The sequence below is a fragment of the Lethenteron reissneri genome, chromosome 37 (genome assembly GCF_015708825.2).
Source record: "Lethenteron reissneri isolate LAM-NWPU_2019-01 chromosome 37, ASM1570882v1, whole genome shotgun sequence".
Taxonomy (NCBI): Eukaryota; Metazoa; Chordata; class Hyperoartia; order Petromyzontiformes; family Petromyzontidae; genus Lethenteron; species Lethenteron reissneri.
Window position 1 is genome coordinate 371976 of NC_083815.1, and position 115878 is coordinate 487853.

Sequence of the window (115878 nt, forward strand, 5' to 3'; positions counted from 1 at the left end):
CATCAACACCATCGACAGTTTCAAGCACTCCACCATCAACACCATCAACCACCACAACTCCATCAGTAACTTCGAGCACAACACTATCAACCACTCCACCATCAACAACGTCAATCACTCCACGAACAACCTCGAGCACTCCATCAACACCATCGACAGTTTCAAGTACTCCACCATCAACAACGTCAACCACAACACCCAGCACAACCCCATCAACCATTCCACCACCAACAACACCGACAACCTCAATCACTCCACCAACAACCACTCCACCATCAACAACGTCAATCACTCCACGAACAACCTCGAGCACTCCATCAACACCATCGACAGTTTCAAGTACTCCACCATCAACAACGTCAACCACAACACCCAGCACAACCCCATCAACCATTCCACCACCAACAACACCGACAACCTCAATCACTCCACCAACAACCACTGCACCATCAACACCAACAACAATCTCAACCACTCCACCAACAACTTCAACACCTCCACCGTCAACGCCACCGAGAACGACTTCACCCCCCACCACCGCGTCGCCCACGTGGAGCTCGAGCCCTGGAGCCACCACGCCGTGCGTCTGCCCCACTCCCTACGGCCACGCCGTTCCTCCAGGTGAGCGATCTGGCATTGCTCCACTCGCACCGTTCGAGCCTCCCCTGTCGATTTCCCAACACGGCATTGAGAAAAAGAAGACATTTGCCTGTAAAACGACTGACTGTGTCTGAGCGTGCCAACCGCGAGGACACCGATAACCCCAACTTGCCCATATAGTTTCCTGCGAGTTAATTGAGCACGTGTTTCATATTAGGTCTGGGCATGCACACTCGGGAGTGTAATTTCACGATCAGAATGCTGTACACGCATCGAATGATGGTGCTCATAATTCTGTACAATTCATGCAAATACTCTGTATATATATCATTAATCCGTTGGCTGTGTGCCACTTTGAACAAACCTTATACGAATCCACATTGAAAGCTACATGTACAGATCTGGTATCGATCGAAAGCCCGTTGTCTGTAGGTGTGTAGTGAAAGTGCACGTCTTCCTCTACGACTTTCCCTTGCTGTTATGGATACAAAACAAACACAAATGTCCTTATTTGAACGACATTTCAAAACCCTGGAAGACTAACATGTTTATGTGCACTATACAATCAAATGTTTCCCTTCTGGCTGTGAGAACCATCAGCCTACCAACAGGCATCCCTCGCAACATCGGTGCCTGCAGGTAGACAGGGGAGAGCTGATACTCTTCATGAAGTGTTCAGGTAGACAGGGGAGAGTTGGTACTCATCATGAAGTGTTCAGGTAGACAAGGGAGAGCTGGTACTCTTCATGAAGTGTTCAGGTAGACAGGGGAGAGCTGATACTCTTCATGAAGTGTTCAGGTAGACAGGGGAGTTGGTACTCTTCATGAAGTGTTCAGGTAGACAGGGGAGAGCTGGTATCCTTCATGAAGTGTTCAGGTAGACAGGAGAGAGCTGGTACTCTTCATGACGTGTTCAGGTAGACAGGGGAGTTGGTACTCTTCATGAAGTGTTCAGGAAGAGGGGGAGTTGGTACTCTTCATGAAGTGTTCAGGTAGACAGGGGAGTTGGTACTCTTCATGAAGTGTTCAGGGAACCTGGTCGGAAATGCTGGACAGAATGAGAGATTTGAGGAATGAGAGCATTTTCCTCAAAAACTTCACAAAATAATTTCACAATTCTGCTTATGTGTCCTGTGAGAACACCTATTATCGAATGCACTCATGTGCAAGGCGAAATGAAGCGTCACTGATGAAGGGCATGGAATGGTGGAGTGGAGTAGTTTATGGTAGTTCACAGGTATAATGTTACGTGGCGTAGCAGTGTCGGGTACAGCAGTGGTGTTGTATGTACGATCGTGGTGTAGCGTGCACATGCAGCGGTATGCTGCAGGCGTGTGGGAGTGTCGTAGTGTTGTGTACTTGTGTGTGTGGACGATGTGGCTGCTGAGTGTCAGGGGATTGGTGGGGGATGTCTGCCGAGTTCCAGCAAGTGAGGAGGTGTCAGGCGAAGGTCGCGCCAGATGAGCAGTGCAGGCCCCCGTGCTCAATCAAAGCCGTGGATGAGGGGCGGTGTGAGTGTCTCTGTGTGTGCTGTGTGTGTGAGTGCTGTGTGTGTGTCCTGTGTGAGTGTGCTGTGTGAGTGTGCTGTGTGAGTGGTGTGTGTGCTGTGTGTGGGGGTGCTGTGTGTGTGTGCTGTGTGTGTGTGTGCTGTGTGTGTGTGCTGTGTGAGTGTGCTGTGTGAGTGGTGTGTGTGCTTGTGTGGGGGTGCTGTGTGTGTGTGCTGTGTGTGTGCTGTGTGAGTGGTGTGTGTGCTGTGTGTGGGGGTGCTGTGTGTATGTGTGTGTGTGTGCTGTGTGTGGGGGTGCTGTGTGTGTGTGCTGTGTGTGTGTGTGCTGTGTGAGTGGTGTGTGTGCTGTGTGAGTGGTGTGTGTGCTGTGTGTGTGGGTGAGTTCGTGTACAACAGCACCACGGTGGTGTAGCGGTTAGCGCGCTGCGCTACGAACCTGGCGACCCGAGTTCGATTCCCACTCTCGGCCAACATCAGTGACGTTTATCTGAACCGGTCCTGGGCCTCCCCTAGGTCGACTCGGCCTCAAATGAGTAACCGATGCGGTGTAAACATCGCCACTAGAGAGACAATGGCGGTCGGGCGTGGTGCTGGCCACCCATCCCTTTGTGTAACATTCCGGCCTTCATAGGTGCTCGCTAACAGCACTTGCCCCAACAGTCTGTCAAGGTTATATGGGAGATCTTTGTCTTTGCTGCGCGATGCAGGTGAGGTCATGTACAACGGCACCATGGACGGCAACATGTGCTTCATCGCCATCTGCTTGCCCAACTGCACCGTGCAGAACCTCTTTGTGCCGTGCACCACCACGACCACCATCCTCCCCCCCACCACGCCCATCACCATCGGTGAAACAACAGCAACCAGCCCCATCACCACCAGAACATCAACAACGAGCCCCACCACCAGCGGATCAACAACGAGCCCCCCCACCACCACCAGCAGTGGATCAACAACCAGCCCCACCACCACCACCAGCGAATCAACAACCAGCCCCATCACCACCACCAGCAGTGGATCAACAACCAGCCCCACCACCACCACCAGCGGATCAACAACCAGCCCCCCCACCACCACCAGCAGTGGATCAACAACCAGCCCCACCACCACCACCAGCGGATCAACAACCAGCCCCACCACCACCACCAGCGGATCAACAACCAGCCCCATCACCACCACCAGCGGATCAACAACCAGCCCCATCACCACCACCAGCGGATCAACAACCAGCCCCATCACCACCAGCGGCCCCACATTCATCCCCACCACCACCATGATCCCAACGACCACCCACCGGATGGGCTGCCCTGACGTGGTCCCTCCGAGGGAGGTAATCCGCGTGGCATTCACAGTTCTGATTCAACTCGCTGCATTCCTTATTCACTTGGCGTCAGAATGTCGCTGCGCATCCGTACGCTCGTGGCCTGTGTGGCCGTGGGGGTTGAACGCCCAACCCGGCGCTCGGCGACGCCGGCTTCTAATGCACGCGCCGTGCCCCCCACCCCCCCCAGGATAACGAGACGTGGACGGAGGGCTGCGTGGTGAAGGTGTGCGTGGGCTACAACACCGTCTACATGCGCCCCGTGGTGTGCCCGCCCAACACGGGCCCCGCCTCGTGCCCCCACAACAAGCAACCCCGCAACGTCTCCACTCACGACGGATGCTGCCATCACACCGTGTGCGACTGTAAGTGTGTGCATCCTGGGTTTTTCCTTGTTTGATTGTGTGAGGAGCTCACAGAGGCCCATCCGTGAGCTCTTACAGCAAGCGAGGACACATTGGCTTGGCCACAGAACCCACATGGCCCAAGCAGCAGTGAGCTAGAGAAGAAATGGGGTGGATGCGGCACAGAAGGACCAGGAGCTGAATGGACATGCCGATGACTAGTATTAGTGGTGTTAAAATCATCCTTTGGGGAAAAGGCTCATGAAATGTAACTCTTAGCTGAGCAGCTGCCAACAGCTGCCCTTCAGCAACAGCAGAAAGCAGAGGAAAGATGCAACAACTGAGTGCAGAGCAGCTAAAGCTGGCACCGCGATGAAGGAGATTGCTGCTCGTGCCAGTGGGACAGGGCATTGAACACCGAGCCTGCGTCTATCCTACAACCTTCTGCCGGTGAGCCATTGCCGCTTAATATGGCCTGACATTCGACCTGGCGTGGCACAAGGACTATGCCACTTTGTGGTGAATATCAACCATTGGTGTTGGGGGCTGGGAGCGAGTGCTTACGTGGGGGAGCTGCTTGCTTTCACACGTTGCTTGTGTCTCGAAGGGTGAGGGTGGGCGAGTTCGGGTGGGCGAGTTCGGGTGGGCGAGTTCGGGTGGGCGAGTTCGGGTGGGCGAGTTCGGGTGGGCGAGTTCGGGTGGGCGAGTTCGGGTGGGCGAGTTCGGGTGGGCGAGTTCGGGTGGGCGAGTTCGGGTGGGCGAGTTCGGGTGGGTGGTTGGATAACACGGAGGTGGACTCTTGAGTAATTATACGAAACGTGACTTCTGCAGGTGACTGCAGCGGCATGGGTGACCCCCACCTCATGACCTTCGACGAGGTCTTCTACAGCTTCATGGGCAACTGCACGTACGTCCTGGTGGAGGAGAAGTTCACGCGGCACGACTTCTCCGTGCACCTCACCAACTACGACTGCAACGACGCCGTGACGTGCACGCGCGCCATCATCGTGCGCTACAAGAGCGTGACCGTCAACGTCACGGCGCCCGACGACGCCAACAGAGCCTTGAAAGTGGTACGTGGTGCACGCACACACATCTCACGCACGCACAGACATAGCTGCGAATGGCGCAAGTATGAATGCATGATCTATAATACAGGTTTCTTGGGTTCGATCGCATAAATATAAACGTGTCGCTAAACCCGCCACAGCCCGGCAGAGCCAATTACTAAGGTTTGTCACGTAAACTGAAGGTGCCAATTCGTTACTCGTATAGTGTTCTTCACGGAGGCACACACTTGAACTTGAAGGTAACACGTTTATTACACGGCCCCAACAGGGCTACTACATGAACGTACACAACTGGTTAACTAGACCCTAAAGGGTAACTACATAACCGGGTCCGTTAGTAACACTCTGACTGACCCACGGTGCGGAGCGAAGACCGAAGATCGAGGAGGCGTAGCACGCCGGGTTTATTCCAGAAGACAGACCACGAGTACTCTCGGGACTTCCCTTTCATGCTCCCGAGAGGCGTGGCCTCGATCCGCCTCGAGCCACACTCCCTTCTGGATCTCACCAGGTTCTCTACCGGACATCACGTGCCCCTCAAGCCACCCCTTGGGCCCTCCCGCTACCCTGTCCTGGTCTCGTGCCCTCTCGGGTTCACCCAGACTGTCACGTCCTCACCTGCCCTCCCTCTGACCGTCGCCAGAACTATGCCCCCGAGGGCCCGCTTCCATGGCAAACCCACTCCGGTGCTAAACGCCAGTGATTCCATTTACCTCACTACACTAGTACAGCACACCGGTGTTGTGTTGGAGAGTAAACCCGCGGTGTATTCCGCAGCAGAGCACTCTTCTCGTGTGTGGGCTGAGATTTGCCATGCTAAACATCGGGACAACAACTTAAACTGGAACACCGTCGTGGGGATTGTTAGCAGCACACTTGTGCGGCAGGGTGGCGGTGCAGCGGTGAAACTCGTACCCCAGATTCAGAAGGACCTGGGTTCGATTCCTGACTCGGTCGCCTTTCTGTGTGGCGTGTGTACGTTTGCTCGCTGCTCTGCATGGGCTTCCTCTGGGTTCTCTGGTTTCCTCCCATAGCTAAAAGGTTGTTGGAGGCATGGCGCTAATGACCCGGTTAAGCAGGGACGGTGCCGATCCCGATCCCTGTGGCAGACAATGATGGAGTGGTTATGCTCTACAAGCATCACAGCAATAATAATAGAACTCAAGTAAACTCCTTCACCCTGGCCATCTATGTTATCAAACATCTCTCCGATTGCAGTTCCTCTTCTTCTCCTAAGCAAAATAGAAACTTTCTCTCTCGTCAGTCCAATGATGCATGCGCCATCGACTTGCTCTCTGGCGCAGGTTCTGGTGAACGATGTGATGGTGGAGCTGCCTCACTCGGAGCAGGGGGTGGACGTGCGGCGCAAAAACTCCATCTACGTGCAGATCATGGTGCCCGAGATCGGGGCGCACGTGGAGTTCAGCGGAGACCGCTTCTCCGTCCACCTGCAGCACGAGTTCTTCTACAACAACACGCAGGGCCAGTGCGGTGAGCCGCCTCCGCGCGCAGCTTCCGCTCGCCGCCCCCTTCCGAGAGGAAGGAGCGGCCACGGCGTTCTCGACGGCTTCTGCTTTGTGCGTGCGGCGGAGTTGACGTCGCTCGCGCCTCCCCCCGCTCCGCCCCCACCTCTACCCCCCGCTCCCAGGCACGTGCGACGGTGACGGCGCTAACGACTGCGTGCTGCGTAACGGCACCGTGCTGGCGCCCGACCGCTGCGTGGACAGCGGCTGGGACTGGGTCACCAACTCCACGCCGTGCCACCCGCCCGACCACGGACCGACTCCGACTCCGGGCCCACCCTGCCCACCCCCGGGCCGCCCCTGCGACCTCCTCCTAGACCCGTACGTCCGAGACTCTATCCGCACGCATTCACGCGCACGTGCATGCACGCTGCAGTGATTACGGACATCGCACACACACTCGTGTTTGTGCGCACTCCAAACCCGGTGACCTTAATTTGATTCCCGGCCACAGCTCTATATGTATGTGTGTTGAACTTCTTCTTTCGCACCATAAGTAGCCAACCGTGCTAATTGGAGGTGCAGAGGAAGGACAACAAACTTAACACAAAAAGCAGTTCTAACTAAATTAGTTTTCAATCGAGATTTAAAAGTGCATAGCTCCAGTGGATTCCTCATATCGGAAGGAAGAGCGTTCCAGGTGGCCGCAGAAGCACTTCCGAAAACACGCGCGATGAAGTGAACACCGTTTTTGTTCGATAGCTAGTTCGCCAAAAGCCACTGCGAGGATGACCGGAGTTTGCGTGATAGTTTATGCTCGTTAACGAACAGCAGTGGCGAATATCTGAACCGACTCTCCCTGAAATGAGCACCTGGTGCGGTGTGTAAAACATCGGCACTTGGGTGATAAATGGCAGCCAATATTGGATGAACTGGTCATGGGGAGAGCACGCGCACGCACACCTTCATTACCACGAGGCTCACGTTGCTGCTGCTGCTGCCGCTGGCGCCATGCAGGCTGTTTAAGGAATGCTGGCCACTGGTGAACGTGGACCCGTACCTGTACGCGTGCAACTACGACGCCTGCCACTCGTCGGGCTCCATGGCCTGCAGCTCCGTGGCGTTCTACGCCGAGCTGTGCGCTCAGCACGGCGTCTGCGTCGACTGGCGCCCGCTCGCCGACGGCCTCTGCAGTGAGTCCTGGCCCATCGGCACAGCTGCTGCACCGGCGAGGAGCAGCAGCGTAGTGGTTAGCACGCCGCGTTACAAACCTCGTGACCCGAGTTCCATTCCCGCTCACGACCAACATCGGTGCGAATGAGCTGGCACAAGCGTGATGGCAATGTCACGGGCACCTCGAAGTATGTGTGATTGTGAGTGTATTTGTGTATGTGTGATTGTGAGTGTATTTATGTATGTGATTGTGAGTGTATTTGTGTATGTGTGATTGTGAGTGTATTTAAGTATGTGTGATTGTGAGTGTATTTGTGTATGTGTGATTGTGAGTGTATTTATGTATGTGATTGTGAGTGTATTTATGTATGTGTGATTGTGAGTGTATTTATGTATGTGTGATTGTGAGTGTATTTATGTATGTGATTGTGTGTGTATTTATGTATGTGTGATTGTGAGTGTATTTAAGTATGTGTGATTGTGAGCGTATTTGTGTATGTGTGATTGTGAGTGTATTTATGTATGTGATTGTGAGTGTATTTATGTATGTGTGATTGTGAGTGTATTTATGTATGTGTGATTGTGAGTGTATTTATGTATGTGTGATTGTGAGTGTATTTATGTATGTGTGATTGTGAGTGTATTTATGTATGTGTGATTGTGAGTGTATTTATGTATGTGTGATTGTGAGTGTATTTATGTATGTGTGATTGTGAGTGTATTTATGTATGTGTGATTGTGAGTGTATTTATGTATGTGTGATTGTGAGTGTATTTATGTACGTGTGATTGTGAGTGTATTTATGTACGTGTGATTGTGAGTGTATTTATGTATGTGATTGTGAGTGTATTTGTGTATGTGTGATTGTGAGTGTATTTATGTATGTGATTGTGAGTGTATTTGTGTATGTGTGATTGTGAGTGTATTTATGTATGTGTGATTGTGAGTGTATTTAAGTACGTGTGATTGTGAGTGTATTTATGTATGTGTGATTGTGAGTGTATTTATGTATGTGTGATTGTGAGTGTATTTATGTATGTGTGATTGTGAGTGTATTTATGTACGTGTGATTGTGAGTGTATTTATGTACGTGTGATTGTGAGTGTATTTATGTACGTGTGATTGTGAGTGTATTTATGTATGTGTGATTGTGAGTGTATTTATGTATGTGTGATTGTGAGTGTATTTATGTATGTGTGATTGTGAGTGTATTTATGTATGTGTGATTGTGAGTGTATTTATGTATGTGTAATTGTGAGTGTATTTATGTACGTGTGATTGTGAGTGTATTTATGTTTGTGTGATTGTGAGTGTATTTATGTATGTGTGATTGTGAGTGTATTTATGTATGTGTGATTGTGAGTTCAGAGGTGTACACGTCTATCTGTATCCACACGGGCAGTATATGTTTGAATATCTATCTGTGTACATTCATAGATACGTGTATATCTTTCTCTGCGTGTCCTCTGTATCTGCCACATATCAGATTCAATTAAAGCAGCAGCAGACTTGTTTAATGCTGCTGCTGAGAGAAAAGGAAGGTGGTGCAAATTGGCCAAATGGCCATAATTGATATCTAAAACGAGAGGTTCCGATTGATGTCCAGGTGGATGATGGCGACGTGTGTGTGTCCGTGTGTACAGACTACACGTGTGAGCCTCCGCTCGAGTACCACGCGTGCAGCAACCAAACCTACTGCTTCCCGTCCAGGTGAGCGGCACCTCGCGGCACCTCGCGGCACCTCGCGGCACCTCGCGGGCACCTCGCGGGCACGCCCGGCTGCTCGCTCACCCCTTCAGAGAGCTCCCAGTGACTTCCTGCTGCTGCTGCTGCTGCTGCTCGAGTGAGCATCGAGGCATCGGTGCTCATCTTTTGTTTACAGCCCTGCAGAGCCAGTGGTGGAAATTCTGCATTCGTATGGTGGGGACGAGTTTATCCATACCGTAACCGATGTTGACCTCCCACAAAGTGGTGCTATTTTATCGACCCCAGAGGAATGATGGGCCAGGTCAACCCCCAACTGGGATGTGAACTGTTGACCTTCCGATTGTGAGCCGCTCGCTCTGCCGCTGAGTCACGGGGCCGGTGAAGAAATGGCCTCGCGGCAGCGGTAGTCGCGTGACGCGCTCGTCACTGCTGCCGCGGTTTAACGGGCGAGAGCTGCACATACAGAACTTGCGGCCACGACTCCCACGTTGCTGTGGGGTCCACCTCCAAGGTCGACCTCCTCCCTGTCTCTCCTTCCACTGCTGTCTCTGGAAGGCACCCCCCCTGTCACTTCAGCCCCATCATCGCTCTCACTCTCCTATTCCTGTATGTTGTATGTTGAACCTCTTTCGCACCGTACGTAGCCAACTGTGCTCATCGGAGATGCTGATGACATTCCCCTCCTCACTGCACACCACATGGTCGCCCCACCTCCGTCTCGTTTCACTTTTATTTTGGTGATCGTTCTTTGATTACGGTGATTGTTATTTGAATATGGTGATTGTTATTTCATGCATATTTTGTCGCCAGCAAGCAACACATTTATACTAGATAGGAAGATATCTGGACCTAACATTGCAGGACACATTGTAGCCAATGCTATTTGTGACTCCCGTGTTGACGTTTCCGCAGAATCGCCAAACTTGATGCGCCGTACCTCACTCCCCATGGCGCTGAGGGCTGCTACTGCCCCCAGGGCACCCATCAGCAGAGCCCCGTCACTGTCAAGTGCATCAAGGACTGCCTGTGTACGTGAGCACACGCGCCGTGCTGCCCAACGCTGCACAGCTCTGATAGAGAAACACCTCTGGGTTTGGTCTGTGGGAAAGTGGCACCCCGCGTCTCTGAGCGGTATTGCAGCTCTGTTCTGTATTTGTGTGTCCCATGTCAACTTTGCGTGTTCCTGTTGCTTGACGCTCGCGCCCTTCGTGTGCCATGCAGTCTGCAAGACCTGGAACGGCACGTTGATTCCGGTGAGACTTGATGAGGACTCCTCAACGCACCGACGTACATGATGTGATGCCCGTTGATGATGACAACAATTCTCTCGTCACCTTGGCTGTATAAATACGCAGCACTAATAAAGTATTGCTACCTTAGGTGGTACCGACTTGTGCTCTCTCGTGCAATGCCTCTGCTCCAGACGGGCACGTCGTGGAAAGAAAACTGCACGTCGTACAGCTGTGAGGAGTTCAATGGGGATGCCCTGCTGGTGGTGACCAATGTGTTTTGTCCAGAATTCAGTAAGGAAGAATGTGCGCTGGAGGTAAGTGTGTGCACCCTTTCAAATGCGTTGACGCACGCAGACTGCCGAACACTCGCACACACGCGCTGACGCGGGGGTGACTAACCGCACCCGCGGACTAATGTGTAGTAAGACCGGCGGTGTGCTGAGAACAACTGTGACAGCCTCTGTGGGCCACTTCCCATCGCCTTGTGGACCACAGGTTGGGAACCGCCGCCGCCGCGGTGGTAATGCATGCACACCGACATCTCGCTTCGGTAACCCCCCGTGCCTAATTCTCTTTCCTGGCCAGTGGCGTAGCTACCGAGTAGTGTGCAGGCGGTGCCACTACACTGGGCCCCACGGCCCAGAGGGGCCCAGGCACTGGGCAACGAAGAGGGGTGAGGGAAATTGGAGGGGAAGGCCCCATTTCATCCCTAGTGCCAGGGCCCCGTGCCAACCACGATACGCCACTAGTCTGGACACCAGCGCCGAGCACTGCCAACTCCCGCTTGAGAAGGCGAGCGTTTCATGGCTTCTCTTTGTTCTGCCCCAAACAGAATGGCACCGTGGTGGTGAAGGATTGCTGCGAACAATGTGAGTTTTGGGCATCAGCACGCGCCGGCTCTGTGGCCCACGTGCTCGCAGAGCACACCGAGCACACTTTACACACGAACGAACATTCACCCGCGAACATTCACCCATGCTTCGTGGGACATCATAAAACTCAAAGCACCCGTGAGCTGTGGCTGCACTTCCCAAAGCACCGCCAGCCACGTGTCGACGCGCGCCAAGCCGCGTGTCAACTACCGTGTCTGAATTCTCTGTGTGCGTGGGTTCCACACATCACCCACACAGGTAAACTGCCAGGATATCCAGTCCCGGAACGCTGCAAGATGTTTTCCGAAGAGCAGACCCTGATGGTGGATGGGTGCCAGTCAATCTACCCAGTCAACGTGACGCACTGTGAAGGATTGTGTCCATCGCTCAGCTGGTAAGGGGCCTGCTCCCCACGCTTCCTTACCTGCCTCTTACTGGCCAACACAACAGCACCCTGGGTGCGGCTGTACCTGCCTGTCACTGCAGTAATTCAATAACTTTCCCCATCTGCTGCTACCCTTCCCCAACTTGAATAACGGAATTGTTGGATAGCGAGCCCTTCCCAGCAGTGTCCATTCATGCCAAGACCAGATCACCTTTGCGCTCGGCCTCAAAGCTTCTCATTGGACACCGGAAGCCTCCATCGGGCTCAAGACTCGCTAATTTGTACCACCACCACGCGTGCACGCAGGTACACGTCCGAGGGCATCTCCAGCCACAACTGCTCGTGCTGCCGCGAGGTTCACTTCGAGAAGCAGGCGGTGCCCCTGCGCTGCGCCGACGGCTTCAAGGAGTACGACTACCACCGCGCCCTCGAGTGCCGCTGCGAGCCCAGCGCCTGCACGCCCGCGGCAAGCATGGCCGCGCTGGCGACGCACGCCCGCAGCGCCCGCCACTCGCCCGCCAGGGACCGCGGACGTCGCTAGCGCTCCCTACGACAACGACAAACGACGACGGCTGGGAAGCACGCGCACGTGTGCGTGCTCGTATGTGTGTAAAGTGCGGCGGATGTTGCGAGTTTTGTGCGTGTGTGTCAGTGTCCTTGTACAGCGTTGCCAGCTGCACTGCCTTCACGTCGAGCCACTGTGGGCAAGGCTGCCACAGTCGATCAAATTTATCTGGCTACGTCCCGTTGTTTGCCTTCCCCACCCTGGGAAAGCGGCGGGCTGCTGTGACGACACCAGGGCAGGCCGTGCACCCTGCAAGGCGACGAGTCCGGCCGCAAGGCCTCGGCACAAAGCAAACGTCACAGAGCATTGGAAGGGCACCGAGGCCGTGCCTTCCCCACGTGGCACCTCTTCTCATTTGAGACATGGAAAAAAGTTAAACATTTTTTAAGTTTGGAAACAAGAAAATGAGAACTCTTCGTGTGACAGTCGAGGTGTTCATTCAATTGAGATGTAGTGGCTGGGCGGCTGTGTCGCTCGTGAGCGATTGTGCCGAGTGTGAGACGACAGCAGAGTAGGTTCGAGTTGTTGATTATGCTACTTTGCTTTGCATGGATTATGTTTCTGCCGTTGCTTGTGATTTCAGGAACCCCAAGTCACGCCACTTCATGTATGACTTCGCGTGCTCCGTGTTTACCATTCGCACCTCCAACATGCACCTCGGAAGATTTCGGATTCAAATAGCACTCTCGGGTCATTGTACATCGTGATGTCAAAGCAGGATTCTTTAAGTTTTAATAAAATTTGTATTGCATATGACATTGTTGTCTGGCTGTTATTGTGCCATTTAGAGGGGGATGAATGGGCATGGCATGGGTGAGAGAAGATCAGACTTGTCGGGAGCTGGTCCCAACAGTATCAAGATTGACCTACGTGGAGGAGGCTCATCACGGATGTTATTGGGCAGTGACAGGCTAGGTGCACTTTGAGGCTCCAGGGTGGTTGAAGGCAATCGCCCTCCAAAAGCGGAGGTCAGAGTGACGCTCATAATGAGCGGAGCGCTGGGCAGCTAAAACACAGCAAGTTGGCACAGTGGGGCGCACAAGTGAGGCATGCCAGTCATCTCAGTCAATCCATCTCCTGTCGGAGCCTCCGACACTTCGTGGCCTCAAGGTGCACCTAACCTGGCACAAGCACCATATCACTGCCACTTGGTAGTGGATGACAGTTATTGTGTATGGCGAGAGGTGGCACAGTGATTAGCGTAGTGCAACAAACCCGACATGACCACAAAGTGGCGTGTACATGAACCAGTCCTGGGCCTCACTTTAAATCAGTACCTGGTTCTGTGTGTAATTAGCATTTGGGAGGCTAAGGCGGCCGTGTGGGACTTCAGGCGGCTCGTGCAATGTCTGGGTGCATTGGGAGTTGTGGGTTGGCCAGGACCTTGTATTCTGGAAGTTTATTGTCATCTCACGTCACGTCTGATGGAAGGACGTGTGGAGAGAACCTGCATCTGCTGTCGTGACGTGAAGATGTGCCGCCAGTTCGTTCTCACTGCAGTGTCGATTTGTCCATCAACGAGATTTGCGCGAACCAGGTGAGGAGCATTCTTGTCAAGGCCCAGCGCTTGTATTGGACAGTCCCTGGGAGCGTCTCTACGATGTTTCACCTAGGACTGTCTTATTGCTGGTGGTTGCAACATGTTGGTGGTCGCAGAGCAGCTGATCTGACTTCAAAGACAATTTGGTATGAAGTTACGTAGACGAGGAACAATGCAGAATCTCGTAGAGATTGTGGCGTCAATTGCCGAGATGGAATGCAGAGCATCGTCTTGGCTCCATTGGAATGTGCCAATTCCTGACATATCTTTCCAACATTCGGGCATCTCAGTCGAGCAACCGCTTTGCCACTAAAGGACGATTGGGTTGTAAGCACAACATAATCTAGAGAATGCGCTCGAAAAAAAGGTATTGATGTCGCTGCTGCAATTGGTTCTCATTTACAGAACGTGCTGGATTCGAATAAAAAGAGATCGCACACACTCTCAAGTCAATGCAGTGTTTTATTGCATGAACATAAATTATAAGAATGAGATGTAAGGGGGGGGGGGCGTCAAGTTGGCGTTGAGGAGGCAGACCAAGTGTACCGAGCAGCGCGTGGTAACAGACCGAGGGGGTCCCTGGTCACACAGCATCCCCCAGCTACTGCTCTAACGATTTTGTAGCAACGAGGTCAGCGTGGAGCTTGGCACGAGCGGCCAGCTGCGGGGGCACCCCCTGTAGGGGGCACAAGCGAGGCTCTAGGAAGGCGAGGCGTAGCAAGGGGGTTCTAGGAGCAGAAGCAAAGAGACCACACGAGGACGCGGTGGGAAGTCTCATCCATGATCGTGCAAAGGGCGACTCCAGCAGCCAGAGCCCACCGACGTCCTCGGCGCCTTCGACGCAGCTCCGACCGCTCGCACGCGACTCCAGGGAGCGGGAGGGAGGGGGCGGGCAGCAAGGGAAGCTCGTGGACAAGGGAGCCAGAATGGTGAGGAGGGAAGTGTCTTAATGCAATGCCAAAGGCCACCTCGGAAACCTGTCTTCCAAAAACTCATTATGCACGAAAATTATATCACAAAAATGGGCTGCGCACGATGCCAACCTGCACGTGTTCCCCCTTACCCAGCGTCACTCATTTATTCCAACTTTAAAAAGGAATCCTACTCTGGCATTCAGCTCAGGTTCCAACTGCTCCTCTTGCCACAAGCCTCCACACCTCACAGAAACAACCACCCTACGTTAACTAAACTTCCACTTAAGAAACACCACCTCGACATACCCAAGAACACTTTTTTCCATAAAAGGCACCAGCTGTTTAAGCACAATCATGTGCACACCTCGCCAACGACTGCCCCTTTCCCTTGCCGCTTCCCAACGCTGCTCCCTCTCGCTCCTACCCGAGATACTAATCCAATGGTTGTCATAATTTTCAAATGCAAAAATGTAGGTGGCACAAATAAAATCTGGACATCTCATCGCTGCCACCTCGAGTCAGATACCAAGTTAAGAGCCCTTGACTAAAGTAATCTGGCAGTTCACAAGCATTGTTAAGCAAGCCTTACTCTGCCGATGCGACAGTGAATGTTGAAACCAGTCCAGAACCTGCATGTATTAAATGCTGTTGATAAATCACTCCTAGAACCCGTGTGCCTGATGGGATGTGTAAAACACTTTGGGAAGGCGAATCATCTGCTAATTCATTTTGGTACAAGTAGTCCACAGGCCAGAGCAGAAATTACTGCAGTTGCTCATCGTAAACGTGTCACCTGTGACAGCTGCCAGCAAAAGTTGTCCAAGCTCATCATAGACTTTTGCACCCTGGCATTGCTCTGACGTTGGCATACAATACATCTACTACAAACAATGATTGTGCGTGGCCAGGTTCTTTGAGCACTCCCTGGGATTGCATTAAAACGGAGCCAAGCGGGACGGCAAGAAGCGGGGTGAGCGAGACTGGGGAAAGGAGGGAGGGAGGGAGGGAAGGTGGGCCCCGTGCTGAAACCACAAACCAGGTGAGTTTGTCGCACCCATTCAGTGCCGGTTGCAGGCACCGCGCAAGCCTCCTCGTCGCATGCGACGCCACCGCCCCCACTTGTGGACTTTGATCTTAGGGGTTTTTCCTTTGGGAAATTATTCATGTTAAGCATCTCCTGCTGCGTTTCCCCTCCCCCATTATACATCTTGTTGCAATGATCCGAGAGACAGGGGAGGGGCGGGGGGTGAATGAGAGACAGATATCGATCCAACAACTTCAAGGATGGAGACAAAGGGCTCGAGAGTGACAAAACGAGTGAAGAGGTTGGCGAGAATAGGGGAGGGGACGGGAGGCCAGAGACGCACACCGGGATGGGCGGTGGAGAGGGGCGGTGCTAATGCTGGTTGGTTGCCAGGCTCTGTAGGAAGTCTGCAGGAGGTTTGTTTGTGGGGCCGAGTGCCGGCTGGAAGCCGGGCGGTGGCGTGCGTCTGCTGAGAGGGCCCAGCCCTGCGAAGGGGGCCATGTTGGCATGGGGATGCACGGCCCCCCAGCCGGGCCGCAGCATTCCGGCGTGCGCCGCGGGGTTTGTGTGCGTCAGATAGTGGGGCGGAGGGGCGCCGGTGGTGCGCGGAGCTGGCGGTGGGGACAGGGGGCAGTCCTGCTCGGTGAGCGCCTGCAGGGACTTGAGCCAGTGTGGGGGGCTCTCGTCCAGGCACTCCGGCACCAGCCCCCCGCACGCAGGGATGCCTGCATGGCACACGCGCCCAACAAACTGCATTGCTACCATTGCCAACATGGCCATAACCACCATCACCACAATAACCAACATTACCATGACCATTACCATCACTAGTAAAGCCACCACCAACAACTACCACTCCCATAGCCACCACAACCACCGTTATCATAGCGACGACCACCATTATCACATGAAGGGGCATAAATTATGTGGGCCATGTGAATTTAAGTCACAGGCCAGGCAGCCATAGGAGCTGCAACCCTGCTGTGATGCATTCTCACTTGCTACAGTCCCACGTAGACTTCCCGACAAGAGGCCCTGAGAAATGCAGGCTCCATCACAACCCTCTTTCCCCCCCCTGCCACACCATGGTGCCGAGGGGAGGCTGTGGTCATCATGCCAGTGCAGTACCTGTGATGATGGCAGGGTCCATCCAGCCGTTGTCCCCTGGCCACATGGGCTCCACCTTGGCTGCACCTGCCCCAACACACCGTGGGAAGAGCCTCTCGGTCAGCCGAGCTCGCCCACACCGGCAGCGGTGCATTAAAGGAAAAGGCGGCCTACCTAATACATGCTTGGGCTATCATAGCAAATACGCTGTTGAAAAGGACCATTGCCAAAAAGGTCACCTATTACGCTATCCTCTCAGGGGCAACGTTAGCGACGCATGCGTGGAGTTGTATTATTTGTGCTCATGCACCTCCACTATCAACGCAGAATCACAAAACACTTGTGAGCAGCGTCTCACCGGGTCCGCTCGCTGTGCCGGCAGTGTGGGGGCCGGGGGGCTGGGGTAAGTTGGAGCCATGGGGTAAACCGGGGGGCAGCCCCCCAAAACTGATGTTGACGTTGGGGAGCAGTGCACGGAGGCTGTCCTGCCACTCCTTGTGAGAGTCGCTCGAGGCGCCGTCAGTGTCTGCACGCGCGCACGGACGGCGGTCAGTGCAGAGGCGGAGCTCACCGAACGGGATCCATGCAAGCGCAGCCACACACACACGACGCTCGCACACGGGCACAGTTCGCCCCTTGCATTCGCCAAAGCTGCGAATCCAACTCAGGTTGTTGGCTCCGTAGCGCAGGGCACCAACCACTACGCTATCGCTCATTAACACACAACCGCCATTGTCCACGAAGTGGCGGAGACGTCACCACGGTGCCCGTGCAAGGCCACATTTCTAAATCTCCACACCCCCCCAATGCCACGGCCATACCCCGCCTCCAAGTCGCTCCGACGTCGTTTCGGCCCCCACCTGTGCCAGGGCCGTGCCGTGCGGCGAGCGAGGGTTCCACGCCGTATGCGGGCGCAGAGGCTGCGGACGAGGTCGGCGGTTGCGACGACGCGGTTGGCGACGGTGGCTGCCTTCCGGGCGCGCCGTGCGGGTGATGAGCTAACCGCGCCGGGTGCCACAGCGGGAAGCCGAGGGGCAGCGCCGCGCTGGGCCGCGCCGCGTAGCCCCGCGCCGGCACGAACGCCACGCCGTTAGCCGCCGGGAGGAGGCCGTTGGCGTGACCGCCCAGCAGGCCGTTGGCGTGAGCGTAGGCGTGCCGGTTGTGGAGGTGGTGGTTGTGGAACCCCGGGGGCCCGTGCGCGGTTACACTCGACACCGTGAGCGGAGGGCAGGACAAAGAGAGCTCCTTCTCCATGAGGTCGGCGAGCGCCTTGCTGGTGACGTCAAACGGGTCGAAGCCCAGATCGTCGTCCTGCGTCTTCGAGGAGCCAAACCCAAAAGCAGCTTGCCAGTCCGTCGCAGAGGACACAGGGATGGTTTCTACACAGGAACGGAATAGCCGAGCATCGCATGGTTAGCCTCACTGGGAGGGTGCACTGGCAAAGGCTGCTCGTGAGGAACTTTAAGGGCGGCACGATGAATAGGGGGCACGGATTGCACCACACTCAGGCACTTGTGTCTCAAATTCAGTCCCGACGTTTACGACCGGCAACCGAGAGGAGGTCCAGCAGAGATTTAGATAAAACTCCTGCCAATGATGATGCTCAAGGCCTGGACCCAAGCACAGATCGCTGGGAACATAGGGCAGTGTGTGACCCACTGCACCACACACACACACTGGGCAATAAACTCCCCAAACATACGCAAATGCATGTAAACATCCACAACTGCCATTCTCCACTAAGTGAAGATCACATCATCATGGTGCTTGTGCTAGGCTCGGTGCATTTTGAGGCCATGTGCACATTGAGGCAACGTGATGCAATGAGTTCTCACTGGCAGATCATGGGACAGACCCAGGTACTGTATTATGGGTCAACTGAAATGACTGACAGTTGCACCGCCTGCACTCACCACTATCAACCTGCTGTGTTTAGCTGCCCGGCACCCTGCTCATTGTTGCAAGCGTCGCTACTCCACCCACCATCGCTGGAGGGCGACTGCAGCCCAGTAGCAACTTATTACAAATCTACATACAACCAACAGCCATTCCTCAAAATCCGCTTGGCTTCCCGACATCGCCACATCGCCGCTTCTCACCGGATGTGAAAGGCGCCTCCGGCATTGGCTCGGACAGGCTGGGCGCTCCGAGCCAGTCTGGCGTGTGCGGCACCAGGTCTGGCAAGGGAAGCCCCATGCCCACGAGCCGGTGCCGGAATGGGTTGGAGCTGGACGAGAAGAGGGACTGCGAGCTCTCGGGGCCACCCAGCCCCAGGCCGATGCCAGCGCTTACCCCGCCCGGCACGGGGTCAAATGCAGGCCGAGGGCTCGGGAGGCCGGGAGGTGGTGATGGGGTCAGGCTGATTCCCCCGTCCAGGTCAGCACTGTTCCCACTGCCGCTCTGTGACACCACAAAGACAAATATTTCCTATATGGTCCTCCTTTAAACACGTTGTTGGGGCAAGTGCTATTAGAGAGCACCTATTAAGAGCAGCACAAGGGAGTGGTGTTGGACAAAACCATGCCTGGCCGCCTTTACCCCCCCAATTTACATATTGCACAAGGTACTCGTTTAAAGCAGCGTAAACCTTGGGTAGGCCTAGGACTGGGTCAGATATTCTTCACCAATGTTGGCTGTGAGCGGGATTCCAAGTCAAGTCACCAGGTTAATAGTGCAGTGCACTAAACACTACACTACCGCTGATCACTGGGACACCACACATACAGACGGGTGACGAACGGACTCTTAAGAACCTGCCCGCAGACGGGTTGGCTCGGGGGTTACAGCGCTAAACCAGCACCACTGAGATCCTGAAACCCAATCAGAGTCAGCCGGCTCTATGATTAAACCGGGTTCTCAAGTGTGGCAAGTTCATGGTCTCATGTCATCAATAACTGCAGAAAACCACTTATTTTTCAACGGTTTAATTTAACTTCACGTGTGTCCGTCGTAGTCAAATCTTGTAATCAAAAGTTAGTCTACTTCCTGTTGTCCAATCAATTCCAAACTTTGCACACGTACTCAGATCCAGTGACAATGCATGGCTGTATGAAAATCGGCATCAATTCATCAATTAATTGCCTCCTTTCAACCAATTACAATGTTTGTATGGACGGCTGATTAATTATATAATTGAGGTCAAAAACGCCACTGTCCCTAAACTGTGGAATCGGCTCGCACAGAAAGCAGGCGCCGCGTGTCCCATTGACGGACTTCTCGACTGTGAGTTAAACAAAGTTGTTAACAAAACCGTTTTTTCTTGTTTTAAGGAGTTTATTTCCAGATAAGGCCCACTCAGCTATATAGCTCTTTTTCAAAAGTGACCTGGCCACAAATGATAGGTCAAACGAAGTGGCTTATTACATGGAAATTTAAATCTAAAAATAACATTATGTTTGGCAAGATTTCAGCTCAGAATTAAAACATTTGAAGCTCATGCAACAGACCTCAATTAAATATAGTGGGTGGGAAAGTGCTGCCCTCTCCTGTGCGACCTGCAAACGACTCAATTGGGATTACAAAACATCAAACACTACTGCATAAACGTACATGGACCTTCCTCAGCGAGGCTTTCTCAGGTAAATAATCATAATAATAGAGGAACACAATTGTGAACAAGCCAAGCAAAGGCATATCTCACCTGTGTGGGGCTGCTACTGGACTGGTGATTACTCTGTGCATCTGTAGTGTGATTGTCTGGAGGTCTGAAACAAAACACAACAGACTTAGGCAGGAGATCAGGGTTGGCCAACACACGCAACATGGCCATGTGTGTCTCCGTATACACGTGTACGTGTGCACAAAACTCACCTGTGTTCTGTAGTTGTGTGCATCTCTGGGCTGAGGTCTGGACTGGGTGTTGAGCTCGGGCTGCCTTCACCCCCTATTCCATTCTCCGACGCCAAACTTCCCGGGTTTGCTAACGACGGCCAGTTCTCCTTGTTGCTGCTGCCCGGCCTTCGTGCACATACACACACACACGAGGGGAGACCGCATTGAAAAGAAGACGTGTTATTAACACTGGCACAAGGTGTTAAGACACACGAGGCTTTCAAGTGTGGTATTGACGTGTGCAATGCGTGGTGTACTACCACCATGGTGTTACGATGGCACAGCGTGGTGTGGTACAGCCATGATGTGGTTGTAGCGTGGTGTGGTAAAGCCATGGTTCATGGTGTGGCAGGACATATTGTAGCACTGTTGTAATGTACGGTGTGCCACTGGCATGGTGTGGTAGAGTGAGGGGCGGTATGCTTATTGTGGTGTGGCACAGAATGGTAAAGCATGGGTGAGGTGTATCCCAGCACGGTGCGTAACGTTAGAGAAAATCATGCCACCGGTTGGAGTGCTCATTGTGAACATGTGGTACTGCCTAACAAGGGGAGCGGTGTGAAACAGGCCAGTGTGGCACACGATAGTGGTCACCTGAAGGTGCCCGTTTGTCGGCCCCGCCCATTCTTGTCACAACTGGGAGGGGGGGCAGCGTTGGGAGGCAGAAGGCTCGAGTTGGTGGTGGCCGGGGGTGCAGCTGGACCGGATTTTGCGAGGTCTGACAAGAGCTTCTGTTCATAGTCCTGGTGTTTGCCAGCCTGAAAGCACCCACAGCGGAGAGCCAGAACATGACGTTGTTCACCACTTTAAGTAAAGATCAACCTCTGTAACCAATCATGTACTGCACAAGACCAAGGTCAATATAAATCAGAGAGGTGGCAATAAAAGGATACATCACATATACATTATACTTGTTTCCCATGAAAGCCTCACAGAGTCTCAAGACTTTTTTCACAAAGGTCGTGCTAAGTTGCAATGTCATTTGTGGTATACTCTTTCAAATTGGGAAAACTTGGACCATGATACGAGACACAATGGGCTATTCTTCTCCGAATTAAGTCATCGGGATATTTAACATCCACTGTGAAGCTGGTGGCGTAGATTACTTGATGGTCAACACACACCGCAGTATAAACCAGGGCAGCCGCTGTGATGATGCAGTGGGTGATGATGACCGTGATGGCAACACCTGCAGTAACCGTAGGAGATCTGCCCAATTTGAACATCGAACCTCTGCAACGAGCGGCACTACCGCTGGGCCACATCCTTTCAAGACGATTGTAAAAAAAACAGCCAGGTCCATGGGCAGATTCTGCTCAGGTTCAAGTTTACGGAGAGACCGCCCCCCCTTCAACAATGCCTGTGGCTGGGTCCCAAGGCACCTGCATGTCCTCCTTGGTGAAGCTGGCAGCCTCGTCGCCCAGTTCGTGTAGGTACATGCAGTCCGGCTTGGGACACTGAGCGCTCTTCAGGAAGTAGCTGCAGTACTTGGTGGTTCCCAGCGATGCCTGCATGATTGTGTGCGCATGTGAGCATATGTGTGTGCACGCGTATTCGCAGGTACATTTAACAAAAATCTAATTTTGACTGGTGGAATTATGAAAATTATTTTATGAACCCCAAAATTCACGCATTTTTCGCGAATGATTGTCGTAGCACGGCGTTTTGGGGAGTGGCTCTTCTTCAGAACAGCTTGGGTGTCTCTCCGAAACACAAGCCGATTACAAATATTTATATATTTAAGGAAGAGTTCATGATGACGGAGAAGTTTGTTTTTTGTGAGCGTTTATACATGCTTGTACTTAAACTTCGACAAGCGCACGTGGCTTTTATATTTCACACATGGTAGAACAACAACCTTGGCATACCTTTTCAGGTAATAAGCGAACACCACGTCGCACTGCACAAGCTGCAGGCTAGGACTACACAAGACTACACCTAAGTGGTGCGTGTGTAAGTGACTGAGTGTATATGATGTGCCAATGTAAACAAGTAAAGGCGTATTCAGGGTGTGCTACCCGACATGACATGTTCATGAACGAAACAGTTTGAACTACAAAAGAAAGCATGGAGATATCCTTGCTTGGAATTACACAGAGACATAAAGAGGAACACATGGATTAGAGAACATACATCGGTTAATCACATCGTACAAACTATTTAGAAAAGTGGGCTTGGGCAGGCAACGTTCTGGCTTGAAGGGATAGACAATGGTCCAGATTAATGACAGCGTCGCAGCCAAGGAATGGGAGGCACCCCAGAGGTTGCCCACCTCGGAAATGGAGCAATTCAACCAGTATGCGTGCAGGTGCTTGATGGATCGTTGCAACGCAGGATCATGAGAGATGGTGGCAGCATTGGGAAGAGGCCTTCATCCAGCAGTGGATTGACCGTGGCCGATGTGTATTGTGGTGGTAAGAGATGGGGTATTGATCTGCAGGGGGGCCAGGTGTTCACCTTGAGCGTGCGCCCATCGGCCTGCACGTTGTTGACGGCCTGGATGGCACGCAGGGCGTCCTCCCACCGCACGTACGTGATGTACGCACTCGCGCTCGGGCCCTGCAAGCACAAAAACACTCGGTGAGTACCCATGCGAGCACCACACTTTTTCAGTATATTTCGCCAATGTTATCTCGATTGTGCTATCAGTGTTATATCATGAGATCAAGTATCCACTCTGAACTCTGAGCTGTGCAACCCTTTGTTATAGAATGGCCCCCAGAAACAGATACCAGAGCAACCTCCGAAATCCCTTCGAATGGCCTGTTCAACACAAATGGGGGTAGCACTTTTCCACTTGCTGCCAATGAGAGTAATGTTCGTCACCTGAAAGTCAAACCGATATTTTCATTCACAGAAGTGTAATTTGGCCAAAGCAGAAGTAAATTTGATGTTAGGGTTTTTTGTGGAACAGTCATTTGTGACTTAGCCGATACCATAATCACCCTACACTTGAGAATCCAATTGGAATCCCAGAGAGCTAAAAAAGCGACTCGAAACCAAGATTTGATCAGGGCTGGCTCAGCGCTCTGACAGCTGAGCCACCAGGCCACTCACATCGAGGCAGCAGCCTACCACTGTTGCTCTGCAAGTGACTAACCATGTGAATGCATCCAGCATAATCACACACATGGCAACACTCAAACGCTCATATATTATAACATGCTTAGATGTGGCTGCCGTGACTAAAACGAGAAAGTTGGAACTGGCGGCGCCAACAATGTTAGGCACTGGACATTGAGTATTTAGAGAAACACTGGGTGTGATCAGCAGAAACTCAATCCTGTTCACTCCTCCCATGAGCCAGGATTAAAGCCACCGCTTACATATAATCAGAGGCGCATTCTCCCCACCACTGCCACAGCCAGAATCCAACAAACACTCCCTGCTGTGTCATCAGCAGTGCACCATAGCTCCACCTTCTTGGAACACCCACAAAAGGCTGATACCTGGGAGCCGGCGTAGGACGTGCTGTTGTTGACGACCACCTTGTGGATTTTTCCAAACTTCCCAAAGTATTCGGGCCGCTTCAACACCTGAGCATGACACGACACAACGCCGCCATGCACAATGACATCCAGCAATCAGAGACGACAACCCAACGTAACAACAGTAAAGCACGCCCAACAACCCAACAACGGTCCACCACTGCAACATCTGCTCATGTCACCGCATCCACTTCTGCTGGCAAAATGGGAGCTGTCTCTGCCCAGACTATGGAATGAATAATGTCTCAAAGAAATCATGAAATGGGTTTCTTAAAAACATAGCCAAAGCTTAAAATAAAACCAATCAGACATGGGGCCACTAAATAATAAAAGCACAACATGTTGAAATCCATATCCTGGAAAATGTGTCCAAAACTTACAATTAACGCTCAATTGGTCCGTAGTTGGTATAATCTAGGTTGCATAGCTGGGTTGTAGCTTGCAGAAAAATAAACATGTTTACATGTGTGCACTGCTTTAATTATTAGCTAAATTACATAGGCGATACTGCTACCGTTGGCAGTATTGCACAAGCACAAATTACAATAACTCCGTCAATAGCACTGCCTTCAAAGGAAACAAGATGGGCAATGGCCCTTCTTCATCGCAAAGAGAGGCCATTGGGAGTGCTTAAGAGCTGGAGTGTGCACTGTACTCAATAGGGCATGAGAAATGTTTTAAATGTCTGATTAAATCTTTAATTGGCATATGCACGAAATGGTTTAATTATTTGCTAACTTTTTATAAATATCAAGTAGCAGACAAACCCCTCAATCAAAAAAGTATTGCTCCATACTCATTTGTATCTAACTTAATTAATGTTGTTGGCACAATGCATTATGGGTAACCATGTTAGTGTGGTCTCTTAGTATCCACCTAAAAAATGATCAACACCGTTATCCACATCGCGACTCATTCTTGGGCTCAATTATTCGATATATTAATATGTAACAGCTCACATGTTGTATAGTGCAGTCTCCATCTCTCTGGCTCCTCTATTTATGTGCAGTTAAGAGCCATTGCCCGAAACATCAGCTATTTCCTTTGAAGGCCAGTGTTGTTGATGACGGAGTTGAGTTTGTAACATTAGCCGTTACTCTCCAATCTAGGAACAGTCACTTATTGCTCACATGACCGCAACCACGCAAGTCAACAAAGCACTTTAAGAAGCAATAAAACCGAATGACTAAGTCTATATCTCCTCCACCAGTCTACATGGGTAGACAATAAATGTGTTCTCTATAACCTCATTCAAATATGTTGTGCAATATCCTTGTTTTGTATTATCTGCGGTTACCCCTCCTATCCGTTTCCCTAGTAGTTAATAAAGAGTTGACTCCTGTGAAATGAAACAGCACTTAAGCTTCATATTGTAACTTGGTGACAAGTGTTACTTTTTATACAAGAACTGGTTGCCTGGTGAGTGGCAACACCAGGGTATTTTCTGGTGTGCATATGCACGCCCATGTTTTCATGGGTGTGCATGTATGGGCACATTTGTGTACATGTGTGTGCAAGCCAGTGTGGATGTGCACACGTAGTGGCCGAGTGGTAGTGCAGTGGTTATTTCAACTGCGCAACAAACCCGCCACCACGAGTTCAATTCCCACTAACGGCCAACATCATCGATTCATATCTGAACCTTTCCTGGGCTTCCCCTAGGTGCGGTGTGTACACATTGGCAGGGAGGAAACAGAATGTGGCCAGTCAGTTCTGTCCTGGCCTTCAAATGTCCTCACTAACAGCACCTGGCCCAACACTGTGTGTGGCTATACAGGGGGAATTTGTCTGTGTGCCTGTGTGGCACGTGCATGTGTGTGTGACCTCATGGTCAGCCAGCCTCTGCGACAGTCCGACAACAAAGACGAGGTTCCTCTGCACCACACGCACGCTGCCCAGGTGTTTACGGTTCTCGGACAGCTTGTGTTTGCGCTCATTCTGCTTCTGCTTCTTCTCGCTCTTTATTCTCTGCAGCTCCTCCGTCGACAGCGGTTTGTACACAGCCGGATTCTCTGAATAGGGCTGCGGACATACACGAGTGCACATTAACGCACACACACACGTGTACATATACAGAGGCCATCAGTCAAACTATTGCAGGGTTTTGGGAATTATTTGACCGTGCCAATTAGTGTGGATTGGTTATGGAGGAGAGCAAAGGTGTGGGAGCATAAAAGCACAGCACAGCAATGGAGTTTGGTGCACTGCCCTCTATTTCCCACGACATAGCACAGCCCCACAGATGTCTCTAAGACCTGCTTGTGCATGAAGGCAGCCCATCAAAGCACTTTCCAGGATTGAACCAGCTTAGCTTCAGAGATCAAAAGAGATCCGGAACATTCTGGGTGATTTGTTCATGGGTATAAACGCATAAGCACGTACATATTAAAATATGTGCCTGTCTATCTATGTGAGTGTGCCTATGATGGCTTTGAGGTGCAGTGTGTTTTTTCATGGTGGAGGGTGGGTGCAGATTTTGGATGAAGTCTCGAGGTTGCTGATAGATTCTGCGCTGTTGGGTGAAGTGTATGCAGTAGATGGAGGTACATGTGTGGAGTGAGATTCAGTCTTTCAGGTGAGGCTGGGAAGAGGGCGGAGGTGTAGGTATGTAGTGAAGATACAGATATAGGCTGGGGTTTTACTCAAACCTCAGTGTGTGGGCTGTAGAGTTTGGTTAGAGGCTGGAGTGTGGGTATTCGATGCTGTGTGAGTAGATACTGTTTAGTGTAGAGTGTGGGTAGATACTTAATTGTGGGTTGTGAGACTACAGCGTGGATGTCTTAGAAGCGTGCCTGTGATGTGTGTGTATAGAAAGGGGGGTTCCGTGCCTTGCGACAGGCTGGGCACAGGCCGTTCTCGTCAGTGCGGATGCGGTGCCAGCAGAAGCGGCAGATCTGGTATCCGCATGTGCAGGGGAAGAAGTGCACATCGTCAATTTCGAGCGGCTCCATGCACAGGGGGCACTCGCTGGGCTCCTCGCCGCTCACGGGACTCGCAGACATTCTGATTTTCAGGCTTCTCCAACAGAGACGGCGGTGGTGGTGATGGCTGCTTGTGCGAAGCTAAACGGATGAGAGTCACAACAGGAACCCATTGAGAGGATGAGAAAGGTCACTTGCGGTTTCTACACGAGAAGTGGAGATGAACCACTCCTTCCGACAGACGCGAGCGGTCTGAACAAAATACAACACCTGACGCAATCGGTTGGTCGTCGCTACAAAGAGCTCCGTGCCATATTGAGGACAGTACTGCCCGCAATCGAGGCTCACAGCAAGAAGCTGATCAGTGCAATGCCCGGGACTGCAATTTGATTTACGAAAGTAGATTTGGGGGCGACTCGCACATATGTTGAGACAGGGCCGGAGCGAAGTCGAGACAATGCAAGCTAGACATATCGGGTTTCATGGGCAGAGGAATCATTCGAACAACGCGGTTATACACAATACAATATCAACAACAGCACAACCCACGATGAAGGACGGCACGACAGGCGCAACCCCGCGCACGAACCCGGGTGACCGGGCCGTGCCACCCGCATGCCACAGCCGGCAGAGAGAGAGGACGGCGAGGTGATCGAGAGGCAATAGGGGTCCGGAAGTGAGACGAGGGAAAATGAGACCAAGACTCGTTGCCTCGGGACCAGCAGCGGGTTGTTCCGGGCGGGAAGGCCCCGCGTCTGGATTCCGCAGTAATGGCATCACGACCCGACATCCCCCCCCACACCCCCACCGTGTTTACAATGCCGCCCGGCCGTTGCGATGTCTCGGGCGTGCGTTCATCGCCACACGTCCGCATGCGTTCACGGCGGCGGCGGCGGTAGCGCGACACCCGCAGATAAACACGGCGACGGGGGCAGAGGGGACGGAGGAATCTCGCCCTCGCATTCCCCTGCCGCGGCGACGGAGCGCGGCCCCCGCGGGAGGCCTACGCGCAGGCTTCCTGCGGAGAATCAGGGCAATGGCTAGGCCTTGGCTGCGAGGCCAGAGCTAAAAACTCACCAACAAATCGCGTCCGCTTCTTGCTATTGACGCTCGAAGTGACGGCGGGAAAATTTCGTCGGTGCCGTGAGGTGTCGTTCGCTGTCACCGAGAGCCAACACTGGGCCACGCGAGGGCGATGCTGAACTTTGCGCGCTCCGCTCGGGATCTCTCACTGCTCGGTCGCCATGTCTTATGGGCGCGTCACGTGCGGCACTTCCGGGGGCCACGCGGTGACGTCACGCACACCCCGCCCCTCTCGGACACGTGCGCACAGCTGATGGAAAGGTCACCGCAATGAGATGATGATGGAAAGGTCACCGCAATGAGATGATGATGGTGATCATCGTCATCGTGATTGTTGTTATAACGCTTACTTATCCAGCAAAGCGTTGCTGAGTCTCAAGACGAGGGCCCTGCCAAGTGTCAACAGTTGGGGGTGATGTTGCTATGTGCAATTAGTAAGATGGTGGTTAGGTCACCGTGTGATCACATTAAGTACATTGCGGGTAATTGTTCAGTCCTGGGATATTTTGGCTGTCATATATCGGAGAATCCGGAGGATATGTATGCAGAACGGGGGGAGAACATACAAACTCCACACAAAAAGGCTCCCGAGTCCGGAAACGAACCCAGCTGCTCTTTCTGTGATGTACTGCGCTACCCTGCTGGCCCTGGTGGTGATGGTGAGGTTACGGCGAGATGATGGTGACGATGAAAATGCCCTGCGATGCAGACTTTTTATGGCCGCAGAAATAGTGCTGGATGATGAAGGCCTCTCCACATCGCCTCCATCCCTCAGGGCATTGTGATGCCCTTACTCCACCTCCCTCCTGCACACGACTAAATCGTTTTGTTTAATCTAAACTGGAAACTCGATTCTTTAGAACTGCTCTTCGCGTTTGATTTGTTGTTCTTCCTCCGCACCTCAGATTAGCATGGTTGGCTATGTACGGTGCGAAATAAGTGCAACATACATGCATGACACATTATCGCTACATACCTTCCTTGGCCTTGTCTCTTGGGCATGTTCACTCCTTTGTCTGCTATTGTCACCAATGTCGTCCATCAGCTATCATCTAGCAATGTCCTACCCAAGCCCGCGTACTACATTTTCCTCGGTCAATATGATGCGCAGGAAAATGTGTTTCCTGATCGCACCAATTGAAATCATTCCTCAGTCGACATTTGAATTCTGAATTGTCCAACAATTACTCCAAGCTGCTCTAAGTCACATATACAGTATTTCACCATTATATTCTGTTCTGCCTTCAATCATTTCCCATAAATAGACAGTATATACTTTGTTGTCCCTCCCAGACATGATTTTGTTCAGTGAACGTAATGGTATCTTTACCCAAACTTTACAATAATTTACGGCAGTTTGTTTACATTGGTAATTATAGTGGACTAGCCCTTTGCCCATCCAAGGACGGGTGTATTGCAGTAAATCTGAAACTTAAAAGCGATAAGCAGACCGCGACGTGATATTCATTGCATAAATGCGTGTGCAATTTGTAAGGGCGCGGTGACACAGACTTATTTCATTTTAAGGTTATAATCCCTTGTTCATCACGACGTCCTTTTTACTTTGATGTCTCAACAGCGTTACGGAGATCGCGTGATGACGTGAGGGTTCTGCCCTTGTAGTGAGGGTTGTAAGTTGACGCCGAGGAGAGGGGAGGAGGCGCCTCGGTCCCCCATGTGGAGTGACGTCAGCCGCTAATTATTATGAATGGGGGGGGGGTCCATTTGGAGGACGTCAACTTATGATTATCAATGGGGGGGGCTTTTCGATGTGGAGTGACGTTGCCTGCTCATGATTATTAATGAGGGGTGGGGGTGTCCATTTGGATGACGTCACATGCTCATGAATATGAATGCGTAGGTATTACAGTATAACCCTGATGTGAATAACGTTGGTGAAATTGTTTCCAATTGTTCAACTCCTTAACTGCGTTGTGTTAATTTCAACAATCTCAGTGCTTGCTGTTACATCTCTATACATGGCTGTGATCATTTGTATTATTTAACTGTGTGCGATACAGGCCCATTGAGACAAAAGAAACATTGTCGAATTGGCAAGGGCAACCTGGGTTACACCAAATACCCTCGGACAAAAAGCAGCCATGTGCAATTGTATTTGATATGTTTGCCTTTGTTCATCAGAAAAAAACAATAAGTTCTGACCATGTGCGGCAGTAGTCTAGTGAAATCACTGCGCCATTCCATGTCTATATATCAATGCTGTGATGTTACGAAGACATACAATATCTCGCAGCGATGTTAAAGTATTCCTGTTATAAATAAAGCTTCAGTCCCGTGTTGGACACAGACTGTAATAATCACGTCTTCAGTGAGACAAACGGGCCTGCCTTATGAGGCTAGCTCTGCTCTGCAGCAGGGCCCAAATGAGCATTGACTTCAGAGTGCTGGTGAATGCACGCGTTCTCTCAGCGACATGTGCAGCCGGAGGCTGAGCACACACCCACACGCAGCGCACACACGGAGTGTCCTGGCAGTAGATTGCCTGGCACATCGGGTTTTAATCCGAACGGTCCCTAGAGGGAAAGTCCCACAGTTTCCCGGTGCCAGCCGCAATGATTCATGCACGACATCGGAAGGGGCTGGGGTGAAATATTAAGCGAGCAGAGCAGACAATGAGGTCGTGGGATCGCGGCGCCACGACCCCGTCGACCAAGCACACACGAGCAGAGTGTGCATTCGCCAGCCGGACGCCCGTCCAGATTAAACAGATTGAGTCAGACATTAATGAGTACAGCTGCGTTAGACAATAGCTCGAGAAGTAACCGGTACAACGCTCCATATAAGGCAAGAAAAACGAAGCACAGGTAGGCGCACAATTGTAATTGGCCACGCGGGATCACGTAATCCTGGCATAAAAATGGGAGCCAATAACCGTTCATACTTTTTTTTCTATCTACGTTACTTTACCGAAAGACCCAGAGTATGAAATCCTGCAGTCACGAAAGCTTCAAGTCAAGATAAAAACTGTTCAGGTAGATCTCATCTTCAACAGCTTGGCCGCCAAGACCCCCCCCCCCCCCTGCCGTCCTGCCTCCTCGAGCCGCTCGCAGTGTCCATGTGATCCCAGCGAGTGCTGCTACGAGGCAGTGATAGTCGAGTTTTTTCGTCATCCTCCCTCCTACACTCACAGCGTCCGTGCGGCGCCATGAGTACAGCTGCGAGGTACGTGATAGGCGTGTGAGTGTTTGGGGACTTGGATAGCAGTCGGCTAGGCTCTGCTCGCAGAATATTCCCTTCGGGCAGTGCAGGGTTTGCGCCGTGAATAAACGATAGCACAGAGCATCGGTGCGGTGTCTGTGATTTGTGTGGAGCGGCTGCGTGGGCGGACGCGCGGCGAGAGGGCAGAGCCGCAGCACGAGCGCTCGTTGATATAATCGCCTGCAGGGGCGCGCGCATTAGTGGTGTGTACGCGGGCGCGTGTGGAATAACCCCGGGCGGCGGTGAGCCAGCAGTTTAGCTATGTCCCTCAGAGAGGGCGAGAGGGCGTTAGTGCGGGGGGCCCGATGACCCGGTCGGCGGGGGCCTGGCGGGGGCCTGGCGGGAGCCGATCGACGCGGTGGAGTGAAGGGGGCGGACGTCGCGCCACACCTGCCCAGCGAGGGCGGTGGGGTGGAGGCCGGCCCCCACAGAACACAGAATGCTCGTCCAAACCTATATTATGAACAGAAGGATCGTGCGTGCCCCGCTAAAGGTGACGGTATGCAGCTCCATGGCGAGCGAGTGTGCAAGGCGATGGAACCACACCCGGGCTCAACGTTTCATTCCATGCTCCTCTACCGATGCCATGGTTAGCCAGCCGTTACTCTACAAGCTGTCGATGTCTATTGGTGTCCACTGCATGGCGCTGCTGTACACATCACAATTTGGGTTTAATAAGCAGAACTGCATTGAGCCGGCTGTAGCGACATGCGTTGTTATGGATAGTTAAACACATTTTGGACAGAGAAAGGCATAAGCGTACGGGCTTGTGGGGGGGGGGGGGGGGGGGGGGAGAACTTCGGCACTATTGACGTGGAAATAAAAGCACATATGTCCAGGTCACAATTTATTACTTCCAGAAAGCACTTTTTTGTGCAATTACCCCTTTCCATATGATTAGTTTATCATCAGTACAGAAGTGTTATAGCTGTTTTATTGTCACCTTTGGGCAGTGCCAAACTGTCCCTCCGTGATCAGGGAGGGATTGTCCACAAATTCCCCCAATGTATAAGGCAGCAGTAGGCAATGGTGGCTATTGTGTACTGATTCCTGTCAATAATGAAACCGCTATGCAGCTGTAGATAAAGCCAATGTAACAAGTTTTAAAAAGTCACGTGGTGTAAACACAAACAATGGTTTTCCCTACAAACTTGCACCTGTGAAACATGGTCAATAGAAATAAACATCTGAATTACAGTGCAAGAAAAAAAACATGACAAACCCAGATTCGAAGTGGACTACTTTGTTGTTGGACAAATATTTCTTTCGAAACGCAAATTCAGAAGCATTTCAGCAGAGAACATCTTTCATTTTATTACAAAAATGAAACGTCACCACAATTGCTCAAATCAGTCACTATTACATCTCTCCCAACGAAAGAGCACTTTGACTAAGTCTACCCATAACTCTTGACCCGACTGCCGCATGGATGCCCCGCTCACTCACTCAGCCAGTGTCAGCCAGTTTTGCTTGGGCTGTGCGATTCACACCAAGGGCGGGGGTGGTTTGCTACCTAAACCCAGAACTCTACCCATCCATATTTCCAGCTTTGCCACTGTTGTGAATACACACCTACCCCCACCCTCCTCACTCACCTAATGGCACAGTGTCAGCACACCCAACACAGCCCACGTGGCTGATCTACTCAACGGAGGCCAGTTCTCCCCCCACTACCCCACTACCCAGAGAAATGTTTAATGTGCGCAAGGAACGTAATCCGCATGCGGCGACAAAACAAACTTGTACACAACATAAAAAAAATGCCTTAAAAAAATGCCTTAATATCACCAGTCAACTACAGGCGGGGACATGCAATATGTTTATTGTGGCATTCGCAATTTGGGTGGGAGTTGCACACATGAGCTAGTGGTCTCGATTGGAGGGTGGGGCGTCCATACTGAAAAGATTAAGAGCCACTGAATTAAGTCTTAAGGCTGAGAAAGGAACATCAATAAACACCGATTCATACCACGGACAAACACACGTGCGACCGGCCAGCCTGCGTGTGCCACAGAGGGGCCACGGGTCTAGGCGTAGTACTGCAGGTTGGCCTTCTTCTTGGCCTGCACCTCCAAGATTCCGTCCATGTAGTCCTCATGTGTGAGCTCCGTGGCTCCACGGCGGAGCGCAATCATGCCCTGCCACACGATATGGCCGATGTGAGAATCCCACAAAGCACATAATACACATGCCAAATACACACAATGCATAACATTGTTGGTTCGCAAAGTCATGGGAAGTAATCTGCGGACCTTGCAGATGTAAAGGTTTTCACAAAACACCATATTTTTTTGTACATTTTAGTCTGCCAAGATGTTTGAGGGTTGACAGCGGTCCTCAAGTCCAGAACGGTTTCAAACCACTGATGTATGGCATAACAGAGCCTCTGTAGTGTGGGTGAGGAACTCACTGCCTCCACACACACGGCCTTGCACTGTGCTCCATTGAAGTCGTCTGTGCACCGTGCCAGCTCCTCAAAGTTCACATCGGGGCTACAGAACAGGAACACAAGCATTAGGAACCACGGACTTGACCTTCCAGCAGGGCAATGCTGGGGTGTGTCATGATACCCGACCACTAAATCATGATCAATATAATCACTTGTACATTTGGCATTTGCCATTCTTATAGTGCAACACTATCACAAAGACAGGTGCTATGTTTGACGCACTTAGCAGTAGCTTCGCAGGAGGGACAATATTACGATATGTAATCCCAATTGAGAACTTTACGGGTACATTACCAAATTAAAAAAGTCTGGACTGCGATTCCGACAAAATGGCCGACTATTTAAATGATGTCACGGGATCTTTGATATCCACACTAAAGCAGACGGTGTGCAATATTTTATGGTTAACACAGCTGGAGAATTACCCATGGTGGCCAGTGTGTAGGATGATGCTGAATATAAAGATGCTGTGGGTGATGAAGATGACACCCACAGTATTCACAGTATTAACAAGGTGGGCCTGCTGGATTCGAATTCCGAACCTATGCAACAAGTGGTGAATGCGCTCCCCGCTTGGCAGCATTACCGTCCCAGAGAGCCGTGCCTCCTCTACCTGACATTCATCTTGCGGGAGTGGATCTGCATGATGCGGGCCCGCGCCTCCTCGTTGGGCATCGGGAACTCGATCTTGCGGTCGAGCCGCCCTGATCGGAGCAGAGCAGGGTCCAGAATGTCCACGCGGTTCGTCGCCGCAATCACCTTGAAGGCACAAGCACCGAGACATCACGTGCAAAAATATACAAGGATCCTCCTATAGCTGTACAGGTAGCGAGTGTCTCTGTACGAGGATCCCGTGTTGCCTGTAAGACTGCGCACCTTGACTTGCGTGTTTGGCTGGAAGCCATCCAGCTGATTGAGCAGTTCCAGCATCGTGCGCTGGACCTCACGGTCCCCAGCCTTCTCGCTGTCAAACCTGCGATGCACGCACACCACAGCAGCACAATGGCAGCCCGGCCTTCCACTGTCACTCAAGAGCAGTCGCCAACGCAGCAGTTTAAGAAAACAGCTCGAAGCTCCACCGCTGCTGGGATGGGAGGGATGGGGCAGGGCACCTCTTTGTTCCAATGGCATCAAGCTCGTCGATGAAGATGATGGTTGGAGCCTTCTCCTTGGCCAGCGCAAAGGCATCCCGCACCAGCTTGGCACCATCACCAATGAACATCTGCACCAGCTGTGGGCCGGCCAGCTTCAGGAATGTGGCCTGAGACATGCACATGTACGGAGTTTAGGAAACTCACACTCGCAAGTGTGGACTCCCACTGCGGCCAGCATGGCCCGTGAAGACCACGCGTATGCGCGCCGTGTGTGCGTATCAGCACGTGTTGGGTGCTTGTACCTTAGTCTGAGCCGCACAGGCGCGGGCCAAAAGAGTCTTGCCAGTGCCGGGGGGCCCGTACATGAGCACTCCCTTGGGGGGTTGGATGCCCAGGTTCTCAAACCGCTCCTTGTGCGTCATGGGCAGCACAATGGCCTCCACCAACTGACAGAAACATCACAGCAAGAACTTCACTCTTCAGTATCGTGACTGACCAATCGCACTTCCCCCCTTCACCTGGTGCTTCCCAGGGTTGAACTGTAAGAGATCAATACTCTATACCCGGAAGCAAACAACACATTTATAACAATTCAAGTGATTGTATGCTCAAATTGATGCGGTGCACACCTTCAGTTTAGTCCCAAACTATTGGTGAACATTCCATGTTTTTATGGTAGGGATGAGTCTATCGTTGTGACAGCCACCTTTTAAGTTCCCCACAAAGTGGTACTTATTTTATTTAAACGGAGGGATTAGGACTCACAACCTTTCAACTACAAACCAATCACTCTTCCATTGAGCAACATGGCCTAATAATTATACCTAAGAAAATTATAAATAAATGTAAAAAACTGGGCTGGTCGTAGGCAAAAACAGTTGTAGTAGTTCTATTATCAGGGTGGTGGGCAGTATTGCTAACTCATCACAAGACGTCGCTAGATAGACCTTCTAAAGTAATTTATACATCACCAGACAATCTACCAAGTGTTTCACACAGTAAACTGTTATTAGCTCTTTAAATCATGCCAAACATTTCTCTCAAATCTGTCTTTAACCCAGAGTAAGAAGATACCTTGCTAGTCCTTTTTACAAAATATTATCACGAGAAAAATCTAAACAGATGCTAGATCTAGTAAAGAAATTTCTCATTTGGCAACACTGGTGGTGGTGGGGGGGGAATCAGTGTAAAAGCAGGAGCACTGTGCGATCCACCATTCACCCCACACCTCTTGAATCTGCTTGTCCAGACCGCCGACATCGCTGTACTGCTCCGTCGGTCGCTCGTCCACCTCCATGGCCTTGACGCGAGAGTCGTACTCTGTGGGGAGGGTCTCCAGGATCAGGTAGGAGTCCTTGTTCACTCCCTGCGAGGGGGACATAGTAGAGGTGGCTGTGAGCGTGCGGGCTCACGACTCAAAGGTCTTACGCTGCCCCACTAGCAGGGTGCTCTGAACGCGAGGCCACCCAACATGACCCAAGGAGCATGAGCGCATCACCGCTAACTTACCACAAGGTCTCCAGGCTTCAACTTCTCGGCATCAACCAGTCCGATGACAGGCAGAAAGTACGTCTGTGGTCACACACAATCAACACACATTAGCACCATCATCAACATGACATGAGGGCTGATGGAACACGACGTGGAAGAGGCTGTACATCATTATAATGATTATCATCACCAAAACATATTGGCTGCATACTTGACCCTGAGGATGTCAACAATGAAGCAATTAGAAGAGGTCATTGGGGAAAGGGCCACCCCACGACCACCTTTGTATCCCTGTGCGTCTGGTACCTGGCGAGTGGAAGTCTTGATGACGGCGCACTTGCCCTTGCGTTGAGAGTCCAAGTCCACATTGGCACCATCCTCCTCCTGCTCTGTGGGGTCTACATCCAGCAGCTGCTCACCACACACACACAAACATCATAAATGTAACGTAAACATAAAGTGACTGTGATGGCACTGTCAAAATATTGCAGGCGGCAAAGCATTTGCCCAGATAATTCTCTAGGCTCTGGTATGACCTGCCATAGTCTGTTGACGTTTTTATTGTAAGCTTAAAACATATCTTGTGATCTCGCATTCACACACCGATATATTATGACTTGCTTTTACACCTTTTAAGTACAGGCAGTCCCCGGGTTACGGAAGACCCGACTTACAGCATTTTATAAGCACAATCCACATTTTTTTTTACCAAAAACCCCTGTACACCCTCATCAGACTGTTGAGGCAAGTGCTGGAGCAAACACCTATGAAGACCGGCACAGCCCACAAGCGTGGGGTGTGGGCTGGCACCACACCTGGCCACAATTTGTTTCCGCAGTGCTGATGTTGTACACATCGCACCAGGTACTCATTTATAGCAGTGCCAAGATCAGTTGAGATATCACTCACCACTGATTTTAGCCGTGGCCGGGAATCAAACTCAGGTCGCTGGGTTTTTTGCAGTGTACTAACCACTACACAACGACAATCATAAAAACACACACATGCGACTGTACACCCACATCGCTATCAGATGCTGCTTGTGTTGGGGTCATATCAGTGGCAAGGTTTGCGTAGCAGCAAAGATGAGCAGTGACTTACCTCAATAACATTGGAGACCAGGTACGGCAGCGTCTTGTTCACCTTGATCTTCTCTGTATTCTCCTTGATCTTCTCCTTCATGGCTGTGAGCTCGTGGTTAATTCTCATCGTCTCACTCTTCATTATCTGTCACATGGCCAGAGTTGGGGATGAATTAAAAAGCAATTTCACAACCACAATTACAGGACCAATTTCAGGATAAGTGGTCAGTTGTGAAGATATCAGAAATCAGAGAGTGCAGTTTATATTTCAAGCCACAGAATCCCACCCAGTAGCTCTGCTATTGAGTGTGTAGTCATTGAAACTGCACTGGGACCAATGGGCTGGAGTGGCCCAGACACCGCTACAAAGAGTCAATTAAATTGGAAAGTGGGCCACATTGTATTCCTTGCAAAAGGGCCCACGATAACCATGCTATGCCACTGATCATACCCATGGAATGTGATGCTTTGTATTTACAATAAAATTCTAAGATAATTTGCCGAATGTTTACTTTGTGGAAGGTAGGAGTTTGTTTTCTGAAGCACGTCTGTCAATTCAATGTCATTAAGTGAAGCCTGACCCAGAAAAGGGTTAGACTGGAGGGTTAATATTATTTGGGGTTTTCTGTGTGCGATGAAAACCTTTATCTCATTGTCCAGGAGACGTGTGCGCTGTATGATTTCCTCCGTGCCCATCTTGAGAATCTCCTCAGCAATGCCATCCTGCAACACAAATCTCTGATTAACACTGTTGGCTACATATGGTGCGAAAGAAGTTCAATATACATACATACAAACCATAACCACATCCCTTTACCATTACTATATCACTCAACTACCACCGAATGACTATGATCGCAATTAACATATCAAAACCAGGAGCATTAAACCATCATAAAAACTCCGGTCACACGAAGCAGCATTTGGCTAACCCTCGAAGATGATCACTTATTCTTGGTTCTTTCAGTAAAGTCACGTAGATAGAAAAATAATATAAAATAAAGTGAATAAAAAATAAAAATAAACGACTAATGTAGACTGTAGCCTGGTTCTTAATCTGAGTGAGTGTACTGGCAGTCTATAATGTAGACTGTAGCCTTGTTTTTAAGCTGGTGAGCATATTTCCAGTCTATAATGTAGACTGAGCAATGGTTATTAAACTGAGTGAGTGTACTGGCAGTTCTATAATGTAGACTGTCGCCTGGTTCTTAACCTGAGTGAGCACACTGGCAGTCTATAATGTAGACGTATTCTGGTTCTTTCAGTAATAAAAATATGAATTAAAATAAAACTACATATAAAACTAAAAACACGGCGTTTCGATTGCAACACAAGCGGTCGTCATCAGGGAAAGGGGAGTTAGCCTTTAAAGGCAAACTGTTTATAAAGGTTTAGAGATGGACGTCGCCTAAGTGTGTCAACAGCATGGACGGGGCAGCTAATGTTAATGTCGGAGAAAACCCCGACACTGGCAGTAGATCCACACCAATTAAAGCATTGCACCTCGCTCCACACACCCACACTACTGACGGTGGAGGTTGACAAGAAAACACAAATCAAGTCATGACCCAAAGTGGTTGATGACATCTTTCCAATGATTGCGGAGCTTATCACCATCCTCTCGGTTGAAATTGTGGCTGTGTCTGTATATATGGATGGCTTCATGAACGAATCTTTGTTGATAGCCAGTAGGCTTGCAAAGTACCATCGTCTTAGAGACATCAATTTCGTGTAAGCCACGTGCATTAAAATAATGATCAGCCACGGCAGAAGTATTGGTCCTACCGTGTTTCAAATATGCCTTATTATTTTTATTTTATTACTGAAAGAACCAGAATACGTCTACATTATAGATTGCCAGTGCACTCACTCAGGTTAAGAACCAGGCTAGTCTGCATTCTAGACTGCCAGTACGCTCACCAGCTTAAAACCCAGGTTGCAGTCTACATTATAGACTGCCAGTACACACATCAAGGTTCAGAACCCGGTCTACAGTCTGCATTATAGACTGCCAGTACGCTCACCGAGGTTAATAACAATTGCTACAGTCTACATTATAGATTGCCAGTACACTCACCAAACGTAATAACCAGGCTACAGTATAGACTGCACATTCAATATGTCGGAAAGACAGCCCTATTTTTTTCCCTTCTACGTGACTTTACCGAAAGAACCAAGAATATGAAGCCAAACATAGTTAAACTTCCGTTGTTACAGGACTTGGATGGTAAACTGCCCGAAACCACTCGGCGTGACTTGCCCAGGAGATAACACGACAGCACTGGATTATTGAATCAACCTGTACGGCGCTTTGCGTGTATTACCCCCTTCCAACACTCGGAACGACTCTCTGGGTTATCCGGCTTCCTCACACACGCCACTCATTCATCAAATTCATGGCCAGCCATGTAGCAGCAGCAGCAGCACGCTCCTGGGAGGCTGCCACGAGACTCGGCGAGGCTTTCCCGGGTGCATGACTCGGACGAGCCTGGGTCGCCCAGACTCCGCAACAGCAGATAATCTGGGACTCGGGCTCCGTTGAACGCCTCACGCTCGCAACGCGTAGCTTGGATAACTACTTACTAACTAGCGAGTGATTCGTTAATTAGTGATCAACCATTTACGGCAATCCGCGACTCTCGTCTAGACGATGCCTCGTCACGCCAGGCCGCAGCAGTCGCGTCGCTCGCCTCCCGCGAGGCCCCTTGACCTGCGGGGCCGGGAGGGCGGCAGGAGAGGGGCAGGGAAGGAGGAGCTGGGCCAGGGGCGAGGGGCAGGGGGCGAGGGGGCAGCGGGGCGAGGGGAGACGTCGCCGCTCACCTCCGCCTCGTCCCACACGGCTCCACTCTCCGGCGCCGACATCTTCACTCTACGCCGGAACGTGGACGCTAGTGCCCGCTTCACAGACTGCACATTCAATGGACGTTCCAAGAATAAAAATTAAAGCTCGTAAATTACAGGCATTTCTATCTCGTAACAAGCGCGACTTTACCAAAGAGAGGACATGTGTAATGCTACGCGCGCTGATATTATTTTATTTTAACATGTTTCTAGCAACCAAACGTCAGAACATTCCTGCGCAGCAGATTCAACAGCTATTGTATTTCATAGTATGCATGGAAATCACGCGGCGTCTTCCCACGCAAATCAAAGGGACCGAGGTTATTCAATCCCATACAACGGATAGGTGCACCTGCTGCAAAAGAGAAAAAAGCATGGACAGATTGAGTCTTTCATCCAGCAGTGGATTGATCATGGCTCATGATGATGAGTCGCGTTTAACTATGTGTGCTTGTGTTTAACTACTCAAGGGATACTTCACCTCTCGATGTCATTGTAACAGTTGGACACGGTGCTGAGGTCTATGCCATCGCCTCTGGAAGGCGAACTTCTAAAACTTCCAGAAAGGATCCTGGGCAAACCTCCTCCAATGACCATCATCTTTACCACCATTACCATCGTTGCTATGGTGACTATTACCACTATCAATACCATGGCCTCTATCATAACCACCACTGTCCTACACCCAATGGTAATGATTGTAAACATCACCATCACCTCCATGACCACTATCATCTTCAATTTAATAACATGCCGATGAATCATCACCACCATCATGCAGATCACCACCATGGTGACTATCACCACGTCGCTTGTGCCAGGCTACGTGCACGTTGAGGCCACGTGAAGTGTCAAACGCCCGCCGGCAGGAGGTCACACACCCAGGTGCCACGGGTCGACTGACTGAGACGACTGGCCGATGCACCACCTGTGCCCCCTACTGTGCCAACTCTCTGAGCTTTAGCCACCCGGCGCTCCGCTCGTTGTTGTGAGCGTCACTCCTCCGCCCTCCGTTGTTGTTGGAGGGCGACTGCCTCCAACTGCCCAGTAGCGTCCTTCACGAGCCTCCTCCACTGAGGCCGATCTTGACACCGCTGGTACCAGTCATCGGCAAGTCCACTCCGCTCCACGTCCTCCTGTACCACATCACTCCATCTCTTCTCTAGCCCGTGTCACTCACTCACCCACTCATTCACTCACTCACCCACTCACTCAGCTCCACGTCCTCCTCTACCACATCACTCCATCTCTTCTCTAGCCCATGCCGCGCCCGTTTAGCCCCCTCGATCCGGCCGAACAAAAGCTGTTGAGGCATGCGGTGGCTGGGCATGCGGTGGCTGGGCATGCGGTGGCTGGGCATGCGGTGGCTGGGCATGCGGTGGCTGGGCATGCGGTGGCTGGGCATGCGGTGGCTGGGCATGCGGTGGCTGGGCATGCGGGCTACATGACCCAGCCAACGCAGCCTTGCCTGCCGGAGGAGCTCACCGATGGGACTTTGACCAGATCTTTCAAGGATTTGTGAGCTCCTCACACAATCCAGCCTGCAGGTTAAACCCAGGATGGATCGTAGGCAGGGCAGCCTAAATGTTTCTAACTGGCGAAGATGTTCCATTAGGGGGGGGGGGGGGTCCACGGACACGCGCATCTGGTGCCACCCAGTGGCTAAATCTGAAAAATAAAACTGTGCCACTCCCACCTTCACCCACATCACTAACACCAAAGACATTTGTCCGAGCCGACTTTTGTTGTGGAGCTTTAAATGAAGGAACATTTGCGTATGGTTGTGCAGTATTTTAGATTTCATGTGGCCCAGTGGTATCAACACCATCATCTTTACCGCCTTCATAAACACCACGACCATCATAACCACCTTCACTATCATCCACACGAATCGTGGCGGCTCCTGCAAAATCTCTCAGGGGAGGCAAATGTCTGGATGATTGATAAGGATAAGGTCCACCCATGCAATGGATAAATTAACAGCTTAAGCATGTAAAGGCAACTTCACTTCTTTAATATTAATGAAAAATAAAGTGACTCTTACAATACATCTTGTTTGTTTCTATACTCACTATTAAAACAAACCACTCAAGTTTCTTTTATTAAAGATTCCACTAGGTGGCGACAAATTATATTGTTGGATGAAACGTGCTTACGTATGATGACGTAAGCACGTATGATGACGTAAGCACGTATGATGACGTAAGCACGTTAGGGCGAGCCCTCCCGGAAGCCATAGAGAATGCATTGCAGCGCCCCCGTTCGAAAAAAAACATCTTTGAATGTAAGTCTATGGGGCCACTCAGGGCGATTCTCAGCCGGAGGGAAATCGCCCAAAAAGAGGCGGTACTCCACAGAACGTAGCATGACGCTGATTGGACTATATCCAGAGGCACAGTGACGGCTAGCGTGACTCTGTGGTTGAATGACATTGGTGGTGCGTCGCCCAATCGCCCTAATGAAGAAACCGCCCCTGCACACGATCACCTTCAAGACCACCACCATTACCATCATTACCTCCTATACTCACCAAGAAATGTCTGTCCGTCCCGCGCGTGACGTCACTCCACATGAGGCCTACCCCCTCTGCGTGACGTCACTCCACATGAGACCCACCCCCCTCATTAATATTCATGAGTCGGTGGATTTTTAGACGAACGCAGAGGAAGGTCGAGCTAAATTAAATAATTTATTACGCAAAGTCTCTTCAAATATGACGTTTCTTTACAGAAAGTGACGCAAAAAAAATCTATCTACGCAGCACAGTGCTACATCCGTGCGTGACGTCACTGCTAGCCCCCCCCTTCATTAATATTCATGCCCGGGTGGAAATTTACACTAACGCACAAGAAGGTCGCGCACCCCTCCCCAATAACCACGAGGGGGTGACGTCACTCCACATGCCGCACCCCTCCACAATAACCACGAGAGGGTGACGTCACTCCACATGCCGCACCCCTCCCCAATAACCACGAGGGGGTGACGTCAATCCACATGCCGCACCCCTCCCCAATAACCACGAGGGGGTGACGTCAATCCACATGCCGCACCCCTCCCCAATAACCATTAGCGGGTGACGTCACTCCACATGGGGCAACCCCCCCCCCCCCCCTCATTAATAATCATGAGCTGAAAAATGTTTCTATTGAATATTTCAGATTTACTGCAATATACCCCTGTCCTTGGACAGGCAAAAAAGCTCGTCAACAATAACCGCCGTTCTCCACTACGTGACGGTGACGTCACCACAGTACTTGTGCCAGGCTAGGTGCACTTGAGGCCACGTGAAGTGTGGAAGGCCAGCTGCTGTCAAGAAGTCAGAACAGAATCCAGGTGTTATGGGTTAACTGACACGACTGGCAGATTCACCACCTGTGCTCCCCACTGAGCCAATTTTCTGTATTTTACCCACACGGCGCTCCGCTCGTTGTTGTGAGCGTCGCTCCTCCGCCCTCCGTAGTTGTTGGAAGGCGACTGCCTCCAACTGCCCAGTAGCAGCGTCCTTCAGGAGCCTCCTCCTCAGAGGCAGATATCGACACCACTGGTGCCGGCCATTATCACCACCATCTTCACCACCATCGCTACCACCCTGATCTCAACCACCAGCCCTTGTTGGCTTGCGCCTGCTGTCCGCTTCTCCTCCGAGTCGCGTTCCCGTGATGAGACCACACGACCGCACACCGCTTCATACAAGTCGAGATCGCATTTATTGCAATGTACAAACGAGATGGCGAGACGCGGTCACGATGATGGCTCGGCCAGGGGCTGGCGACGAGGAGCGGTGATCTAAACCACGACGGTGATGGTGTCACGATGATGGTGATCATAACGTCGCGATGATGATGATGATGGCAATCATGATCAGGGCCACTCTGAGGTTTCTGGAGACCCGAGGCTGAATGCGACGTGGAGCTCCATCATTGTCGACATCGACACAGGCGGCGGTGGGGCCCTCTGCTGCATGTCGGCGGGATACACGTCCCCTCTTGCTGACCCCCCCCCCCACCAACTCTGGGTGGTCCTGATGATGACACCATGCTGACATCATGAATCAAGCTCTCATGATGATGACACCATGCTGACATCATGAATCAAGCTCTCATGATTATGACGCTTCCATGATAATGGTGGTATTATAGACGACGTGAGCACGGTAATCGTGACGTGCATGACAGCGGCAGTCGTGAATGATACTCGCCACACAATGTATGGTCACGTGTGCCGACGTCACAGTACAGAGTTGTCAAATTGACAAACTAAAAACATCGCAAATTACTTGGGAAAACCGCAAAGCAACATCGCCGAACCGACTGACAGCCTACCCATTCGCAGGTCGGTGCTGCGTACACCAGCCGCGTAGGGGTGGCTGCCACTGCAGGTCCCCTGTTAGAATGCCGCAGGGCAATGAACTGTTTGATGGGGGATGCGGAGGATGTGAAGCGAACCCTCGTGACGGGGATGAAAACACGGGGTTGTGACCCAAAGTGTGTCTCGTGGCAGCACCAAGCAGACCGCGCGTATGGGTTTGTGTCGGGGACAGGGCGAATGAATGGGTCCCGATGTCCTCCCTTCACCGGACTCATTTGGCAAGCGACGCGAAGCAGGCAGAGCGCGCAGGGACGCAGACACACGCCTCGCCGCCGCGCCTCCTACTCCAGTCGTGGTCACAGAGAGCGACACAGCGTTAGTAGCTAGCTCGCAGTGCATAAGTACACGGGAACATGCGCCACACACATAGGCAGTACTTGCTCCAGAAACACACACAGCACACACTCCGCACACCGGATAGTCCGCATACATACACAGACACGCTCTATAGACAACATCGACATACACAGGCACGCACACACACAATCCACACACACGCCATACACATACACAGGACGCTCACTAAAAAAGGCACACGCTCCACACACAAAGACACACACGTTGCACACACGATGAAGACCTAAGATTCCCCCGAAATCCCGAACAGACTGCTGGGGCAAGTTCCGTTAACGGGCACCTATTAAGGCCGGCATGGCAAACATGGTGGTGAGCACCCAACACCACGCCCGGTCGCCTTTGTCTCCCCAGTACTGATATTTACATACCGCACCAGGTACTCATTTAAGGCTGAGCCGACCTAATGGAGAACCAGGACCGGTTCAGATATTCGTAACTGATGTTGGCTGAGTGGGAATCGAACTCGGATCGTCGGGTTCGTAGTGCAGTGTGCTAACCACTGCACCACCGATGCCTACTTGCACTCATAGACGCGCACTCGATACGCACAAGACACACACACACACGTACCGCACACACAAGCGAAATCAGCAGCCCGGGCACGCAACTTGACAGTGCATCCACAATACTGATGTCGTGAAGCTAGTGATTAATATCATGGCAGTGGAAATCCATTCTGAATGCGCCCTTCCTCACACGATCCACCAACCTCGGCTCTCCACGTTCACACCACACAGGCTACATGAACCATATCTTAGCGAGCAAACCGAGCACTCTACATTGGTCAACACAATGAATAAATTAACAAAACTATTAAATATTGTCCTTGAAAGGAAATACTGTACAGGATTCAACTTTTCGAACCCGTGCCTTCTGGCGTGGCGTTGTGAAGACGGGAGGCTTCGCGGCGCAGCGGATACCGTGGTCTGTGCAGTGGAAAAGCATCAACTTCAATCACAAAATCTCCCCGTCGAGCAGGAGCAAAACCGCCGAAGAGGGGCTCCAAGCGACGCCCCCTGGTGGCGGGTGCAGCAGTGATGGCTGTGGACACGCGAGCCCGGGCAGACAAAACCAGTCTCGGGCTCGCCCCAACCACAATCTCTACCTAGCTGCTCGTGCTAGACCTACCCTTGACCACAGCTAGCCAACCAGCCACGAACACGAGCCCGAATGCTAACCTCTAACCAACCAACCGGGCTCTGGCATTAGCCCTCTCACTCACCCCGACCTTACTCCTAACAACTACTGCTTCAGTAGCGTAGCTATCGACTGTGCAGGGAATTCAGCTGCGCTGGGGTCCACAGACCAGAGGAGCGCAGGCGCTGTGCTAGGAAGAGAGGGTCATTAGGAATGGAGCCAAATTTAACATCTTGCACTAGGGCCCATGTCAACCAGCAGACACGACCCATATCCCTATCTAACCACGCGACGTCACTGCCCCCACCATCGGTGCTCAGCCAGAGCTCCTAACCACGGTGTGTTCGCTTGGCAGTGTTGGTGGCGACATTACGCGGCCAGAGGCTCCTCGGGGAGAGGGAGGCGGTTCTCTGCCCTGGCTAGGGAGCTGAGGGAGACACAGAGACGGGCACTGGGGTCAACGGGCTGGCAGCTGAACCAACGACGAGACCACAGGGAACCCCGGCTTTGCGCGGGGCCCATTTCTTTATACTCAGAAATGAAGCTTCGATTAAACATTGAAACAATGAGCCATTGTATTTGCAGTGGACCCACAAGCAGAAATATCTCACCACGTTGGCCATAACTGTCCCTTACAGCATAGACATATCTAATACGCTAACGTTTCGGAAAATGGCCCTTCTTCAGGACATTGCTAATTTCGAATGCGGCGATTTATTTTTGCAAATGTGGCACTCCATGCCATAGGGGCACGGCCACTGGTACGAGGTGACGGCTGCTTCAAGGTGAAGAGTCGCGATCCGTGTACTCTACACGCAGCAGGGATTCTAAACTCAGAGCGACGCTTTCCAAGTCCCAGGCCCCTGCTAATCGGACCCTCGACTCCACATCCCAAATTCCAGACGCCCTGAGCCGCAGACTCGGAACACTTGAGCTGGGATCCCCAAATCCCAAACGAGGCTGCGCCGGGCACACAGCACGAGTGTCACCCCGCGTCTCGGTGACCCCGACACGAATTCGTATGTACAAAGAATAATCATAACAGCGATGATCGTAAAAACCCCCAACACACACAGACAAATATCCCCATCACAATTTGCATTTCTCATCTATAGTGTTCAGTAAACGCGATTCTAACACTGAGGACACCAACCCGGACGCGTCGCGGCGCCAGTGGGTGTCACGTGGTGAGGGGGCGCCGCCCCGTCTCGAGTTCACAACACGCCCGGCACCCGACGGATTAACACCTGGAGAGATACACCCGGTGAGATGCACCTGGCAGATTGACACCTGGTGGGTTAACACCTGGCAGATTAACACCTTCTGAAACTCACCCGGCAGACTCATCACACCTGGCGGATTCACACCGAAGAAGCTCACGACTGGCCCCTCATCCAATCGCGGGGTGCACAGGTGGCCAGGTGCCGCGAGGAGGTGGAGAGGAACGAGGGGGTAGGGGGAGTGGTTTATGGAAGAGGGGGGTAGGTGGGTGGATGAGGGAGGGCCTCCCCCCTCGGTGCATCTCTCCGCCCCCCGCAATGGTAAGGAAGGTTTCGGGGAGGGAGGGGGGCATATGACCACGTACGCGGCCCCGTGGGTTTCCTCCCCCGCCGAGGACAGGGCGGGCGAGGATCACACCATCCCGTTCTCGGAGAGGGGCTTGGGTGTGGCAGTCCGTGGCCCGGCTAAGGAGGGGGCGAGGGTGCAGAGAAAGCCGGCGAGCAGCGCCAGCCCCAGACCCCCCCACGCGCAGAACATGGACCAGCCGTAGCCGTGGGCGATGTCACCGGGGAGGCTGAAGACACTCTTGGGGAAGCGAGACAGCTCGAAGTTGATCTCGGCCACGAAGGTGCAGAGCGAGATGATGCAGAAAGTTCCTGGGAGGGTAGGGAGTGGGGGGGGGGGCACTCAGTTGTGAAATTTGTTTAGTGAGCATATTTATTGTGCGTTAGATGGGGCCCCATACTGCTGTTGCCAATATATTTTCAATTACCGGATAGCATTGGCTATGAATTATAATTGCAACATTGTTGTGCTTGGGTTTGATGCTGTGCTACTCTGCACGGTGTGCTGCCGTGCTCGGTGTGCTGCTGTGCAGGGTGTGCTGCCTCACCGCCCATGAGGAAGAGCAGCCCCGCCACGTACTGCATGAGTCCGCGCCCTCGGCACCCGCCCAGGGCCCCCACGACCCAGCCGAAGGCCACAACGGCCACCGCCATCCCCAGAAACCCCACGGTCATGCGCCGCAGGTCTGAGCGAACACAGACAGCAGTGCGGGAGCGTGTGTTCATGGGTTACTCCGTGAGTATTGCTAAGTGCTGCTCTTATCATCAGCAGCCATTGTATATCCCCTGCTGGATGAAGCCTCCCCACCCAGCCGCCATCCCTCACGGTCCTGTGCTGCTACCATCCGCCTCGCTCACTCCGACTCGTGACCTGCTCGGTGGGCCGTGCTGGGTGTGCTGCTGCGCTGGGTGGGGGCACCTGCTCGTGGACGGTGCATTCACGTACTGACCAGGTGTCCCGCAGTGTACTTGCCCGTGAACGCTGCTCAAGTGTCGTGAGTACCACTTGGGTGCCGCCCGTGAGTGCTGCCCGCGCCGTACTCACGCAGAGAGTGCCACTCGTCCTGGCGCAGCGCGAGCGTCACGTTGTGCGCGAGGTTGCGCGGCAGCGCGGCGGACGAGAAGTGGTAGCGCACGGCAGCGCAGCGCGGCACGGCGCCTGCACGCAGCACCCAGCAGGGGCAGCAGCAGCAGGGGCAGCAGCAGCAGAAACCGCCGCGTGTAAACAACACGCCCCCTCCAAACCATACCCCACCCCGTGAGCGCGACACGCGGGGGCAGCGACCCGCACACAGGGGGGTTCGGGGTTTAGGGAACGCGACGGGAGACCGCCGTGACCCGCGCGAGGGGGACAGCTTCGGCATGCGGGGGGGGGGGGGGTAGATACCAGGGGCAAGGAGCGCCCAGGGACCCAACGAGCACGCGTTCCGCCTCGGTAGAGTCTGCCCCGTGTGAAAGAATGGCGGCGTTCCCCCCGTTGTTTATTAGGCGCCGCCATGGCCAAGCCGTTGAGGAAGAACTCGCGAACCCGATTCGCGGAGGTCTCTTGTCCCCCGAACAGGAGCGGGCGGCGCTTGGGGAAGAAAACAATCCCCCCCCCCCCCCACTCGCACCTCGCACACTCACACGGCGCAGGTTACACTAAGAGAGCTTTTGCATTGTCCTCGTCGACTGCCCAGACCACGGTCCTGATCCAACAACAACAACACCGGCGGCGGCGGCGTCAGACACACGAACCCGACTGCCCCAGTCGCGTTGAAGTCCGCGGCCGCCGTCAGCACCACGGACAGCGCCCGCTGCCCGCGGTGCCGACGAGCACCGCCCAGCCGACCACCACTCGGCCACCGCCGTGTACCTTTGGCGATGAGGTCGTCGATCTCGTCGTCGAAGCCCAGGCGAAAGCACCTGGTCCAGAGGCCCGTGTGGGTGGAGTTGTAGTGCCGAAAGCAGGCCGCGTCGGGCGTGGCGGAGCCCCAGAATTCTCGCCGATGCCGGGCGAATCTTCCGCCCCGCTGCCCGCGCGGCCTTTGTCTGAGCGGAAGGTTGCTGTTGTAGTTGTAAATGTACCCCGGGTCGTTACGGCGACTGAGCGAGATGCGGCAGCGCTCTTTGTGCTGCCGCGTGTCCGTCTCGTACCAGTGGTCGGAGCACGCGGCCACGGCGAGCAGCCCCAGCGCGCACAGCGCCAGGGCGAGCCCCGCGCACAGCAGCACCCGGGCAGCAGCAGCCATGTTAGCAGCGGTAGCAGCAGAAGGAACAGCAGCGGTAGCAGCAGCAGGAACAGCAGCGGTAGCAGCAGCAGGAGGGGGGGGGAGTGGAGGGGGCGGGGCGGCGTGCCGGAGGATGGGGGCGCTAGTATGACCGGGCCGTCGCCGTGAGAGTCTCTGCGCCGCGACGTCTGGGCAGCATCGCCAAGAGAATTCGCGTGGCCGCGGGAGGCTGAGCGGTGGCGCCCGGGATTATTGTTGCTCAGAGCGGCGATTTACCCGAGCCCGGCGCTCCGAGACGGACGGGGATCGCCTGCAGAGGGCGCCACTCACCCGTGTCCAGAGACGAGAGGGGCGGGAGGAGAGGGGACGCGGTGAGAGAGACACAAAGAGAGGAGGAGGAGGAGCGCGGAGGAGACGGCATACGCGAGAACGGACGAGAAGGAAGGAGGGACAAGAGGGAGAAGCTAAGAGGTGGAACAAGATTAAGAGAGAGAAAAGAGGGTAAGCTAGAGCGAGGGGATGAGGGTAGAGGAGATGGTTAAGGTAGGAAATGGGGAGGAGAGGGTCGTAGAGGGGTCGACGTCGGGACTCGGAGACAGGGTCGGCAGTTTCAGATTTATTAATTCACGGACGCGGTGATCGCTGCCGCGCGGTCACAGGAGCGGAGCAGCGATGTCTTCAAACGAACGCGGAGTAGAGCCAGGCGACATTTAAAACGCGATACAGCATTCACGCAGTCAAAATTTAAACACCACACTGCCTTAAACTCAACTACACGGACCCTAGGCAGGACACGTACAAGACAAACGCCAAGAAAATACAGGGGTCCTTCACATTAGACGAGGGGACGAGTACAAGGGGGGTCCCTCATCTGGCAAGCGAGATGCCACGGACCCGAGTGAGTGTGTCTGATGACCTGAGCGTGAGTCTCAGGATCTTAGGAGTTTGGGGTTTCAAAGTATTGGGGGTCTCGGGGAGGGGGTCTCGGGGAGGGGGTTTCGGGGAGGGGGTTTCGGGGAGGGGGTCTCGGGGAGGGGGTCTCGGGGAGGGGTCAATCCCTTTCAATTTTTGTTTCCGAGCAGCAAGGCGGCGACGAGGATGGCAATGAGCAGGAAGATCAGGACGGAGAGGATGACCGTGATCACCACCATTCCTCCCGAGCGCGAGAACGCCTCCGCGTCCACCGCGCTGCGGGGGGTGCGCACATTCGCCGTGCTGAGGATCCCGGGCACGGACTGCACCCCCGATGTTGGATGGCGGAGAACCACCCTGTGGGGGAAAGGAGGGTGGGGTTATTGTTTAAGAATAGTTCCATCCCTATCCAGGATAGCCTCACGGAGTCTCAAACTTCTTTCAAGGAGGGTCCTGCCACCTTTTTGTGGCAGAGGGAAATCCCAAGTGAGTGATTTGTAGATATTTTTAGCACTGCGATGCGGTATTTGTCCAATTCTGGTTACATTGTGTGGGGGGTTTTAGCCATGGGAGAAAACCAACGAACCCACGTTGCATCCTGCACGCACACAGCGAACACTCGGACCATGCGTACACGTGTGTACCTTGCATCTTATTATTATTAGTATTACCCTTGTTTTCCCAGGAAAGCTCCTAGCGGAGTCTCAACTGTTTTTTCAGGATGGTCCTACCAAGTCTTGACAGTAGGGGGGGGGGGGCAATGTTGCTATGCGAAATCCCAATCAAGTAATTTGCATTGGGTAATTTTCTGAATTGGGATGTTTGGCCAATACCGGTTACATTGTAGGATTTGTTTCGGCCCATGCGGAACAGGGGGAGAACATGCAAACTCGACGCAGAAAGGTGCCTCGGTTGGAATCGACCCCATGAGCTCGCTGCGAGGCGCGAGTGTGCTCACTGCGCTCTCAGCCTGCCGCACACGTGGGATGATTGGTGCGCGGGGGTGGAGGAGTGAGGCCGGGGACAGGGCTGAGGCGTCGCCTCCGTAGTTCCTGCGCGGAGGGAGGCGCTGTAGCCGAGGGGACGGGACGCGCGCCGCGCGGTGTTCTGCACGGACCACCCCGTCGCCTTCAGTGTCTCTTCAACGTCTATGTTTTAAAACTTTTCTTTTTTATACATTAGAGCGATCGGCTCGTAATCTAAAAATTGAGAGTTCAATTCTGGTTGAGGGGGTTGACTCGGTTCACGGCTCGATTCCAGTGGCCGCCCTGATTAATACTGCGGGCGTATTAACGGTAGAAAAAAGTCTGCTTTGCAGTGGACGTGAATGAGCCCTTGCAAATTATTCAATTAGGATGATATACAGCAGCAGCCATCGCTCTCTCCTGCGAAAACTTGGCAGGACCCTCCTGAAACAAAGTCATGGGTAAACAAGCGGAACGATAATAAACAGATTCCGGCTGCTTGCCGTGTTCCCCAATCGGGCCCCATGGCCCCATGACCACGTGCGCAACTCACGAGTAACTGGTGCTGGGGGTGAGCCCCGTGACCCGATAGGCCACTCCGCTGGGCACGGGGATGCCCGGGCCCTTCCCGTCGTTCCCAGACACCACCTGCCCCGACACGGCCCGCGCCACGCGACACCCCGGCACCGCCACCTGCCCAACGATCACCTCGACTGCAGGAGAACACACGGTGAGCACGTCACACTCCGCCCCGGGGGCACCGGGCATCACACTCCGCCCTGGGGGCACCGGGCATCACACTCCGCCCTGGGGGCACCGGGCATCACACTCCGCCCTGGGGGCACCGGGCATCACACTCCGCCCTGGGGGCACCGGGCATCACACTCCGCCCTGGGGGCACCGGGCATCACACTCTGCCCTGGGGGCACCGGGCATCACACTCTGCCCTGGGGGCACCGGGCATCACACTACGCCCTGGGGATACTGCCCCGCCCCCTGGGGGCGTGGATTGGGGCGGTGGCAATGGTTGCTTGCTCTGTGATGACAGCACACATTGAGATTGTAACCCGATGTAAGAAGGTAGAGGGGAGGTGAGGGTAATAAGGACATCTGGGCAGGTGAGTGGAGGGAGGCGATGGGGGGTAGAGGGAGGTGGAGGAAGGGTATGGGCTGGAGACAGGTGAGGGCAAGCGGAGAAGAGGTTGGTGGAGGGAGGTGAGGAGTGATTATGAGGGTGGTCGTGATGGGGTCTGGAGGTGGAGGGAGGGGCAGGTGCCCGATGCGTCGCGCGAGACTCGCCTCCGGTCGTGTTGGGCGTCACGAAGATGTTGAGCATGGTGCCCGCGATCGTGGAGATCTCGCACGAGGGCACTGCGAAGGCCACGGACTGAGGTGTCTGCGCCGCACGAACGACGCTGGTGTTCAGCAGTTTCACCTGATAATCTGCAGGACACGATCATCCACCCATCATCAAGACCGACACCTCGCTCGCTACCGAAGCGTCCTACGGGGATGTCCGGGCCCCGCGCCCCGCTGCCCCGCGCCCCGCTGCCCCGCGCCCCGCTGCCCCGCGCCCTGCTGCCCCGCGCCCCGCTGGGCAGGGGGCAGCACCCGTGCACCGCCACCGGGCAGCGACCACCGCGGCTGCTGTGCAGCAGATTCACAACCTCCGAGATCTGCCCTCTATCATCGCACCCACCGACTGAAGTCATCAACATCCTCGTTAGCGTGCCACCAGCTGCCCGCGTTACTCAGGGCAATGATAATGCCGAGTCGACAGCGATGACAACCTGGGTTTGATTCCCGGTTTAAAGCGTGATTTTTGACCGGTGTATCGGAATGAGCGAGCTGATGGTCTCAGCCTGGTTATGTTGATGTGGGTCTGATAATAATAAAATATATATCGCGTCAACTGCCATGCCACGAACTTGCGGAAGCACGTGTGCATTGCCCCATAGCGTGCGGATAAAAGATGACCTCTCGTGATGTCACTTTCCGAGGACCGTTCTCTAACACCGACCGGGTAATTCGATGTTGAACGCGAGAATTTATCATGGAAAGATGACCACCAAACGATCGGGCCGATTAAACCAGCGCTCCAATTGGGAGAGAGAGAGAGACGCGAATAGAATCCACCAAGACGCAGTGCGAACTTCACAGCGGCGACAGACAGGCGCACAATGGGCGACTCTGTGTGCAGGAGAAATATGCGTGAGACCCCCAGTGGGAGTCCAAGTCAGAGGCTCGCTCGCCACAACCCCCGAGGGTCCAGGCTCCCCCTCGCCACCGCTCACCTGTCAGCAGGTGGTTGGCTCCGCACCGCAGCGCCAGCGCGAGTAGAAACGCGAACCTCAGCATCGTGGCGGCGGCGGTGGGAGTTGGTTCTAATCACTCGTTGGTAGCTGGTTGTAGTTGGTAAGCTGGCTGTGGCGACACCTCGACTCCTCAAGGTGGCACTGATGGAGGCTAGGTGGGGGAAGTCGGCTTAAGAGAGCGGAGGCCGCGCCCAGGAATGCACCGTGGAAATCCTCGACTCGCGCATTCCCGCACCTCATCGCTTGCATGCGGGCGGGGTTGGGGGGCAGGGGTGGGGTAGGGGTGGGGTAGGGGGTGGGGGTAGGGGGTGGGGGTAGGGGTGGGGGTAGGGGTGGGGGAGTGCTCGAGTAGCGATTAGCGCGCTCCACTACGAACCCGCCCACCCGAGTTCGATTCTCGCTTACGGCCAACACCAAAGACAATTATCTGGGCCTCCCCTAGGTCGATTCAGCCTCAAATGAGTACCTGGTGCAGTGTGTTAACATCGCCACTCGGGAGACAAAGGCGGACTGGCCTGGTGTTGGCCTTCAGAGGTGCTCGCTAACAACACCTGCCGTAACCCGAACCGTTACACTGTGAGCGCCCCACCGCCCTCGCTGGGCAGGTGGGGCGCTAAGTTCGCCCCCTCCACTCCCCCCTCCACCGCCTCGCTCAGCTCGTGCCGGGCCCCCGCCGATCGAGTGATCGGCCCTCCCGCGCCCTCTCGGAGAGACATGGCTGGCTGACCGCCGTACACGGTCAGTCCTCACTCACGTGCACTCACCACCACCGCTAATGCTCACGCGGCGGCGAGCACGCGCCCGCACTGCAGCTGACGCGAAGGCGGCTGCGGGAACACGCGCGCCTGCAGGCGGTTATATTCTAAAACGCGCACGCCACTCAGTCAACGCGACAGCGGCGGCGGGAACACGGGCGCGCCGACGGGGATTGTTCTATTCTACCCCGCGCCCCCACGAAGACTCACGCTCAGCGGCGGCACGAACGCGCGCGCACCAGCGGGCAGTCGCTCCACACACACTCAAATCACAAACACTGCACCGAGGCTCTGTGCTAACTTTTATTCACGGCACAAGCCCTGCACTGCCTGGAGGGAATATTCTGCGAGCAGAGTCGAGTCTACTGCTATCCAAGTCCCCAAACACTCACACGCCTATCACGTACCTCGCAGCTGTACTCATGGCGCCGCACGGACGCTGTGAGAGTCGGAGGGAGGATGACGAAAAAACCTCGACTATCACTGCCTCGTAGCAGCAGTCGCTGGCACGGATGCTGCGAGCGGCTCGAGGAGGCAGGACGGTAGGAGGGGGGGGGGTCTTGGTGGCCAAGCTGTTGAACCGTTTTTTCGCTCCCCTTTTTATGCCACTTGACTTTGAAAATCCAGGGTTACATCATCCTGGGCAGCCAAACGTGGGCCTACCTGTGAACCTTTGTGTGTCCATACAATTTGAAGCCAATCGTTAGGGGCACCGCAATGTGATTGGCCCTGGGAGGATCGGCCAATCTCCTGGCACCGGGAAACCGCGGGACTTCCCACCTCGGGGCCCTTCGGATGAAAACCCGTGGTGCCAGGCGATCCCCCGCCGGGACACTACGTGTGTGTGCTGCGTGTGTGCGTGTGCTGCGTGTGTGTGTGCTGCGTGTGTGTGTTGCATGTGTGCGTGTGCTGCGTGTGTGTGCTGCGTGTGTGCTACGTGTGTGTGTGCTGCGTGTGTGCGTGTGCTGTGTGTGTGCTGCGTGTGTGCGTGTGCTGTGTGCGTGTGCTGCGTGTGTGCGTGTGCTGTGTGCGTGTGTGTGCTGCGTGTGTGTGCTGCGTGTGTATGTGCTGCGTGTGCTGTGTGTGTGCTGCGTGTGTGCGTGTGCTGTGTACGTGTGCTGCGTGTGTGCGTGTGCTGCGTGTGTGTGTGTTCAGGGTGGGGGGCAGGGGGGAGTCGCGGCGCTTGCGGAGTTGCTCCACGGCCGTGGCACCACAACACGACCGCTCCCCACTCCACCACCACCACTCCACCACCACCACCACGCAGTCCTCCACCTACAGGCGCAGGAAACTCACTCCGCGAAGATCGTGCGCGTTCACCCTGTGGCAACTCCTTCGCCCGTCGTCATCATCATGGTCACCCCCCTCATTCTAAACTTTGCGATGTCTGATCTGTTTGTTCGTGATACATCCGGTGTGTCGCCATAAATGAATACAAATGTATTCAGCACAGAAGTAGAACCCATACCCAACACAGAGCGAGGATCTTTATAAACATCTGGCACTTGACCAATATTAGTTCAAGCAAGCCTGACTCTACTGATGGTACACCGAATATCGAAGCTGGTCTAACATTTGCTTGTGTTGAACCAATCTTGCTGAAATTATGCACTCCCGAAAGAGGGTTCTGTGGTGATGAAATGTAAAAAAAATCGTAGAGGGAGAGATATCGTGGCGAAACGGGGCATCAGATGTTGATCTCGCGTGTGAAGCTGCGGACGAGACTGTCGCCTTAGCCCCTCTCTTCGACTGGGCTCGGATTAAGTCATTTCTGGCCGTTCGTCAGGAAATCTGCCAGACTGGTTAAACCAGATGCTCCTGGCACCAATACAAACTAAATGCTTCAATTGTCTTATCGGATCCCTGTGGGCACGGAGACAATGTTATGGAGACGGGGGGAGGGCGGTGGTAGCTGCTGCTGCTGCATACCTGCATTTAAATGGGCGTGCTTGAGTGGGAGGGCGAAGGGCCCCTGTGAGTTTAGGGTTTCTCTTTGTGAACTCAAGCGATGGATGTAAGAAGTCGTTAAACTTGCGCGGGGAGGGCGGTGGTGATGCAGATGTATAAACATCGACCTGCATTCCATACAAGCACCTGGGCTCATCCGACTAATCAAACCCTGATTAACAAGAGCCACTCGCTCATACACAGAAACACACAACGGCCGTCATTCACCACAATTATATTTTTGCGTTTGGCTGCATGATGTTCAGGAACTAAAGGCCAATGTCGAGGTCTGATAGCCACGACGAAAGGGCTTCAGGAGAGGCTTCCTGTCGTTTTTCGGTTCTAACGTTGAAGGAGCAAAGACGACGGTCCATAGTTTGGGTTCAAAGTGAACCAAGCGCTTCACCACGTGACAGCCACGCGCACTTTGGGTTTTGGATTGACGACCGACTGGAAGAGGGCACCACCTGTCCTCACCACCGTCCCAGACTGTTTGTTGTATCGCCCCTCCACCCTGCGTTACCGGAGGGCCATTCTCTTCAACTGCCCGGCACAGTCCTTCACAAGCCGCCTCCAGAGACTGATCTGTTTCGCAGCCGATGAACACTCGGTTGTTTTTTCAGGGGCGAAATACACGATAGTTACACATCAACACAACCATACACGAACACACTCCTACGCATACATCACACACACCACAACCAACTAGTGCGTCAGTCAAACTACAACACAACCACACATTTTAACGCACACCACCCCCCATATAGCCTTGAACACATTGTTGGAATAAGTGCTGTTAGCGAGCATCTACTAAGGACGGCATGGCACACAAGGGGTTGGGTGGCCAGCACCACGCCCTGCCGCCTTGGTCTTTCCAATGCTTATGGTTAACCAACCCACACCAGGTACTCATTTAACCCTGGGTCGACCTAGAGGAGGACAATAACCAGTTCAGATATTAGTCACGGATGTTACCCATGAGAGGGAATCGAACTCGGGTAGCCGCTCCCCATCGTTCAACAGAACCACGGAGACCGCCACGTGGAGATTCGGTCAGACGCCTTCCTCCACCCTCCACTGAATCGACTCCATATTGCACAGATGATCACGACGGGATTCATCACAACACTCACCACCGAGATGTCAACAACTCGGTGCGTAGTGGGCCAGGACGTAAACATCCCTAGCGTGTTTCATCTCTCATGGGTCGGACGCATGACTGCAAGGCAAGCACGCCCAGACCCGCAGGTGTTCGCCTGCATTCCTGAGCGCATACCTGCCGGATGGGTTTCGTAATGGCACGCCAGGTATGCATTCAACCAGACCCCTCTCGATAATAAACACAGCGAGGTGCCTCTGGCTAACACAGCGACACGCGCCTCGATGAGCAGCAGCTTACACGTCAATGTCCAGAATAAGCTTAGCCAGGAAAGAACTTCAGTTGATGTGCCGTGGATTTGCTTCGGTGACTCCGTTATATTGTCAGTTTACAGCCATCCACTGCTCTGTCGTGTGCGAGTATTTATGCTATGAAGGGCCAGTGTCCGAAACGTCACTTATTTTTTTTTTAAGGCCACTGTTATGAACAAATATCTCAAGTTTCGTATCATTGCTGTGAAGGCTCACAGAGATCCAGAGCCATAAAGACCCATAAACTCAGACACCCACAGGCTCACATCAACCGATATATGAACTCAAAATCCTATAGGCCTTACACCTTAAGCCGCAGACTCGCACAGATCCATAGTCTCAGAGACAGACTTGGTGGTTCACGACCATATGGTTTCACATCGTGACCCCCAAACTCCCCCAGTTTACAGCTGCTCACTGCTGTACAGCCGATGGTCTGGATGGTGTTTCTATCATCACAAGCCAGGCCACAAGATGCGCAGATTGTTTTAAACGCCAAAGTGTTGACAGATTAAATATCGCAGGCACGTTTACGTCATTATTTCAACTCAACGTATGCAAGTCCAGTTATTACTATTCATAATTTTCACATTTCAACTTTATTTGGATGATTGCGTGCATGACTTTGTCACCAGTTGTCTCAAGTTCACCCCTTCAAAGTCCATAAGGCAAACCAGTGGTAATGTAACATGGGGGTACGTATCTTACTTAACTTTATATTTTACCAAATAAGGCACACAAAGCTATATAGCTATTTTTCACAAGTTACCTGGCCACAACTTATACCTAAACGAAGAGGATCATCATGTGGGAACGTCTTTCAGCCAAATACACTAAACGAATGTTTCTAAATGTGGAGGGAAAAACTGGAGGGAAAACTGGAGGTCCAGGAGAAAAATCGACGCGACTACGGGGAAAACATGCAAACCCCAAATATACAGCAGCAGCAGGCAGCGTCAGGGTCGGGATTGAACCTATGGCCCCCTGCACACCAGGTGAGGTAGTTAACATCCCACCACCACAGAGATAACATCACCCACGCAGCCACATCTAAATAAAGCTGAAATGTGAATGTTATCAAGAATGTGGATACCTCAAATGTTTATATTTGTGTTAGGGCGGAGTGTGATGTTCATTGTATGAATTCAAACTGTACAAGTCAAAGATTTAAAAAGCATGTGCGCATGTTCCGTATTTGATGTGTTCATTAACATGCAGGGCACCCTTGCACGCGAGTTGCTGCATCCCAAGTGACTGTCCAGTTGATGTGTTGTGATGAGTCCAGTGCCCTGTATACAACTATGAGCCTGCACCACGCTTACAAGTCAATGCAATTGTCTTTATTTAAAAACATACAACGGTCAAACAAAAACATGTTTTGGCTCTTACACGGAGGTCTGACAGACATCTAAGGAATACGAGAAATATTTACCCAGCGCAAAACTTGGTCTCGTAAAACAAATGTGCACGAGTCCCATGACCCACATGCCATCGCCACAGGGTGACACGAAGCCCCATTGCCCTATTGCCCCATAGGTCAACTCCAATCGCATAGCGTCCGGCTCGCTGCCCAGACCCACGACGGTTCGTTAACCCCCCCCCCCACCTAAACCCACCAGTGTCGGCACACGGTCGTAAAAATGAATAAACCCAATTCAAGTTTCGCAAGGTTGCCCCCCCCGGGTTGTGCCATTTCCTCTGTCCCCGCGGCGCCCAATCACCCCCCCAAGCCGGTGGCTAGCGCGGGTTCATCTTCCGGCGCTTGAGCCGCTCGCGCCAGTCCTCAGGCAGCGCCTCAAAGTTGGCATTCCTCTCCGATTTGCCCCTGTGTGCGTAACACATCGACGAATCTGGTTAGCGGTGGTGAAAGATGGACGTGGTGTGTGGGCAGGTGTGGGACGTGTTGCGGGGGGGTGTTCGTTTTTTAAACATGGTTGCCGAGCACAGGCCCAAAGGTACAAAATGCTATGCAGCCAGCAACCAACAGCACGATCAAAGATATTATAGATCAGTGTGAATCCCTTTCTTGAATTGAGCAAGGTTATTATTATAAGAGCTTGGGGAATAAAGACGATGCGGGGAATTATAAAGTGGAGCAGTGCAAGGGCAGAAACAGCAAGAGAAGCGAGGTGAACTGCAGTGTGGTGGTGCCGCGGGGGCAGGGTGAGTGGGCAGGGTGTGGGGGCAGGGTGTGGGGGCAGGGTGAGGGGGCAGGGTGAGTGGGCAGGGTGAGGGGGCAGGGTGAGGGGGCAGGGCGAGTGGGCAGGGTGAGGGGGCAGGGTGAGTGAGCAGGGTGAGTGGGCAGGATGAGTGGGCAGGATGAGGGGGCAGGGTGAGGGGGCAGGGTGAGGGGGCAGGGTGAGGGGGCAGGGTGAGGGGGCAGGGTGAGTGGGCAGGGTGAGTGGGCAGGGTGTGGGGGCAGGGTGAGTGGGCAGGGTGAGGGGGCAGGGCGAGTGGGCAGGGTGAGTGGGCAGGGTGAGGGGGCAGGGTGAGTGAGCAGGGCGGGTGGGCAGGGTGAGTGGGCAGGGTGAGGGGGCAGGGTGAGTGGGCAGGGTGAGGGGGCAGGGTGAGTGAGCAGGGCGGGTGGGCAGGGTGAGTGGGCAGGGCGAGTGAGTGAGGTGAGCGAGTTGGATGATTGAGCAGCTGCGCAGGATGAGCTTGTGATGTCTGGACGTACGTGAGCATCTGCTCGTGGCGCCAGTTGATGATGCGCGTGGTGGGGTCCTGTGGCTCCCCGTCGTCGCTGGAGCTGCCGCGTTCTTCCTCCTCCAGCTCGCGCTGGATGCTCTTCCACTTCTGTACCAGCGGTGGCATCTTCCCCTTCACCTTCCCGGACACCTTCTTCAGCTGCACACGCACGCACATTTAACATAGATGAACCTTGGTTCTCAAGTGGAGTGAGATGATGGTCTCGTTCACCATCGCTTGTGGTTTCATCAGCATGAGGCAGCACACGCAGGGCCGGGGACTCGACGACATGTGAGACCATGGCGTGTGCGTGTAACGTGTGCAATATTTCTTCAGTGCGACTGGAAATCACCTCTAAATAAGCAGACAATTTGCCTCCTCCCATATTTGCCGCTCCACATGAAACATCAAAGGACACATTTGCATGGCTGTGGTTGGTAGTCACGTGCCCACTCCAGCCGACAATCATTGACTAAATCCAGCCCGGCATGTGGGGGTACCGACACACACAAGCCCCCCACTCACACCTTCTTAGTTTTCTTGGCTTTGTCCGCCACTGCATTGGTGGCGAGGGTGGGACCGCTGGGCAGAGCGGAGTGCGTCGGCATTGTGATAGAGGGTGGCTGGATGGTCGTCACGATGCTGGACAGGGGCTCCCCTGGACCCCATGCTCCTGGTACCATGGCAACCAATGGGTCACTTGGGCCCACTACTGCTGGTGCAAACATACAAACAAAAGACAAGATCGGTGGAAGGAGCGAGTGAGGAGCAACTGAGGAGGAGCAAGTGAGAAGGAGCAAGTCAACATCAGCTGCCCCGCCCATGCTGCTGACTCACTTGGGCTACGCCCATCTCTAAACCTTTATAAACAGTTTGCCTTTAGAGGCTAACCCCCCTTTTCCTGATGACGACCGCTTGTGTTGCCATCGAAACGTCGTGGTTTTTTCTTTTAATTTTATTTCTGAAAGAACCAAGAATAAGTCTACATTATATAATGCCAGTACGCTCACTCAGGTTAAGAACCAGGTCACAGTCTACATTATAGACTGCCAGTACACTCACCCAGCTTAATAACCAGGCTACAATCTACATTATAGACTGCCAGTACGCTCACCGAGGTTAAGAACCAGGCTACAGTCTACCTTATAGACTGCCAGTACACTCACTCCGATTAAAAACCAGGCTACAGTCTTATAGAGTGCTTTATTTATTTATTTGTATATATTTTCACATTTAATTATTATAATTTTTCTATCTACGTGATTTTATCGAAAGAATCAAAGAATATGAATTCCTGCAGTCACGAAAGTTTTAAGTCAAAATTTAAGTTAGGAGTGAGCAAGGAGGAGCGACGAAGGAGTGCGTTGATACCACTGACCGGAGGGGGGGTACAGCATGGCCTTGCTGCCGATCGTGGTGGGGGGTTTGCAAATCTGCGGTGGAGCCGAGATCACCGCTGGCACTTTCCGCTTCACAGTGCGAACCAGCCCGGACAGCCTCGTCCTGCACACACACACACACACAAGTCATTATGTGTGCACACGCACGGTCACACGCACAAAGACAGACAGCCGTGTAGCCCACACAGGCTGATAGGGCAAGGGCTGTTCGCGACCACATATGAAGGCCGACAAGGCGTAAAGGAGGTTGGGGCGGTCCGGGCCATGCCCGGCCACCTTTGTCTCCCCAGTGCTGATGTTTAGACACCACACAAAGGTACCGTTGAGCTGGGGAGGTCCCACGATCGGTGAGTGGGGAATCATAGCGCAGTGTGCAATCCACTACACCACCGCTCAGCTCACGCACGACCACACAGATAACTACTGAGCCGATACACACACACAGGAAGTCCATTCACGTGCACACCTCCACACCTCTTTACTCGCCCACATCCACACACACAAACACACATCCTCTCGGACACCCCTCCATGCACAACGCACGCACCTTTCCCGTGGCCGGGTCGGCCTCGGACACAGCTGCACTCAGAACGTGGGTGTGTAGGGGGGCCTTGCCAGCCTTGAGTGGGGGTGGAAGTGGGGGCGCCGGCTCCTCCACGCCCGGTGGGGGCGGCTCCCCGGCTCCGGTCTCCAGCTGCATGTCCACTTCCTCAATGTCGTCATCCTCCAGCGGAGGCGGGGGTGGGGGGGGGCTCTCGGGGGGTGGCGGGGGGGGTGGGGGGCTCTCGGGGGGCGGCGGAGGCAAGGGCTCGGCCGGGGGAGGAGGGGGCGGAGGGGGCGGAGGGAGGGGAGGGGGGGCGCTCGAGGGAGGGGCGGCCACGGGGGGGGGTGCGCTCGGGTGGCACGGGCCCGCGGGGGGAGCGTGCGCGAGCGGGTAGGGGGGCACCATGGCCGCCGGCAGGGCGTACTGGAGCGCCGCCAGAGGAGCGAGCGGTTTGGAGTACGAGGCCAAGGAGGAGGGGGCCAGGGCGGGCGGAGGCAGCAGAGGCACGTCGCGCAGAGACGCCGACATGCTGGGTTGTTCCACGTGCGCCGCGAACGCATCTGTGCAGCAAGGAAGACGGCGTCATCACCACGGGAGTTAGGGCCCTCCTGGGCAGTGGGGTGGTGTGTTGATGGAAGTTTGTGATTATAGGTATGTGTGAGTGGAGGTGTGTGTTAGTGGAACTGTGTGTGGAGGTGTTTGTGTGAAATTAATCCTCCACCAATCCACCGTCTCAGTTTGAGGTTAGAATTGAATTCAATAATCAATTATTCGATGGAAATAATAAAATAATAGAAATAAAACATATTTCCATTCTACGTGACTTTATCGAAAGAACCAAGAAGATGAATCCCGGCAGTCGCGAAAGCTTTAAATCGAAATTCGACTTACAGTTTGTATCGTTTTTCTCGTTTCAATTATCTGCATTTGTCCTGTAAATTCCATTAGCCCGATGCCAATATTTTTTATGACTTGGTTAAACAGTAATTAAACGAGTCTTATATGCATGACTTGATGTACACCTTGAGAATTACATAACTAATTTTAACCGATGAATTGCCACATGAAGTCATTCCTATTACACCACCTACGACACCAGTAATTATTATTGCGACGCTTGTATAGCCAGAAAAGCCTGGATCCTGCTAATTTCTTGCTATAGAGAGCTTGATATTGCTATATTTGTAATCTTATACTTGCAGGTAAATTGCCAGCATTGAGATGTTTGGCCAATACCAGCTACATTGTGTGGGGCCAAACCAGAGAGAACCCAAAGAAAAGCCATACAGAACAGAGAGAAAACATATCATAAACTCCAAGCATAAAGGTGCCCGAGTTGTGAATCGAGCACAGGCTGCTGCACCGCCCTGCTGCCCCATGGCATTATTGGCAAGCATCGCCTTCTTGGTTCTTTCGGTAAAGTCACGAAGAAGGGAAATAATAAAATAATAAAAAATAAAACATAATAAAATACAATTCTCACGACGTTTCGGCCACAAAACGGCTGCTTGCGCCTGCGTGAGGCTGACCTGTCATGAGGGGCCGGTTCAGAGTCAGCCAGTCTGGTGTCTCCACGCTGACCCCTCCCACCGGCCCCTCCCCTCGCCCCGCATCATTCTCCTCCCCCACCCCCTCGTCGGTGACATCGGGGAACTCCCACTGCGACGCGCCCGTCCGCTCGTTGGTGTAGTAGTAGCGAGCGTGGGTCCTGCGTGCGGGAGGGCGAGAGGGAACACACACCATGCGCGCAATCACACACACGCCACAAGCACGGGCAGGCGCGCACACGCACCGCCACCCGCCACACGCGCACTCACGCGCACGAGCTCCATCCGCTGCACACAACCTCCGCGAGCATGCACGGCGCGCACACGCTCGCACGCAGACACGCACGTCCATGTGCACGCAGCACAGTCCAACACAACACTCGTGGTGACCGAGCGCGCCACCTCGTCCCTGCGCTGCGTGCCGGCACAGTTAGCAGGGGCACCGGCGGCACACTCTGAAAACTCAACCGCGAGAAGCGCAAGGGGCGGCCGGGACCTGGCCCCGCCAGCGCCGCTTGCGTGGAGCGGGCCGGGCAATCGTTCCAACCAAACGGGGGCGCAGAGGTCAGGTTTACACAGTCACCTCTACACCCCACCAAGCCTATCGCTCTGTGCTTGCGAGTTTAAAATATTACTTGAATGTCGTGTACATTTTGTATTGAGCACACATGTATGCGTACACGCACGCACGCGCACCGGTGCGGGTGTGTACATTCACTCCACATGGATATCAGCAATATTAATAGTCGTCGCCATTACACACACTCAGGCATCAATAGGCGCACGCGGTGGTCTTGTCGCTGAAAAACACAGAACACAACATGGGTTTTATCCAAACACTTTCGGAAGAGGCGCGTCGGAATCGTTGAGCACGACAAAATGTGAGGTGTTCGTGCGGCGGCACTGACCTGAGCGATCCCACATCACACGCGCTCGCGCCTACGCGGCGTCGCCGTCCCAGCTCTGGCTCCGCGGCAGGCCTGGCTCCCCGCGTGTGGGCCCCTCCCGGCCGCGTCGCTGGGCTGTCAACTGGGTGCTTGAGCGTGTGCAACAACACAAATCCCTCCCTCCGGAAACGCCCACGTGCGTACCACGTGCTCGGCTCGCACGCACAGTCGGGGGGGACACCCGCAGAGTCCTACTCGCTCCGAGATCTTCGCCGGATTGCCGTTTAAGCTTAAAGGGCGCGCGTTTGTTTCGTCGCGGCGCTACACTCAGTCCGTCCGGGCTCGCGGCAGGGCGGGCCGCCGAGTGTCTCTGGCTTTGGGGATTTCCATGTCTGATCTCGAGATTTTGCGTTCGCTCTCTGGGCCCAAGGTTCCGATCGGGTAAATAGTTTCTTGAAGCGGTGACGGGTCAACGGTGCGCACGTGAGAGAGTGCGTACCTGTCCCAGGTGCATGCCCAGCCCTTAGGGGTGGCGTTGCACTCGTATTGCGCGAGCTGCGCCGCCCCCTCCTGCAGGCGGCGTTTCAGGTAGCGGCTGTCCAGGGAGCCCTCGCGCCAGTCCGCCAGACGGGTCTGCGCAGACACCCAGACGGACACACTGCATGTACGTCTCGGACTACCGACACGGTACGTGAGAGCGCACGAGCCCTCCTGCGTGCAACTGCCTAGCAAAGTGCCTTCCGAACACGCCGAGGAGAGACACTTGTGGTGGTGAGTTTATCAGTGAAGTGAGTTTATCTGTGGTGATGCAATTAATGTGGTGAGTCACCTGTGTGGTGAGCAGCAATAGTTGGAAGTTGGAGACAGCTCGCGTGCTGATGCCCAGAAAGCCCAGCTTGCTTGTCAAGTCGTTGGCCAGCTCAGCGATGACAAACTGTAAAGAGTCAAGATGTCCCCGCTGGGAGATATAACGAACGTTGTGTTTGTTATTTGCATCAGCAGATTAAAAAACACATGAGGTTTAGAAACACAAAACAGTGATCATTAACATTCATAACTGGTTGTGCAATGAGACTCCTTTAACCACCCATCCTTAAAGATGACGAGGTGATGAGGTAGTGATGAAGCTGCACGTCTCTCTGCTGGTCTCACCTTCACCTGGTCGTCGTCATCCTCTGGATCCACCCTGCCTCCACCTCCTCCTCCACCTCCTGTCCCTCCCCTCCTCCTCGCTTCCTCCGTGCGGCCAGGCGCCCTGCTGTGGCTCCTCACTACGCCTGAACCAACACAGCGCACACAACACAGATGCCGCCAGTCAGACTCAACCACTGCACTTCAAACGTATAAAACACGCACTCACTGGTCATGCACAGAAGGGGATATCGGTGAGGGGAGTCTAATAACAAAACTTGTAATTATATTGCCGCCATAACGGAATAACGTGTCAGACAGCATTTTGGTTGTTTTTAGCAGAGGAGGGAACCCTTACTGACAGCTTGTTCCTGTGAGGCATAAGCCAATTCAGCACCAGCCTGCAAGTTGGCAACAGGGTAAGGCAGGCAACTAGAGTGGTGTGAAAGTAGTGTGAGGGTGGCGTGAATATGGCGCAAGAGTGGAGCCCGAGTAGCGCGCGAGTGGAGCGCGTGGCTCAGTCATCGACATCACAGGCAGCATCCGACAGCAGGAGCGAGCACGACACCTGTGTGTGATGACGCTGGTGTCTCGCTCTCCCTCTCCTCCTCCTCGTCGTCGTCGTCGTCCTCCCCGGCGCCCACCTTGCCTGCCATCACGCCATCCTCAGCCTCTTGTACAACATCACCCGCCTCGTCCTCCTCCTCTTCGTCGCCCGTGTCCACGGCCCCAGCGGGGTCCACGCCCTGCACTCCCTCAGGGCTTCTCTCCCCCTTTACGGACCCCGCGGCCGAGCTGGGCCCCTCCTCCAGGTGCCCCGCTTCGGCTTCCTCCTCCTCCTCCTCGCCGAGCCCCGCGTCGTGGGCATCTCGCTCGGGCGATGTGGCCGCGCGGGCCGGCGGAGGAGGAGGGCTCGCCGCCCGAACAAACGTCTTCCACTTGGGTTTTGGCTCCGTGGCGGCGGCGCTGGCGCCGACGTCCTCCGGGTCGTCACGTCTCGGGGTGGACGATCGCGAGCTGCCTCCTCCGTCCTCGAGAGCGCGTAACTCGGCCTGCTTGCGTGCGGCCCACACACTCGTTAGCGTCTCGCCGGGTCACTCGCGACAACCGCTATCCCAGCACAGGGCTGGAGCAAGAAGGGATGAATGCATGAAAAGTCAATAGTCTGAATTTGAATGAACTTGCCGAGTCTGGCAGAGAATACGCGCTGGTAGTGAGGAGCAGTGGTGGTGGCATCTAGACACCATTTAGTTTAGAGAACTTCAAGTTTAACTCCATGACCTTCCCCATGTGGTTGATGGATGAGAAACAGTGTTGGGAGCTACTGGCAACCTCAGCTGACCCAGATGTACGGTTGTGCACCCGGGTGTTTGTAAATGGCTCTCACGCATCAAAATGGTTTCCTACACAAGCTCCTATTTTACAGGCCTTAGCTAGTTGCGCAAATTCCACAATGCTATGGCAGGGATGAGTCGAACCATAATGACAACTACTGTTCATTTCTCCACAAAGTGCTACTCATTGTATTGAACGACAGAGGGATGAGGGGCTGAGTCATCCCCCAACCAGGAATTGAACTAGGGACCTTCCCATTGCGCTCACTCTACCGCCAAGCCCCTTGGCCCTATCACGAGAGCCATGGGGGCATGATGACCCATGCATGAGCCATGAGCAATGGACAAAACACATTGAAAGTAGTGGAGTACTGTAGCATAGACAAAGATTACCAATCAATTTGAGGTGTGTAACTTAGATACAAATGTAATGAATCACACAATTAAATTACACATAATTTAGATACTCCCAATCTTTGCATGGGCAGCTAGATCAGAGCTCAGGAAACAACGGGAGTGCAGTGCAACGCACGCTGCTGCTGCGTGGCCACGCACACGCACCCTCTTCGTTTCCAGGATGTGCTTCAACTCCTGATCCGAATCCTCCTCATCGTCCCCTCCATCGTTCCTTCCGTCGTCAGCATCGTCCTCCTTGTCGCTCACGCCGTCTCCGCTGCTGCCGCCGCTTTTGCGGCTACCGCTGCTAGCATCGCTGGCCGTTCGTCTCCGGCCACCAGCTGACGGTTCTGTCTCCGCGGCGCCGCCCGGCTGGTGCGACGGTACGGCGGGGGATGGAGGTGCGGAGAGGGACGCCGGGGAGCTGGGAGAACCAGGCCCGTGAAGGGTTTGGCGCCAGCGCGCCTCGGCCTGGCGCACGCTCTCGGGGATGAGCGACGCGAGCAGTGACTCGGCGACACCCACCGAGCGCCCCTCGTCCTCGCTCGTTAGCGCGCACACGCGCTCGTTGATCTCCTGCAAACGGACACACCAGTTGTCTTCAGAGGAACCTCAGTGTCTCTCCACATGACCGGTTACTATCTCGGCACAACACAGATAGTAACGTCCGTTGAATGAGTCAAACCATAATATGAATTCTCAAAGATGGAATTGAGCACGATTACGTGCACAACCACAATTAAATTGATGTTTTTTGTGTAGCCGTTTGACCGTTTTCCACTTTTTTTTAACGACGCTAGATTCTTGCCGAGTCACTACCGTGGCTCTTGTAAATCTGCAGCGCACGCAGCCATGACCCCGTGACCTCACGATCTCTTTATTATGCGTTGGCTCAGTTGAACATTTTCCCCAGCGGAGCGGCGCATAACTTAGCCACGCATTTCTCTCAAACGCACAACAACAAAAAGCCTGCCAAGATTTGTGTCGTACAATTTAGCACTAACTGCCAATGAATCAACCACACTGTGCGGTGACAATTTAAGCACTTTAATCATACCAGGTGTGAATTTAAAGCCGAGTTTATATTAAGACTTGATATGCATTTTTTAGATAAAATGCTGTCACAACAGTGGAAATGAACGCAAGACAACACGAAGATTTTTTACGTTAACTGTGTTTTCCAGTACAGTAATTTTGTTGAATGTCAAGTTTGAAGAAGGTCATGTTGCACAAGTGTATTATAACTAAAACTGTCATGCAATTCTGTGATGTGATTACACCTGGAGTAGAGCCATCACCATCATCAGCCACGAGAAAATATTTTTGCTGCATTTATTTATTATTGAAACTCGAGCATGAGAGATTTAATTATCATTTAACATTATCAGCATTGGGATGGTTGGCCACTACAAGTAACATTGTATTTTCTTTGGGATATTGGAGGAAACTGGAGAACCCAGAGAAAACCCATGTATACATGTGAAAGAACATATGAAGAAAGGCGCCCAAGTCAGGTATTAAACCCATGCCCTTCTGGCTGTGAACAACAAGCACCAATCTGTCACCCTGAGGACGTCCCACTGCTAAACACGCGCAGAGCCCTCGCACGCTGCTGTGTCCGTGGCAGACGCACCCTGGGTTTGACGATGGTGCTCGTGATAGGTTTGGTTTGGGCCTTTTCCTCCACGGACGACACAGGGTGTACAGTGCCCGGCACATCTGTCCCCTCGGTCGCCCCCGTCTCCGACACCCCAGGAAAATGTCTGTAAATCAAAGCACAAACTCACGGATGTAAGCACGCCACTGTGTGTGGGCTTCAGATTTCAATGCAGGCTCACACTGTCTCCTTATTAATATGCAATGCAAATATATATATTTTTTTTTTCATCACATAGATACTGCTTTCCTGTGACCAAATTGTCCGGACTGCAGCCAATCATCAGATCTTGGAAGCCAAGCGTCACTGAGCTTGCCAAGACAGCACTTGGACGGACAACGCCATGCAATAGGCAGGTGTTGTAGACTGGTGTGGGGCGATGCTGTCAGTAGGGGGCAGTCCATAATATCTGACTGAGTAGGGGGCAGTGCAGCAAGCTCCGTTGTTGTACTGCACTAAGCTCCATTGTTGATACTGCCTGCCTTCACAATCCCTCCAACCAATGTAGTGAAGTGTGGTAAAATAACCTCCATTGCCTGCACGGAGTGGGGAGGCCTTCACCAGTGGATTAAGCAGAGGGCTGCACATTTGCATATACACTATATAAGTAAACTACATCATGCATTGTGGCTACATCATCAGCCATGATTAATTCACTGCTGAATAAAAGCCTTTCAAAGCCGTCACCATCCCTCATGGTTGAGCGATGCAACACGCCAGCAGGCACCTGCACAAGAGCCAATCTCACAGCTCCTTCTCTGTGGTGGAAGTCCCCTTAGCCGGGTTGTCTCCTCTATGGCTGCCACTCAGTAGTTATTCTCATCCACCGGCTATCATCATCCCTTTCACATTTATATATAAACATATTTACTGAACAGGCACAGAGGAATGCTCGTGTAAATTGCGGGTTTATGTGCATACGCAGTTGTGTGTGGGAACCACCCACCCATTGTTGAGATGCTGCAGGTGCTGTATCTGCAGCGCCAGTGCTGACGGGAGTTCCCAAGTCACCTGGTTGGTCTGCAGGTGCCAGTAGTAGTAGCAGCCCGTGTTCTCATCCCACACCTCCTGCCACTCGCCCATCTCTATCCCCGCTGCAACAGCACAAACACACTCAGCTCAGCCAAACGCTCACTCGGTACCCAATCAGACACGTGTGTAGGATTACTTGGATGATTTGACACCAAACTTGCAGTGCCTGATTGAAGAGTTCACTTAGGTTCATCTGCAGATCCAGTCTCCACTGATTGTTGCTCTACCAACCCGACAGTCATGGCGGAGGCTGGATATTTTTTTTTACATTTTGTAGCCTCATGAGTTTATGAATAAACTCCACTCCACCCCCCACTTGAGCTCCATTTCCAGATTATCTTTGTAACACCACACAGCCAGATAATTCTCGAGAAGGTTGGACGGAACCCAATGCAGGGCATTTCACAGCTCCACCACATCTCCCCCATCCCCCGTCCTGGGTATTCCTGGGCGGGAGTGCAGTAGCACACAGGCCACACCAGCGTGATCACATTCCCAAACTCACAGGTTAAATATTTGAATGTCCAATCATGTAAAATTTAAGAGGCTTACAGAGTGTGAGTGATTATTCCATGAGACTGAGAGGACAGTAGTATTTCACCAGTGCTTAACATACAGGACAGACATGTTGTGATAAACAACATGATTGTGATACATCGGCAATTGTGCATATAAATAAATACATTATATACGTAAATCTCCATATATATAAAAGGCAAAGTTGTGATTATGTTTGCCTGTTCAAAATGTTTAGCGTACTTCCCGACATGCAACAAACTTGAAATTTGCCATGTGGGTACTTTCCAGACTGTACACCATGCAAATTTTTTTAAAAATACACTTTTTTGGGGGGGGGGGGGGGGGGGGAGCTCAATAATGCATATATTTTTGCACGGTAAGTGAGTTGTGACGTCACATCTGTCACATGACCCGCGCATGTGGAAGCGTAACGCATTGTGGCGTAGTGGTTAGCGCGCTGCGCTACGAACATGGCGACCTGAGTACAATTCCCACTCACGGCCACCACCGGTGAAGATTATTTCAACCGGTCCTGGGCCTCCCCTAGGTGGACTCAGCCTCAAATGAGTAACTGGTATGGTGTGTGAACATCGCCACTGGGGAGACAAAGGCGGCCGGGCATGGTGAATCCAAGTCCTGGGCGAAGCCAGGTAGTAAAGCTAGTAGATTATATAAAACACGGCCCTTCTTCAGAGTTTGCGTCATTATTATAGCACACGACTATAACGAGATTGCTATGTTCACAGAGAGTAGTGTTATAATAGGGGGCAAAGTTGCGATGTGTTTCCCAATTGTTTATTTTGGTGATAATTTTTTTTAAGTCTAAAATTTTGACCATGAATCTGGCACACAATGCCCTACTCTCTTTCGAATAACGTCACCGGATTTTTAACCTCCATAGTATTTTACAGTTAATATGCCACCAGTAATAACCAGGGTGGCCATTCTGTTTCAAACCACGAATCTCTGCAAAAAGTGGCAAACGTGCTCTAGCTGAACCATGTTACCAACCCTAAATTACAATATTTTCATAAATATAACTTGCATTCATGTTACCCAGTCCCACCAATGGAAACAATCATCGTAGATGTGGAAGGCTGGAGCTTACTGGAAGCAGTGGAGTAGTGCGTGTCGTAATGCCAGCCGCCCGGCTGCGCCCTGTCTCTCGCCAAGGCGCCAGCGGTCTCAGCGGAAACTCCCACGACCTTCCCAGAGATGCTCTCTGTAGCGGAGGCCTCAACTGTGTCTCCGTCAGCGCCCCCGGCCAGGCCGCTCTCACCGTCTGCTGCACCATCGCCCTCAGCCGTGGGGCCAGGCACCGAAATGGCATCAATTTCCTTGCAGAACAAACAGCAAGGATCAACACAACGCATATATATTCTTTGGTTCTTTCGTTAAAGTCACGTAGATAGAAAAATAATAAAATGATAAAAATATTTTATTATTTTTCTATCTACATGACTTTACCGAAAGACCCAAAGAATATTAATTTCTGCAGTCACGAAAGCTTTAAGTCAAGATTATCAGTGACATTAGGTTTTTCTCCTTTTTTATGGCAACAAAACAGGTGTTAAGATGTTAAAACACCAAACTGAAACCTTTTACAAGGAATCATGTCTGCATTAACCACAATGCTTGCAGTCAGAATGCAAACAAAAAACACTATGATAATATATGCATTGTCCTTGAAACGGATTGGTCAACACCAGAGACAGCTTTCTTTTGAGCCTCGTCTCAAACGGTGTTAGACCAGAGGACGCCTTTGGCGATCTCTGGTGCCCAAAAACCAGTAGCGACCACCAAACAACCACCACCACCACCGGCCAATTCGCACGACCAGCCTCAGACCACACAAACCAACACACACCCTACATTAACACAGTGCTGCCACATAGCACCGGCACACACCGACATCACAAGATCAACAGCACGAACGGCCAACACACTCAGGTACATTCACACAGCGCAGTTACACAGATGAACACTTTTCTCTGCATGCGGCGGCTAGCCGGGCCGTCGGCTCTCACAGCAAGGAAGTCGGCCACTTTGCTGTCGAGGTCCCGGGGCCGCTCGAGTGGAGGAGACTGTGGCCCCGTGTCCTCCTCCTCCTCCTCATCGTCGTCGTCGCTGTCTGCGTACGCGCCCAGCAGCACCAGGCCGCCCGCCAGACGCGACGCCGAGGGCTCCGCCACAGAGAGAGCGGTGGCCGAGTCTGCGGAACGTGGGAGAGGCAGAGTTTCAGTCGAGAGTGCCACGGGGTCTCCCCCCGACGTTTCCTGGCTCGACTCCATCCTCAGCCCCCCCCCCCCCCCCCACAAGCAGAAATTACCGAGATGCGGTCGGAGCCGGCGCGCTTCCCCGGTCGCGTTTCCGTGCCTCCCCTCCACTCAACCTGCCTCCCCCGCCTGTCTCGTGTCTCTGTTTTCCTCTTCTCCCCCCTGCCTCCCCCTCCCGACTTCCCCGCGTCTCCCTCTCCCCGTGTCTCCCCTCACGCCCTCTCGCGTCTCCTCTCCCCGCGTCTCCCCTGACGCCCTCTCGCGTCTCCCTCTCCCCGCGTCTCCCTCTCCCCGGGTCTCCCCTGACGCCCTCTCGCGTCTCCCTCTCCCTGCGTCTCCCTCTCCCCGCGTCTCCCCTCCCTCTCCCGCGTCTCCCTCTCCCGCGTCTCCCGATCTGCTCGAGCCTCCCTCCGCAGGCCTAAACTAGGCCGCGTGTCAAGCCGTGGCGCCGCTCACCCGCAGCACCAGCTGCTGCCGCCGCCGCCGCCTCCCTGTCCTTCCTGATGCTGTTGTCGAGCTGCAACACGGGCCTCCGTTTGCCGCCCGCCGCCTCGGCGCCACGGCCCCTCTTCCCCATCGCCGCCGCGGAGCGCGGAGCCGATCGAGCGCCTCCTCGGGTCCCTCACGCAGCCAGCACCGAGGCCGCCATCGCGCGCCACTTCTCTCGCGGTGACGTCACCGAGGCAGCGCCACGTGACGTCATTGCGCCGTGACGTCATTGCGCCGTTACGTTGCGGTGACGTCACTTTACAGGGCGCCTTTCCATAAGTTCTCATCACACAATAGCGAGTTGACCGTGGCCCTATCTGCGGTATTAACGCTTTACCATCAGCTCCACCAAAACTAAGCACCTGCCTGGGTGTTTTGTGCTACCAAACACTCCACCCCTCAGCTCCCTCTTGGCTATGGAGCAGTAGTCGAGAGTGGAGAGTTTCCCATACCTGGGCAGTGCGCTTAGGGGCCGTTCATAAATGACGCCACGCGATTTTGGACGATTTTGACCCCCCCCCCCCCCCCCCATCGTCACAAAAAGTCAGACCCCCCTCAAAGATGACGTCACAAAGCTCTGCCCCCCCACCCCAAAAATAAGGAGAGCGTGTTGTCAATATTTAAAGTTGCGCATTTTGATGTGACGTCACATTTCTCACCCCCCCTTCGTCACACATCGTCACAAATGTCTGACCCCCCCCCCAGGTGCGTGACGTCATTTATGGACGGCCCCTTGTGACCAGCTCCGGTTTGACAGCAGAGGTCTCACTCGGCTGCGTAATGCTGCGGAAGTCTGTCGCTCCGCACTGTCGCTCCACGCGAAACGTCGGATCTTCTCGGCCACAGTCATGCCCTCCCTTCTGTATTCTTGTGAAACGTGGATCCCTCTAATGGAACATCTGCGGCTGGTTAGAAACATTCAGGCTGGCATGCCGACAATCCATCCTGCTTATCCGGGCTGGATTGCGTGAGCAGCTCACAAATCCTTGAAAGATCTGGACACATTCCCTCAGTGAGCTCCTCCGGCAGGCAAGGCAGCGTTGGCTGGGCCATGTAGCCCGCATGCCCAGCCACCGCATGCCTAAACAGCTTCTGTTCGGCCGGATCGAGGGGGCTAAACGGGCACGACACGGGCTAGAGAAGAGATGGAGTGATGCGGTACGGGAGGATGTGGAGCTGAGTGGACTTGCCGATTACTGGTACCAGCGGTGTCAAGATCGATCTCGATGGAGGAGGATCGTGAAGGACGCTGCTGATCAGTTGAAGGCAGTCGCCCTCCAACACCGGAGGGCGGAGGAGCGACCCTCACAACAATGAGCAGAGCGCGGGGCGTATAAAACACATCCAGTTAGCACAGTAGGGGGTACAGCTGGTGCATTTACCAGTCATCTCAGTCAGCCAACCCCCCACCGGGTCCGTCCCGAAACCTCCTGTTAGCAAGCCTTCAACACTTCGACACTTGACGTGGCCTCAAAGTGCACCTGGTCTGGCACAGGCGCCGTGGTGACGTCACCGTCACTTAGTGGCGAATGGCGGGTATTGGTATTAACGCTGTACTTCTGCTTTCTGCACGTGTTTGTTTTGATCTGAAATGAACAGGGATCGAACCACCTCCTCTCGGCCCCGCACTTTCCTGGTTCGGCTCCGCCCCTTCACATTCAGGCCCCGCCTTTGTTTAGGCCCCTCCCTCTTCGAGTTGGGTGGGGGAGTGCACGTGCAGCTGTGGGTGATCGTGCAGCTGTGGGTGATCGTGCAGTGGGTGATCGTGCAGTGGGTGATCGTGCAGCGGTTCGCGCGCTGCACCACGAACCTGGCGACCGGGTTCAATTCCCGCTGCCAAAACCAGTGACGATTATCTGAAACAGTTCTGGGCCTCTTCTAGGTCGGCTCAGGCTCAAATAAGTACCTGGTGTGGTGTGTAAACATCACCACCAGGGAGACAAAGGCAGCCGGGCGTGGTGCTGGCCACCCAGCTCTTCGTGTGCCGTGCCGGCCTTCATAGGTGCTCGCCAACAGGACTTTCCCCGACAGTCTGTTAAGGCTATAGGCGTTTCCTTGTCTTGTGGGTGCGAGGGGCAGCTTCAGAACAATGACCAAAAGCCCTTTGAGCAGCAATGTTGTAATATACGTCACCGCACTCTGGGTCATTGCACTGCGACGTCATCGCACATTGATATTGCAAAGATTCCCTTAGGCACAGTAAGGACACAGCGGGGCTTAATTTCTCAGCGATGAGTAGGCATAGCAAGAGGGTATACCGGATGTGGTATGCCGGGTGTGGATATATGCTCCGACTAAAAATCAGCTAAGACTGCAGCTGCAGGTTTTCCAGACTCACAGACAGCTGATGGATGTCGAAGCAAAGAGTGAGAATGTGGGTGATTTGCTGGAGACGAACGCGTATAGGAGCTCACGGGACCGGATCACTAAGGTCCCCCCGCTCCGCCACGCTCGGGCAGCGGACCCCCCCCCCCCCCAACGCAAGGGGCAACACGCATGCCGGGTGACCGATACTGAAAAGTCACGTTAGTCAACCGCCATCACATTTACCGAGGAAATCTCAGGGAGTCTCAACGCTTGTTCAGGAGGGTCCTCCTAAGTTTTGACAGTAGGGCGAGGGCAATGTTACTATGCGTAATACCCAATAAAGTAATTTGCATTGGGATGATTGGCCAATACCGGTTACATTGCAGCCAGCGCAATCCCATGCGGAATAGGGGGAGAACATGTCAACTCCACGCAGAAACACGCCAGAGTTGTGAATCGAACCCAGGCCCTTCTTGCTGCAAGGCACGAGAGTGATCAATGTGCGACCCAGCCACACAAGGCTCAACCCCACCTGCACCACTGGCACGCAACGCAGCCCCGCACGTCGACTTCTCGCTTGTGGTGTTCGTAACGCCGGAACGCAAGACCATGCTCTTGAATCCTGAATTAATTGTGCCGTGTATTTTAAAAACAAAAAATGTCTTGCTCAGATTAGTAATATCCATCTGTTCCCAAGTGGAAGCAAGGATTAATTTCTCACTGAACGTTTTACAGGTCGCTGGTAGACTGGAGCAGGAGTTAGACACAGAACTACAACGAGTAGCCCCATCCATATCGAGATATGTCATTGCATGTGGTAAAAAGGTGGACGTTTATTGCGAGACAGTTTCATATGTGCAGTGGCAAACCAATAAACGTTCTATTCAATACGGATCTCGGTAATAATATTATCTTGAAAGCCCATGTTCAGGCAGAGTGGCCTGATATGAAGCCCATGTCTTTGACGTATGTATGTTGAACTTCTTTCGCACTCTACGTAGCCAACCATACTAATCGGAGGTGCCTAGGTAAATGTGTGTGTTTGGGTACGCGTGTGCCCGTGTCTGGTGCAAGCGTGCGGTGTTGGGGATTGCTGCGGTCACTCTTGGAACCACTTGCTGGCCATGGGTCGCATGGCCGCTTGCTCCGAGCCAAATATTCGCTGCTTGTAGCGCTTGACAAGATCTCCAAAACGGCGTTCCGCGTGGTCCGCCTGGTGCGCTCGCTTCTCCGCTCGCTTCAGAGGAAAGGGGAGACAGGCATTTCCATTAACAGCAAAAGTGGCCTCCACTTTTTTCACTCGCACAACACAGCGTTCCCACGTGACCCTACAGGATGGCGTATGGCCCTGGCTGAACTCTAAGTAAAGCCCCTTAATCAAACCACCCATTCCCAAGCGCTACTCCTAATGTAGGACGGTGATGGGGGATGTGGTGGATGTCATTGTACCGGAGTTCGCTGCGCCGGAGTTCGCTGCGCCGGAGTTGTTCGCTGCGCCGGAGTTGTTCGCTGCGCCGGAGTTGTTCGCTGCGCCGGAGTTGTTCGCTGCGCCGGTGCCACTCGAGCTGGGACGCGTGACACCGCCTGCTGTGGCAGCCCCTCCCCCCCTGCCCCACCACTTCTCCTCTCGGCTCTGCTCTTCTTGTTCTTAGGTTTCTGGTCTCTCTTCATGGCCAACGGCTTCCCCTTGTCGCGTTTTCTGCACCAGTGCACAGAGTAGGGTCGTTCGGAACGAGCAGCACAGCACCGAGAAGCACCCCCCAAAGCAAATGAGCACTTACACCGGCTACAGCGAGCATGGAATGAGAAGGGACAGGTTAAAGGTTAGGCTTAGTGATAGTGTTCAGGTCATGGCGCCTCACCGGATTTTGGGCCCAGAGTGTGAAGGCAGTGGCAGTAGCTTCCGGCGCGGACCGTCTCCCTCCTCCTGGCGCTGCTCCTCCACACGTGTTTGGAAGCCGGCCCACCGGCCAGTGCCGCCCCCCCCCTTCCCCACGGCTCCCCCGGCGCCGACCTTCGCCCTCCCGGGCTCCTGCGCCCCTGTCTTGCGCGGCTCCGATCCTCGGCTCTCCTGAGCCACGGCGCTCATCCCTTTCTGTCCCTTGGCATTCCCAGAAGCCTTGCCCTTCCATACTCCTCCTGCACCCCCTCCTGCTACATCCATCGCCACATTCCCTTTCCCCTTCACGGCCACCTGCTTCTGCTAAAAAAATGAAACAAACAACTTCAATAACCCGGCACCTGGAGTAGGACATCGTGCCAAACAACGCGGGGTGCAACCCAGAGACACGTGGGAAGCCGAGACGTGTGTGGGTGAGTGAAGGCGGCTCGTGAGGAGCGCGAGGGAGGTAGCCGAGCGGTCGTCACCCACTCACCCGACTCTTGAGCAATCGGGCCTCCTTTGCGTTGAGCTTCACCCGGTCTTCAAGGGAGAACTCTACGATCAGGCGCTGAATTACACACACACGTCGAGTTAGACCAAACACAGCGAGCCCTGCAAACCGAGTTCTTATTATCTCTTTTAAGAAAGTCCAGCCAAGTTTTCACAGGAGGGTCCATTGTTGCCACTTGTGATCACAACTGAGCACTTTGCAGGTAATATTTCAGCATTGGGACAATTGGCCAACACTAGTTACATTGTAAAAATTTTTGAGCTATGGAAAGAAACCGGAGATTTTGGAGGAAAGCCACGCAGAACAGGAAGAGAAAATACACAACCTCCACACAGAAAGGCACCCGAGTCGGCAATCAAATCCAGGGGCCGGTTGCCGAGAGACACCGGCGTTGCCGCCGCACCGTCGCCCTGCCGGAGGGGTTTCTGCACGCACCTTGGCTGGACCGAAGATGGCCGGGTTGTTGTTGGTGCTGCGCAGCGCCGTCAATGCGTGCTCGTGCTCCACAAACTCCACAAAGCCAAAGCCTTTCGACTGGCCCAGCCCGCGGCTGTTCACAACTTGCATGTCGCGCATGATACGACACTGGAGGCCCAGGGAACACACGCACACGTACGCACGCACGCACGCACACGAGAGCTGGGGTCATGGGCCACGTGGCACACATTTCAAGTTCACGCAAAAAATAACGAGCGAGACGGGGGTGGCTCAGTGGCACCGAGGAGTGTGCGCGAGGAGGAGCGTGTAGGAGGAGGGGGGGGGGGTGTGTGGGACGAGGAGTGTGCGGCTCTCACCTCGGTGATGCGGGCACCTGGTCCGCCAGCGCACAGGAAGATGGAGCGCAGCTTTTTGTCGTCCGCCGACTTGGGGATGTTGTGCACGCAGAGGCGCGTGCTCGACACGAACACGGTGACGCGCCGCAGCTTCTGCCGCTTTAGCTGCTCAAACTGCAGAGGGGAGCGGCCCCGGCACCGCCGAGTGAGGCACGCCGAGCTCACATGGCCGTCCGGCGCCTCGCACATATGTTTGTACATGTGTATGTGTGTGTATGTGTGTGGCAAGCTTATTCTGGCATTTCCGAAATACAACTGGCCTGGCATAGGTGCCGTGGTGACATCACCGCCACTTGGCGATTGGCAGTTTTTGATGTGGAGTGGGGAGCGGTATTATAGCGGTGAGCATATTGCGCTAGGCACCTGGTGACCCGAGTTAAATTCCCACTCATGGCTAACATTTACCTGCTATACATTTCCAAATGATAAGCCACTTCATTGGGCTATCATTTGTGGCCAGGTCACTTCTGAAAAAGAGCTACGTAGCTCAGTGGGCCTTACCTGGTAAAATACAAATAGTAGTAGTAACATCGGTGGCGAATATCTGTGTACTGGGACTCCCCTATGTTGACTCAACCTTAAATGAGCACCTGGTGCTGTGTTGACATCAGCATTGGGGAGACGAAGGCCTCCAGGCGAGGTGCCGGGCATCCATCGCCTTGTGTGTCATGTCAGCCTTAGTAGGTGCTGCTCTCTAAAAGCATTTGTCCCAACAGCCTGTCAAGGCTATAAGGGGGGATTCTGTGTCTTTGCCACATATATACACACACACACACTCACCCACCTACCCACCACCACACTGCAGGTCCCCTCACTTCTCCCTCTCTCTGCTCCTTCCTTCGCACCACTCCACTGTGGAAATCCTTCCCATCGTCTGTTCCCCAAGCTCTAACAACAATAACCCTGCTCAATACAAGAAATGTGTCGCACTCTTATCTGTTAGAACTTGGACAGTATTGTTTGTTGCTGGCCACTTGACGTTTTGGACCTAGGGGCCTATGCTCAGCAACTGTGTTTAAAGAAAACGTGACCGCAAAAAGCACCTAGCCTGGTACAAAGCGCCGTGTGGATGTCACTGCTGCCGAGGCTGCTGGTGCTCTTACCCTCTCTCGCTTGGCCAGGTCAGCTGAGCCGAGACCTTCAGCTGCTGCCGTTCCAGCTCGGATCACTGTCCAACGGCACAGAGCACAACACACATGGCGTCACTCACACACCTATACACACAGGCGCCACATCGTTCTAACTTGATGGGCTCTCACATGCTCAGTTCGTTATTGTTGCTCTGGTCGTTTACCCAGGAAGGCCTCACCAAGTTCCTCCCATTAAGAGTCCTAGATTTTGACGCAAAATTATACAATACAGAACACAAAATAAACTAAGACCCGTATTAAGCTTGGACCCATATCTTACAGAGAGGGATCTTGCCTATAACATCTGGAAGTTCACCAGCATCGATTCAGAAAGGCCCAGCCCAGCTGACGAGACACTGCATGTAAAAACTGGCCCACAGTTTCGTTTAGCTGTTACTCTTCCGTTGAAGGAGCGCAGACCGCAGTAGTTGACTACACGGGGTCCATAGTTTGAGTTGCATGGCCACAATCGCACTCCTGTGACGTGCCTTTAATTTCCAAATGAAGGGTGCGAATGACCGTGTGCGGTGTGACCGACGCGGGCGGGCATCACTCACGGCCCTCGCGCGCCAGGTAAAGGTTGCGCCGGTCGGTCGGCTTTGCGTCCTTCTTGTCGGCCAGCGTGCGGGCCTCGTCGCGGCTCACGGCCAAACACATCACCAGACGGCGCCCGTCTAGAGCCAGGCCACCAGCCTGGAGGGTGGAAACGGCGAATGCTCAAGCATGCTCACCCACGCAACCACGCTCACACACGCACGCTCACGCTCGCCCACACAACCATACAGAGCAGCGAGCACCACGAGCACCGCTACGGTGTGCTCGCAGCAAGCATCGCATGAATACAGCCTGTTGTAGAGATGCTACCCTTACCGTTGTCGTACGCCGTCGATGCTTCAAGTTACTTTTGATTAAAAAAATTGAATTCTATCAAACTATCCTTCTTCATATTCTTTGGGTCTTTCTATAAAGTCACGTAGATAGGTTCAAATAAAATAACAAAAAGCTACGACGTTTCGATCGCAACACAAGCGGACGTCATCACCCCTTTTCCTGATGACGACTCAAAGAATATGAATTCCTGCAATCACGAAAGCTTTAAGTCAAGATTTATCCTTCTTTAATGACCCTTTTCTCATTGAAAAAACATTAGCAATTGCCACCCTGGGCAGTACCAAGAATCAACGTTTGGGGTCCAATGGCTCAGGGCCCGCCGTCGCGCTCACCTCCTCGGGGCCCTGGCTCGCGGCGATGCACGCCTGCGCCGCCTCCGCCGTGTGGAACTGAGCGAACGCGCAACCTGCGGGGCGGACACGCACGCACGGCGTGGTCACTTCACGACGCGGCACAACACGGCACAACGTGGCAAAACACGGCACGACGCAGCCCGGCGACCAGTGCCGTGGACAGTCATGGGAAAGAAGTGCGGCCGGATCCAGAGCTGGGTGGGTGCAGTAAACTCACGGCTGGTCCTGGGAGGGAGGAGGAGGCACTCCTCCTCCCTCCCTCTCCCCCCCCCCTCACCCTTCGAGTGCTCCGTGTCAGGGTGCAGGACCACGCGAACGTAGCGCAGCTTCCCAAACTTGGTTAGCACCTCGCCCAGGGGGCCCTCCTCAGAGTCAAAGGAGAGATTCCTAAACACAAAGAGAATAACGACAATGATGGTGATGACGATGACCAGGATGATTCACCTGCATTCGGAAACGAGGAGGCCGCGTGGCTCGGAGGTCACAAGCGCCAAGCCGGCACTGTTGAGACCCTGGGTTTGAATCCAGATTCCGAAACCCTGTGCGTAATAAAACTGATATCAATAATCCCTTGATACAATGCCAAGCGGTGCTGATTTTATCGACCGCGATGGTATGATGGGCTGAGTCAAACTTGCAACTGCGAACAGCTCACTCTGCCGCTGAGCCACGCGGTCGGATAACGCAATGGGGATAACATTAGGAAAGGCGTGGATTGAGTGGCGAGGTGCAGGGAGACACGGGGAGACACGGAGAGACACGGGAGAAGTGGGAAGATGAGCAACAACAAACCTGATGAAGACCGTCTTGCCCTCGCCCACGTCACTGGGGAGGTTGCGATTCACCGCACGCTTCTTTTCACCTGCAGTGGTAGCAGAGACAAACAGACACGTCGTGTTAAGGCAAAGACACGGCCGCAGAAACACGAGGATTGGAGATTTTGACCGTGCATACACGATTGTTACACGCGGGGTGGGTGACATTACACGACCGCCATGCGCTCATTACAGACGGGGATCGTCGTTCTAAGCGCCGTTTGTTATAACGAGGTGACGGACGTTATTTTACCCGCCGAGCCAACGCATCGTTCCACGCCTCGTCTCTGCAGCTGCCGACCCGACGGGTGGAAGTCACCGACCGCACAAATTCGCACGGAAAATAACAATCGACGCACACGACGCGGCGCGTGTGCCGTGCGTGGAGCCAACGGGATCGGCCATGGCGACGCGAACATACCGTCACTCTCCTCGTCGTCGTCCTCATCGTCCGAGCCGTCTTCATCGTCCGACTCGTCATCCGAGCCGTCGTGCCCTTCCACGTCGTCATCGTCGTCGTCGGAGGCTGCAGTGCTGCCCTCGTCCGAGCCGGATTCACTCTGCGAGTCGCCGTCTCCGCTCCGCGGCCCTGCTCGCGTCTCCCGCCCGGGTGGCGCCGCCTGGGCCACACGCTCCGCCCCCTCCTCCTTATCATCCTCGTCATCCTCATCATCCTTATCATCCTCATCATCCTCCTCCTCATCTCCAGCGGGCCCCTTGCTCCCTTCATTTATTGCACCTTGCTTGCCCTCTGCCTTCTTTCCTGCAGCCACACAGCACAGTTGGGTCGATACAGGTGTGTGTACAAGTTTGAGGCTACAGCCACGTGTCTTTGTACAGGTGTGTGCTTGTGAAGGTGCGTACAGGTGTGTGTTTGTATAGGTGTGTGCTTGGTACCAGGTGCCTTGGATGCATTGGCCAACTCATACTTGTCCTTGGCCAGGGCCCAGTCCACGGACACGGCCCGTCCTGCCAGACAAAGACCGCGAGTGTCCGACCAAAACAAGCAATCAACGACAACGGCACCCACGACTCATGCGGTGATGTCCCCACAGAGACAACGCCAAGCTAGATGGACTATGAGGCCAACACTTGTCTCGCTGCTGGCATGAGCTCACAGGACAGACCCAGGTGCCATGGGTTGATTGACTGAGACGACTGGGAGAGGCACCACATCTGCGCTCAACACTGTGCCACTATGCTGCATTTTAGACGCCCACCACCCCGCTCGTTGCTGTGAACGTCGCTCCGCTGTTGCTGGAGGGCGACTGCCTCCAACTACCCAGTGGCATCCTTTATGAGCCTCCTACTCGGAGACAAATCTTGACACCACCGGTACCAGTAAGTCCACTTAGCTCCGCATCTTCCTGAACCACATCAACCCATCCCTTCTCTAGCCTATGCCGTGCCTGTTTAGTCCCCTCAATTTGGCCAAAGCAGAAGCTGCATGAGTATGCGCTGGTTGTGCATGCAAACTACATGACCCATCCAATGCAGCCTCGCCAGGTGAACACATGCACACACACCACACAGAGCAGACGTATGTAACATCACCAGAAGTTGAGCATCCACACCTTTAATCTCCTTGCTGTTCATCTCCTTCAGAGCCTTGGTGGCGTCTGGCATGCTGGTGAACTGAACGAAGCCAAACCCCTTCATCTTCCCATCTGAAATAAAATCAATCAAAATAATATAAATTACAATACCAATATAATAACAATATCAAGCACACGGCAATGGCTCATTCCACTAGGAGCAGCAAACGGCAAGCAGCATCCGCGAGCATATTGCGGTATTTTCCCTGCTCGTGCCGCCGTTTCCCTTGCACGCACGGCCTGCAACGTAACGGCCACGTCCTCCAAGTGCCTCACGGCAAAAAGGGCCTGGTTCCATAATCGGACACGGGTGTATTATCTGCGTGCAGTTTCTATGTTCTCCCCCTGTTATGAACAGGGTTTCCAGTTTCCTCCTGTAAGCACACAATGTAACTCTTGTTGGCTACAACATCCCAATGCTGAAAAATGTGAATGATTCAGCTAGGAATACACACAGCAGCTTTGAAAACGTGGCAGGACCCTTCTGAAAAAGAGTTGAGACCCGACGAAGCATTGCTTGACAAAGAAGTGGAATGATGGTCATAACAACAACAAACCCCGAGGAGGCACAGGGTGCACCCCGCCGTCTTACCTGGTTTTTTTGGGATGTTCGCCTCCAGCACGATTCCAAAAGGAGAGAACGCTCGTTTCAGGTCGCCCTGTGAACACTGCAAACACAAACGAGCATTGCCGAGAGTGAAAGATGTTCGTCCATCATCTCAAATTCCCCGTTGCAATGAGCGCTACCCACCAATGATATGCGACCGCCACTTATCACAATGTCGCTCTCCATGACACGCACTACCACGTACTTTGTCCAATGATCCAGCGCTTACCGATTCACACCGCTCGCTCACCGGCGGTCAGTCACCTCGTTATCAATCTTCTATCGCTCCTAGGATGGTGACTGTTCTTGTAAAATTCACTCGTTGATTCCTCCACCCATGTTGAGGACTCTTACAGAAAATCAATGTTTCGTCTCATCCACACTGAATTGAACCACCACATGCAGGTCACAACACGCAAAATCAGCTCCTCCCTCGCTCGCCACGCTGCAGGACGCCGCACTTCTCGCTTCCCCCTCGCACTGCTCCACTCTGGAATTCCCTGGTCCCATCATCTCTTTTCCCTCGACTCTTACAATAACAATCTTGCTCACTTCCAGAAACGTGTTACACTCTTGTCTATTATAATGTGCTGTTTGTGGCTGGCTGCTTGACGTTTTGGGCGATTGGGCCCTGTGCTCAGCACAAACCTTGAAGCTGAGGTTGCGCACGATGAGACGGGCACGAAGGCGAGACTTCTTCATGATGCCCGGCCGGTACAGCAACCCTACCGAGACGCGTTTGCCTGCACACACATAAGCACCCACGGCGTTACCAAACGGGCTTCACCAAACATTTTGTTTCTTATCATGAAAATAAGTCTTGTTATCATGGTTAAGTTAGTATTAATAATGATAATGAAATCTATAACACGTGCAATATTTCAGACACGAATGACCATAACTCTATTGAACATGTGCGAGTGAGCCGGTGAGCGAGTGAGCCGGTGCGAGTCGGAGGTTGTAGGCTCCTCTGGTGCGCAGTGGGGACCTTGGATTAGGTTCTGCTGCCAGTAAGTCATCGCGGTGGTGGCCTCCCGCACGGTGGAGAAGCTGACGTGGGCCTTGGTCGGGTGGTCGGGCACACGGGCCACGTCCAGCACCCCGGCACGCTGCCTGCTCACGCACGGGGCCACACCGCGAGGTCACATGCCGACGCCGCCAGACGCATCGTCGCCAAACGCAAACCATCTGCCGTACCACCACGCGAGGTTATTCGCATTGCCACGATGGTATTTTTCACGATGCGAAGTCACGTTTCTGCGTCTCGGTGGCACCTGCACAGCGACTCCAGCATCTCCGGGTCCAGCGTTGGGGGCAGGCCGGCGAGCTCAAGGGTCGGCCGCTGCCTCGGCTGCTTCTCCCACGCCGGCTCCTCCGCCGTCGGGGCCTCCTCTGATGAACGCACACAGATGCGTCACACGCTTCACACGCAGTAGCGCACCTCACACACCGTGGGTGTATTAACCGTAACACACTCTGCACAGCCTGCTTCACAGTGGATGTTAAACATCCCATGACGTCATTTGAAGAAGAGTCGGCCATCGTGTGCCAGTCAGTCAAAATTACACAATTAAAAAAATACTCGCTAATCAGTCAAAACAGTAACGTATTGAAATATCCCTCCAGCCCACCCTTACTATGAAAACTCAGTAGCACCTTCCTGAAAATGAGTCTTGAGACTTGGTGAGGTTTTGCTGGGTAAACAAGCAGAATGATAAATGGCATCTGGAAGTGAGAGGTTCCCCGCCCTGCTCTAAACGGCAAACTTTGTGGATGGGCGGGCGAGCGAGCAAGGTTTCTTCTGGGCGCACCTGCTTCGGTCTTAGAGGGCTTGGTCTTCTTGACCGGGGGCTTCTTCTTGGCGACGGTGGTGACGAGCTTGTGTCCATGGTACTCGACCTTCCCCTTTAGCGCCTGCGCGGCGTCAGCGGGCAGCGCGAACGTCACGTAGCCAAAGCCCTTGCAGTGAGGGGAGCCTGGCATCGACAAGGGGTACGCGCACAGCAGAGACACGACTCAGTCAATCCCCCTGGTCTTGAGACTCGACGAGGCTGGAAGGGAAAAGTTAGACGAAAGCGGTCTGAGACTGTGAACACGGTGCTACGATGTGGAGTGAATCTGCACTCGGATATTTTGACAGTATAAACTATAGTATAAAATATTTGTTTGGCTGTCTCGAGGTGGTGGAAGGTTGTAACAACACAAATTTGGCCAGATCATGACGTGGCCTAACGCAATATTATGTATGATATTCGCTGCGAAAGCCTACGTATTAAGTTTAAATCTTACTGCAGTAATCATCTCCCTCAGTTACATCGCACACAACTCCGCTCTGTACCACCCTGCACTACCACACAGCACGATCACCCTGCACTACCACACAGTACTGTATTTCACCCTGCACTACCATACACAGCACTCCGTACACCTGCCCTACTATAGAGTGGGTCAGAGCAGGCTACACTACCACACAGCCCACTGTACCACCCTACACCACCACACACAGCCCACTGTGTACCACCCTGCACTACCACATACATCCCACTGCGTACCACCCTGCACTACCACACAGCCCACTGTACCACCCTGCACCACACAGCCAACTGTGTACCACTCTGCACTACCACACAACCCACTGTACCACCCTGCACTACTACACAACCCACTGTACCACCCTGCACTACCACACACAGCCCACTGTGTACCACCCTGCACCACCACACACAGCCCACTGTGTACCACCCTGCACTACCACACACAGCCCACTACGTACCACCCTGCACTACCACACAGCCCACTGTACCACCCTGCACTACCACACAGCCAACTGTGTACCACCCTGCACCACCACACACAGCCCACTGTGTACCACCCTGCACTACCACACACAGCCCACTGTGTACCACCCTGCACTACCACACAGCCCACTGTGTACCACCCTGCACTACCACACAGCCCACTGTGTACCACCCTGCACTACCACACAGCCCACTGTGTACCACCCTGCACTACCACACAGCCCACTGTGTACCACCCTGCACTACCACACAGCCCACTGTGTACCACCCTGCACTACCACACAGCCCACTGTGTACCACCCTGCACTACCACACAGCCAACTGTGTACCACTCTGCACTACCACACACAGCCCACTGTGTACCACCCTGCCCTACCAAACACAGCCCACTGCGTACCACCCTGCACTACCACACAGCCCACTGCGTACCACCCTGCACTACCACACAGCCAACTGTGTACCACTCTGCACTACCACACAGCCCACTGCGTACCACCCTGCACCACCACACACAGCCCACTGTGTACCACCCTGCACTACCACACAGCCCACTGCGTACCACCCTGCACTACCACACAGCCAACTGTGTACCACTCTGCACTACCACACAGCCCACTGCGTACCACCCTGCACCACCACACACAGCCCACTGCGTACCACCCTGCACTACCACACAGCCCACTGTGTACCACTCTGCACTACCACACACAGCCCACTGTGTACCACCCTGCACCACCACACAGCCCACTGTGTACCACCCTGCACTACCACACAGCCCACTGTGTTACTACCCTGTACCACCACACAAAGTACCGGCTGTATCAACACGTGGCACAGACACGGTTCGCCTTCAGTGGGGCCCGTGAGTGCTCGGAAGCCAGAGTCGTACCCTTCTCCGTGACCACGAAGCACTGCCTGATGGGGCCGAACTCCCCGAGCGCCTCCTCGAGCCCGGCGGCGTTCGCGTCGCGAGGCAACCCGCGAACAAACAGCGAGGAGCCTGTGGCACGCACGGGGGCCGCCATGTCCGCGTCTTCACCACCCCGCTTCGCGCGCTCATTGGCTCGCCCGGCGATGACATCATCGACCACGGCACGCGGGGGTCGCGTTCGGTTGCTCCACTCGGGCAATGCGCTCGGGGTGTGGGGGCGCGTTCGGTGACTGCACCGCTCGGAGACGTGTGGTGACGTGCGGGGAGGTAAAGCGCAGCCCCGCAGCTGCTGCTGGCGGAAGCCCCCCCCCCACTCCCACACAGGAGCTCTCGGCGATATTTGGCCTACTCTTCCACGTTGACTAGAAGTTCGTCTATCGGCCGTCATCCCCGCTCAACCTGCTCGCGCTCCGGAGCAGCGCTCCGCTCATGCCAAGCGCGCATCTCTCCGCGAGTCTTTGCCACGTCCCACTGTTCTGCGCCCCCGTCTTCTCCGCGAGTGCCCATGCGTTTGACCCACGTCACAAAAGCTTCCCTCTTTAGATAACTGATTTATATCGGTGGCCGTCGATCACTTACGGAAATCGATTCTTACCCCTCGGGCGCACACGCGGATTTATCACGCGGCCACCAGAGGCGCCACCGCCGCGTCTCGTCGGGGGTTGCCGGTCACGTGTTGGTGAAATTGTCCCCCAGGGAGGTCGTCATGCACAGTCGGTTGAGCATTGTGAATCAATGTCCGATTTTTGTCGACATTTTATCTATAAACATGAGGCTTGTGTCAATTTGGAGCTCTTAAGAAAGCCTGACGTCCCGTTTGAGCGTCAACTCAATGATCAGAGCCTTTCCGAAGGCATGAACCAAAAAGTTATAGAAATTGGACCCCCCTCAGACGAAAGACACCCTACATACAATAGAGTCAGTAGTATCTACTGACTATTGTATATATACCTACACACCCTACATACAATAGAGTCAGTAGTATCTACTGACTCTATTGTATACATACCTACACACCCTACATACAATAGAGTCAGTAGCTACTAATGACTCAGCCCGTTAAAACTTCTGAGAAAAATTGTTAACACTTCTGAGAATTTGCAACCACATCACGAGAAACGTGCTCCAGGCTCGGGAGAGACCACCTGCGGACAAGTGGAGACTCAATTTTGAAGACATTAACATCCATTTGTTATCATGTTACAGTGTCTTATCCGTTCTTTTGCCATGAAAAGTGGTAGTCCCATACAGCTGCACGTCCCTCTCCTCCCTCCCTGTCTTACGATATAGCCTCTTACCACGGCATCTCTCTTACACTTCAGCAAAAATAATCTTGCTGTGGTTTTCCAACCTGATGATTTCTTGTGTTGCAATCGAAACGTCGTGATTTATTTGATTTTGTACCTACGTGACTTTACCGAAAGAACCAAAGAGTATGGATTCTTGCAGTCACGAAAGCTTCAAATCAAGATTAGTCCCATATAAGTGCAAAACATTATTTGACGCACCGTGTTTTTGCGACTCGGCGTTGGAACGCCATCCCGTGGTCTCGTTTCCCAAGCTCCTCTAATAACCTTGGCTCAAGTAAAGAGACGTGTAATACGCCCGCAGTGGTAACCAGGGTGGCCTGCGGAATCGAACCGCGAACCTCTGCATCAAGCAGAGTGCTCCAGCACTGGGCCACCGCGTAACTGCGCCATCGTGCAAGGGGTCGCGTTGAGGAGGCGACGTGAATCGCAGGTCTTCTCCGGAGCCAACGCAACGATTTGTTTTTGGGTTCGGTCACGTGGTGGAAGGTTTATCGCAAACAAATCATGTGAGGAACCCCTCCACCACCCGACAAAACTGTTACGTTCACACAGATATTATGTATACGGTGCTAACAAATCAATCAGTCGATTCCCAATAAAGCTCGCAGATGGCTTTAGGCTTTTCTTAACGATGTTAAATTTCGTCTGGAAAAGACTTAAGTTGCCGATGCAGAGGCGCTGTATTGATCAGAATGTAAGCAATATATCGGCACGTGTAAATCACGTCGGTATCAGCGTGACAATTTCGTAATGCTGACAATCATTCGATGTAGAAAACGTTGCACAAGACACAGCAGCTGCACTCAGCGTGACGATCGCTCTTCAAACTAATCACGAAATGTAAAGTGTAACACAAACGCTTAAAGCTATTCGCTGAAAGAGTTCAGTTGCAAAAGCGGAAGTGTAAATATCGGTTCACAGACTCAGAGAGACCCTGATGTATCCTGTGGGAGAGAAGTTCCAGAGTCTTTCGGGTGGTGGAGGGATAACGACACGAATTTTGGCATGAAATCACGAGGTCACGGAGCAGGTTTGAGAGGCGCCGGCTGCGAGGCAGGAGTCCACGCAGCGCCGCGCGGGGGCCGCCGATGCAGCGCCCACCGCACGGCGCTCCAGTTTCTCGCTCACTGGCGGTCAGTCGCCTCCTTGTCACTCTTCCATCACAACCACCCATTGTCGCTGTTCCCGTGAGCTTCACTCAGGTCAAGAAATGTCTTAACTTATATCTCACATCTCTGACAACGTTGATGATCGTGCTGTCTATTTCGAGCTGCTTGACGTCTCGGGCATTCAGGCCTGTGCTCAGCAGCTGTTTAATAAACACATTCCTCCTGCCGAGGGAGCTGGCAGGAACGTTGGGTTGGTCGGTCAATGGTCAAGGTCAACGGCGGCGTGGTGTATTCCGCAAATATGCCCGACTGTGAGGGCGGGCACAAGCCGGCGTGAGTAGGTTAAACGTTGAGTTTTATAAGGGCACCACGGGGTGACCAGCCCCTCCCCACCCAGCCCTCCCCTCCCCACCCAGCCCCTCCCTCCCCACCTAGCCCCTCCCTGCACGACGGACAGAATAATCCCCTGTGGGCTGGTGTAACCAGGAGGCTCCTACCAGTATAAAACGAATACCCCCACGGACACGAGGAAGAATGAACACAGCATTGGACACGGAGACAGGAGGATTGGTCTGTATTTGCTTTATTGAGATAGCGACTGCGTGAGGGTGAGTGTGGGCGAGTGTGTGGGGTGCTCGCTCCAACCGCTCCAGCCTCCCTGGGCACACGTGCGGCAGGAGGGAGGCGGTGAGGGGAGGGGAGGGGAGAGGGAGGGAGGCCAAGTCACAGTTGAGAAAGCCTTGGGGAGTGAGATCAAGATCAGAGAGGGCCTCTTGAATTCCAGATTTTGTTAACGAGGGATACATCGTCAGGTTAAGGTGCCAGGTTAGAGGTTGAAGTGTCAGGTCAAGGGTTAATTTGTCAGGCCAGGTGTTAAAGGATAATGTGTCCAGTCACGGGTTCACGTGGTGGGCAAAGGGGTCAGGAGGTGGGAGGTGTCGGGGTGGGCGAGCCCTCATGTGTCTGGCTCCCCGATCACTTTGTTAATCCACTTGCGCAGCCGGTAGACATGCGTGTAGATGCCGTACTTGCCGTCGCGGTCACATCCCTCGCCCCACGACACGATGCCCATCTGGTACCAGCGCTTGTTCTCGAAGTCCTACGCAGCGGGGCACATGGCGCAGCCTGCAGGTTTGCTGGGGGTGCTGCGTCGGCGTTGGGTACGGAGCAAATCTGCTACTCATTTCACTTTGGGGTTTGCGTCCAACTAGAACCCACATCTAACAAAGATCATCCTTGCCTTTAAACATCTGGCAGCTTACAGGTATTGGTTTAATACAGATCCGACTCTGCTGATGAGACTTCAAATGTCGCAAGCAGTCCTGAGTTTGCTTGTATTTTACCAATGCTGCTCAACAAATCACTCCCAGAAGTCTGTGTGGCCAATGGGAAGTGTTAAGAAGGTGAGTTGTCTGGGGATTTGTTGTTACCTCCTAAACACTTACCCAAAAAAGCCTAAGTCCTAACTGTTGTGATAGGGGCACCAAATGTGGTGTAGTTTTACCAAATTAAGTAACTTGAAAGTAATTTATGAAGTTTGTTAAATTTGGACCATGACCCCGACTCTCAATGGCCTATTCTTTTAGAATACCATCACAGGATATGTAACGTCCACTGTGAAGAAGATGGCGCGTAGAGTTTATCGGCTAATACACCCTCAGTAGTTATCCAGGAGGGCCTGCCGAATTCGAACTGCAAACCTCTGCAACAAACGGCCAACACGCTGCTGCTCGGTCATATCACGGCCCCATCTTCATCTTCCGGGACCAGATGGTGGAACCGTGGACATTAATGAATTGGCAACAATTGTTTGAACACATTTCTCGGATTTGTTCATGAAACAGTCATGCACGGGTGAAATACAGTGGAATGACACCCTAGCCATTCTCTCTCCTGCAGCTGCAATAGGCGATTACAAACCCTGGGGTATGAGCAGTATGGTCCTGTGTGTGCGCACGCATACGCATGCGTGGGGAGTGGATAACGCAGCGGTTAGCGCACAGCACTGTGAACCCGGAGACCGAGTTTCATTCCCACTCACAGCTAACATCACTAAGAATTATATATGAACCGATCCTGGGCCTCCCCTAGATCGACTGAGCCTCGAATGAGTCCCTGGTGCGACGTGTAAACATCACCACACGGGAGACAAGGGCAGCTGGGCGTAGTGCTGGCCACCCACCCCCTCGTGTGCCATGCCGGCCTTCATAGGAGCTGCTCGCTAACAGCACTTGCCTCAACAGTCTGTTCAAGCTTACGCGGGGGATCTTTGTCTCTGTACATGGGTGCGTGCATGTTCACGTGTGGGCACACACTCGCGTCCTTCGTGTCCATACCTTCATAATGAAGGGCCCACCACTGTCTCCTTCACACGCATCACCACGCTTCACGTCTTCCGGTTCATATCCTGGGCACCAACACAGACACGTGGCACCCGACAACTCGGCACCCTCACACAGGCACAGCACCTGGGCAGGTGGCAGGGGCCACACCTCTCTCACAAGCACATGTGCTGCAGTTTCCGCCACGCTCTCCTCAGCCGTGTGTGGCTGTCGCCAGGGCTTAATATTTCCATGAATATTTCCAGGTCACTGGTAGCCACCAAGAGCTCGGTATCAGGTTGCAAGTTCAAATCCTGCTGGTTGACTCAGCCCATCATCACTCTGGGGTTGATAATATAAGTAGTTAGTCTCATCCCCTTAATAGGAATGTGGAATTTCCACCACTGGCTCTGCAGGGCTGTCAACAGAAGACGAGCACTACCTTAATGCTCATCTGAGTAGGGAATCACTTTGACTTTTAACTTTGAGTTTCAACCAGGGCGGCCTACCAGACGCAAACGGCAAACCTCGACAACAAGCAGGAAATGCGCCACCACTTTGACCGCATAATTGCCCCAGAATCTACCGGGACAATGGCGACAGGGTGGCGGCGCGGTGGTAACACTCATGGCTCACAGCAAGAAGAGGCCTGCGTCCGATTTCAGACACAGGCGCTTTTCCATGTGGAGTGTGTATGTTCCCTCGATGTCCTGCATGGGTAGCCTCCAGATTTTCCAGTCACCTCCCAACGGTAAAGAAACCCCTAGAATGTAATTGGTATTGGCCAAACATCCCAATGTTGAAATATGATACTGCAAGTTACTCAATGGGATTATTACACAGCATGAACATCTACCTTTACTGCAAAAACTTATCAGAGCCCTTTTCGAACAGGATGTTGAGACTCAGTGAGGCTTTCCCAGATAAACAAGGGAAATAGCAGCAGATGTGGTGCCCACCTGCACACAGCATGTTGGCCGTGATCCGGTGGGTGGTGGATTCCTGGCAACGGCTGGGGTCCACGATGGGGAGGTTGATCATCTGCAGAACCTTGGGCTGTGCTCGGGGGTTGTTGGTCCACGTCTGGAAGAGGTTTCCCCACCCAGTCACTCGGCCCTTGAAGCCTGACTTCAGCAGGCTGAGTAGAAACAGAGACAAATATCCCCCCGTAGCCTTAACAGACTGTTGGGGCAAGGGCTGTTAGAAACGAGAGTTACGTGGGCACGAGTGTGATGTAGGCACGAGTGGGACATGGGGGTGTAACGTGGGCATGTTTCTGGTGTGAGCCCTGTGCACGCGTCCCTGGCTGTGTGTGTGAGCCCTGTGCACGCGTCCCTGGCTGCGTGTGTGAGCCCTGTGGATGCGTCCCTGGCTGCGTGTGTGAGCCCTGTGCACGCGTCCCTGGCTGCGTGTGTGAGCCCTGTGCACGCGTCCCTGGCTACGTGTGTGAGCCCTGTGGATGCGTCCTGGGCGTGTGTGAGCCCTGTGCACGCGTCCCTGGCTGCGTGTGTGAGCCCTGTGCACGCGTCCCTGGCTGCGTGTGTGAGCCCTGTGGATGCGTCCCTGGCTGCGTGTGTGAGCCCTGTGCACGCGTCCCTGGCTACGTGTGTGAGCCCTGTGTACGCGTCCTTGGCTGTGCGTGTGAGCCCTGTGCACGCGTCCCTGGCTGCGTGTGAGTTGGTGCGTGCGGATGTGCAGAGTGGGCGCCCGCGTACTTGACTGCAACGTCGCGCGTGGGGAGGCAGATGGGCACGATGTACTGGGTGAAGGTGATGGGTTTCTCCAGGTGCAGGAGGGCGATGTCGCGTTCCATGTTCTCCTTCCAGTTGTACTTGGAGTGGATGATGATCTTGTCAACGTTGGAGATCTTTTCCCGGTCCTTCTCGTACCTGCCGACCACACCAACATCAAAAACGGCAGCAGCAGCAGCCATTCACCACAGTGCCTGTGCGAGGCTAGGTGCACGTTAAGGCTGTCACGTGAAGTGTCGAAGGCTCGCTGGCAGGAGGTCATGGGACAGACTCAAATGTTAGAGGTTAGAGATAAGGCGATGGTTAGGGCTCGGGCTAGAGTCAGGGTTAGGCTGAGAGCCATTGTTACAGTTCGACTTTGGGATTTGGTTTGATCGGCGCTCACCCAGCCTTGTTGTGCTTGCCGATGCGCACCGCCAGCTCCTTGGCCGTGAAGTCTTTGTCCCAGGGTGGGTAGAAGACGCAGTGCGCCGCCGTGAGCACCCACTGGTCGCTGATGAGGCTGGCGCCGCAGAGCATGTCCATGGGACTTTTGCGGTAGAGCATCACCTGCCTGCACACACACATGCGCGCACAGGTGCAGCTGGCACAGCGAGTGGCTCTGCGGGTGGAAATGGAGGTGGCGCTGCCGGTGGTGCCGCGTGGTGTGGGGTGTGGCGAGGTGCCGGTGGCGCCGCGTGGTGTGGGGTGTGGCGAGGTGCCGGTGGCGCCGCGTGGTGTGGGGTGTGGCGAGGTGCCGGTGGCGCCGCGTAGTGTGGGGTGTGGCGAGGTGCCGGTGGCGCCGCGTAGTGTGGGGTGTGGCGAGGTGCCGGTGGCGCCGCGTGGTGTGGGGTGTGGTGAGGTGCCGGTGGCGCCGCGTGGTGTGGGGTGAGGCGAGGTGCCGGTGGTGCCGCGTGGTGTGGGGTGTGGCGAGGTGCCGGTGGTGCCGCGTGGTGTGGGGTGCTGGCGAGGTGCCGGTGGCGCCCGCGTGGTGTGGGGTTGTGGCGAGGTGCCGGTGGTGCCACGTGGTGTGGGGTGTGGCGAGGTGCCGGTGGCGCCGCGTGGTGTGGGGTGCTGGCGAGGTGCCGGTGGCGCCGCGTGGTGTGGGGTGTGGCGAGGTGCCGGTGGTGCCACGTGGTGTGGGGTGTGGCGAGGTGCCGGTGGCGCCGCGTGGTGTGGGGTGTGGCGAGGTGCCGGTGGTACCACGTGGTGTGGGGTGTGGCGAGGTGCCGGTGGCGCCGCGTGGTGTGGGGTGTGGCGAGGTGCCGGTGGTGCCGCGTGGTGTGGGGTGTGGCGAGGTGCCGGTGGTGCCGCGTGGTGTGTGGTGAGGTGCCGGTGGTACCACGTGGTGTGGGGTGTGGCGAGGTGCCGGTGGTGCCACGTGGTGTGGGGTGTGGCGAGGTGCCGGTGGTGCCGCGTGGTGTGGGGTGTGGCGAGGTGCCGGTGGTGCCGCGTGGTGTGGGGTGTGGCGAGGTGCCGGTGGTGCCACGTGGTGTGGGGTGTGGCGAGGTGCCGGTGGTGCCGCGTGGTGTGGGGTGTGGCGAGGTGCCGGTGGTACCACGTGGTGTGGGGTGTGGCGAGGTGCCGGTGGTGCCGCGTGGTGTGGGGTGTGGCGAGGTGCCGGTGGTGCCACGTAGTGTGGGGTGTGGCGAGGTGCCGGTGGTGCCGCGTAGTGTGGGGTGTGGCGAGGTGCCGGTGGTGCCGCGTGGTGTGGGGTGTGGCGAGGTGCCGGTGGTGCCGCGTGGTGTGGGGTGTGGCGAGGTGCCGGTGGTGCCGCGTGGTGTGGGGTGTGGCGAGGTGCCGGTGGTGCCGCGTGGTGTGGGGTGTGGCGAGGTGCCGGTGGTGCCGCGTGTTCGAGGCGTCTCACCAGGGTGCGCTCCCCTCCTCTGCGTTGTCCCCATGCACCACGCGCTGGCGCTGAGACTCCTGCAGCTCCTCCTCTCCCACGTCCTCTTTCCCCATCAGCTCAAACATGGGTCGCTTCCCACACTCTGTACACACACGGACAAATATCCCGGGTGTAGCCTTAAACAAATTGTTGGGGCAAGTGCTGTTAACGGGCACCTATGAAGGCTGGCGCATGGCATGGTGGGCCACTTTTGTTTCCCCACTGTTGGTGTTTAGCACATCACACCAGGTATACAAGTTAAGGTAGATTCGGCCCAGGAGCGGTTCAGATATTCGTTGCTGGTGTTGGCCGTGAGCGGAAATTTAACTCCGGTCGCCGGGTTCGTAGCGCAGCGCGTGAATCACTGCCCAACCGCTCCTTTAGACACACACGTGAACGTGCATCACCCACGTGGGGAAACGACCATGGACAACGCTCACAATACAGCCGCCCTATCAGCAACCGATGCACCGGTAGAGCAACCCTGGCAGCCGTGTCACTCGCGTCACGAAGCTCACGAGACCAAGACGGGTCACGTGCGTCATCTCAACACCCGAGCCGTGTTACCCGGTCCTTGAGCCATATCACCCTCATCACTGAGCCGCGGCACCCTCGTCACCCTCATTACCGAGCTGCCCGCTTCCAAACGAGCGTGGGTTGATGAGCGTCATCTTGGGGTCGGTGCCTGTGGCCGTGGTGCGGCCTCGGCCCCCTTCCTCCTTGGGCGCCTCCATGAAGATGTCATCCTCATCTGCGCGACACGGACAACGACACTATCCCCTGCGCGGGCGGTGTAACTGCCCAATGCCCATGAGGCCCAGGCCCTGGGCAATCGTGACAGGGGGCCCACTGACCGTGTTCTGCCACCGAATCGCTCCAGTCATTCGCTCACTGGCAGGTGATCACCTCCTTGTCACTCTTCTATCGCTACTACCATGGTTACGATTTCTGTGAACCGCACTCCTTGATTCATCTAAACACCCACCCACTCACCCATCCACTCGCCCATCCACTCACCCACACACGAACCCAACACCCGCACTGCAGGTCACCTCACTGCCCTTTCTGCTTCTTCCCTCGCACTGCTCCACTTTGAATTCCCCTCCCCCCGCCATCGTCTCTTTTGCTGAGCTCTAACAATAATAACCCCGGTCAATCGAGGAAGCGCGGTAGCCATCATCCGGCATCCATTGTCACGCCCGGGCAGGGGCCACACTCGCCGCAGTAGTGCAGGGCGCAGTAGTCGACGGCCAGGCCGGGGTCCGTGGTGTAGCACCAGGCGCCCTCCTCGTCGCCGTCCGGATTGCGGCACGCGGCGCCCTCCAGGCCCGCGGCGCTGTGTGTCGACGGCGAGAAGCGCGAGACGTGGGGGGTCCGAGCCGACCAGGCCTGGCAGCGCCGGCCCAAGCGCGTGACGTTGAGGGGCCCGCGGTAATCCTCGCCCGCTCCGGGGACGCAGGGGCCCTGGGGCCGCGTGGCGGGTGCGGTGGGCGGGACGCGGGGCAACTCCGGCACGTGCCGGCTCGGGTCCTCGTCTGCGCGGCGGCGGTGGGGAGATTGTTACCGTCGTGACGCTCGCCCGCGAAAGCCTAGCCGACTCTCCGGACTCGTGTCACGGGAGCGTCCGGACGAGTTGTATACATAGGGGCTGATGTTGCCTGGTGTCATCTCAATTGGGTAATGTGCAGGCGATTTCTCAATATTTGGATTTTTCGCCAACAGCAGTTCGATTGTATCGCTATAGGAGGACACCAGAGAACCCGGAGGAAGCTGATGCAGAAAGGCACCCGAATCGGGAATCAAACCCAGGCCCTTCTAGCTGTGAGGCACGAGTGGTACATATGTGAGAGATACTTGTTTGGGTTTTTACTGAGCACAGGCCCAAAGGCCTGAAGCGTCAAGCTGCCAGACACAAACAGCACTATAAAATAAGTTCGAAATAAGAGTTAACACGTTTATTGAATCGCGCGAGGTTATAACAGCTTGGGCGGAAAGATGGGACGTAATTCCACAGTGGAGCGGTGCAAGGGAAGAAGCGGAGAGAGAAGTGTGATGACCTGCAGTGTGACGAGTGAGTGGGTGGATGAGTGAGTGGGTGTTGTGAGCTGCAGTGTGGTGGTTGACCACAAGGTGGAGTATTTTGACCCCCTGGTTCAGGTTCCTAGTACATGGGGGTCACGATGCAATTCCACGCGGGCAGCAAAGGGCACTCACCGCAGCTGGGCACGGAGCAGGGCTCACGTGGCACCAGCGGGTCGCGTGTGTAGCACCACGGCCCGTCCTGGGACGCGTCCGGGTTACGGCAGAAATTCTCCACCAGCTGCTTCTCAGGGTGATCGACGGGCTTGAATCTGTCCGTGGCGGCACAACAAAGGCACAGATCCCTCGTGTAGCCCACTTAGGGGCAAGTGTCGTTATCAAGTAGCACGTACGAAGGCCGGCCACGGCACACGACGGGGTGGATGACCAGCACCACGCTCGACCACCTTTGTCACCCAAATCTGACGTTTACACACTGCAGCAGGTATTCATTTAAGGCCGAGTTAACCTCGGGGAGGCCCAGAACCGATTCTAATATTCGTCACTGATTGTTGACCACGAGTGGGAATAGAAGCCGCGTTGCCGGGTTCGCAGAGCAGCGCGCTGCGTCACCGCTCCCAACCACGCAGGCAGGCGCACGGGAGACGACGCACGGGAGACGACGCAGGGGAGACAGCGCAGGGAAGACGGCGCTCAACACGGTGGCGGTGGCCGTGCTGCAGGCGGCGGTTGTGTCGTTCAAGAGAACCGGCGATCACTCCCAGAAAAGGTCACCGAAGTGCGTGCGGTTACTGACAGTGCAGCAGTAATCAACTTGAATGACCCCAGTGCGACCAGACAGAGGACCTGGGGGTGCGGCCCTTACCGCACTTGGTGCGGGAAGTTGCTGGTCCACAGCTGACACTGGCGGCCCGACTTGGTGATGGAAACGTTGCCGATGTACTGCTCTCCATTGCCGGTGATGCACAGCCCTGCACGCCACGCAGACAGAGGTAGCTTTACGTGGTGAGGGATGGCTGCACAGAGAGAGAAGACTGCACATCGTGGTTTCTGCACGGACACGCTGTCCGCGTGTGCAGCTGCGTGCAGGTGCGTGCCGCTGTGTGCCACGTGTCGCCGCGACAGCTGAATGTCGTGGCGGCGTCTCTCACCCTTCAGGCAGCGGCGGAACAGCTCCATGTGGCTCCGAATATTGTCCACGTTGCATCCTGCACGCACACAGCGAACGCTGGGACCGTGCGTACACGTGTGTGCTTTGCATGTTGTTGTTATTACGCTTGTCCTTGTTTCCCGAGGAAAGCTCCTAGCGGAGTCTCAAGACTCTTCCAGCAGGCTTCTGCCAAGCGCACACAAGTGGGGGAATCTTGCATTGCGCAATACTCGGAATTGGGATGTGTGGCCAATACCGGTTACATTGTAGGATTTGTTTTAGCTCTGGGAGGAAATTGGAGAAGCCAAAGGAAAGCGATGTTGAGTAGGGGGAGAACAGGCAACCCCCACAAAGAAAGGTGCCCTTGTCAGGAATCGAACCCTCGCTTCGAGACGTGAGTGTCACCGCTGCGACATGTGTGCGTGGCGAGAGAGCCGCCTACCTTTGTACTGGTTCCAGAACGCCGCCTGTTGGGGGGACATCGCCGTTAGTTCGCGTGGACAGACGCCAGTGAGCGACCCTCGTCACGCGTGACCTCGTGTCGCTCACTGGCAAACATGACACCCAGAGAGTAAACTCGGCACTGCTGCTGCTGCTGCGTCTGGCGACTCACGCACGCAGGCGGCGACGTGGCCCGACGGGAGGCGACTCGCCGCTTGCTGCGAATGATCGCGGTTCGAATCCATCGTGCCACCCCGCCGCCCCCCCCCCCGGTTAATACCGCGGTGAGTATTTAGCCATAAAGACACGACGCGCCGTCGGCTCAGAGATCCCGTGGCGTCATCCGAGGAAGAGTCGGCCACTGTGTGCCGGCGCCATGCTCTAGATCTGCCACCTTTGTAACATTACACCGTAGAGCAATGGGCGCTCAAGTGGAGCACAGCCCTCGTGAAAACGACTCCGAAAACTGAGAAGAACTTACTGGCCACCGGCGACTCCCAAGCAGCAGCCTGGCGGCTCCCTGTGTCGCCACGCACTGTAGCACCAACCGAGTTCCATTCCCGCTCACGGCCAAGACGATTGACGATTATCGGAACCGGTCCTGGGCCTCCCTTATGGCGACTCAGCCTAAAATGAGTATCTGGTGCGGTGTGTAAACATCGCCACTGGGGAGACAAAGGCGGCCGGGAGTTGTGTTGGCCACCCACTCTCTCGTGTGCCACAGCGCCGGCCTTCAGGGGTGCTATTCGCTGCCAGCACTTGCCCCGCCAGTCTCTGCGCGGGCCACGCGGCGAGTGAGTGTGGGGGGGTGGGCGCGTACCGTGCCGGCCTTCACAGTCTCTGCCCGGGCCACGTGGGGAGTGAGTGAGTGTGGGGGGGGGGCGCACCGTGCCGGCCTTCACAGTCTCTGCCCGGGCCACGCGGCGAGTGAGTGTGGGGGGGGGGGGGGCGCACCGTGCCGGCGTCGTTCTCGTAGACCTCGCGCGCCTCCTCGTGGCTGCAGGTCTCCTCGAGACACTCGCGCTCCAGGTTCCCCTGGAGCCGCTCCTCCAGGAACGAGTTGGCCCTGCGAGTACGCGGCTGCAGCACGCGCGATGCCACGGGCCGGTCCAGGAACACTGCACACATCAGCACACATCACCGCGACGCCGTTGCCCGTCAGCGCGAATTCACCACCCATCGGTATAAATACATTCTGATGATTCAGATCATCGTGACACCATCATTCAATTACAGAAACATAACAATAGATCATGGTGATTATTTATGGAGTGTGTACGCAGACAAGGATGACGTGCGTGCCAAATACAACCGCCAGGGAAGTTCCATAAAGAACCGAGAGCTCTGCATAATCTTGCGAGTCAGGGATTTAAATGGGAGGTACCTGGTGGGGGGGGGGTGCATGGGGGGCTAATCCATGAGTCTCACCTTGCGCCCCCTGAGTCGCGTGGATCATCGCCATGGCCACCGTCGCCATAACCACCGCCACGATCATCCTCCTCGCAGCGGGCAGCAGCATCATCATCTGCTCCTCGCTCGCTCCGGGCTCGCAATGAGCTCTCCCCGAGTCCTCTCCTCCCCTTGCTACTCGTCTCGATGCGGCGCCTCGTTAAACATTAGCGACTCTCGCAGAGGAGGCGACCGTTGCGAAAGGGGCATCAGCTCCGATAAGCAGAGGCAACAACGCGCAACGATAAGAGATAAGCGGCGGGCCCCGAGCGCAGGAGCGCTGGGATTGGGATCGGTTTCAAAGCGCGTGGCGCGGCACAAACAACATCTGGGGGGAGGGAGACGCGGAGGGATGGAGAGACAGGGGGGTCAGGGGAGATACATGGAGATACAGGGGGACAGGGGAGATACATGGAGATACAGGGGGACAGGGGAGATACATTGAGAGACAGGGGGGTCAGAGGAGATACATGGAGATACAGAGGGAGACGTGGAAATAGGGAGACACAACGAGAGAGACAGAAGCCAGAGGAGAAGCCACTGGTAGAGAGGGAGGGATACGGAGAGATATGGAGGGATACGGAGAGACGAAGAGAGGCATGGAGACAGGGAGACAGGGGAAGACGAGGAGAGGCAAGCAGAGACAGAGGGAGGACAGAAGAAGAGAAGGAGAAACATGGGGAGAGATGTGAGACGGGGGACATAGTGAGTGACAGTGAGATAGAGACAGGGGGGAAACGGGGAGAGACCGGGAGAGGCGTGAGGAGAGGAGTGAGGGAGATGGTGCCGGCCTGTGTGTAACCAGAGGGGAGACCAGGGAGCGAGTGCTCGTAGGGGTCACATCCATCAGCTGCGATGGAGGCGTCGCAATTGATCGATTGCTGGGCTGCGTTTCCACACCAGAGGCCCCTTCCTTCCTTCCTCCCTCCCTCGCTCTCACATTCCGCAGAACAGGTGGCATCGTGCGAGCTCCCATTCATCCAGGAAACAGCCCGCCGCTCCGATCACACAGCTCCACACACACACACGTGGGGCCTCTAACGAGCAAACCCATGATAATGATTATTCAGTCATGCTACCGATGCAATGCCCGCGCTCGCAGTTTGTGTCCCTTCGCCGCGTTATATGGACGGATGATGACGAATGGCGTGCAGTCCCCATTCTTTGCATTCACCAAATAGCCACTACATTTTGACTTAAAACTTTTGTGTTTCTTTCGGTAAAGTCACGTCGATAGACCGCTTGCGTTGCGATCGAAACTCCGTGGGTTTTTTGCTTTTATTATTTTCAATGTATTAAAAATAATCTATTTTGTTATTTTTTACTTCATATCTAGGTGACTTTACCGAAAGAACCAAGAATACAAATAGGCATCGCTCAGTGGCTGTTTCTCTAAAACTCGTAGATGGCAGCGAGGCGGTGGTCGGAGAGCTGTTTGATTCTCTTAACAAGAAAGAATGTTTGTCGAGTCTCCGGGTGAGGTCGCGCCCTGTAGATGCAACGTTTAATTTGGAAAAAGGAACTCGCTTGTTTTGATGTGCTGTAAATAATTGCTCAACCATGCGCTCTGTTTGATGTTCAAGTTACACGCGGATTGGAAATCATGAACCAGTGAATCAATGTGTGCTGAACAGGGCCCCATCATGCACGTGGAGTGCTGCTCGTGGCGACAACATCGAGAAAGAGCAGCATTGGTTTCACAAGCCTGACCCTGCTGATAAGACGCAGAAGGTCGACAGTGGCTCATTTTATTTTCTGCTTCAATAGACGCTGTTGGATGTCATTAATCCGGAATGGCCGCGCAAGGATGCTGAACTCGCACGTTTTCTCTTTGTGGAAAAGTGAACTGCACATTGTGTCGATTCCGTGTATTTATTTACGTTGTATCCTTAATGTCGCTTACGACAAAATCACCAGCAATGCGCCTGAGCTTGCCAGATCTTTTTGTGTGCCGAGTTTGTGACCCGGGCTACGGCAGGATTAGACACGGCCACAGCCACACAGACAGCCGGAGAGCACGGACTTCGATATATTGCTAGACTTATCGCTCCAACAGCAATCAATTACACGTATACAGTACTTAATAACGCACAATGTAAGAAAAATAAATAACATATACAATGAAGAAAAATAACATTTGTTTTAATACTACTGGACTATTTAAGACATCAAAAAGCAGGGTTGTGCCTGGATAGTTCTCGTGCATGATGCACACACGGTGCAAAGGAGCGCGCGTGTCTCAGCCCGATAGCGCAGGGGATCGGGCACGAGCAGGAGGAGGCTGCGCCGCCCACGTGGCCGCGCGTCCCTGCGCACCGTGTCCAGTGCTGTACTCTCTGTGCTGTACTCTCTGTGCTGTGCTGTGCCCACTGCTGCTGTACTCTCTGTGCTGTGCCCACTGCTGCTGTACTCTCTGTGCTGTACTCCCTGTGCTGTTCCCACTCTGCTGCTGTACTCTCTGTGCTGTGTCCACTCTGCTGCTGTACTCTGTGCCCACTGCTGCTGTACTCCCTATGCTGTGTCCACTGCTGCTGTACTCTCTGTGCTGTCCACTCTGCTCACTGTCTGTCCTCTCGGTGCTGCTGCTGATGAAGACCGCCGGGCGAGCAGCTCCACGTGGGTAGGGGGGCTCTGCTCACTTCACCCCGATCTCTCAGTCCGGAGTATCACCCCCCCCCCCCCACCGACGTTCCCCCCCCCACTCCGTCCCAGTTTTCCCGGCAGCTCGAGGTGCTGGTGGGTCGAGGGTGGGGGGGGGGGTCAGTGGCCGGCGAGCGGCAGCAGCAGCATCCCAGAGAAGGTGACGCAGCGGCCCGCGTTGCTGTAGAGGCCGAGGCGCGGGTGCGCGGGCGCGTGGAGCCACACGCGGTCGCGCGCGTCCAGCCGCAGCAGCGCGCTCTGGCTCTGCATCTCGCGGCGCGCCGATCGGCTGCTGTCTCCGATGACCGCCTCCATGGCGTCTCGGTTGCGCATGAGCGCCACGGAGACGCCCAGTCCCGGCGCCTTGGCCACGGTGAAGGCGAAGAAGTAGAGGCCCGGCACGCGGCACGTGAACACGCCCGACCCCGCGTCGAAGTCGCCGCCAATGTCCACGAGCTGCGCGTCGAAGCTCAGGGCGCGCGCCGCCGCGCTCGCCCTCGCCGCTGCCGCGAGACTCGAGGTGCGAGCCGCGGAGAAGGCCGACCTGACGGCGGGGGAGCGCGGCTCCCGGAGAAGAGGGGGGACAGGAGGGGGAGACGGCGCGGGAGGAGAGGGAACCACGAGCGGAGCGGCGCGAGGCGCGCGGGGGGCGGCGGGAGCAGGGAGAGCGGTGGTGCCGGCCACGGGCTCCGAGTCGCCCGACGGAGCGGCGTAGACCAGGTAGCCGGTGAAGGTGGTGTAGGGCCCCGCGCTGCTGTAGAGCGCGTAGCTCGGCTCCCCGTGCAGGCGGAGCCACACGCGCTCGCCGCGCCGCAGCAGCAGCATCACGCTCTGGCTCTGCGTCTTGCGCTCGCCGCGCCGGTGGTCGTCGTACACCATGACCTGCACCTCGTCGCGGTTCTTGACGAGCATCACGGAGAGCAGCTTCCGCGGGTACTTGCCCACGGTGAAGGCGAAGTAGTAGGCGCCCGGCACGCGGCACGTGAACGCGCCGGACTCGGCGCTGAAGTCCTGGCCCAGGTTCACGAACACGCGGTCGAAGGTCACCGCGAGGCGCGGGCCACCGATCTGGCTGCGAGTGCGCGCGGCGGAGAAGGCCGACACCTCCCCGGGGTACGGCGTCCCGGGAAAGGGGGGCGCGGGGTTGAGGCCCCCCGCCGTGGCGGCGGTGGCGGCGGTAGTGGTGGCGGTGGAAGCGGCCGTGTGTGCGCCCAGCAGCGCCGCGCACGCAAGCAGCGCGGCGACGGCCGCGTGGAGGAGTCCGGGTCCCATCTGCGCGACGCGAGGCTGCTCCGAGCCGGACTCGGCGAGTCTCCGCGAGGCTCCGCGCGGCGTCGCCCCACGGCACCCGGAGCCCCGCGCCTGCACGCGTCCCCGCCGCCCCGCAGCGCAGGGGACGCGCCGCTCGGCCACTCGGAGTTGCGGACCCGAGCGAGTCCGCGCCCCGTGCGCGCTGCCCGGCTCCATACACAACGCCGCACCTCCCGGACCGCGTTCCACCGACCCCTCGCTTCCCCACTCCCCCGCGTCTCCTTAATCGTCCATGCTCACGTGCTCGCGATAATCAGGACTTCATTTGGCGGAGCGCGCGGGTCGCGGCGAGCCCGGGCAGGGCGCGAACTGCGGCGGCTCGCGATGAGGACAGGAAACCACTCCTGGTGGGGAGACACACGCACTCACGCTTCCTTACAAACACAACTCTGATCTCCCGTGTAACAGTTTGTTGAGGGAAGAGCTGTTAACGAACACCTATTAAGACCGGCAAAGCGCCTGCCTGTATTTGTATCCCCAGCGCTGAGGTTTTAGGAATCGGTTTCCTGGCTTCCGAGCGCAGTGCGCCGACCACTAAAACACCTCTCCCGTTCGCACCCGCGCCGACATTGACACACGCTCTCACACACCCCCTCGCTGATACACCCTCATACTCACTCACCCACCCATCCCCATCCTCCAAGCAGCCGCTGTAATTACCCACAGCGCCAGGCTGCGTGTGACGCTCCGGCTGGATGATGATAGAAGCAGACCCCGTGTCCCCCCGCGCCCCCCCCCCCCTCGTCTGGCCCCAGCCCTGCCCCCCACACCAAGGGGAACGGTACCTGAACCTCGCAGCGCCCTGCACAGACTCCGTGGACTTCCACTCGATTATAAGCGTCACGCACCCAGCACCATATCCTGTTACCTCGCTGCACTCGGAGAGAATTCAACGTAAGTGGTCAGACTGATTGATGATCCAGAACTGACTAATTTACTCCAGTCGCTTGCCTCCTTAGTGATTCCTCCACCCTTGTTGAGCCTCAGTCGATCGGACTCTGTTTCGTCTCATCCATACTGTCCTCACCCACCACACTGAGCTCACAACACACTTACTCACTCACCCACCACACTTGTAGCTCACAACACACTCACTCACCCACCCACCACACTTACAGCTCACAACACACTCACTCACCCACCCACCACACTGAGCTCACAACACACTCACCCACCCACCACACTGCAGCTCACAACACACTCACTCACTCACCACACTTACAGCTCACAACACACTCACTCACCCACCACACTGCAGCTCACAACACACTCACTCACCCACCCACCACACTGAGCTCACAACACACTCACCCACCCACCACACTGCAGCTCACAACACACTCACTCACCACACTTACAGCTCACAACACACTCACTCACCCACCACACTGCAGCTCACAACACACTCACCCACCCACCACATTGCAGCTCACAACACACTCACTCACCCACCACACTAACAGCTCACAACACACTCACCCACCCACCCACCACACTTACAGCTCACAACACACTCACTCACCCACCACACTGCAGCTCACAACACTCTCACCCACCCACCACACTTACAGCTCACAACACACTCACCCACCCACCCACCACACTTACAGCTCACAACCCACTCACTCACTCACCACACTCGCAGCTCACAACACACTCACTCACCCACCACACTTGTAGCTCACAACACTCTCACTCACTCACCACACTTACAGCTCACAACACTCTCACTCACCCACCACACTGCAGCTCACAACACACTCACTCACCACACTCGCAGCTCACAACACACTCACTCACCACACTTGCAGCTCACAACACACTCACCCACCCACCACACTTGTAGCTCACAACACACTCACTCACCACACTCGCAGCTCACAACACACTCACTCACCCACTCACCACACTCGCAGCTCACAACACACTCACTCACCCACTCACCACACTTGTAGCTCACAACACACTCACTCACCACACTTGCAGCTCACAACACACTCACCCACTCACCACACTTGCAGCTCACAACACACTCACTCACCACACTCGCAGCTCACAACACACTCACTCACCCACTCACCACACTTGCAGCTCACAACACACTCACTCACCCACTCACCACACTTGTAGCTCACAACACACTCACTCACCACACTTACAGCTCACAACACACCCACTCACCACACTTACAGCTCACAACACACTCACTCACTCACCACACTCGCAGCTCACAACACACTCACTCACCACACTTACAGCTCACAACACACTCATTCACTCACCACACTCGCAGCTCACAACACACTCACTCACCCACTCACCACACTTGCAGCTCACAACACACTCATTCACTCACCACACTTGCAGCTCACAACACACTCACTCACCCACTCACCACACTTGCAGCTCACAACACACTCATTCACTCACCACACTTGCAGCTCACAACACACTCACTCACCACACTCGCAGCTCACAACACACTCACTCACCCACTCACCACACTTGCAGCTCACAACACACTCACTCACCCACTCACCACACTTGCAGCTCACAACACACTCAATCACCACACTCGCAGCTCACAACACACTCACTCACCCACTCACCACACTTGCAGCTCACAACACACTCACTCACCCACTCACCACACTTGCAGCTCACAACACACTCACTCACCACACTCGCAGCTCACAACACACTCACTCACCCACTCACCACACTTGCAGCTCACAACTCACCCACTCACCACACTTGCAGCTCACAACACACTCACTCACCACACTCGCAGCTCACAACACACTCACTCACCCACTCACCACACTTGCAGCTCACAACACACTCACTCACCCACTCACCACACTTGCAGCTCACAACACACTCACTCACCACACTTGCAGCTCACAACACACTCACTCACCCACTCACCACACTTGCAGCTCACAACACACTCACTCACCCACTCACCACACTTGCAGCTCACAACACACTCACTCACCACACTCGCAGCTCACAACACACTCACTCTCCCACTCACCACACTTGCAGCTCACAACACACTTACTCACCCACTCACCACACTTGCAGCTCACAACACACTCACTCACCCACTCACCACACTTGCAGCTCACAACACACTTACTCACCACACTTGCAGCTCACAACACACTCACTCACCCACTCACCACACTCGCAGCTCACAACACACTCACTCACCCACTCACCACACTTGCAGCTCACAACACACTCACTCACCCACTCACCACACTTGCAGCTCACAACACACTCACTCACCACACTTGCAGCTCACAACACACTCACTCACCCACTCACCACACTTGCAGCTCACAACACACTCACTCACCCACTCACCACACTTGCAGCTCACAACACACTCACTCACCACACTCGCAGCTCACAACACACTCACTCTCCCACTCACCACACTTGCAGCTCACAACACACTTACTCACCCACTCACCACACTTGCAGCTCACAACACACTCACTCACCCACTCACCACACTTGCAGCTCACAACACACTCACTCACCCACTCACCACACTTGCAGCTCACAACACACTCACTCACTCACCACACTCGCAGCTCACAACACACTCACTCTCCCACTCACCACACTTGCAGCTCACAACTCACCCACTCACCACACTTGCAGCTCACAACACACTCACTCACCCACTCACCACACTTGCAGCTCACAACTCACCCACTCACCACACTTGCAGCTCACAACTCACCCACTCACCACACTTGCAGCTCACAACACACTCACTCACCCACTCACCACACTTGCAGCTCACAACTCACCCACTCACCACACTTGCAGCTCACAACACACTCACTCACCACACTCGCAGCTCACAACACACTCACTCTCCCACTCACCACACTTGCAGCTCACAACACACTCACTCACCACACTTGCAGCTCACAACACACTTACTCACCCACTCACCACACTTGCAGCTCACAACACACTCACTCACCCACTCACCACACTTGCAGCTCACAACACACTCACTCACCCACTCACCACACTTGCAGCTCACAACACACTCACTCACTCACCACACTCGCAGCTCACAACACACTCACTCTCCCACTCACCACACTTGCAGCTCACAACTCACCCACTCACCACACTTGCAGCTCACAACACACTCACTCACCCACTCACCACACTTGCAGCTCACAACTCACCCACTCACCACACTTGCAGCTCACAACTCACCCACTCACCACACTTGCAGCTCACAACACACTCACTCACCCACTCACCACACTTGCAGCTCACAACTCACCCACTCACCACACTTGCAGCTCACAACACACTCACTCACCCACTCACCACACTTGCAGCTCACAACTCACCCACTCACCACACTTGCAGCTCACAACTCACCCACTCACCACACTTGCAGCTCACAACACACTCACTCACCCACTCACCACACTTGCAGCTCACAACTCACCCACTCACCACACTTGCAGCTCACAACTCACCCACTCACCACACTTGCAGCTCACAACACACTCACTCACCCACTCACCACACTTGCAGCTCACAACTCACCCACTCACCACACTTGCAGCTCACAACACACTCACTCACCCACTCACCACACTTACAGCTCACAACACACTCACTCACTCACTCACCACACTTACAGCTCACAACACACTCATTCACTCACCACACTCGCAGCTCACAACACACTCACTCACCCACTCACCACACTTGTAGCTCACAACACACTCACTCACCACACTTGCAGCTCACAACACACTCACCCACTCACCACACTTGCAGCTCACAACACACTCACTCACCACACTCGCAGCTCACAACACACTCACTCACCCACTCACCACACTTGCAGCTCACAACACACTCACTCACCCACTCACCACACTTGTAGCTCACAACACACTCACTCACCACACTTACAGCTCACAACACACCCACTCACCACACTTACAGCTCACAACACACTCACTCACTCACCACACTCGCAGCTCACAACACACTCACTCACCACACTTACAGCTCACAACACACTCATTCACTCACCACACTCGCAGCTCACAACACACTCACTCACCCACTCACCACACTTGCAGCTCACAACACACTCATTCACTCACCACACTTGCAGCTCACAACACACTCACTCACCCACTCACCACACTTGCAGCTCACAACACACTCATTCACTCACCACACTTGCAGCTCACAACACACTCACTCACCACACTCGCAGCTCACAACACACTCACTCACCCACTCACCACACTTGCAGCTCACAACACACTCACTCACCCACTCACCACACTTGCAGCTCACAACACACTCAATCACCACACTCGCAGCTCACAACACACTCACTCACCCACTCACCACACTTGCAGCTCACAACACACTCACTCACCCACTCACCACACTTGCAGCTCACAACACACTCACTCACCACACTCGCAGCTCACAACACACTCACTCACCCACTCACCACACTTGCAGCTCACAACTCACCCACTCACCACACTTGCAGCTCACAACACACTCACTCACCACACTCGCAGCTCACAACACACTCACTCACCCACTCACCACACTTGCAGCTCACAACACACTCACTCACCCACTCACCACACTTGCAGCTCACAACACACTCACTCACCACACTTGCAGCTCACAACACACTCACTCACCCACTCACCACACTTGCAGCTCACAACACACTCACTCACCCACTCACCACACTTGCAGCTCACAACACACTCACTCACCACACTCGCAGCTCACAACACACTCACTCTCCCACTCACCACACTTGCAGCTCACAACACACTTACTCACCCACTCACCACACTTGCAGCTCACAACACACTCACTCACCCACTCACCACACTTGCAGCTCACAACACACTTACTCACCACACTTGCAGCTCACAACACACTCACTCACCCACTCACCACACTCGCAGCTCACAACACACTCACTCACCCACTCACCACACTTGCAGCTCACAACACACTCACTCACCCACTCACCACACTTGCAGCTCACAACACACTCACTCACCACACTTGCAGCTCACAACACACTCACTCACCCACTCACCACACTTGCAGCTCACAACACACTCACTCACCCACTCACCACACTTGCAGCTCACAACACACTCACTCACCACACTCGCAGCTCACAACACACTCACTCTCCCACTCACCACACTTGCAGCTCACAACACACTTACTCACCCACTCACCACACTTGCAGCTCACAACACACTCACTCACCCACTCACCACACTTGCAGCTCACAACACACTCACTCACCCACTCACCACACTTGCAGCTCACAACACACTCACTCACTCACCACACTCGCAGCTCACAACACACTCACTCTCCCACTCACCACACTTGCAGCTCACAACTCACCCACTCACCACACTTGCAGCTCACAACACACTCACTCACCCACTCACCACACTTGCAGCTCACAACTCACCCACTCACCACACTTGCAGCTCACAACTCACCCACTCACCACACTTGCAGCTCACAACACACTCACTCACCCACTCACCACACTTGCAGCTCACAACTCACCCACTCACCACACTTGCAGCTCACAACACACTCACTCACCACACTCGCAGCTCACAACACACTCACTCTCCCACTCACCACACTTGCAGCTCACAACACACTCACTCACCACACTTGCAGCTCACAACACACTTACTCACCCACTCACCACACTTGCAGCTCACAACACACTCACTCACCCACTCACCACACTTGCAGCTCACAACACACTCACTCACCCACTCACCACACTTGCAGCTCACAACACACTCACTCACTCACCACACTCGCAGCTCACAACACACTCACTCTCCCACTCACCACACTTGCAGCTCACAACTCACCCACTCACCACACTTGCAGCTCACAACACACTCACTCACCCACTCACCACACTTGCAGCTCACAACTCACCCACTCACCACACTTGCAGCTCACAACTCACCCACTCACCACACTTGCAGCTCACAACACACTCACTCACCCACTCACCACACTTGCAGCTCACAACTCACCCACTCACCACACTTGCAGCTCACAACACACTCACTCACCCACTCACCACACTTGCAGCTCACAACTCACCCACTCACCACACTTGCAGCTCACAACTCACCCACTCACCACACTTGCAGCTCACAACACACTCACTCACCCACTCACCACACTTGCAGCTCACAACTCACCCACTCACCACACTTGCAGCTCACAACTCACCCACTCACCACACTTGCAGCTCACAACACACTCACTCACCCACTCACCACACTTGCAGCTCACAACTCACCCACTCACCACACTTGCAGCTCACAACACACTCACTCACCCACTCACCACACTTACAGCTCACAACACACTCACTCACTCACTCACCACACTTACAGCTCACAACACACTCACTCACCACACTTGCAGCTCACAACACACTCACTCACTCACCACACTTACAGCTCACAACACACTCACTCACCACACTTGCAGCTCACAACTCACCCACTCACCCACTCGCAGCTCACAACACATCTCTGTCTCCTTCTGTGACACTGCTGCACTTTGTAATTCCCTCCCACCTCTTTTCCCAAGCTTGTAAAACCTTTCTCCATTCAACACACGAGTGACACCATTATCTATTACGATGATAGTTCTGTTTATTGCTGGCCGCTTGACGTCTTGGGCCTGTGCCTAGCAACTATTTTAATATATAAAGCATCCCAAACAGCCGACAGACCTCAACTCAACAGCCAGACAACAGCTGGCCCCTATCTTCACTTGCAGGAGGAGATAAGGAACCTCGTTGTGCTCTCACTGTCATTACAACTGAGGCCTCCTTGTATGTGTAATGACAGGGTGACACCTGCCGGCCTGTCAGGGTAATTACGGTTATAGCTGCATGGAATAATGGCTGATTACAAGGAGGCGCATCTGGGGTAAAGGTCAAGGGCGGAGCCAGTCGAGAAGCTCCGGGGACAATCCCGAAGGGTCTCGAAGGTTCTAGAAAGGGGGTGTGGCTAGAAATGGAGCTTGGCCATGCCCGGCAGATATAAGGAGCACCGAGCCAGAGCTTCGGGGCTGTTCGTTGTGTCGCTGCCGTCGGCATCTCTTCGCCTCCTCCTGCTCGTGCCCGAGACCAGCTCCGTCACCGCCGCTACGCTCGTCAACTAGCCAGCGTAGCGACGCAGGATGGAGATGGGGAGCCGCGTGACGAAGTGTATCGCCCTGTGTGCATTAAAAAACAAGAAGCCTTCTCCTAGACGTGTGTCGGAAGTCGCTCTCTACATATGTATGTGGAACTGCTTTCGCACGCGGTGTTGGCGCGGCCTTTGAGGTCCAACTCAAGCCCGTGGATTCAGAGGCGCGGGGGTTGGGGCGACGCCACCGCCCCCCTTCTTGCGAACGCCACTCGAGACGGGGGCGCTCAGAGGTTCTGGGAGGCACTCGGCAAAAGGCCACGTGGGCCCCCTCATTCATTCACAAAAGCACAGGCCGCTGTGGGGCCCTATTTTCTGAAGCCCAGCGGAAACTGCCTCCCCCCTCTGGGCAGCCCTGCCCTGCAGAGAGATGACCGCACCGTCAGCCATACAATGTTTGGCTTTTCATGCGTAATGAGCAGTTGCGTTCGCCTTTGCACAGTGCTGCAGCGAATGGTGGATAAACAAACACGAGTGAAGGGGCGGCCTCCCCTCCCCCCATCGCGGCCCCGTGCCCAGGCCGCTCAGGCCTTGGAAAACAAACACCCCGCGTGGATCCCCCCCCCAACCCAACATCTCCTCTCCACACACTGGCAGCCACTGTGCCCTGACAACGACCCCCTCCCTCTCCCACGGAGCCAGTTCTACCGGCTGAATGAGCGGAGCAGGACACGACTGGCGAAGCGGATATTCGGCTGGTGCGTCCATCAGCAACAGCTCCGGCACGGGGCGCTTCACCCGCACCCAGAGCTACTGTCGTTCACAATCTTTCTGGACCCGTGGGCCACGAGCAAAACCTACAAGCTCAGCGGACCAGCATGTACCAATAACATTTAATAAATGTAAATTGGTATGCATTGCATGATGCCGTTACCAATGTCAGCAATCAGCAGATTTAGTCACGAGCTAGCTGCGTTGATTACAATCTAAAATGATGTGAATGAAATTATAATGGTGGTGTGCTAAATATCTAAAGTTGTACAACGGGCAGGTTGGGCCACCGGCCCGAGGGGAAAGTGCGGCCCCCTCCATGCGAAGCCAGCGATGGCTCCACGGCGTGGAGAGGCCCGCGGGCCCCGCAGACGCCGCCTGCGGCCCCTGCCAGCACAGGAAGCCGGCTGCTGCTCCGAGGACCGCGGCGTAATTACGAGGAACATTCCACATCCTCCTGCAGGGGCCGGCTCCAGCTGCACGGCGCTACCTCCACAGATCTTCGCTGCGTGTGCCCGTGGGGGCGGGGGGCTGTGAAGGGACTCCGCTGTGCTGCCCGAGAGAAACGCGTCCCCTGCCTCATTACGCGGTCGCCGTGTTGAGCAGCCCTCGCACACGTGTCCGCTCCAGCGCCCGCCGGGGATCAATCTGACCCCCA

At 54.3% G+C, this 115878-nt stretch overlaps 8 protein-coding genes across 9 annotated transcripts; all 8 read right to left on the bottom strand.

Moving 5' to 3' along the window:
* Nucleotides 1–14249: 14249 nt before the first annotated feature.
* On the bottom strand, nucleotides 14250–28334 carry LOC133351361 (CCR4-NOT transcription complex subunit 4-like). Of its 2 annotated transcripts, XM_061566501.1 has the most exons (14): nucleotides 28142–28334; nucleotides 26972–27205; nucleotides 25968–26165; nucleotides 24105–24191; nucleotides 23113–23214; nucleotides 22038–22163; nucleotides 21250–21413; nucleotides 20635–20781; nucleotides 20465–20528; nucleotides 18924–19224; nucleotides 17685–18203; nucleotides 17183–17350; nucleotides 16846–16911; nucleotides 14250–16442 (listed from the first exon to the last, which is right to left on the bottom strand). In XM_061566501.1, exons 2-14 carry the CDS (start codon nucleotides 27143–27145, stop codon nucleotides 16090–16092), a joined length of 2469 nt encoding a protein of 822 aa, XP_061422485.1. In that variant the 5' UTR covers nucleotides 27146–27205; nucleotides 28142–28334; the 3' UTR covers nucleotides 14250–16089. The 2 variants fall into 2 exon arrangements, with proteins under 2 accessions (XP_061422485.1, XP_061422486.1); XM_061566502.1 differs by lacking the exon at nucleotides 17183–17350.
* A 4320-nt stretch (nucleotides 28335–32654) lies between these two features.
* LOC133351383 (26S proteasome regulatory subunit 6A-B) lies at nucleotides 32655–41130 on the bottom strand. The gene is made up of 13 exons (XM_061566534.1): nucleotides 41092–41130; nucleotides 40303–40389; nucleotides 38125–38205; nucleotides 37502–37627; nucleotides 36707–36811; nucleotides 36419–36481; nucleotides 36138–36275; nucleotides 35212–35355; nucleotides 34928–35076; nucleotides 34692–34788; nucleotides 34429–34574; nucleotides 33777–33858; nucleotides 32655–33504 (listed from the first exon to the last, which is right to left on the bottom strand). Exons 1-13 carry the CDS (start codon nucleotides 41113–41115, stop codon nucleotides 33394–33396), a joined length of 1353 nt encoding a protein of 450 aa, XP_061422518.1. The 5' UTR covers nucleotides 41116–41130; the 3' UTR covers nucleotides 32655–33393.
* Nucleotides 41131–44011: 2881 nt separating this feature from the next.
* On the bottom strand, nucleotides 44012–50242 carry TMEM178B (transmembrane protein 178B). The gene is made up of 4 exons (XM_061566535.1): nucleotides 49606–50242; nucleotides 48796–48909; nucleotides 48299–48436; nucleotides 44012–48062 (listed from the first exon to the last, which is right to left on the bottom strand). Exons 1-4 carry the CDS (start codon nucleotides 49979–49981, stop codon nucleotides 47818–47820), a joined length of 873 nt encoding a protein of 290 aa, XP_061422519.1. The 5' UTR covers nucleotides 49982–50242; the 3' UTR covers nucleotides 44012–47817.
* Nucleotides 50243–50563: 321 nt separating this feature from the next.
* Nucleotides 50564–54317, bottom strand: LOC133351385 (uroplakin-2-like). Its single transcript, XM_061566536.1, has 4 exons — nucleotides 54132–54317; nucleotides 53137–53280; nucleotides 52391–52550; nucleotides 50564–51229 (listed from the first exon to the last, which is right to left on the bottom strand). The coding sequence occupies exons 1-4, from the start codon at nucleotides 54193–54195 to the stop codon at nucleotides 51022–51024; spliced, it is 576 nt and encodes a 191-aa protein (XP_061422520.1). The 5' UTR covers nucleotides 54196–54317; the 3' UTR covers nucleotides 50564–51021.
* A 5272-nt stretch (nucleotides 54318–59589) lies between these two features.
* FNBP4 (formin binding protein 4) lies at nucleotides 59590–74348 on the bottom strand. The gene is made up of 16 exons (XM_061566408.1): nucleotides 74132–74348; nucleotides 73427–73611; nucleotides 72508–72736; nucleotides 70795–70942; nucleotides 69825–69954; nucleotides 68357–68767; nucleotides 67030–67513; nucleotides 66483–66607; nucleotides 66160–66288; nucleotides 65830–65963; nucleotides 64426–64604; nucleotides 62900–63456; nucleotides 62331–62455; nucleotides 61480–61651; nucleotides 60942–61111; nucleotides 59590–60089 (listed from the first exon to the last, which is right to left on the bottom strand). Exons 1-16 carry the CDS (start codon nucleotides 74250–74252, stop codon nucleotides 60002–60004), a joined length of 3387 nt encoding a protein of 1128 aa, XP_061422392.1. The 5' UTR covers nucleotides 74253–74348; the 3' UTR covers nucleotides 59590–60001.
* Nucleotides 74349–77284: 2936 nt separating this feature from the next.
* RBM28 (RNA binding motif protein 28) lies at nucleotides 77285–88970 on the bottom strand. Its single transcript, XM_061566677.1, is given in 21 exon segments — nucleotides 77285–77708; nucleotides 77921–78170; nucleotides 78334–78674; nucleotides 78847–78921; nucleotides 79300–79449; nucleotides 79659–79811; nucleotides 80801–80865; nucleotides 81385–81520; nucleotides 82051–82124; nucleotides 82349–82458; nucleotides 82864–82933; nucleotides 83308–83649; nucleotides 83784–83855; nucleotides 84461–84553; nucleotides 85074–85149; nucleotides 85737–85831; nucleotides 86077–86201; nucleotides 86363–86480; nucleotides 86900–87064; nucleotides 88776–88946; nucleotides 88949–88970. Coding segments are annotated over 21 exon segments (2841 nt in total). The 3' UTR covers nucleotides 77285–77570.
* A 2831-nt stretch (nucleotides 88971–91801) lies between these two features.
* On the bottom strand, nucleotides 91802–102440 carry F2 (coagulation factor II, thrombin). Its single transcript, XM_061566510.1, has 14 exons — nucleotides 102235–102440; nucleotides 101761–101924; nucleotides 100808–100832; nucleotides 100367–100423; nucleotides 100081–100186; nucleotides 99390–99526; nucleotides 98396–98710; nucleotides 97804–97926; nucleotides 97155–97278; nucleotides 95694–95861; nucleotides 95273–95446; nucleotides 94517–94695; nucleotides 93573–93643; nucleotides 91802–92335 (listed from the first exon to the last, which is right to left on the bottom strand). Exons 1-14 carry the CDS (start codon nucleotides 102329–102331, stop codon nucleotides 92192–92194), a joined length of 1884 nt encoding a protein of 627 aa, XP_061422494.1. The 5' UTR covers nucleotides 102332–102440; the 3' UTR covers nucleotides 91802–92191.
* Nucleotides 102441–102614: 174 nt separating this feature from the next.
* Nucleotides 102615–106936, bottom strand: LOC133351368 (complement C1q tumor necrosis factor-related protein 4-like). Its single transcript, XM_061566511.1, has 2 exons — nucleotides 106829–106936; nucleotides 102615–106550 (listed from the first exon to the last, which is right to left on the bottom strand). The coding sequence occupies exon 2, from the start codon at nucleotides 106360–106362 to the stop codon at nucleotides 105016–105018; it is 1347 nt and encodes a 448-aa protein (XP_061422495.1). The 5' UTR covers nucleotides 106363–106550; nucleotides 106829–106936; the 3' UTR covers nucleotides 102615–105015.
* Between the last annotated feature and the right edge of the window lie 8942 nt (nucleotides 106937–115878).

Excerpts from the sequence above, each read along its gene's own strand:
- FNBP4 (XM_061566408.1), bottom strand. The coding sequence starts at position 74,252 with ATGGGGAAGAGGGGCCGTGGCGCCGAGGCGGCGGGCGGCAAACGGAGG. Across the intron at positions 73,612-74,131 it reads GGCAGCAGCTGGTGCTGCGG|ACTCGGCCACCGCTCTCTCT; the intron begins GTGAGCGGCGCC and ends CACGTTCCGCAG. Across the intron at positions 64,605-65,829 it reads TGGGCATGCACCTGGGACAG|GACCCACGCTCGCTACTACT; the intron begins GTACGCACTCTC and ends TCCCGCACGCAG.
- F2 (XM_061566510.1), bottom strand. The coding sequence starts at position 102,331 with ATGATGATGCTGCTGCCCGCTGCGAGGAGGATGATCGTGGCGGTGGTT. Across the intron at positions 100,187-100,366 it reads GTTCCGCCGCTGCCTGAAGG|GGCTGTGCATCACCGGCAAT; the intron begins GTGAGAGACGCC and ends CGTGGCGTGCAG. Across the intron at positions 97,279-97,803 it reads GTTTGGAAGCGGGCAGCTCG|AGTGTGGGAAGCGACCCATG; the intron begins GTAATGAGGGTG and ends GTGTGTGTACAG.
- LOC133351383 (XM_061566534.1), bottom strand. The coding sequence starts at position 41,115 with ATGGTGGTGATCTGCATGATGGTG. Across the intron at positions 35,356-36,137 it reads TGGACAAGCAGATTCAAGAG|TTGGTGGAGGCCATTGTGCT; the intron begins GTGTGGGGTGAA and ends TGTTTCTGTCAG. Across the intron at positions 35,077-35,211 it reads CCTGTGCGGCTCAGACTAAG|GCCACATTCCTGAAGCTGGC; the intron begins GTACAAGCACCC and ends TGCATGTCTCAG.
- TMEM178B (XM_061566535.1), bottom strand. The coding sequence starts at position 49,981 with ATGGCTGCTGCTGCCCGGGTGCTGCTGTGCGCGGGGCTCGCCCTGGCG. Across the intron at positions 48,437-48,795 it reads GGACGAGTGGCACTCTCTGC|ACCTGCGGCGCATGACCGTG; the intron begins GTGAGTACGGCG and ends GTGTTCGCTCAG. Across the intron at positions 48,063-48,298 it reads GCTGCTCTTCCTCATGGGCG|GAACTTTCTGCATCATCTCG; the intron begins GTGAGGCAGCAC and ends CTACCCTCCCAG.
- LOC133351385 (XM_061566536.1), bottom strand. The coding sequence starts at position 54,195 with ATGCTGAGGTTCGCGTTTCTACTCGCGCTGGCGCTGCGGTGCGGAGCC. Across the intron at positions 53,281-54,131 it reads AGCCAACCACCTGCTGACAG|ATTATCAGGTGAAACTGCTG; the intron begins GTGAGCGGTGGC and ends CGTGTCCTGCAG. Across the intron at positions 52,551-53,136 it reads GACGCCCAACACGACCGGAG|TCGAGGTGATCGTTGGGCAG; the intron begins GCGAGTCTCGCG and ends GTTCTCCTGCAG.
- LOC133351368 (XM_061566511.1), bottom strand. The coding sequence starts at position 106,362 with ATGGAGCCGGGCAGCGCGCACGGGGCGCGGACTCGCTCGGGTCCGCAA.
- LOC133351361 (XM_061566501.1), bottom strand. The coding sequence starts at position 27,145 with ATGTCTGCGAGTCCCGTGAGCGGCGAGGAGCCCAGCGAGTGCCCCCTG. Across the intron at positions 24,192-25,967 it reads AGAGGCTGGCTGACCATGAG|GTGTTGAAGCGGCCCGAATA; the intron begins GTCACACACACA and ends TGTCATGCTCAG. Across the intron at positions 21,414-22,037 it reads TCACCAAGGAGGACATGCAG|GCTGGCAAACACCAGGACTA; the intron begins GTGCCTTGGGAC and ends GGGTGCTTTCAG.